Source organism: Magallana gigas, chromosome 2 (assembly GCF_963853765.1).
Source record: "Magallana gigas chromosome 2, xbMagGiga1.1, whole genome shotgun sequence".
In the NCBI taxonomy this organism is placed as follows: domain Eukaryota; kingdom Metazoa; phylum Mollusca; class Bivalvia; order Ostreida; family Ostreidae; genus Magallana; species Magallana gigas.
In genome coordinates this window covers 53,485,638-53,629,816 of record NC_088854.1, presented here as the reverse complement: position 1 = coordinate 53,629,816, position 144,179 = coordinate 53,485,638, and the positions used below count along the sequence as shown (strand labels likewise).

General features: G+C 32.9%; 7 protein-coding genes and 1 long non-coding RNA gene across 17 annotated transcripts; 3 read left to right on the top strand and 5 right to left on the bottom strand.

Moving 5' to 3' along the window:
• Window positions 1–13,110: 13,110 nt before the first annotated feature.
• LOC105320995 (caprin-2) lies at window positions 13,111–14,313 on the bottom strand. The gene is made up of 2 exons (XM_066074148.1): window positions 13,932–14,313; window positions 13,111–13,639 (listed from the first exon to the last, which is right to left on the bottom strand). The coding sequence occupies exons 1-2, from the start codon at window positions 14,296–14,298 to the stop codon at window positions 13,188–13,190; spliced, it is 819 nt and encodes a 272-aa protein (XP_065930220.1). The 5' UTR covers window positions 14,299–14,313; the 3' UTR covers window positions 13,111–13,187.
• A 2,127-nt stretch (window positions 14,314–16,440) lies between these two features.
• LOC105320998 (cardioacceleratory peptide receptor) lies at window positions 16,441–49,214 on the bottom strand. 5 transcript variants are annotated; one of them, XM_011419153.4, is made up of 11 exons: window positions 35,792–35,950; window positions 31,050–31,525; window positions 25,882–26,014; window positions 24,369–24,472; window positions 21,921–22,014; window positions 21,298–21,419; window positions 20,795–20,963; window positions 20,102–20,239; window positions 19,324–19,504; window positions 19,123–19,183; window positions 17,401–17,603 (listed from the first exon to the last, which is right to left on the bottom strand). In XM_011419153.4, the coding sequence occupies exons 2-11, from the start codon at window positions 31,179–31,181 to the stop codon at window positions 17,547–17,549; spliced, it is 1,191 nt and encodes a 396-aa protein (XP_011417455.3). In that variant the 5' UTR covers window positions 31,182–31,525; window positions 35,792–35,950; the 3' UTR covers window positions 17,401–17,546. The 5 variants fall into 5 exon arrangements, with proteins under 5 accessions (XP_011417453.3, XP_011417450.3, XP_011417451.3 ...); XM_011419151.4 differs by lacking the exons at window positions 19,123–19,183; window positions 35,792–35,950 and adding an exon at window positions 48,870–49,214 and having other exon boundaries at window positions 16,441–17,603; XM_011419148.4 differs by lacking the exon at window positions 19,123–19,183 and having other exon boundaries at window positions 16,441–17,603; window positions 35,792–35,948.
• Window positions 49,215–58,671: 9,457 nt separating this feature from the next.
• LOC105321000 (next to BRCA1 gene 1 protein) lies at window positions 58,672–71,999 on the top strand. 4 transcript variants are annotated; one of them, XM_066077242.1, is made up of 20 exons: window positions 58,673–58,909; window positions 59,733–59,795; window positions 59,918–59,959; window positions 60,092–60,321; window positions 60,534–60,594; window positions 60,691–60,834; window positions 60,996–61,188; window positions 61,298–61,370; window positions 61,472–61,744; window positions 61,906–61,986; window positions 62,213–62,354; window positions 62,603–62,717; window positions 62,884–63,041; window positions 63,189–63,525; window positions 63,682–63,840; window positions 64,142–64,333; window positions 69,266–69,472; window positions 69,803–70,073; window positions 70,415–70,541; window positions 70,748–71,999. In XM_066077242.1, exons 1-20 carry the CDS (start codon window positions 58,805–58,807, stop codon window positions 71,006–71,008), a joined length of 3,234 nt encoding a protein of 1,077 aa, XP_065933314.1. In that variant the 5' UTR covers window positions 58,673–58,804; the 3' UTR covers window positions 71,009–71,999. The 4 variants fall into 4 exon arrangements, with proteins under 4 accessions (XP_034303316.2, XP_065933314.1, XP_065933316.1 ...); XM_034447425.2 differs by lacking the exon at window positions 69,266–69,472 and having other exon boundaries at window positions 58,672–58,909; XM_066077244.1 differs by lacking the exon at window positions 61,906–61,986.
• A 1,806-nt stretch (window positions 72,000–73,805) lies between these two features.
• On the bottom strand, window positions 73,806–88,338 carry LOC105321001 (advillin). 2 transcript variants are annotated; one of them, XM_066077245.1, is made up of 25 exons: window positions 88,083–88,338; window positions 83,965–84,055; window positions 83,739–83,813; window positions 83,307–83,345; window positions 82,170–82,235; window positions 81,539–81,675; window positions 81,259–81,361; window positions 80,852–80,962; window positions 80,637–80,738; window positions 80,282–80,394; window positions 80,110–80,188; window positions 79,884–79,982; window positions 79,647–79,791; window positions 79,306–79,406; window positions 78,836–79,060; window positions 78,618–78,689; window positions 78,291–78,395; window positions 78,104–78,187; window positions 77,904–77,959; window positions 77,665–77,758; window positions 76,926–77,129; window positions 76,515–76,637; window positions 76,111–76,182; window positions 75,684–75,794; window positions 73,806–75,385 (listed from the first exon to the last, which is right to left on the bottom strand). In XM_066077245.1, the coding sequence occupies exons 2-25, from the start codon at window positions 84,031–84,033 to the stop codon at window positions 75,272–75,274; spliced, it is 2,499 nt and encodes an 832-aa protein (XP_065933317.1). In that variant the 5' UTR covers window positions 84,034–84,055; window positions 88,083–88,338; the 3' UTR covers window positions 73,806–75,271. The 2 variants fall into 2 exon arrangements, with proteins under 2 accessions (XP_065933317.1, XP_065933318.1); XM_066077246.1 differs by lacking the exon at window positions 83,307–83,345 and having other exon boundaries at window positions 88,083–88,334.
• A 119-nt stretch (window positions 88,339–88,457) lies between these two features.
• On the top strand, window positions 88,458–93,496 carry LOC105321005 (uncharacterized). The gene is made up of 8 exons (XM_011419163.4): window positions 88,458–88,614; window positions 88,745–88,894; window positions 90,528–90,620; window positions 90,744–90,806; window positions 91,912–91,956; window positions 92,150–92,235; window positions 92,416–92,491; window positions 93,402–93,496. The coding sequence occupies exons 1-8, from the start codon at window positions 88,465–88,467 to the stop codon at window positions 93,453–93,455; spliced, it is 717 nt and encodes a 238-aa protein (XP_011417465.4). The 5' UTR covers window positions 88,458–88,464; the 3' UTR covers window positions 93,456–93,496.
• A 45-nt stretch (window positions 93,497–93,541) lies between these two features.
• On the bottom strand, window positions 93,542–106,034 carry LOC105321004 (dnaJ homolog subfamily C member 7). Of its 2 annotated transcripts, none has more exons than XM_020064392.3 (13): window positions 105,941–106,034; window positions 100,381–100,481; window positions 99,364–99,488; window positions 99,080–99,193; window positions 98,797–98,871; window positions 97,205–97,323; window positions 96,679–96,835; window positions 95,736–95,900; window positions 95,420–95,511; window positions 95,227–95,300; window positions 94,962–95,108; window positions 94,718–94,873; window positions 93,542–94,484 (listed from the first exon to the last, which is right to left on the bottom strand). In XM_020064392.3, the coding sequence occupies exons 1-13, from the start codon at window positions 105,982–105,984 to the stop codon at window positions 94,381–94,383; spliced, it is 1,473 nt and encodes a 490-aa protein (XP_019919951.2). In that variant the 5' UTR covers window positions 105,985–106,034; the 3' UTR covers window positions 93,542–94,380. The 2 variants fall into 2 exon arrangements, with proteins under 2 accessions (XP_019919951.2, XP_011417463.2); XM_011419161.4 differs by lacking the exon at window positions 105,941–106,034 and adding an exon at window positions 103,006–103,159.
• LOC105321003 (uncharacterized) lies at window positions 104,352–113,070 on the top strand. The gene is made up of 5 exons (XR_010711335.1): window positions 104,352–105,090; window positions 108,901–108,961; window positions 109,950–110,023; window positions 111,910–111,959; window positions 113,020–113,070. It is a non-coding gene; the product is annotated as an uncharacterized lncRNA (long non-coding RNA).
• On the bottom strand, window positions 112,940–133,688 carry LOC105321002 (carbonic anhydrase-related protein 10). The gene is made up of 11 exons (XM_011419160.4): window positions 133,219–133,688; window positions 124,997–125,044; window positions 117,733–117,869; window positions 117,196–117,387; window positions 117,011–117,106; window positions 116,462–116,528; window positions 115,246–115,400; window positions 113,948–114,070; window positions 113,811–113,850; window positions 113,672–113,705; window positions 112,940–113,247 (listed from the first exon to the last, which is right to left on the bottom strand). The coding sequence occupies exons 1-10, from the start codon at window positions 133,268–133,270 to the stop codon at window positions 113,680–113,682; spliced, it is 936 nt and encodes a 311-aa protein (XP_011417462.2). The 5' UTR covers window positions 133,271–133,688; the 3' UTR covers window positions 112,940–113,247; window positions 113,672–113,679.
• Between the last annotated feature and the right edge of the window lie 10,491 nt (window positions 133,689–144,179).

Genomic DNA, 144,179 nt, shown 5'->3' with positions numbered 1-144,179 from the left:
CCATTTTTGCATTTTTAGCGTAAAAGAGTTTGTTTTCAAGCATTTTTTCCTTCCGAAAACATAGAGCTAATTCTTGAACAAATAAAATATTTTAATCAGAGATGTATCTTGCCAAGACTTATAAGTGACAAAAAAATGTTCCTTGTTTAAGTATGCGCTCTATATTTCCCATTCGTAAATAGATAAGAAAAATGTCAATTTTTGGCTGATTTTGATTGAATTATAGAAATGGCGTCACTTCTGACGTCATATACTGCCAGTGAGTGCAAATAAATCAAATAAATAAATGAAAAATATATTTTATATCAGCTCTTCTAAAAAATTAGTAAACATTTTATTGTACCCAAAACACTTAAAAAATGGCGAATTATGGGGGCCAAATTGAACTCTTTTCATATACAGTATGATGCAATAAGTATTCGTACAAAATGGCGCGCGGCGTGTTTACATCACGCTTCGCATCGTTACATTGCAAAGGGGATAAAATGGGTTATAATTAAAATTGGGATTTCGGTAATTATTTATAGTATTCTGTCATTGATGACGTTTTAAACGTCACATGATTTTTTTTTTCGTCTGCATTTGTAAACAAATCTCAGACATCGAAAGTAAAATGGGTCGCAGAGGAAAAGAACTAAGCAATGATGTAAAAGAAATCGCTCAGAAATTATTAGAAGCAGTGGGAGCTTAAAAAGCGTATTGAACATCGGGGCTCGATAGAAAACATCCCTCGAAGAGGAAGGACTCCCTCGGTGACAGCAAGGGACTATAGAAAGTTAGAGCGGTTAGTAAACGTTAACAGAAGAGTCAATTTACAAGACATTTCATCAAAATTCAATGAGAATAGGGGAAGACCAATATCAAAACGTACTTTGCAGTTTCATTCAATTACATAAAAATGGGTAGGCCTACAGAAGATCGGTGTCAAAGAAGAAAGTAGCTGTTAAAGATATGAATAGTCGGAAACGTTTGTCTTGGTGCCATGAAAAGCGAAAACTGACTGTAGAGAATAACTGGAAGAAAGTGATATTCTCAGACGAATCTAAGATAGTAGTGGGGCAAGATTCTCGTGTATATGTGTGGAGAAAGAGAGGCGAGGGCTGGAGACCCGATTTGGTGAGGGCGCGGAAAAACAAGCCATGTTATGAAGTGATGGTCTGGGGATGTCTCACATGCATTGAGTCGGTACTAATTCTGCAGTAGACGGTAACATTAATGCATAAAAATATCAGTAGAAACTAGACGACAATTTGTGGCCCGTTTTAGCCCGTCATTTTCCGACTGGAAACTATGTTTTCCAAGACGACAATGCCCCGGTGCAAAGTGCGCGTTCTACCCAAGATTATTTACACAGAAATGGCATAAGAACAATGAGTTGGCCGGCACATAGCCCCGACATCAACATCAATGAAAATATTTGACTTTTGGTTAAAAGAAAACTTCAGGGAAGAGTTGGGAGAATAGAAAACAAAGAGGACGTGTTTCATGAAATTCACCACATCTGGACTGAGATCACGCCTGAATATAAATATAGCTTATATCAGACAATTCCTCGGCGATTAGAAAGTGTTATTCGACAGAAAGGTCATCTTACAAAGTATGAGGTAAGTTTTAGATATCAAAAATATTTTTAAACATGAAAACTGAAGTTTGAAGAGTGACCTAATTCCGTCGCGAATGTAAACACGACGCCATTTTGTACGAATACTTATTGCATCATACTGTATAGTTCTTTAATGTCGACTAGAACTAGATACAACAGTTAGAATTACTATTTATTCCTTGTATCTCTTGGCAGGTCATCTAGCGTTAATTCAGTGAATGACTGTTTGTTTTGCACTTGAAATTGTTTGTTTTGCATCGGTGTCTTCTGATTTTGCAAGAGTTAGTTTATTTTGATTTTAGCTGGTCTGTTTTGTATTTAAGATATTTTTATGAATTAGTTGTTCGTTTTGCATTAACTTTTTATTACACTATAAGCCGCCCATACACGATCAATGTATAAAACACTAGTACACCAAGCACATGCTTCTAAATTATTCTAACTTGATATTACATAACAAAACATTTTACATTCTTTACATTAGTTAGTTTTTAGTTCTAAAATCTATTTATGAATGGAAACTGTGGCCGTTTATTTTTTTTCGAGTAGCTTAAGTAATTGGAATATAATAAAAATTCTAAAATATTACTGTAAACGTATTATATTTAGTGGTACAATATTTGTCGGAAATCATCTCTTCAGGAAGTTAGAGTGGATTTGATTTAGCCTATTTTAAATGTACCTATTCTCAGAAATACAAGTATGGCATTTGGCGATGTACTTGATTTAGTGAAAGCGGTTTCCCGCCAAAAATGTCAAAAAGAGTACACAGCCAAATGTAAAACAATTCCAATATACTTCAACCGCACAACAATACCTTAAAAATATTTTTTCAAGGAATATCACATTTCAAGGAATGTGTCTTTAGAATAGATTTCTTTCATCAATGCTGGAAAGTCTTACAGCAATATGCTTCCTTTGAAATAATATTTACAGTTGTTACACTTCGATAACAATTTGGCCTTCCTAGTAATTGCATTGACCGTCAATGTAATATTATGTATCGTATTATCTTTATGAAATTGATTCATAAAACCACAAAACAGTGTGTTGGTTGCATTGTTTTAAATAAACATTTAAAAACTTTATAGCTTTTTATTACGGAAGCGTATTAGTGCCACATATACACTTCACATTTTTTTATTTTCTACACTTTAAAGTGTAAATTTTACACTTTAATCTGTAAATTTTACACTTGAATCTGTAAAATTCACACTTTAAAATGTAAAATTTACACTTTAATCTGTAAATTTTACACTTTAATCTGTAAAATTCACACTTTAATCTGTGAAATTCACACTTTAAAGTGTAAAATTTACACTTTAATCTGTAAAATTCACACTTTAATCTGTAAAACTCACACTTACAAGTGTAAAATTTACACTTTAATCTGTAAAATTCACACTTTAATCTGTAAAATTTACACTGTAATCTGTAAAATTCACACTTTAATCTGTAAATGTTACACTTTAATCTGTAAATTTTACACTTTAAAGTGTAAAATTCACACTTTAATCTGTAAATTTTACACTTGAAAGTGTTAAATTTACACACTATCCTCTAAAATTGGCTCATATTTACACATACATTTGAGAGTATTTATCATTTTCAATGGTTTGATCGAAGCATTATGGACTGAAATATTTTCATAAGTAAATATTTCAAATTTTCTCTTAAATACAGTGACATCATTACACAGTGATATTTTAAAAAAAAACCGTGGATTTTTCAAATAGAGATAAGTGGTTTTATGCCTCGGCTTTTTTCCACACTTTTTTATGATGATTTTACAATAAAAATTAAAATATAGTGTTGAATTACTGATCATTCAAAGAATATACATTATGTATCATTCTGTCTAAACCTCGATTTAGCATAAGTACGTTCAGTACTTTGGGTTGTGTACGTACTACAAAAACTTGATTAAATAAAATTGTACTGTATACAAATGAATACAATTGATGCTTTAAACTAGTAAAAGTCTTGTATACATTTAGCAGGCTTGAAGACTGTGTATTTGCATAAAAGTGAACAAAAAGTCAAAACCCCAACACATTGTTACAGATAATTCTACATTTTATGTTGCGGCCACCATATAATTATGTGGTAGCCAGCTGGCCGTCAGATAAATTAGTGGCGATCGCTAGTTTTTAGTCCATTAAATTATCACTTTTTTCAGTTTTTGTGAAAATTTTAATCTGATTGAATGAGACATGGAAAACGGCTTGGATTATAAAAAGCCCTTAGCGTTGAACATTTGTTTGCCATGTCACACTGATTCATTTTGTCTAAGAGAATTTAATTATAACTGTTTCAGTTTTTGAAAAATTGAATACTGTTAATGAGAACTCATTTCTCGATTGCATTGTTTATTATTAAAGCAAGATCAAAGAAATGTCGGACATTTAATTAAAACAGCCATGTGGTGTTGACATAGTATTTTACAGATTAATGTGTGATTTTTACAGATATATGTGTAAAATTAAAAGATTAAAGCGTGAAAATTACAGATTAAAGTGTAAAATTTACAGATTAAAGTGTGAATTTTACACTTTAAAGTGTGAATTTTACACTTTAATGTGTGAAATTTACAGATTAAAGTGTGAATTTTACACTTTAAAGTGTGAATTTTACACTTTAAAGTGTAAAATTTACAGATTAAAGTGTAAAATTAACAGATTAAAGTGTAAAATTTACAGATTAAAGTGTAAAATTTACAGATTAAAGTGTGAATTTTACAGATTAAAGTGTAAAATTTACAGATTAAAGTTTGAATTTTACAGATTAAAGTGTGAATTTTACACTTTAAAGTGTGAATTTTACAGATTAATGTGTGAATTTTACAGATTAACGTGTAAAATTTATAGATTAAAGTGTAAAATTTACAGATTAAAGAGTGAATTTTACAGATTAAAGTGTAAAATTTACAGATAAATGTGTAAAATTTACAGATTAGAGTGTGAATTTTACACTTTAAAGTGTGAATTTTTCACTTTAAAGTGTGAATTTTACAGATTAAAGTGTAAAATTAACAGATTAAAGTGTAAAATTTACAGATTAAAGTGTAAAATTTACAGATTAAAGTGTGAATTTTACAGATTAAAGTGTAAAATTTACAGATTAAAGTTTGAATTTTACAGATTAAAGTGTGAATTTTACACTTTAAAGTGTGAATTTTACAGATTAATGTGTGAATTTTACAGATTAACGTGTAAAATTTATAGATTAAAGTGTAAAATTTACAGATTAAAGAGTGAATTTTACAGATTAAAGTGTAAAATTTACAGATTAAAGTTTAAAATTTATAGATTAAAGTGTCAATTTTACAGATTAAAGTGTGAATTTTACACTTTAAAGTGTAAATTTTACAGATTAATGAATGAATTTTACAGATTAAAGTGTAAAATTTACAGATTAAAGTGTAAAATATACAGTTTAAAGTGTGAATTTACAGATTAAAGTGTAAAATTTACAGATTAAATGTTAAAATTTACAGATTAAAGTGTGAATTTTACAGATTAAAGTGTAAAATTTATAGATTAAAGTGTAAATTTTACACTTTTAAGTGTAACTTTTACAGATTAATGTGTGAATTTTACAGATTAAAGTGTAAAATTTATAGATTAAAGTGTAAATTTTACACTTTAAAGTTTGTATTTTACAGATTAAAGTGTAAAATTTACAGATTAAAGTGTAAAATTTACAGATTAAAGTGTGAATTTTACACTTTTAAGTGTGAATTTTACATATTAAAGTGTAAAATATAGAGATTAAAGTGTAAAATTTACATATTTAAGTGTGAATTTTACACTTTAAAGTGTGAATTTTACACATTAATGTGTGAATTTTACAGAATAAAGTGTGAATTTTACACTTTAAAGTGTGAATTTTACACATTAATGTGTGAATTTTACAGATTAAAGTGTAAAATTTACAGATTAAACTGTGAATTTTACACTTTAAAGTGTGAATTTTACAGATTAAAGTGTAAAATTTACAGATTAAAATGTTAAATTTAAAGATTAAAGTGTAAAATTTACACTTTAAAGTGTAGAAAATAAAAAAATGTGAAGTGTATATGTGGCACTAATACGCTTCCGTATTTTATTCATTTCTTTATTTGTTTTTATTGCTTTATAAACGGCTTCTTATTTTGTTGTGTGTACTTTATATTGCAAATGACAGCCTCTTATATTGTTTCCTATTTATTAACATTCACAAAATACATTTTGCGAGTCGATATGCAGTTAAAGTAAGATTAAAAAAAAATAATCATTAGACCCCCCAAAAATTATTCTGGATCGTATAGTAAATATTCTGTGATATAAACTAATGTGTAGTTATTTATTGAAGACATACGGTATTCCCAAGGTTAATCAGTCTTAAAAACAAGTCCTTTTAAGGAGGTTGGCTCCTGAAATAATAGTAATGTCAATCATCCGAAAACCACCTGGATATAAGGATGAGGACATAAAATGTTCATTTATTTTTTTGTGACCCGTGTCAAATTCCATTTTTTGGAAATATAGGGCCCCAAACAGAATTTATAATTTTCCTGAAAGTTTTGCTAAAATTTGACATGGAAATTGATTATTTGAAGAAATCAAACAAATATTTATGGTTTGAATCATTATTTAGTTATGATTTTAATACAGTATGAAGTTGAACACATGTAGTGACTATGAAAGTAAAATCAAAGTCAAAGTATATAACTTCTTGCTTAACTGGTGGCTTCAGAGGTCAGTACAAAATGAACACAACAACAGATGTAACAAAATTTTGACCTAGAAAATTCATAAGATAAAATTGGAATAGTGAAACGGATAAGTAATGAACTTAGGAAAAAGTTCTTTCCGAAGATACAACTTAGTCCTAAGTATGCTTTTTGAAACGGGCCCCAGTTCTTTACTAATCATTATTTTCCACTGAAAGATGGACAGTCTGTTTTGAATTTGGTATTAATTTCCGTTCTGATTGTGACCAGAAAAATACTATTGTTTATTGTTAAATGGTTAAGAAACCCTTTACACATGAAACTCCGTATATTACTTTAAAGAAAAACAGGTGATTGAAAGTGAATATCATTTTGATAATTTTGGATAACTTGTTTAAAAAGTTAAATTTAAGTTATTAATTATACATTTGTATTTATTTATTCTATTTCTACAGATATTTAAAAAAAATCAAATATTTTGGAAAGGATTGCAAAAGATGACCGACATGAATTTTAATACAACAGTAAATGACACGATATTTCAAGGAGATATGTGGCCTTTTGTAATCTTTAATGAGAATAACAATATAACAACTGGAAGAAATGCTCTCTTTTTTTCTTCAGGACACGACAATGGCGATTGTTTTCATGTTTATTTGTTTACTGATACTATTTTTTGGCATCATCGGAAATATCGTCACCATGACTTAAATCGTGTGATTCTAATTACCATACACCGACATGTTGTTACTTTCATTTTTAAGATGCTAAATCATATAATTGTTCATCCATTCGGAGCAGATAATAATAATCAGTTTATCTTCGGTAACTCGCGAAATTAAGTCGTCGCCAATAAAAGTTGATTTTACAGTATGTATACGATATTTGCATCTATTTGATACTTAGTTCTAACACTAGCAGACTTCTCTTTTCTCTTGTTTGCATCGTGGTCCTTTGTTTCACTAATAGTGTATTCATAACAATTTGAATTATCACAATATTATTACATCTGTAGTAAACTATCTTTATTTCAGCCTTTCTGGTCAAATATTTTTATTTTTTCTCTAAAATATCGCCATACAGGCATTGTAGCTCGAAAAAGTAAACTTATCCCCTAGTTATTTAACTATAATCTCATTTGACTCTTTTTTTAAAATTAATAACGACTCCTCTATAATCGCTATGCAAATGATTGACAGTTCAGTTGTAAGAAGTTAGCTTAGATCATGATTATTTCTGGAAGTTAAAACGGAAATAGAGCGGCAAGTGCTGGATATGAAAGCTGTTGTTTTGGAGTGGAGGTTTTTTTAAGGGGGCGTTCTGTTTTGTTTTGTTTTTTTGTTTCTGTTATTGTTTTTTAGTTTGGTTTGGTTTTTTTTCTGTTTTTGCCTTTGATGTCCAAATTATTACTAGTAAAAGCCTTTACATATTTACGGTTGCGTTCAAATCAATGTTTAAACGAAATACAAAACGTATTGCAATTTCAATATTTATTGTCCGTTTATCACGTGTCAACAACTACAATTTTGAATTAGAATCTTTTGGTCACGTTCTAAAGATGATGATGTATATTTGTATAAAAATGTCTCATGTACAATACTCTAAAATTTAGGACAAAATCTTAATTTAGATACTTTTAATTATAGTTCTGTTGTAGAAACCATCTATTACGACAGTTTATCACCTAGAATGGCTGGTAATCTTGTTTACGAGAGGGTTGTTTTGTTCTGCTTTTGTTGTATTTGTTCTTGGTTATATATTGCTAAATTTTTAATGCATGGTTTCAGATTTTGTAAAGAAACTAATGCAATAGCTATTATAAGAAAGATAATTCGCCGTGATAATTACCAGGAATGTTTCCTTCTCCAGTATTAAGAGAATGGGCGCGCAAGAATACGACGTCTCCTTTCAAAACATGTGCAACAACAGTTCCTCTAACCAATCTATCGTCATTATTTTTTCGCTTGCCGGAAAGTAGTGCCAAGACTATCATTGTTGATTATGAGTTCTGTTAAATGTTCGGTTTGGTGCATTCTGATGACCCAATTAAAGACGTATATTCCTTCCCTTGGAGCAGCAAAGACACCCCTGAAACTGTTGTATCCGATTCCAACGTTTAATACATACTCCCTTGGAAATGGGAAATACAAAAAAGTAGACTTCTGTTGATTTTATCTGCAAGGTTATTGAATAATTGTAAGAAGATCAAGTTGAACGCAATTTTTTATCCTATTGAAAGCATTCGTGAAGGTTGTGCCTATTCGCCCAATTGGGTTATAATCGCCAGTAGGGAATATAAAATTGAATTGCAAAAAAAATGTTAATATTATATCAATTGTCATCAGGGGAGACATTTTCTACTTTCTATTAAGCCAGTTTACTCTCGTGATAGTCATTCTACACATTGAAGAGGGAGTTACCTCTTCTATATCTATACTACTATATTACAATAATAGACTCGAATTGTTGGTCTTTTATACCAAGGAATCGGAAGAGAACTGTCGTTTGTTTTATACATTTTAAACATCATTGGTACTTGAAGATTACCAATTCGTTTTTATTTTTCTCAATTAAGCTTCGGTAATTACATTGTAATAATCAACGAAACTTCCTTTAGAAAATCTGGAAATCATCTTGGTTTTTTGGTTTTTACAATCTTGCGCATGCGCATTACATTCACACATTCATTACAATCACGGTAGGCTTTTTAGTTTATGTTTCCACAATATCATATTTGCATGGATAAACTCAGAAACGTTATTACAAATATATGTAAATTTTCATTAAAAATTTGTCATATATTCTGTTCATCAAAGGAAATACGGTATATAACACTAACTCATGATCAGTGCATTTAATATGAAAAATCCCGAGAGTTTCGAATGTCAACATGGTGTGTAAATCATTTCTTGATTGCATTTTCTCTCCTAATGCACATTAACATTTTTGAAATTGCTTAATTTAATTTTTGAGGTTTATAAACAAAATGTTATTTGCATGTGTATTCGCCTATTTGGGGCAATTGTTAAGTCTCCTAAACAAAGCAGTGTCATCGGCTAGGAATTACCCACATGGATCAAACACTAACAAATTAATAAGATAAAATACATTTATTTATTATTTCAAGTTCTAGAATGTCAGGGTCTGGGCATAACCTATATACAATACGGATATAAATTTGAATTGCAAAATTTGTTACTTTTTAATATTTTGATTTCATATAAAGAATTTATTTAGTTTAGTCAAATATCTGCCTTCAATGTCAACCAATTTTTAAATAGTATCGTATAAAAAAATCACACATAATCCTTTGCGTAAACTTATTTCAAATGCAACAGAATTTGATTAGCGAGGTATCTATAAGCCTATAGTTAATTTGCGTAATATTGGGTTTGCAGTAAAAAGTTGTTGCATTTTATCAATTATAATGTGGATTTGTATTATGTTTTCCCAAATAAATAAACAACTCCATTTTGCACTTCAAATTATATATTAAACGGGCTTTATAATCCATTTAGGCATTTAGTTTCAAACTGTAGAATAGTTAGAGCGATCAATATATTTCCAAGCTAATGTATCATCAAGGTTTTGTTTGAATATCAGATATATATTACAATGTAGTAATTCAAGTATAATATGTCTTTAATAATTGTTTTTTTACGTAATAATTTAATTTGCTTGCCTATTCTTTCTTTATGTCCTCTATCAGAAGTCGTATGGTTAGATTCGGTAGTTGGAGCTGGCTCATTTTTAATTAAGTTTTCCAGTTTCCCACAACAATCGTCCCGATTCTTGCTGGCAGTTTCTAAGTCTTGTATACGTTTCTCTTGTCCGTGGTTTTGAATTCGAAGGTCGCCAATCAGGTCGCGTTGACTTTCAAGAACGTCCTCCATCCTCGAAACCGCATTCTTTAACGCCACCATTTCCTCCAACAAAATTGTAATCTCAACATTTCCATTATCGGCACGACACGCAACAATAGTCGAAATAAAGAAGAAAAAGCAGACTCCTGTCATTGTTAGACTGAACAAGTGCATAGTTTCTGAACAGATAAAGTAATCTCGGATCAGAGATCACGACCGAAAATAGAAATTACAGCTGGCGCGCAAGCATAAGACTATCATTAAGTTGTCCGTTATAAGATAGCCTTATAACTTACAAACTTAAACTTATAACTTAAAAAGTACTTGTAACGGTGCGTCTTTTTACCCCCAAAGAACCATGATATCCCGATGGACCCCAATCATACCCCAATGAATGCAACGTCAGTTAAAACAAATGGGTTTTTTTTACGAGGGGGGGGGGGGGTGTTGTTTGGGTTTTTTCGAAAGGGAGGGGGTGAAAGTCAGATTCGTTAATGAAATCACATTCGTCTAAATTAAGACGAAGAGAGTAAATGTTTTTATTTTTAGTCCACGTCGCGAAATATATATCAAAGAATTACAAATCTTTCACCGAATAAATTGATCATTCTTAATTCACACACACATACGCACTTTGTTTCTAAGAACGTTATGTCGCCATAGTGTTGTTGTAATATACACAATTTGAATCTTAAAAGACTTTATCAATTTTAAGATTCTTTTGTTTTCAGTTCCAGTTTAATGTTGCAAATAATAATTCTCACCAGACGGACGAAGAGAGATATCCGGCCGAGAGAAAAATTAAATATCGTATATATTGATACCTGATATATATTAGGTATTATAGTGTATCATGCGATACGATAATTTATCATATGCTGATATTGTATAATATGATATAATACCTTATTATATTATATCACTTGACTCAATATTATATTATATCATGTGATACAATGTTGTATTATAATTTAGTATAATAAAATAAACATTCTCCAAAAAACCATAGAAGATAATTTAAAGCAATATGAGCTGCAGCTCTCATGTTGAAAAATTTTATTTACGAAATGTTATTTTCTGCGAATTATTGTCATCCTGTACCATAATTGATTTGCTATAAATTTCTTAGAAGAAATTTTTTTTTTTCAAATCTTGTTTTATCATAAAAGTTTAAGTTACATGCAGACATATCATTCTTACAGGTTTTTGAACCAAAATAATTAAAATTCAAAACAATACAGCTCATATTGCTTTAAAACGAGACTGTTGATAGTCTTGTTTTATGAACTTGTTTGTCAGTAGTTTGCCTCGCCTTAGAAACTGTTCATAGAAGAGCAGGCCCTTGCGCATCGATATAACTGGGAGACAAAAGCACCATATATGCAGGTGATGAAGGTATATTGCTACATAAGTAGGGAAAGTTGAATATAGAAAAATCGAAGTCATCGCGTTTATCATAAAGCTTTGTTATTATAATATGAATGCTAATTTAAAGGTATACACGCTATACATGTAATTTGCAATTAGGGGTCTGATAACGTATCTTAAAATTCTGATTTGCACAGAGTCCATCAAATAATCAGCAAGTTCTGGCCGACCTGTGACTGTTACGGATAAGGCAAATATCTCATAAGTAAGGGAAATGATTAATAAATATTATTATAAATATTAGACAACTCTTAACCGATGTTTTAAAGATTACAAGGCCAATTTGTCCCAGAAATTAAAAAATCTTCGCAGTAAAAATAGTAGGTACTTCTGGAAAATTTTATATCAATCGGATCAAGTTAGTAAATGCTCTTTCAATATTGATGAGATATGTATTTCTTGCGTAGTATGAATGAAACTGAACGCACCGATAGTTATAATATGGAGCAACCAAGTTTTGAGTGTGAGGAAACTTGTTGTGAGTTTCTTGATAGTACTGTTACAGAGGAAGAAATCCTCTCCGCAGTTTAAAAGTTAAAAAAACAATAAATCTCCGGGTTGTGATCAAGTATTGAATGGAAAAGCTGTCGGCATGTCGATATCGTGGGTGCATTTCATTTTGAAGCGCATTTTAAAAGTACGAAAGATTTCTGCCAGATGAATTTATTCATGACACATTCATTGACAGATTACCGAAAACGGGTTTGACTGCTCATTGCTAAGCAAATAATAAAAATGTTTTCTAAATTCAATTTAAGACAACATGCAAATATTCTTTCTGGTGATGAAGTATGGATTTATTGTTTCGAACCTGTAAAAATAATTTGGAACAAAATATGGCTAACTTAACACGGTAAAAGTTCTGTAGTTGCCAAAAGAACCAAAAGCACAAAAAGGTTCGTTATTGCATATTCTTCTCATTTGATGAAATAGCCTTACAAATCTTGGTGCCGACGGACAAAATGGTTACAGGTCGGTTTTACCGAGATGTTATACTAAAAAGGCTAAAGAAATATTACACACATTTTCGCTGGTGAAGAAATTTTTGAAATCGGGGAAGATAACCTTATTGTAACACGCATCATACTCTCTAGATCTAGCCCCATGCGACATTTTTCTTTAAAAAAACAACAAATCTTTAAAAAGTTCTTATCTAGTCTTTAAATGTCATTACCAGCTTTTTGCTCAGCAATCATCCGGGTCTACCTAAATCGGCGTATCGTGACGCATTTCACAAATGGACATCAAAATTGAAAATATCTACATCAAACCGGAGGGAATACGTTGCAGGGACGTAATGTTCTCTTCATTTTTTGAGTCAAATGCTTTTGAGATTTCTTACAAAACTACTTAAAATAAATGTACGTATAGAAAAACCTTCGTAATTGTATTAGAGTGCTCGAACAGACTCGCAAAGTAATAAGGAGCAAAATTCTCCTCTTAATTAACTTGACACATTCGCTAATGAAAGCATAAAAGAGACTGTGTTTTTCTTCTATTTTTCGCTCCTGCTCTTAATCACTAAGTCTGACTTGGAATGATTTTATGATGAAAATTTTATTCACATTCAAGTGATAAACTAGTGTAGTAGCCATCCTGAGAAAGATGGCTGACCATGGACATTGCTATGAATGTTCCCGTCACCAGCATAGGAAGAATGGGTGCGTACAAATACGACATCACCTCTTGTGACATGCGCAACAACAGTTCCGCTCACAGATCCGTCGTCTCCATTCTTCGCTCGCAAAAAGGTAGCACCAAAAATATCGTCGTTGATCAATAATTCTGTTGAATGTTCGGCAGTAACCATTCTAATGACCCATGTAAAGACGTATATTCCTTCTCTTGGAGCAGTAAATACACCTGTGCTGTTGTTGTATCCAAGTCCAACATTAGTCCGTATTCTATCAAAGATAAGGGTGTGATGGGCACCGGGACTTGTTTCAACTGAGGTCATCTGAGCATAGAACGCGACAATGCCTTCATACGGTGGAACACCGATCAGTCGTTTTGAATGTAGATTTCTGCGTTCTGGATAATAAAAAAAAACAAATAACATAAACGTATATGCAAGGTATATCTCAAAACTGTTGGGATGTGAAGGTTAATTTATTATCTTACAGAAAACATTCCTATTTATAGATAGAAAGTTTAATATATTTATAACTAAATTAAAATATTAGTTATATCTGTATTATTTTTTTTTTAATTTGAACATCAGATATGTTTTATAGAATGATAATCAAAGCAAATATATTTAAACCACATGAACAACTGAAAACATGTCTATAATAAAGCAAAGATAGATAAAACAAAGGCTTGCCTATTCTTTCTTTTATTCCCGGAATGAAACTATGTCCTCCATAAGAAGTCGTATGTTTAGATTCGGTAAGTAGAGCTGGCTTATTTCTAATAAAGTTTTCCAGTTTCTCACAACACTCGTCTCGATTCTTGCTGGCAGTTTCTAAGTCTTGTATCCGTTTCTCCTGTCGCTGGTTTTGAATTCGAAGGTCGCCAATCACGTCGCGTTGACTTTTAAGAACGTCTTCCATCGTCGATACCGCCTTTCTTAACGTCGCCATTTCTTCCAACAAAAATTTTAACTGAACATTTTCAGTTTCGGCACGACAGGCAAAGATAGCCGAAATGAAGAAGAGAATACAGGATCCGTTCATTGTTTTACTGATCATGAACTAGCGCATATCTTTCTTAACAGATGATATCGTAATCTCGAATAAAAGATAACGGCCAAAAATAGAACTTATGATTGTCACGAAATAAATAATACATGACCTTTTGTATTAATATACAAAATATTTTACATTAAAAAAACAAAGAAAATAAAAATAAAATTAAAATTATTCCAAAACTTTACAAATGTCTTATTTTTGATAAAAATACTTGATGAACGTTACATACTAGTAGATTTAGAATGAGATTTTCGCGATATTCAGATGTTTAACTTTTACATAACCTTACATAGGGTACCAGGTTACCCAAAATGATACAGCTAAGCATACAATTTAGCTGTTCATTCCATTATCCTATATGGAAAGTCGATACAATTTGGTCTCCTGGCTCATTTTAAAAGAATATTCAAGAATGATTATTTAGGACTCTAGTGTAATTGGACAGTTGAATAACTTCCAGTATTTGTCTACCAGTACCAGTTCTAATTTTATAGATTAAAAAGACTTGACATAATAATGCTCCTTATCTCCCCCATGGTTTCAGCTGTATCTTAATATAAAATCTGCCTGAACACACATATCACCATTTTACAATTAGTTCAGAGTGGCATGCTTGTATAAAACTCGGAATTTAATATAATTGTAAGAGTATTATCAAGTTTCTACAGAACCATGGCTTTTATTCCCTAAAGTGTTTAGAGTCACATATTCGAGTCCTAAAAATAACTATCAATCCGAAAGAACGTTAAATGGGAATGGATTTTAGTCAAACTCTGTATTTCATTTTTCATTATTTACTATACTTTAGGAGTGCATTAATTCCAAATGATCAAATGAAATTTGAGAGTCAGTCGTAGACTTGTAAGCTAGATGCATGGCTCGCAATTCTTTTTCATGCAAACAGGGCCTGTTTTTGTTAAGATAGGTTCAATATACATGCAAAAAATCTTTTTCAAGCTAATTTGTCTATCTTTTTATTCATTTTAAGCACAAATAAACGTTCCTAAAGTTTAACACTCCGTTTTAGGTCTTTAACTAGAATTTTCACTTCAACATTCAAAATGTAAATGTAAGCTTTGTTTAGATAGCAAAGCTCTGTAAATTGATTATTATAACTGAACGAATGACACTCAAATTTTGGTTTCCCATTAAAAATCCCTTACTAAAAATTGTAATCATTAAAATCGGAATATATTTTTTGACCAAGGTCGTGGCCATGCCCCTTCAAAAAAAATCATTAACAAACTACATACGTTTCCATGGTTTTTGAATTTGGTGAATTCAGTCCGCTAAAGATACATGACAAATTGAAATATTAAAAAGTGGTATCATTTCCCTCGCATATTTATATTTTAAAAAAATGGTTTACAGTTATGTGAAAATTATATTAGTCATTCTCAAATGTGTTTCATCTAACAAGATTGTTGTCATAGATCTACATGTATATCGTCATATATTCAACAGTAACCGTCCTTTGCCTACGTACCTTGATACAGACAAACCTTCAGGAGACGATTTCGTTGCTTATAATACTATTTATTCAGGCACGCATCACCGAGGGGGGGGGGGGGGGGGGGGGAGCTGCCCTTCTTCCACCTTTTCTCGCAGCAAACATTTTTCTTAAATTTATATATTAAAAAGTCAATTGGCATGAAGCTGTCCCCCCCTTTTTTTTTTGCTTGTCAAGATTTTTTGGATGAGTCTAACCTCTCCATTTTAGGAAACGATGCTACATGCCTTTAGTTATTGTTCTTTCTACTAATATTGTCCTTCATCGAAACCATCATAACATTCAACTATGAAAAGTTTTTGCATTGTCAGAATAAATGTGTTTATTTTAGATCAGTCGATGAAAGCAAACATCACATGCATCTCTGTGTAGTGGAAGGGAAGTTGATGTACTTATTATAATATGTAAATCGCAAAACATCGAACGATGAATCACAACCCCCACCCATCCACCTATACACACATGTAAATAAATTGATTTTGTTGGTGTTTATAAATGAATATTTATTATATTGATGTAGTGTTGATAATCAAAGTTTGAATTCTACGAAACTTTATCGAGCTCGCTCCTTTGCGATTTTTCCTTCATTAAATTTAGTTCGTAACATCACTCAAGCATAAAGACAAATAAAATTCAAATACATTTTTTAATTTACAACAATTACCAACAAATTAAATTCAACAAAATATATTGATAATACATTGTATACAAAACCGTTCGTTTTATTCAACAAAAATATACGTATTTACATAAAAATCCGCAGGTTTTGTTACCAAATTACAAGTAAAATTCTCTGAATATGATAGACTATAGAATTCGAGATCAGTATGTATGAACTTTAGGCTCTTCGCGTGCAATGAATTAATAAAGTTCATGTCTGTATACTTGCACGTGTTGTGTATTTTATAACAGAGTTGTTCTTCTTATGACATAATAAACATTTGTTGAATCAAGACAACTTGTTTCAAGGTCTGCACCATTTATATTTTTTTACAGAACATTTTGTTAAACTTAACAGACATTTTCATCTTTGATATCATGAAATGGTTACATGCTAGATTTAAAACAATTTTCAATAGGGGATGGTTAATACACGAAAAATGTTTCTAACAAAATAATTTACGCACATTATGTACCTTTAAAGTGATATAAGAATAAGAAAACCATAGAAAACATTTTTAAACAATTATCTTGAGACGTCTGTGTCTACAGTATAGTCAATTTTGAAAATTCTACCATATATTCTTGAATATTACTATGAGTATTATGTACTAAAGCAGTCTGTACAAAATTCGATTGTGAAGGAAACAGAACATCTGTTGTTTAGAATAAAAGCTTAAAATTAAATATTTATGGAAAATATAGTGATAATCTTGTATCACTCAAAACAATTTACCACAGTCGTTCTTGGTATATTTTTTCACAAACAATTTTTTTAGGTATAGTGGTATTCTCTACTCTATGACTTCAACCATATTTTCGCCATATTTCTAGACAAAGGATGCTCGTTCGTAACTCTATCGTCGGTTGTCAGCGGATACATGTCTGTGTTGACAATAGATTCTGGGACGGTGCTGTACTCAGCACCAAGTCACACAAGTCTTTGCTTTCATCTACACTACTCAGCGCCGTCTCCTGGTCGCCTTCTGTTCTGTGTGTTCTGGCATGTGTTGTATACGTGCATTGGGTAAAAGTGGTGGTTGGCGGATCTGTGTAGAAGCGCCTGCGCGGATCCACTTCATCCGACAGGCAGCATCCCAATCTCGTGAGAACACACCTTATTAGTCGGAATCGCCTAAACGCAGGAAAAGTAAACCGTGAGAGTGTCAATTATAAGACTCATAAAGTCATACAAAACAGTTGAAGTAAGATTATTTAGTTAATATTCTATAGGAAAATGGCAAGATGAAAAAAATGTAATGCAAATCCTAAAGTATATTTACTTGATAACCATCTTTTAGAATTCCTACAGTATTTTCGACGATGACAAAGTCATTTTAGCACTTTATAAAGATAAAATTGTAAAAGTTGAACAGACCGCTTAATTCTTCTGGTTTTTTTTTATTTTGAGGTTTTTGTATTGCTCTTTAACGTCATCTGAAAATTTGTTGTCAAATTTAAAATTCAGCAATATTAGAAAAGTATGAAGACTTAGAATTTCAGTTATATATGTGAAATAGAAATTACAGTATCATGATTTAATTTGCAAACGTGTTTTAACAAACCATGCAAATTATTGATTAAATGCATGTATACATGCTTAGCATAAATAATTATGCATACTATTTAATCGTTTTCGAACCACCAGAACATAACATTTATTCAAAATCTAGGCATTCTCAACATGCATGTAAATATTATGTCCTATTTTTGTAGTTTCGTCAGCAAGTATTATCTAACATTAAATTAACATTTAACTCATAATTTTTGGGAAAAACATCCTTTTTCTCAAAAGCAAAGCAAAAGATTAATTATCTGCCTACGTTGGATATTAAAAATCCTGCTTGTAAAATTAAGCGATTTGGTTTCAACAAATAAGATATAATTACTTAATCGTAGATTCATGACTGCATCAGGTTTTATTTTTTATCGACTCTTTTAACTCTTCTAGGAACGGATTAATGAAAAACTTTATTACAAATTCTAATTATATTTGTAAACCAGCTCAGGGATTTCAAATAAATTCTGTGATTATAACAGAAAAGCGCTAGTCAGGAACCATTACGCTGTGATTCGCTGAGGCAGTGGCTGCTATTTTGTACGGATCCAGTTCTTCCAATGGTTAATCAGGTCCGATAGTTTGATGGATATCTCACAGAGCTACTGATCGTGAACATTGCTAATGAAAAGACGACATAAGTAGTGGGGGCTATATCTCAAATAGCTGTCTGGGCATGTTGTGAATGTTCAATAAAACGATGCCATAATTAATGGGTACATTAACCAATAAAAATATTGATGTTATACAATTATACGCGGTTGCTGTCAATTGAATTAGTTTTTGTTTTGACGATGATGATGAAATTTACGTTTAATATCTTTTCACCACCCAGAGCAGTTACTAGTCAAGTATACACAAATAAATGCTCTAAATAATAAAAGTATACATGCTTTTATGGAAGTGAACTACTGTATAATTTGATACGGTTTTTCATTTGCATCAAGATATTCCAAACCTTGGGTTAATTATCGTTAACAGACGCTTATACATGTCATGCTCTTTTACTCTCAAGATGTCTATATTAAAAAGAAACTAAAAGAAACACGTTTATAAGCTGAGAGCCAATGCAGAACTTCAAATGGCAGTTGCTTACACTTTTCCTGCAGTCTTCTCTTGTTGTTATGAGTTTGTGTATTGAATGAAGCGCATTGTTTCTTTGAATAAAATAAAACGGGAAAAACATCAAAACAAACTGCCAGTCTCTACATCAATTCCAAACAAATAAATCACACTAGAAGCGGATGTAAAAGTTACCTCAATCAAGTACTGCAGCACACAACAAAGAACTACCCACCTGAGCTGCCGACATATTCTGGTGCTGAAGACACCGTATATGATTGGGTTGGCTGCGGAGTTTAATGGAGCCAGACTTTGCACAAGTGAATGGAGGCCCATCGTAGATGAGTTGATAGGTATGAGATGATAGACGCCCATCAGATTGAATATAAAGTATGGACTCCAACACAAAATGAACACTGTTAGAAACAGAGAAAGCACGCCATGTATATCAAACCAATCTTATGATCCTTATATATGATATGTAGATTTATAATAAGTACACTGTGTCACACATATTTACCACTTAACAATTTATATTAATAATTAATTGCTTATGAAACATTATTGTTTGTGAGGGAAAGTTTAGTAGTGAATAACATACATGTAGCTTGTAGTGACTGCAACGATAACTAGTCAATAAATAATATAAAGTACATTAATTACATTACTTTAGATTAGTATGTCTTAAGATTAACGTTACATTACTTCAGTATCTCTTGAAGCTGAATATGTTATGTATAATTAACACCAGAGATAAATCATCGATATCTAAAAGCATCCAAATGTTGGCTACGCCAAAGAAGGCTATTAAACAGCAGGTGTTGTGATGCTAATCTGATATTTTGTGATGTGTTTCTGCAAAAATGTTTCCTTACTTTTTGATTAAATAAATACTTGTACCTTCTCATAATTATCAGAGACAATATATTACCATTCACCAGATTAAATTGTTTGTAGTTCTTCCTATCTCATTATTTTTATTTTTTTTTTGGGGGGGGTGTTAAAATACCCACCAAATATTATAACGAATGTCATCTTAATGGTTCGGATCTTTGCCTGTGGTATGATCCCCCGTGAACTCATATTGGTTTCTCTTCCTCTGATAAATTTACTCTCTTTGAATGGAGCTGTTTTCTTCCCAATCTGAAACCCTTCAACAGAAATCAAGAATCTTAATTACATCGACGCGCTGTCGAGATTTACTAGGATAACAGAGTTCTCTAAAATACTCGTATTCGTAGTAAATAGTTCCTCAAATTCTAGAATATATGGTCAGCAGTGTGCTTTCGCGATGTTAAGTAATAATTAATCAATAACCATAGTTGTATATATTAGCAGTATGCAATGCCATGTGATATTTAATGATTTTACGGTACAGGCTCAAGTTTGTTTTCATAGTTTAAAACCCTCACAGATGTGCGAACATCTTGTCGATAGATAATGAGACATCGCTTTCAGTAGCGGCCTTGTCATTCAGTTCGTCATAAAAGTACATTTGAAATACAGTATTATGTTGAAATAATTATCAAAATACAATGTATCCTCTTTTCTATGATCAGTATTTCTATTACCGGTATGTATGTACACGAATGACGCCGATGATATCGACATCATAGTTAGTCTTTGGACATGTTTCAATATCCCATCACATATATTAACCTTTAGACCTGTTAAGATTTTAAAAAACAAAAAGTGATAAATCTAACCTGGTTTGGCTTTTAATGGTTTTCCTGATTCGTGACCCTTCTTATCTCTTTTTGACTTTGGGCCTCCACGGCCATTTATCAGGATGATGTTGATGATAGCAGTATAGCAAATACCAATTATGATAGCAGGGATGAAGAACACAATGAAGGAGATAATGGTAAGATATATCTAAAATAAAACGATATTATAAGGCTAAATTGTGTAAGCACAGGTTTGGGTCTAGCGTATTCATTTACACATTTTCTTTTATTTACATCTTTATATTTGTGATTTGGTTGTAAATATCTTCAAAAATCTTGGCATTTTTAAAATAATGAGGTTGTTATCTGGGTTTTTTTAAATATAATTAGAATGTTTCAATGAGAAAAGCTGAGTGAATAGTTGGTATTAGATGCGACGTGGAAGACGTTTCCTGGCGTTTTAAAGTCCAAATTAAAGATCAAAATTAACTTTTGACACTTTTTTGATACAGTTGAATGGAATGATACATGGAAATGAGTACCTGCCATTGTACCGGAGTCAAATCTATAAAACAGTGGTCCGTTTTGAACAAAACGGCCGAAGGAATGGAACACAGACCCGCTAACGTCCAGCTGACAGCGATCATTAGCCGAGGCCTCCGCCCTGTAAAGATCAAACCAGTCAATTTGTACTCACTCGTGTTCCTGAGAACATGCGCATATCAACGTCAAACTCGTTACAGTGTGATGAGGAAAAAATAATTGATATACCATACAGGAATGGTATGAGGTCAAAATGTGAGTGCGAGATGTATTACTGACAAAATTGGTGATAAGTTAAAAAGTAAGTTAGTGACGATTTAGGTTAAAGAATAAGTCAGTCGCTCTAAGTTAGTGTGTACTAGTAATAAGTTACTCAGAGATCTTAAGTGGATTTTTAAGTCACTTAGCTTTAGTATAAATTGAATACTAATAAAAGAATTATATAAGACGTCACCTGTAAATGTGTGATGAGTACTAAATAAGTGCTTTTAAAGTAACTGAGATAGTATATATACGTCACCGATTTTAATTTGGTAACTTACTGAATGAGCGAGGTTAACAAAATGACAATAACGATAGAATGTTGAGGACTTTTTTCCCAAATTTCAAACTTGAAACTTACAACTGTCGCTAAATCCAAGAGGCCTGGCTATTGCATCTAGACGGTCTATACTCATTGCTACCAGAACAAAAGTCGAGCCATACGTAACAGCCGCCTAAAGAAAACCACAAATATGTGAAATTAGATTGATAATGTCTAACTTAATTAATTTGGTCAACTAACTTTAATTAATATTAATGTATTTTATCAATTTTAAATCATTGACCTTGATGTACAACTCATCAGAATAAAAAGTATATATATATATTATATATATATGTTGTGGCACAAATTAAAATTGATTTTAATTAAATACTCTATTAGGTAGAGTCTTTTAATAGCTTTCACATAACATTAAAGATAACATTAATATTACATAACAATTACAGGAAGCAAGTTATAGCTTGGTAGCTATTTCCCTGTGGTGTAGTTACGCGAGCGTAATTTTACGACAAGGTGTCGATGTATACAATGAAAAGTGATCAATTTAGTTAATGTAGTTTTGACAAAAGCATATTCTAATGCAATATGCATTAAATGTTTCAGTAATTAATTGAATATTTTACATCACGGCAATTAAATTAACTCTCACTATTCCAACCGTAGAAAAAAATCTTATCATGAATTATTAAAAGACCCCATTACAAATTGTGTAGTTGTTTGTTATTATCATCAATATAATACGCAGTAAGTTAACACCAAAGTCATCAATATCCAAATCAGAAAATCACCTTTAAGGTTGCTTCAATAAATATCTTTTTGTCATCTTATTTATTAGATAATATTCGAGAACTGTTAAAAATTATAACTTGTTCGTATCAAAATCTTACCCAAAAAAATGAAAAATTGAATTTAGGAAGCTAAACTGTAAGTAATTCTATGGAAAGCTTTATCCCCATACGTCGACAATTATTAACGTTTTTAAAGTTTCTCTTTTGAGCGTTATCGTATAATAGGCTTAGACGTGTATAAAGGATGCTGCGAAATCTAATAGCATGGGCTCTGTCTCTATCTATGACATTACTTGAGAATTCTCAGCGTAACATTTACAATAGATAGACGAAAAGGAAGAAATCTTGATCTCTTGTATATGAAAATGTTAATTTATCCTTGTGACTACAATCGTATTGAGAACTAAATTACAATTTAAATTTGACAACAATGCTTAATAGAATTTAACAATTACTTTACTATTAAGAGGCTCACGGGACACAACGCTCACCAAAAAACACATCTTCCATCAAAGCAGCCTATTAATTCTAATGAAGAACCAAAATACTAGAAAAAATTTAAATGCATACTTAGCTGCGCAAATATTGTTCTCCCTGTTTTATACCCTTTTTTGAGGGGGGGGGGGTGCAATGATTATTAAAGACTTTGATACATAACTAAAATCCACATGCTTTAAAGTCTATTATACAAAGTACTGTCATATTCAACTGCATCTGCTCATATTCTTAATCTGAAACCCTCATGATGATATTCCTCTGCTGGACGTAACGGTTGATCAGCTATTTTAATCGCTATCTAACCCCGGGTGATAAGGGTTTCAACAAACTTTTGTCTACTGTATATTAAATGACAAATTATGATTCAGATTTGACGCAACAAGTCATTTGATATTTGGTAAAACTTTAACAAAAACACCTATTTTAACTTTGTCTTATTACGCCCTTTTGAAAATTGCGGTAGCCATTAAAAGCCTTAAAGGACTGTTTACCTCATGCCTCCCTCATACTGACCCAGTTGTTACGAAGGAAGAAATGAAGTCACCTACCACTTCAACCAATACGATCAACGCTGAACAACTTTTGATCAGAGAAGCGCCTTTGACCATCGTTTCAGATGAGCCAAAAATGTTCCGTTTATCAAAACACAAATATTTAGACATGTTCTGATATTTTAAAACCCAGACTCATCATTTTCTTTGTGTGATCTTCGATATGTTTGCAACATTATTTTTTTATGAAAGCTACACTGTAAAAACGATTGATTTTTTTATGAAATTAATCATATTGATATGTGTTCTTCTTTGAAAGATGAAGTACTATCCATTATATAATGACAGCCTCACAATTTAAAAATCATTTGTTCTAGAGGCAATGATAAATTCATTTTAAATGTTACAAAAATCAGACATTAAATGTTGTAAACGACCATATGTTTTCCTGTGGTCTTTCAAAGCCTTCCTTTGAAGTTTAGGTCCATTATATGTATAAATTCCTTTATCAATTTTGGCTGGGAGACTTATGGTTTAACCGTACATTGTTAAGATTTATGATAACTAGTAATCTAGTAATCTACATGTAAGTGATTAAAAATTACCATAACTATGCAAATATGAGATTAAATTAATACCATGTATGAGAAAATAATATATATATATATATATATATATATATATATATATATATATATATATATATATATATATATATATATATATATATATTATAGTCAATAACCTACCATACCAAATCGGACAATTTTGCAAATAACTTCGCCAGCATACCAATGCAAGGTAAATCTTTGGACAAGATCCGGCAGTACGCTGAAAACTCCAACTAGCAGATCTGTAAAAAACAAATCGCAAAAGATCTAGGACACGAGTATATATCATAGGTGTTTCGTTTGAAATTGATTTTATCTAGAGTACATACCAAGTATAGAAAAGGGTTCTTTTCATATTTTTTTTTCAAAACCATAATATTGAATAATCTAATAAGTGGATGACGACATGTCCTAGATTTTGGTGTAGTGACTCTAACAAGTACATGTAGACGTTGTTCACAAGGTTTCACGATGTTGCGGTATGTTTTATAGACGTGAACTGTTGGGGGGGGGGGGGTCCTAGACTATTGTATGACACCATTCAAATACTATAGTATATGTAACATACATTCCGTTCCATCTACGGCACAAATCGTAAACCAGGCCCATTCACGGAATTTTTAGACATGCGCTATATATTGCTGAATTGTAGATGTGTTTAACACACTCTCAGGGTCACAATTCTTGGTTATGCAAATTGTTACCACACATGGAAACGGGACACAGTGATTATCTTAGATCTCCTTTATGATAAACGGCCAATTGTAATTCGTAAATCTCAAAAGTTAATAAAAGCTCCAATTAAGTACAACAATTTCTCTTTATGTAATTCAGAATTCCTAAAATGTAATTTTCTTGTTATTCTCTGAAACGGCAGAGGGCTTTTTAGCCACATTTGTTGATTCCAATTGATACATGAAAAGGAACTATTTCAAAGCGTTGTTCTTTTTGCGTGGTTAATTGTCATTGTACAATTATAGATAATCAGCACGCAATGGAAAAATATTGCCTCGATTAGAAGCCCTCTTTTGCATGTTCAGTCTACATTATTAGGTTTTTATGAAGTATGCTCCTTTTGCCTACATTGATACTGATACTTTAATCATTTGGCTTAAAAATGCATAATGTGTTTTAAGTATTGGTACCCTAATGGCCTCTAATAAAGTTTGTAATACATGTAGTACTTCTTTATTATAGGTATTTTAGTGATAATAATAAATTATACTTGCCCTCACTGTAAAATAACATAGGAAATATTGCTCTAAAAGCATTAGTTAAGGTTTTTGCTATAATCGTAAAACGTGATGAAGAATACTAGACTATTCATTATTATCTCGTATATACTAGTAACTTGAATACGTATTGAGCACAAAATTATAATGTCTGTCAGTGTTTTTAAAATATCAACATGAAATAACAAAATTTTGCATTTTGATTAATGAAAAATTAATGTAATTTTTTTTTATAATTCACGAATTCTTTCACTTTTACACCAATAAATATATTTAATCTGGACATTTAAAAAAGTGCTTTTAATATTTGTGTTTAATTGATAAATAATAAAATGAGAAATAAAATTAAAATTAACTGTATTTCACTAAACTGCGCAAAACATTGCGCAATGAAACAATGCTTCTTTCAGATTTCATACCTGCAAATGCCAGCTGTTTTATGAAGAAATTCATTCGGGATTTCCGCTTTGAGACCGCTACCGCCACAAGTACTATACTGTTCCCAACCATGATAAATAGTAACAGGAAAATAATCATTATCTGCTGCTCCGTCTAAAAATATTGAAAATAAATCAAAATTAAATGTTATAAAACCCTGTATTATATTAAACAATATGTGTAAAATGAAATGTTGACTTAGTCAGCCAAACTTTGAGTCTCAGTTGTCGAGTTATATGCGAGTCGGAGCTCACAATTTTATGTTATGTAAACAAAGCTTATGCAGGTCATGTTTTTGTTTACATTTGGATTGTTCAAAAGAAAATACCAGGTTTAGACCTCAAGTGACTGTGACAAACGATAGGAACTGTTTACATATGTTTCAAACGAATAAGCAGACAACAAAATCAGCTTGAAAAAGAACTTTTACTTGTTTATTAAACCAAATGTTTACATACCAAAGAATTGTCAGTTCTGTATCTTGCTTACTTATAACTCTTCGACACCCAAATTTTGAATTGATCATTAGAAATGCATTTCCTAATTTCTAAAACATTGTAAAAAATACAACTACAAAAAATAAAATGTGATTAATATCTTGACCACGCCCCCTTAAGTCAAGGGCTAATGTTACCTACCGGTATGCGTGAAAAATTACTTAACATTTGACGATACTTGGCTACAAATTACTAAATAACCACAAATTATACACGGCTTTTTTTAAACCTCTATGGGTCATGACTCAAAAATGTGAAATTCTACATCATATATGTATAATTATTTCATAAAATATGGACTCCATTCAAAGCTCGATAACAATTACTTCAATTCATATCAGTTGATGGACTTGAAGCCCCACTGAGATGCTGTCCGAACCCTTGGATCATAAAACTTAGGCAAGCTCGCTTTTAACCTCGGTCTCACTTTTCCATTGTATATTCCTTATGTAAAAGTGAGACTTAGACCAACAATGATATTGTATTAGTTTCATAGCCCCGGGTCCTAATTTTGGTGCGTCAAAGTTTAAATACACTAAAAACCACCATAGAAAAGGTAACCCCTTTCTACAAACTTCATCTTTAAGCATGTTTGTAAATTGGATATATTTAGCTCATAGCTCATGTTCACGATGCTGTTGAAAAGATTAAACAGAAACAGAGAGTCAAACAAACAGAGGGAACAGAAATGGACACTTTTACGGAGAGAGAAATCACAACTTATATAAAAGCGTCATTTTTGTGAAAAACAAACGCAGTATGAATTCATATTGTAAAAATGTAGTTATACCTCATAATTTTTTCCCGACGATGTGTGAGGGGGCGTCCTCTCGTGACTAAAAATGTTTTTAATGCATTAAATGAATCAAGTTTACTCTTTTGTTTCTTGTGTTTTATTGTTAACGTGTATATCAAATTTGAGTTACGTATTCTCCATTATTAAGATGTCTTAAGAGAATACTCTGTAATAAATTTGCAAATAAAAAGAATATTTACTTATTACAATGCTCAAGAAATACATCGATGCAAAAGTTAATTGGTTTTGATTCAATCTAGCCCACGTGTGTTTGTGCACTAACATGCCCACATAAACACGATTAGCAATGCTTACAACTAATCTACAAGCTTGTATGTGTATGTCAACGGCAGCATTCAAACTCCATTTCTTACAAATACTCTTTAAATAATGAATTCCTAAATGATCCAATGTAATCTGGCGATTGCACCGCAAGCTTCAATCTAAACAGCAGTTCTTTGTAACATGTAGCGTCTATTTCTAGGAATCGAGTGTTCTTTCTCAAATTGTCTTAAAAGAGTGAAAAGAGACTGAAAAGGATGATTGTGATAAAAAAGGCAACAATTTGTAAACTTCTGGAGCATATACATGTACCCATTATTCTACTCTCTGAGTATGTGTTAAGTGTTTTCTGTTATTTTTTAACTTAAAAAACAGGAGTGTTTCGCTTAATAACGTTTTCCTTATACCTTAATATTGATATATCAATCAAATGTCCAAAAAAGCTGCCGTTTGGAGTCTCGCCACCAAACAGTCGCGTTATTAGTCATTATCAGCCGATACATTTATATGTAAACATGTGCTTAAGCTCATATTGTTCTCAGTCGGTCCTTTCAGCTTGCATGGTGTGCCGTACATCAATTCAATGATTTTCGATATCGGGTGTAAACACGATGTGTTGTTGCCTGCAAGCTGATACAACGCGTATTTTGATACTAAAGTAATTTAACTTATATGCGGAAATTAATGAACTCGCTGTACATACTCATTTCCTGTGGTTGGTGTTTGTTGATTAAATGCAATGCAGTACACCATATACCTAACAATGGTCGCTGGGTTTTTTTAATTTCACTTAACATACCGACTTCATTTTGCCCATTTCTTATAGGAAACATTATTTCTTTCCGTTTTATTTTTTTATTTATTTATTTCTTCAACTTATGATTAATCAGGCTATTCGTAATTTTTTTTTTTTTTTTTGGTATAATCTTTTACTGTTTTCTTTTTACTAAAAAGATGATTTCCATTTAATCCGTTTTCGCTCATAAACTCGGCTGTATGGTGTTTAAGAAATTCTAAGTCTTTGTTATAGTAGAGTTTAATTAGAACCCTTGGACTTTAGCGTGTTAAACCATCGGGATTAGGCGACTGCACGCAGACCATCGGACTTTCGCGTGTAATACCATCGGTTTTGACCATAAAGTCCTACAAATATATTCAATCTTTACGTAATCATTCAATATTATTTCTTTGTAAGTATACATTTTGATGCAAACTCCAACTGAATTGGATCCGCCAAAGCGTGTTCACCACCTTACTCTCATCTCTGCTATTTCGGGCTAGTTTATCGAAAATGAAAGTATGTTTTAATTAATTTTACAATAATTACTTATCTTGTAAAATTAAATTATAATTTACGCATGTTGAAATAGCAAATGTGTAAGCAGTTACTCTCGTGCAGGCATTATTTTTTTTTTTAGTTTATTGGCAAAATGTCTTAATTTATAAGTAAAGATATAAGTTAATCTTATAAATTATATATATCTTTGAATTACTGGTATTTGGGTGTGTTTGAAAAGCTTTCACAGAATCGCAACAGGAAAGGGTCTGAACGCCTCAAGGCCGTTTAACATTAATAGAAATTTAAAAAATTTCAACAGAAAATTTTAGGTCAAAGAAAAATTCTCGATTAAAACCCACATGTCAATTATTTTAATTTATTAGTAATTAACTACGTATGAAAATCCGAAGAGCGTGGATATAGAGTTTTCATGTTGTATTTTATTGCTGAGTTAAAAAATATAGAATGTTCCCGGTTCTCTTTTTTCTTTGATTAAAATCTATTCTACATGCGTTTTTCATTTAATAGCATTATTTTCTTCACCTTATGTTGAAGGTTATAAATCATTTTGTTTCATCCTTGCAACACTTCACTGAGTAACAATAGAAGTTGGCGACCTAAAGACCGGAAACTACGTAATACAAATAGCAAAAATTACATAGCAGTTAATGGCGGTCGGTATCATTCATGAAGGAAAAAAAAAGTTGCAGATGACATCAGCAGACAATAAAAGCCATTCTAAGTTTATAACCAATATACCCAAGATTTTTTTCATCATTTCAAAACAATTTGTTTCCCTTTCGGGCAAATTCAAACGCTGGAAATATAGTTTATGATAAGTCAAAGATAATGATTGCCTTTTACATTGACGCGGACGGTTTGGGATTGAAACTCGTTTCATATTGAATCTGGTTGCTTCAACACCTTCTCTGTTTTATTCAAAACGACTGAATTGGGAATATCGCGAAAATTATTTCATGATTTTATTATTACCAATATCATTCAATCACTTTATTATATTGAAAATTATGTTTTGAGTTTTAATCTATAAAGTACAATTTGCCTTTGTCAGTGAACTTCTTGGTTTTGTTTTAAATCGTGATGATGACTACAACAATTATGATAACTATGTATTCAAGCCAATGCTTTTGATAACTTTAATACTTCTACTAAACCCTATTTTGTTTTCAAGCCAATGCTTTTGATAACTTTAATACTTCTACTAAACCCTATTCAGAGGTGCTTTCTTAAAATAATTGAAAAAGTTATACATATATAACTAGCGTACTATATAACTTCAATTTCACTCCTCATTTCATTATTCTCATATCATTTTTTTACTTTCTCCAAAAAAGTGGGGGGGGGGGCCAACTCCATGATAATTTCATTTTTTATATGTAAATTTTAAAAAAATTGTTGCTGCGAGAAAAAGTGGGGGGGCCAGGCCCCCCCCTGGCCCCCCCCTGATGCTACGTGCCTGCGTGTTGATATTCGATGTGTTGGGTTTTTATTGTTACTTGTACATGTATATCACCATTCCGGTACAACGCTTACGGAATATTCAATTCATCTTGGATTATCTCCGACCAAATGAAATCTCTGATTACTTGCTTGCTTGATTATTCATGAGCTGGACTCTGGTCGGTTATCATGGTTTTTTTTATCATTTCCAACGATTAGCCATAAACAGGATCACCAACTCTTAACCAAATTCCCTAAATTTAGAAGAAGGTGATTACAATTGTATGGCTGACAGTATAATCAGCTGTTTCCATTATACTAGTACGGCTTGGATTAAACGATATCAAATTAATGAATACTAATGAAAATACTAACCAGTGAATTAATAAATATTGTTATCTCTTTTCTCTCTAAACTTAATACTAATATATAGTTAGAAATTTAGCCAATTTAATTCGATTCCAACTTGGTTTTTGGCAGAGCTAATAAGTACGACATGTTTGTGTACGCCAGACAGAGCACCTCATACTCTAAAAGTTGTAAAAATTCAGAGCTTGTCCATTTATAATTAGCTTGTCATTTAGTATTCTGCAATTACTCGCCTTTTTAGCTACTTGCTCATAAATAACAAGCATTTCAAGTTTATGTATCAGCTAACACTTATCTAAAACTCGGTACATGTACAAGGCCGGTGTAAAATATTGTAGAAAACAAAAATTTAATACGCTATTCAGATGTGGCATGCAATGCTAATATTGTCTTCAGATGCATCATGCATACCAAATATTACTTTTAAGTTTAACAGTAAAAAAAAATATTTTAATTTCAACTTACATGGAACCACAGAGCAAAGTTGTTTGATACTTCACTTGTGCCATTGTTCTCTGTTGAATTGTCGTAGGAAGCCCCCGTTATATTGTCCTTCAACACACTCCCGTTCATACTTAGAAAAGTCCAGTTCTTCATTGTATTTGACTAATTTTAATTTACACCGTTCCACAATAAATATTAAAAATAACGACACACAATCTCAAAATCTGCATTGTTCATTTCTATAAACCAGATTCCTAAGAAGAGTTTTATCACAATAGGGCACATTACATGGGCTTCATCCTTTGATGGGGACGCTTGATAGGTTAGAAACGTAACGTCTTTGTAAGTTGCGATCCAATTGACACGGGTCTTTTATATGTTTTGCCGTAATTAGCAGATGGGCGCTGTGATGACGAGATCGTCCATTGATCCAGTAAACTCACAGCGGAAAACACATTGCTCTCCGTCGATATCCCTATATCATGTACCACAACTTCCTGAAAAAAAAATATTACAGCAGTTATTATGTTTATCAAATTTTATTCAGTTTTAGTATTAAACTAAAGGTTTCAAAACCTCTCAGCCTCCATTAGAGCTGGGTGATAGGAATCTAACTTCAATGGAATCGTTAGATCTTTAGAAGTAGCAATGCAAGCAGGCACTGCGCCACAGTGGTACAAAAAAACAATACCTTACAGAGAGGATCTCATCCTTAAAGATTAATTGTTACAAGTTCTTCTGTCTATCGGAATGAAGGTTGGAGAAAATAAAACGAAATTTTTTTCCTGCTAATGGGCGATTCCAGGAAATGGAAACCTATCTCTGTCCGATTAAAGATGTGTGATAAATGTATGATACCGAATGAGGGGTGTGACAAATTTAACATCATTAAGGCGGTGTGTGCCTGTAGTGTTAAAATGACGCAGCTTTCTTATCTGGTACTTACTGTATACAATAATGAGTTTCATTACACGTAATATTCAACTGTGGACTGTCTTTCCTATTACCTATTTTTAGAGGTGGGGGTTATACAGAAGCATTGATTAATCTACTGGAGAAAAAGAGCCTATTTAAAAATGCCAAACATCTATAAACTGACAAAACGTAGATAAAATTGTCAATATATGTATGAAGGAATCAGAGTCAAAAAGGTGCAGTTCTGGATGAATACGTAGCATTGACTAGCTGTTTTTAAATCATGCACTTTATGATTATGAATTTTTTCCTCCAATGAAGTGCAATATGTGCAACCGTGGGGATTGGGTGATACATTAAACATGGAGCATTCACCTCCTCAAAGCACAAACTCTTCATTGATACGCCCAGTTCTTTCAAACTGGGTTATGGTAAAGTGTAATCATTAACGCAGTGCTCCCCTCTTGTTTCCTTCTTTTTCGATAATATTATTCGCAATTTGATTTGATTATTGAATGAACACGAAATATATTGCTGTAGTAGTCGAAACGGTAAACCCTGTCTAAAAATCATTCTATGCAAAATATGCTTCTTATACTTATCAATATATTTCTAACAATGGAATGTTGCGTGTTGTACTCAATGCTTAATCCTTTTCCCCCCAAATTTGAAGATGGGGGAATAAGATGGTGCAAATGCCCATTCGGTTTATTAGTGAAATACGATTTCGAATATATTTTCCCCAATTAAATCTATTCAAATATGTTATAATACAAGTTTGCAAAATCACAATTTCTAACTATATTCAGCTTTTAATATATTTAACAAAAGATAAGAAAAAAAAAATTGTCAGAAATTTTTTGCGGTATCAAACCCATCACATAAAAATCCTAGGTATTTAAGGTTAGCTTATGTCAGGAACACTAACCACTGAGCCATTTCAGACACAACAAAGTAGGCTGTTTAAATACTATGTCTGACTTTGACCACGAATTTACGGATTTTTTTCAAAACGTTCGATTGTTGAGATACAAAATGATGTTTTTAATGTATAGTGGGTCATTTCTCCACGTTTTTGTTGATTGAAATCGGTTTGTTTTCAAATAGACCTTATTTAGACTATGAGAAAAATACGGAGCACAGACCCACTCTATAAAAGAAAATGCCTTGAAGTTCTAAAAAATGACAGTATTTGCAGGTTTTGATATGTATACGCCTGTTTGAGTCAACATATTGCAGGTATTGGAAATGTTTATAGGTTAAAAATCAATGATATGTAAAATGTATATTGTTTTAAATGATTTTTTTTTTAAAATATCAGATTTATTGATAATTCAATTTTTCAGTAGCTTGTCCGACCGTGCATGTGCATTTTACACGCCTTATCCACCCATCTTCTTTCGTAATATTCAGCTATAAATCACATTTTGTAACATCAAAATCACGTGTTCTTTACCCAATGAATGCACCATATCTAGCATGTGTTTATTCATCTAAAGCAAGATAAATATATGTTAAATGTTCTGAGTTGTGCAATGTTAATAAATCTTGCAAACCTTCCTCCTCTCGCCTAACTGTTTTATAACAAAAATTTCTTTTATAATAATTGAATATTTAAGAAATGAACTTAATTAGACAGACATGGGCTCCTGCCATTTTAATTTAATTTGCTACATCATATACTCGTGTGAAGTCGATGTAGTTCATTGCCAATTATCATTGTCATTTTATATAATACGGTTTTATTCCTGGTAAAATTTTATCATAAACAACATCGGTTCAATATCATTTATCATTGACTTATAAACACTATCATTGACTTATAAACATTATCATTGACTTATAAACATTATCATTGACTTGATCATAGTTTTATTTAAGTACAATAAATAATAAAGCCATGACCGAAACTGCCAACACGTTTTCTATTATTCTGTTCTGTCGAAATGGGAATGACTACCCAAGTTATACGAGTATAATCTGGGCTGGGGCAGTTTACGCTTTATAATCCGCGAAGCGTAAATTGCTTCAATCCAGGTTAAACAAATATAACTTCGATAGATATTGAGTTCATTCCTTATAATTTAATTTTCTGGTTTTTACTGTACAAACTGAATGCATTTTACTTTTAAAAATAATATTAATCTGTTCAAAATTCAAACGTAACGTCAAGCAGATTAGTGCGTCTTTGACGTTGGTGCATTGTGACGAATAATAAAAATACAGGAAGTGTTCAAATTTCATGTGGACAATTTTTTACTCCATTTCTGTCGGATTAAATGTAATAATTGAATAACAAAGGTAGGTAAGCGCTGTAACAAAATTAACATCATTAGGTTGTGTATGCTAATATTAATATTAAAATGACGCAGCTTTTTTAGCTGGTACCTATATGATTATGAATTTCATTACAGATAATAAATATTCTGCTGTGACATGCCTTTTATGTAGGGATGGGGTATACAGAAACTTCAATTCGTCTACTAGAAAGAAAGCCACCTTTAAAAAAAGGCCAAACATCTACACTGACAAAACACCGATAAAATTGTCAATATATTATATTCGTAGAATTTTTAAAAAAGCACACTTCTAAATGAATGCGTAGCATTGATTAGCGGGCTGTCTACCATGGCAGGGACGTAGCATCCATAGCCTCTTTTTCTCACAGCAAAGATTTTTTTTTTATATTTACATTAAAAATATTGAATTATCCCCTCATTCATCCTGAATGGTCCCCTCACTTTATTCATTTTTTTTTTTTCGGTGAGTCTGCCTACCTTTCAAAAACGATGCTACGTGCCTGCATGCACTTACGATTATGCAGTTGTTTTTTTTCTCCGCTGAAGTGCAATATGGAAGATGGGGTTATTAAAATAACACTGAACTTGTACCTCCTTAAAGTAAAGACTCTTGAGCTTCATTGATAAGCCCAGTGAGGGCTCTTTCAAAACTCACCAATGTATCAATCTTGTTTTCCTCTATTTCTCTAATATTAGTCGCAATTTGATTTTATTATTGAATGAACGAGAAATATATTGCTGTAGTAATCTATGTTTCAAGGCATAGCGGTAAACCCTGATAATTTGTCGAAAAATCTTTCTTTGTCAATCCAGTTGGATTTTGCGTGTCCTACTTATCCCCCTCCCGCTCAAGTATTCGGTTATATTCTGCGATAAAATCACGTTCGATCTGTAACACCCATGTCATGTGGTCTTTACTCGAACGAATTCACATTATCTATAGCTAGCATGTGTTTATTGATCTAATGCACGATAAACATGTGATGCCAGCTTATTAACTTTTGGAACCCTCCCGCCCCTCCTCCCACTTTTTAGAAAAGATATATCTTCTATATATAATTGAATATTAAAGGTGCAGTTACAGAAACTTGACTTAAACTAAGGCTCTCCAAAGATAATTCTAAGTTGAACGTCACCTTTAATCTTCAAAATTCGACGAGATGAGATTCGAACAAAATTTTCAAACAAGTGATTTTTCATTTATTTACAGATAGTGATAAATGAAAAATATGGTGATTATTTGTTTTCTCGGTTATGAAGACAACTCTAGTGGGTATCCCATATGGTATTTATCCAAACATGTGCTCTAAATACATGTACATATATTTTCTACTTCTACAGATTGCAGTTTAACCAAACAAGAAAAGATAATATTAGAAATTGGGATGGGTCTGGGTGTTTATTTTTAATCAAACGACAATTCCTCCTTCACGTACGCTGACTACGCTCGTGGATGACGTAAATTACAAAATGAACCAACTTTGAACAGACAAAGTTGTTTATGAAGGCTTCAAAGGATTAGTTTCGAGTTCATGGTAGTTAACATACCTCTACTTTTTCTGGGTACAAAACATCAGCTTGTGTTATTTTTTTTCAGCAGAAACGATGCACAGTAACAGTGCAGCTGTAACTCGTCTCTCCACGACTACAGGGGCGCTGTTTACTCAATTCTACTTTCTTTTTACAAAACATTTTTAAAAAGAATAAAAAGACAAGGAATTTACCCCTATCCACTGAGCTATTAAAGTAAAGAAATACAGATTCTTAAGCCTCTCATGTGGTAATAATACTATTCAAAGGATCTGGCGCAGGGATTAAAACTTATACGATTAAGCGCATATACGTTGGGTTAAGCTTTTCTTCTAGACGCTCTTGAGTTGAAATCATATACCGAGAGGTTAATCGGAAGAAAAGCAAACTCGTCTCAGATACAACGTTTAATTGTTTGGCTCTCTGATCGTTCTCATTACAACGTAGGATATGATAGCAAAATGTATAATGCAGGTAAATGAAAGGGTGTTGCTGTTTTCAAACACTCCATACATAAGTATGGTCGCGTGAGAATACTCCTTACAAAGTAGTTAGAAACGTATAGATCATAGTTTATGAATTTGAGCAAATTTTAAGTATTTACGATTTGACTTGATCTATACCTACATGTATGCTGTTAACTTGTTAATATTAACCTCAATAAAATGTAAATACCTCAAAAGCCAAAAGATATTTCTTTTTCACTATATATTTTATTGAATATCAACATCTTTCAAAGATATGTTCATTAAGTCGCATCTTAAATTGATCAAGTTTGGATAGATTTAAATACGAAAATAACCCTAAATTTCCAAAGTGATTTTAACAATCAAATGCAAGCTTTTGTTTCATTCCGCGAAAGATATCATAAAAAAAGCTCTGAAAAAGTTGATGTTTATTAATGATATCTATTTTAACCGATAGGTTGTCAAGAAATAACTATATATTTCATCAAATATGTCAAAACAAAAAATGCAGAAAATAATTTGCATTAATGAGTCTAACATTTCTTCAAAAAGGCGACCAAAAATGTGACCAGAATACCGATGAAAAAGAAGAGTTAGGAATAAAATATACTAAAGAAAAACATTACATGCTTTTATTGCTCTACGGGCGACTTTTACTTCTAGGATCCCTAAACATTTCCCTATATTGTCCAAATTACTTTGTTCTGTAATCATGTAATGCAACAAAAAAGTCAGATATCAGATCTGTTCATATTACATGACTATACGTTCTCCGACTTTTTACCCATCTGTAATGTCGTTTTACGATCTAACTAGATCAAACGACTGATGTCTTCCTGGCGGGCTTCGCTCCCAAAGGTTAAACGTTCTACGGGAAAAAAAGATAATTAGTTCTTTTCTCTACACTACTCTTCACAGAAATTGTAATGTCTCGATCTGAACAAAGCAGACGACAGGCATCCGAGATCCGATATTATAAAAACCATGATATATTATTTCATATACACCGAGGAATTGACAATTCTATGTCCGTTGGTATTAAAAGTATGGCGCTTCCATTATTTCACCTCCGAAGTGAATGCAATAATCCAGCGACAGGCAATATATATAATATATCACACACAATGTCGATTCATCGTGAGCATATATCAGGATGAAAAACGCGATAATTTATCATGTATACCTCAAGCACCTAGTATTTGGGGTATATTGTACATCAATCATGTTCGCTAAGTCGTTTGCTTACAAAGTTTTTTTTCGATGTTATTCATTAAAAAATGTGTGTCACAAGACTGCTTCTTGTATATATTAAAAAAATAACGATAACTTCTATGATAAGTAACGATAATTACAACTAGTTAATAAATTATCGTTTTAGAATCTAACGTTTATCAAATCTGGATGTGTTAATTTCTAACAAACGGTCAAAATTCAGAATGATGGCGTTTATAGCGGAACAGTTATTGTCGAAAGAATGTGGAACAATACCCTACAGCACAGAATGCATTGTATATAAAACAAAATAAAATTAACATTGCTGGTTTGGCAATATTACTCTGTAACATTCCATCATGCTATATTCTAGAGCCAGGAATTGGACGCCGTACACAAGCATCATTAGTATAGTCTTTTATCTCCACGCTTATTGGCTTCTTGCACGATCAGTTGAAAAGTAAAGAGAAACTTAAACGGGGCACAAAAACTATCACTGACATCAATATACGTTGTAGAAACACTAAAATTTGTACTTAATATCGAATCTATTATTATTGTACCGAAATAAAGATCACCTGATTATTGCTGAAAACGTGAGCATAAAATGAAATTGTATTACAAGTGCATGATACTAGTTTTATACCCAGTAACACAATTATAATTGACGTTTGTCTTTTTTTACTCGCCCCAATCGCACTACAAAGACTGCACTTAGGTAAGTCCAATTATACGGATGAAAACAAGAATAACTCTAAAATACAGTGATGTATCTCATAACTCAATTTCTAATAAAATAAGAAGCACTGATTAACTTCAGTCAAAGTTACTTTGGCAAATCGTACAATTGTCCTGATTGCAGCAGAGAGTACTCGTGAATTCTCTGTGGGTGGGAGTTACGATGGCATAGATTTCCATTGTGTTTTCAATGATTGTCTATAACGTTCATTAGTGAGTTCACGAGTGTTCAGCCAGGCATAACCGCAATGTTTAAAAATCTCATAAATACACATTAAAGCACTGCTTTTCCGAGGTCTTTTGTTCTTTAATTTATATTACATGAGGTGATTATTGGAATCTCTTTTACACAGTTTATTGTACTTCCTACTTAGTAATCCACGGAAGAAGATGGTGAGGCATCTAATGAAATATTCATTATAATTGGTACATTTATATCCTGGAGCCAGTGCAGACTTGTTTTCTTTGTATAAAATCTCTCTCTCTCTCTCTCTCTCTCTCTCTCTCTCTCTCTCTCTCTTCTCTCTCTCTCTCTCTCTCTCTCTCTCTCTCTCTCTCTCTCTCTCTCAGAGGTGGAAAAATGTCAGTGGGTAGAAAAGACGGGATGGAATGCACACAGAATAACATTTATTGCAAAGAATCTGAGTGTGTAATGAATGTACATTTTTCGTTGAAATACAAACATCAATATTCTTGACGTTTTCAGAAGAACAATTCTTGACGTAAGATGCATACGTTCAGTTATGATCTATGACTACAGAACTTCACTCAATTTACACGATTTATTTATTTATTTATAGTTGTACAGCATCATTTAAAGGTACTCCACTCATATAGGTAGTCAATGCTGCCGTTGGAGACCAAGTCAAAATTATTATGGACCTTTATCGTGCTAGCACCTACATGTATTGTGACATACGCCAGCAGAGACCTGGAAGTTAATCTTTCTGGCTGGTATGCTCACTATATTACAGCCAACAGTTGGAGGCGCAAATTTGTACATAATCATATAATAACTCTTTATTTGTGTTGAGGTAAAAAGGTATATCTAACCTGGTTAACTCATAAAAATGGGGGTTTCCAAAACTCTAGACCTACTTTCTATTTCAACAAGGAGCGCCCAGATAATAAAAAAAATCCATTACATCTAAATGATGAATAGATAGCAATTCCAAAATAACATTTGGTATCTCTATGGGAAATGGAATAGTTTTAAGAGCACGAACTCTTTAAACCTTTTTTTCCTCCGCTGTAACCTAAGTATCCCTACTACTTAACTTATAAATCCCAGTGCCCACTCATCATGTTCTTTCTTTATCATATTCAATCAAAACAATGCACTCTCGTCTACTCGGTCTTTAATCTTGTCAGATATTTCAATATTAATATTTGTTATTACAGACTCGCTAAAATGTTGAACATAATTAAAATCTTAATATAAAAAGTGGTAGTAATCACGCAAATGTTTGATATTCTTGTCATTGAATTTGCACAAAAATCAATCACATGTTGTCAGCTATCTCCCTCTTATTTTGGACAACAAATTTTATTACATATAATTTCCATTTCGTATAAATCATCTTGAAATCAACAGTATTGATGTCGCCTATGCATTTAATACTTTTGATATTGCTTTTTATTTCAATTCATTTGTTTTAGTGCTTTGCTATACAACCGACGAATTCTAATATCCATCTTGAAGCCTGATGTCCAGACGACAGTGCTTGTTCGACGGACACTTGAGTGCATGTTGTACAATTAACACAGGACCTGTCATATCAATAAAAGACCTGCATATTCCCAAAATATAAAAACAATACTTAAATGATCTCAGGCTCCATAACGAAAACATTTATCTATAGATCTTTATTTCAGAAAAACGGGCTGTGCTTTTATTTTGCTACCTTATCCGTCAGCTTCTTGCCTGACATTATCATTGCGTCAGTCAGTTATATCTAAGGTTTGAAACTTGCATTCTCTGAAACAGTGCAGGCAATGGGAGCTACCAGTTTAGTCTGGCAAGCTTTTTTGAAATCTATTACTTGTGCAAGTATTGAAATTTATTTAACATCAATCCGTAAGATTGTATTAGTGTAATTCACTTTCTCTCTGAATTGTCTTTGGGGGTGAGTTGTTGTTGTTTTTTGGTTTTTTGGGTTTTTTGGGGTTTTTTTTTTACATTTCCAGTGTAACCATCAACTTATTACTTAATTGTTATTTACTTTATCACCTTATGTTGTATTAGAAAACATTTATCTATAGATCTTTATTTCAGAAAAACGGGCTGTGCTTTTATTTTGCTACCTTATCCGTCAGCTTCTTGCCTGACATTATCATTGCGTCAGTCAGTCATATCTTGCATTCTCTGAAACAGTGCAGGCAATGGGAGCTACCAGTTTAGTCTGGCAAGCTTTTTTGAAATCTATTACTTGTGCAAGTATTGAAATTTATTTAACATCAATCCGTAAGATTGTATTAGTGTAATTCACTTTCTCTCTGAATTGTCTTTGGGGGTGAGTTGTTGTTGTTTTTTGGTTTTTTGGGTTTTTTGGGGTTTTTTTTTTACATTTCCAGTGTAACCATCAACTTATTACTTAATTGTTATTTACTTTATCACCTTATGTTGTATTATTGCAGTTGTATTAAGGTTCTTCGATCATCAGCAAAGTATTCATGTATTTATGCAATTTATGAAGTAATTGCAATTTTGGTTACGGTGAATTAACGGAATAAATAACGTATACAAGTTGCGATCAAATTAGAAAAAAGGTTGTATTGGTGCAACGGTTGCTCGAGCCCCTTTGCCTTTCGGTTGTAGGTTTCCGTGGAGCCACTAAGCCAAGCAGTTCATTGAATGACTTAGAGTGATATTAACACCTAAGACTAATCTTATGGTACGGATAAAAAAAATTCGGATAATTTAGAGTTATCGAATATTGCTGTGGATCGAAGATCGTTGACCACCGTGTTTGTCAATTTTCAGTATTGTAATTTGAATCACAACCCTATTCGTGAGATCATGTTGATACAGTTTACATATTTTAAATGTATTCTTGCATTATTACATTGCCAACTTTACGTAAACCCATGTTATTACAGTTTACCACATATTTCGTGAGAAAATGTTGCATTTTTGGAAGAAAAAGGAATCATTCTTTAAGTATTATAAGGTGATAGTTTTGGTCGGGGCGTGATCAAATCTAATAAAGCCTGAAGGGCTCATCACCTCATGATATTCAAAGAATGATTCCTTATTACTTACATTTATATAATTTTCAGCAATTGTACGATAAACATTTTAATATAAATAATTGGACTGTATAGTACAAAATCGATACGTAGTGTTATCACAGGCAAAAAATGTTGCATTATTATGATATACTCCGTACATCCACTGTACCAGTAGACAATATTACCATCGTTTGCATAAACTTTTTTTTATCGTAATTATATAGTCATATGTACATTGATTGAGACTCTCAATTTGAGAGTAAATAAAACACAACCTGGCAATTATCATTACCATAATTGTTAGCTTTATTCGTGTTTTTCATCAATGATACATTTGAGTGGATTTTTTGCATAGAGGTGCTCGCTGTGATACACAGACAATTCAACACTGCCTAAATCATGATTCGGTTTTGTCTTCAGCAGTATATGAACTTAATAGGATTTCGGAGAAATATTCAGTGGATGTAAATATTTAAGAAATAAACAACGTTATTTAGTGAACATGGCGTTATGAATAGCAATTGCTCTGTTGGCATATTCCATGATGCGCGCTAGCGCATCATAGAAAATATGCCAGCAGAGCAGTTGCTATTCATAACGCCATGTTCACTAAATAATCGTTGTTTATTACTTATATTTGCATTTTACCACTTGCAAATACCCTGTATTAGCCTAGACCTTGACATTTAGCTATTACATCAAAAGGAAACATTCAGACTGCAATGTATCTTTTTCATTCACATAGATTTGTTAACAGAATCAATGACAGTAATTCCTTTAAAATGTTATCAAATACATGTTTTAATATTACATGTAAATACGTCAATTTTAATGGAGTTGGAGAAAAACACATGATGTATCGTATAGTGGTTTAAATCTATAACGTCATGGAAAAGTATACATAACGTTACACCTTTATGACGTCATAGTATACTGACAGAGCAATTGCGATTATAGAGAAATAATTGCAGCTCCTCCGTATGGGCTTACAGTGGGAAAGAACAATGGAAATGCAAATATAAGATTATATCCAGTAGAGATCACTGGTACATAAATGTAAATAATGCAAAAGAATATGACATTGCGTAATCTTAACCTAGATGGGTTAACCTCGGTGAGGATCTGCAGCCCTTAATATCCTGCGAGTGGAGTTAGATACTCGAAAATGCGAAAACATGTCACTCACTCTCACCGGAAAAATCGTCCGCGGGTGATTCAGAAGTAGAACTAAATCTCCGTGATCATCGACCAATAGGCCAAACAATTGACTCTTAAAACCCGTGATTTGAGACGACTGAAAGCGTTGTTATGTGATTGCAATGCTCAACAAGACACTTTAATTATGCTTATTGAAAAACACCAACGATTTATGCGTTCGGTAAAATTGAAAATTCAAATTGAATTGCAAATACAGTATAGAATGGAGACAAACTTGTTGTTATGTTCTCCTGACGTTAACAGGGGTCTTCAGTTTTCCATTGTTCGGTAATTAGTACTCTTCGATTAGTAGAATGCTAATCAAATATTAAAACAATCAGGATTGAAAATGGAACTAAAATTTCAAAACAGTTGCCATTTAAACATGCTTATAACACATTATGTTGACGTCAATATTACATCTTTATAACCTTTTTAAATTGGGATTTTCAAGGAAATGATTGGCATATTCCGGTGATTCCTGTGAATGCATGTTATAAGCACAAATGAAGCTTATTTGATAGATGGCACTTTAACCACGGCGCGCTAGCGCATCATAGAAAATATGCCAGCAGAGCAGTTGCTATTCATAACGCCATGTTCACTAAATAATCGTTGTTTATTACTTATATTTGCATTTTACCACTTGCAAATACCCTGTATTAGCCTAGACCTTGACATTTAGCTATTACATCAAAAGGAAACATTCAGACTGCAATGTATCTTTTTAATTCACATAGATTTGTTAACAGAATCAATGACAGTAATTCCTTTAAAATGTTATCAAATACATGTTTTAATATTACATGTAAATACGTCAATTTTAATGGAGTTGGAGAAAAACACATGATGTATCGTATAATAATTTAATTCTGGTTGTAACGCGCTTTCTGATTGGCTAAAAAATTATTTTATATCGTATAAAGAATGTTGCCTACGTCACAGTAAGACTAACGTCAAAAACGTATCCATACGCCTGACGTTACGTTTGAATTTTGTACAATTTTACGTCATTTTAAAGGTCAAATGACTGTTTTTATCTACAATAAAGAGTAAAAATATTAAATTATAAGCAATGAATTCAATATTTATTAGTTTTATCCGATATAAAATGGTTTGAAACAGTTTACGCTTTTTTATAAACCGCTTCGCGGTTTATAAAGCGTAAACTGCCCCAAACCATTTTATATCGTATAAAACAAATAAATATTGAATTCATTCCTTAAGTGGTTTAAATCTATAACGTCATGGAAAAGTATACATAACGTTACACCTTTATGACGTCATAGTATACTGACAGAGCAATTGCGATTATAGAGAAATAATTGCAGCTCCTCCGTATGGGCTTACAGTGGGAAAGAACAATGGAAATGCAAATATAAGATTATATCCAGTAGAGATCACTGGTACATAAATGTAAATAATGCAAAAGAATATGACATTGCGTAATCTTAACCTAGATGGGTTAACCTCGGTGAGGATCTGCAGCCCTTAATATCCTGCGAGTGGAGTTAGATACTCGAAAATGCGAAAACATGTCACTCACTCTCACCGGAAAAATCGTCCGCGGGTGATTCAGAAGTAGAACTAAATCTCCGTGATCATCGACCAATAGGCCAAACAATTGACTCTTAAAACCCGTGATTTGAGACGACTGAAAGCGTTGTTATGTGATTGCAATGCTCAACAAGACACTTTAATTATGCTTATTGAAAAACACCAACGATTTATGCGTTCGGTAAAATTGAAAATTCAAATTGAATTGCAAATACAGTATAGAATGGAGACAAACTTGTTGTTATGTTCTCCTGACGTTAACAGGGGTCTTCAGTTTTCCATTGTTCGGTAATTAGTACTCTTCGATTAGTAGAATGCTAATCAAATATTAAAACAATCAGGATTGAAAATGGAACTAAAATTTCAAAACAGTTGCCATTTAAACATGCTTATAACACATTATGTTGACGTCAATATTACATCTTTATAACCTTTTTAAATTGGGATTTTCAAGGAAATGATTGGCATATTCCGGTGATTCCTGTGAATGCATGTTATAAGCACAAATGAAGCTTATTTGATAGATGGCACTTTAACCACGGCGTACACTTCATTTGAGCTATTGCATTTGTTTCTCCATGATGCTGTCTTGAATTAATTACCATAGAGCGAAGTGATGCATGGCATGGACCAAGTTAATATCAATTACTGCTTCTCCTCTTTGTACAAAAAAACCCACCAAAGTAAAATGGTTGCCTTATTTACGTGTCGAGCGACTGTTGCCGTAGATTTTAGCCTTTGGTCAAAAGCAAGTCGTTTTGAGTTTCAAACATGGAAAAACTATAAAGTAAAACGTCGCCGCTTTATTGTTATTTAGCATGCAGACATACGTCTCACTTGGTCTCTGGACAAAAGAACAGCATTCACAAGATATCCATAAGTGATTTTTTTTTCTTCAGGAAAAGATCTAAACCTTGTAAATGGCCAAGGGGTAAGTTACGCCCTCGAAACATATATATGATCCAAACAGTTATCCAGGGAAACATATATATGATCCAAACAGTTATCCAGGGAAACATATATATGATCCAAACAGTTATCCAGGGAAACATATATATGATCCAAACAGTTATCCAGGGAGAAGATTTTCAATACATCAAGTTTTTCTAACAAAAAGTAAAATGATAGGGTCAGGTAGGTTTTTTCATATTCATCAATAAACAAATAACAATCAACAAATATTTGTTGCGGATACTTTAATCACAATATTGTTTTCAATGTCTGAAGATGACTTTTTCGATCATAATTTTTTAACCTGTTCAGCAATCATTATCCTAAATTAAAATGAGTTCAGGCGGGCTAATTGATCAAAAAAACACAGTGGGCACGCAACGCTCTTTCAACGATGACACAACTTTGATACCGTATCATACGACTTCGATACAGAAAACACGCATCATGGTTTCAACGTTGATTTTACAACAATACTACAACGTTGAAACAACACTATTACTATTTTCTATCCAAAAAGAATAGATAATATAGTTACTGTTAACATAGTCGTCGTTAATATTGTGACATTAAATGTGTGCACAAAGATGGCGGAATGACAACTTTGATACCACGTTCTACACCAGACTATATAGGGGCTCATATTCTGATCTTGTGAACGAATTAAATGGTTTTCTATGCATGGAGTATTGAACGAAGTCGCATTTTCATTTGGTGAACTTGCAGATCAGCGACATCTTTTATAGTTCGGTATCAGAGTCTCTATAATATAGACCTATATACTATAGCCATGATAAGCGGTCAATTTAACAACATTGGGTGTACTAGTATGTCAATAAGATCAAGGCATAGATTGTCGTTTTGGTGCTATAGATCCATTATGAGGAGACAGTTTATTAAACTCATCTCTTTTTGAGTTAAGGGATAACGAATATACAGCGACCGTTTTCTGATCAGGACAAATTATGTGTTTGTAACATTTTTCATCATTATGAAATTGTCAGCTAAAAGCAAAATTTTTTCATCGGATTTACCTTACTTGGATTTAAAACTATGCGTCGATATATTGTTTTATTATACTTTCATGTTAAATACTGAAATCTGAATTGGTAATCCGTTCTATTACCCTCTGCGTTAGCAACACACTTGGCAACGGGTAACACAACGAATTGTTACATGCGCGTAAATTATGCGCGTACGGTTCGCCGTTGAATTCACATTATTTCTATAAAAAGCAGTAAAATTTTCTTCAAAAATAAGACATTTAGTATAATAAAATAAATAGTGTCTGTTAGGGAGGGTTGACACCCCTCGAAAACCATCGGTTGACAATGGTTTTCTCGGGGTGCCAATTTCAACAGTTACCCTCCCAAACAGGCACTATTTATATAATGTTAGATATGTGGTATGCTTGCTTATTAATATAAATGCACGACGTTACATACTTTATATTAATAATGTGGTTGGGTTTTCTCACTCTGGAGCACGAAAAAAAAATTATTTGATTTGTACATAGAACAATTTTAACAAGGCCTTGGACTTTCAGTAGGACGTAACTATCTATTTCTTGAGTCAAAACAAGTTAAAAATGACGCTGGCTTCAGGTGAAATATACACCAATTGAGTAGCCTTAGCTCAAAAGCCAGACAAATCCTGTTGATTTCAAAGAGGAATGGCTGAGTGGCCTACAATGAAATAGACAGGCCTACGTCACATCGCAGTTTGACACCAACTACCCAAAGTCCAAGCTCTTGTTAAAATGCATATGGTTCTATTTTATTGCATTATCTATTACAGTGGGATTGGGAACAAGTTATAAAAGCTTAATTCGCCCTCTTCCTGTATGTTGAAGAACAAATACAATGTAATTTCAAATACATATGATTACGCCATCAAACGGGAACATCAAAGATATCAAATTGGCTCCAATGTGTCAAAAACCAATTTGAAGATGCATGTCAATTGCATTGCCAATTGTTTAGTCTGTGGCAAATAGAAATCAACACCATTTGTCGGACTGTATGCTGAGTTTAATAGATGTAAGTGTATATTTCACTGGAGGCCAGTATCAATAGATGTAAGTGTATATTTCACTGGAGGCCAGTATCAATAGATGTAAGTGTATATTTCACTGGAGGCCAGTATCAAATTCAACTTGTTCTGTAATGATTGCTGATTAGAAAGTTAAAGTACATCATACAAACAAAAATTACATTGTTTGTTACAATATCACTTATAAAAGCTAATATGTTTTACGGTGCGACCGTTGGGGCGAGCGCAGCATGTGATCAAATAATGAATTATGATAAAAATAAAATTAGCATCGCACCGTAAATGAATTTGAATGCAAAATAAAATAAAACATACCTTTTTTTCAGTAAATTTTCGTCATTCATAAATTATAAGATTTTTTATTTATTTAGAATTTATCTCAGATACAATGTTGTTGAATTAAAAAGATTTTAAAATATTGTTCATTACAGTATATTTACATTCCAAATATTTTTTGCATGTAAAGTGTATGAAAAGCTACTGCAGTTATAAGACTGTAACATACACAGGGTACTCAAATTACTGGAGATAAAATAAAGAGTATTATTTAACCTATTTTTTATTTAATTTCTATATCAATTATGTAGTTTAAATTTCCTCTGTTCATTTATCTCTGATTAAAGCACAATATCTCGTTTATAATAGTTTTGAAATAGTTGTGTGCTTGGAAGCTTTCATCGAATTATACAAACCGGTAGGGGACGTGTATTGCTTATGCAATACTCTCAGAATGCTTGTTATACTAGCATCAGGGTTGTTATTAAATTTGTTCCCAATGCCTAAATTACATAATCTTTCTTTTCTTCTCTCTCTGTTTTATTCCGTCAATCAATTTGATTATGGAGTCTAAAATTTGAAGTTCGGAATCTTGCTATGCCACGTTTTATGCATAATGAAAAGATGATTTAATATTGACAAATTTCATTTTGTAAATGAATTATAGATAAAACTTCTTAATAACATTTTACAAATCGCAACCAAAAGTTGAAATTGGACTGCATGGTTGATAATCTTTTTCCATTATCATAATCAGCTCAGTTTTTCAATGGGATTGATTGTTCATTTTTTAAGGCTGCCTTCAATTTCCTTAGCAAGTGTAATTCTTGGTCGTTAACAAAATTTTCAGTGATATATTATTCTTTAATATCCGAGACCTTTTCCTCAAAATCACGAGATAAATCATTTCTGAGGTGGCGATATTCGTTTTCTCTGCGTAATCCATGCAATTCGTTCTGAAATTGTTTTCGTGTTTTATTAATTGTTTTCACTTTTAATGAAAACCAATAATGTTTTTTACGATATTTCTCTATAGTAAAAGAGAATATTTTCTTTTTACATCCGTTTCCAAAAATTCCCCCATGACATTCTTTAAAGTAGTTTGAATTACTCTAAAACAGCAAATTGTTCTCTCAATTTATTAATTTATTGTTCCGCATTTGACTGGATGGATCGATTATTTTCAAAATGTCGGTAAAGGTGAGGCTTGTTTTTTTTTTCAAAAGTAAGTCCCAAGAGGGGAATTCTTTCCCAGCCACTCGCAGGGAACACAATATTCCGATTATACATGAAAGACCAGTTAAACACTGAATTTAATCATGGAATGGGGCAACACTTTATAATGTGGTGTAAGTGTATATGTTCAAGTACATATCAGTATCCGCTCCAAGTAAATTTCAGTAGTTAACACTCACCGATACCGGATGTGTTTTCCTTAATCGTCATCTCGGATCTCCTACGGATTGAATAGTGATACACGCAGCGCGGATAGTTAATCAAACACTCGGCAAGCTCTGTCCATGTAGAAAAGTCGTCAAGCCAGCCTCCAGACGGCTTTTTTACCGTTCTGATAATTTCCCAAGCAATGATAGCTATTACATTAATACAGTAGACCAAATCATTATTCGTCTTTCCTTGACTTTCTACTCATTGAATTATCGAGTGTGGAATGCTCAGTTCTGAATAATTGATAAAATACAGAGTGCGAAATTAATATGAAACCAACTATTCAGCTGAGCCATTGCATTTGGCAGCAATCGGGTTCACACTTTAATAGCACAAGAAGGTGACAGTCCGAAGTTATAGTGGATACAGATCCGTTCACGCTGACAGGCGACCATACCCGGGCAGTACATGTATCTTCATACTCATCACAAATGGCTAACGCTGGAGTACGTATCAGTACAAATCTACTGGTATATGCCCCCCAGGGGAATAGCTAGTACCCACGGGGAATACTTCATTTTAAACTGAGGAATAATTCCAAGGATTTCTGTTTTATGAATCATCGTAAAGTACATGTATCTACCAAAATATTACTATCTCAAAATAAATCTCATTGTCTAAATAATTATAGAATTATTAATAATAATAGCAAAAAAAAAAATATGTGCATGTGTAAACGGTCTTTCTTACCTTCTTGACAATATTGCAGTTACTCTACGAGAGCATGCATTTTTAAAAAAAAATATGCCTTTTCACATTATATCTGATATTTAATATTTCTTTTTTTATTTTTGAAACGTTTTCTAATAATAACTTTATTTGACGATATTTGATGAACAGTATATCAAATGTCTCGTCGCAACATATTGTTAACGCGCTGCAACTGTCAAACTTAATGTCCTTTGCAAATTTATTGTACAAATTTTGAATAATATTTAATGTGATCATAAAGGACAACAAGACCCGTTTATGCTTTGTAATAAATCAACGTTGTTTGACACATGTGTTTTGTACCACCGAGAACAATATAAAATATGTCTTCCTGGTATTCTCAGAAAAAATAAAGTTTTAATTAAAACCTATACGGTACGAGTTTTCTTTGTTCTTTTTTTACTTTCAAGTTACGCTGTACAATCCTCTCGGATTCCTGGAATATTACATTCAAAGAGGCATACGATCACCTGCGTTTTCCGAGGCTCGCCTTACTTCTCTGAAATGACTTTTATCTACCTACAGGGCACAGCGTCTTTTAGAACTATTTCGTATCCAAAGCCCCGCAAGGCTTAAAAAAAAATCTTTAATAATCCATGGAATTTTTCTGAAAGATCAATATTTGACCTGAATAATCTGAGAAGTTTTATCTCTCAGACAATAGACCACGCCCTATTGAGACCTTTCAATATCTATTTCAATACACTAAATGAATAATGTATTGTTACTAATTGCCAGATATTGATGAATGTCCGTGCGGTAGTATTTCTATTGAGATACTTTACATTGCCATTGTAGACAATGTTCGATTTATAATAGCTGTACTTTTCATAATGTAACACAAAACAAAGGGTGTGGGTAAAACTGTTTATGTTGAAATGGTGAATACGTCATGTCCATTACTTCTGAACGCCAATCACAATCATCATACACAAAAAGGAATGTCCACCGCCGAATCGGTTATTCCGAATGATCGGTGTGCATTGAATGTTTTATATATGTGAGAAAACGTCTTATATATTTTATTTTCCCATGTGTCTTCTCTTATTTTTTGTAAAGAATCTTTTAAAAATGAAATAGCCACATGTTTATGTATGGGGTATACCAATGAAAACATACCAAAAGCAATATTTTTTCTCCATCATTTTTAAGCTTCCTGACGGTACTTGTATTTATGGTTTGCCGACTGTTAAGGCTACTGCTGCGTGCAAGCGTGAAATCACTTCCGTCCGCCACTACTCTGTAGAACGGAAGTAATGCCAATGTCCAATACGGATATCGGTGGCATGAGAACAAGTGATACATAGTTTCCCAATACAGAGAATTTTATTGGGCGTCGGCTTGGACAGATATCATTTACAGATACTATTTTGCGGTTTAAATTCCACAAAACCGGTTGATAGAGGCTGTACTCGAGAGAGTTCCATGCTGTTGTCTAAAATTATACTGTCAACCTAGCAGAAACTGTTATAGTATAGGCGTGGTGTTTGAACTCATAACACGTCAAAAGTTACTATTATATATCATTTTTGGACCTATAATTTGTTTGCAAAATGTGTTTTTTCGGAATATTTATTGTCAATAAGCAAGGCTTGAACATTAATTTGTCTTGATGAGTGACAATCGAAAGTCGACTGTTAACAACAACTCGGGGCATATTACAGATATATAGGGCATTTTCCATTCCGCTTTGATGCCCTTGCGTCCAAACGAGAGTCACTTAAATATGTATTTATTAGTTAGAGGGCCTACATCAGAAGGAAATATCTATAAATTTATCACGAACCGAGAGCTGGAGTGTAGGTACTATAAGTATATATATGCCTACATAACCTCGAGTGCATGGTTTCGACCTGATGAACTCGCCGATAACTGTTATACAGAGTATTTGTAGACAATGGATATAATAGGATTCAAGTACATGACTTTTATTGTATTGTAGATTTTACTATGCTCTTTAGTTTTTGATTTACTGGTTGTTTATATCCACGTAATTAAGTCCGCACAAACTCATTTATAAATGATTGATAACTTGAAAATCCAACTATACAGAAGTAATTTAATTAACTTAGTTTAACAACTGCCAAACAACGTATTTTTGATGACTATAAAAAATTCTACTAAAAGTGCATTCTATAGATATATTAAATTGGTCATTTTACTTTGCAGTCATATCTAACAAAAAAAATTCCTCTTCAATATAAGAAATTTTTATGTAAATAAAGATTATCATCTCACTGTCTTACCGTCAAAACTGGTAGATAAAACAATATTCGATTAGAAAGACGTGTATGTCCTTTATGTGCGTCAGAGATAGAAGATGAGTATCATTTTATATTGAAATGTGTTTTTTATTGTAATATAACAGAAAAATTCATAACTTTTGAAGTTTTACTATTTAAGAATCTCTGTCTTTTTAAAAATTGATTTAACTACTGTCAACACAAAATGTAAAAGACTTGTGCAGTTTAAGTAAATATATTATGAATGTCTTTTTCATAAGAAAATTTCATGTAAAATCTTGCCTTTTTCTAAGGGACTCGTTTATATGTATATTAACATGTGCATATCATATTATATACCATTTTTGAATAAGTTTTATCGTTATGTCACAAATGAAATAATTTTATTACTATGCCCTGAAAATTGCTGAATCACACCGGAAACAGTTATATTGCCCTCCCGGAAACAGTTATATTTCACAGGAAATAGTTATATTGCCCTCCCGAAACTGTAATATCACCATCGCGTGCAAGAATCCTGCATATTAATTACGTCGGGTTCGAAATTCAACAAGCCAGTTGCTAAGCAAACGTAAACAGATCCGCGAATTTTAAACATGTCAGGCCAACGTCTGCGGTTTGTTGATCTAAATTCAGATGAACTCGATAGTTTAATTGATGAAAAAAATTCGGCAAATACGACAAAAGTGATAAACTCAAGCGTTAGTGTTTTAAAAAAATTTCATCTGCCTTGTGAATTAAATAATATGTTGATAACCCGAGTTTGATTTGTTTAAAAATGTTATATAACATATATTACATGTCTTCTCGGGCGACAATACCAGAATATTTGTCCCTCGGTGACAGGAAAGCCATCGGGCGACATAACACTTCAGGGCTTTCCTGTCACCTCTGGGCAAATATTCTGGTATGTCGCCCTCGAAGCCATGTAATATATGTATAATATAAATAGTGCATGTTTTGGAGGGTAACAGTTGAAATTGACACCCCGAGAAAACCATTGTCAACCGACGCGAAGCGGAGGTTGACAATGGTTTTCGAGGGGTGTCAATTTCAACTGTTATTCTCCCAAACAGGCACTATTTATTTTGTTATACTGAATGTCTTAATTTTTAAGAAAATTTTACTGCTTTTATATAGGAATAACGTGAATTCTACAGCGAACCGTACGCGCATAATTTTTGCGCATGTAACAATTTGAAATGTTACCCGTTGCTAAGTGCGTTGCTAACGCTGAGGGTAATAGAAAAGATTATGAACTGCGTCTTAACCAATCAGATTTCAGTATTTAACATGAAAGTATAACAATATAATTTGTCTTGTTTAGTATGTATGTCTATGAGCTGTACAGCTGTTGACCAATAAACAATACAATATAATGAATATGCATTGTATATACTAGTATATAAATAGTGCCTGTTTGGGAGGGTAACAGTTGAAATTGACACTCCGAGAAAACCATTGTCAACCGACGCGAAGCGGAGGTTGACAATGGTTTTTGAAGGCTGTCAATTTCAACTGTTACCCTCCCAAACAGGCACTATTTATTTTGTTATACTGAATGTCTTAATTTTTAAGAAAATTTTACTGCTTTTATATAGGAATAACGTGAATTCTACAGCGAACCGTACGCGCATAATTTTCGCACATGTAACAATTTTTAATGTTACCCGTTGTTAAGTGCGTTGCTAACGCTGAGGGTAATAGAACGGATTATGAACTGCGTCTTAACCAATCAGATTTCAGTATTTAACATGAAAGTATAACAATATTGTATTATATTCCTTTTTGTGTATAAGACAAACAAATTTTAAAAATTGCATTTTACTTTTAAACAGAGGTAATCCGTTACTCTCCTTACGCTTGCGTTCGAGTTTTTAAAAGCTTTAGATGGATCTCGGAGTAACTACTTGGATATCCTACGTATCCATGTTTTTGGGGGGTTTTTTTGGTTTTGTTTTGTTTTGTTTTTTTGTTTTTTTGTAATATGGTGAATTATATCATGATAAGTACATTCATACATTATTTATATTTCATCGTCTACATCATCACCATCATTATCATCATCCACTGTAACTTCATAAGACTCCATAGTTTTCGTAACAGTTATATTTGCAACGAGCACGGATTTTATGAAAAAAGAATATGTATATGTAATGATATATAATGTATTTATGTTTTCTTAAGTAATTTTAAAAAAAATTTCAATGATATCCTTAAAAGCAAAAATTATATCATGATTAACAAATAAAACAATGATGCTATATACTGTACCACACATAAAAATGACGATGACATCGTTACGTAACGTCGCAAGGTGAACAACGTCATAGGCAAAACAAATCCACAAGTCCGTGCCAAATAAAGTTATTTATGAATATATTTGATCATCACGAAACTTCATAACTTTAACCTTCTAACAAATACAAATATAAATCCATAAAAATCTTGGATTGTGGAAAAAATGCCATAAGGGCCCGTTTCCTATGGGCGCAACCATATAAGACTTTGGTCACGACATCAATTTAGATTGATTAAGAAGTTCAACTTTTCCATACATTTACCTATTTCTGCTTTTTCAATAAAAACAATGAAACGCTTTTATTCATTTAGAATTTATTACTGATTAACAAATTAACGTAAAATGAATTAAATACTTATGATAGAATATAAATCAATAGGCTAGCAATGTAGATCAAAGATTTTGCCATACAGCAGTCCGTTATTACACAGTGGTAACAGAATATCCTAAATAACAACTTTGACGTGTCAATCGCGTACGCTGAGAACACATTGAAATAGATAAAATAATTTAAATGCAGGTGATTTTTTTACCCATATCTTGATATTGATTATCCCATTAAAATGTTGAAACAAGAGCCATTTTACAACGATGGTCACTATCTAATATCTTTCCAATGTAAAACTGATTACCCCGAGGGTTTCTACGACTGATTGAGGAGTCACTTATACAAATCAAATGATCGCCGGTAACTTTTTTATAAAGGATGTGGGAGGATGTTATACATTCGTCTCTGTATATTAAGCAAAAATTATGAAAAGTCAACTTTTTGTCGGATAATCTGCAATGAGTGGTCTCTTGGTCATGTAGATACGGGGTCTAAGGGGTAAAAGTCTCAGTCTAGCCACGTGTGCAGTGTAAAAAACGAATATTTCATAGCTTAAATTAGTTATGAAAAAGAAACCCAAAAACTATTTTATGTGAAAAGAGTCGTTGGTAAAGCGATGGACTTATTTAAATAAGATTGCCGTTGGCCATGTCAGTTTCCTTAATCTTGTACAGCAATGTATCAACAGACGTGCAGGCACGTACTCGTATTTAAAGAGTGCTAAATTTATATGTAAAAGACGTGCATTGTATGTTATAAGTATGGATGGAAATAATTCCTCATACATTTCCCGTTTTAATATAAAAATATGAATTAAATGATTTCTTTTTACGTTAGTCTAGTTCTGACACTAAATATTAAAAGTGGAGTACTTACCTAACCTTTTGACCTCTTCATGTTCCTAAAACCCAGTTGCTCTCAGTTTACTGTAGTATGAGCTTAGAACTTTAGACCATACACACGATGCTTATCTTTCTAGGAAAACATAACGATGAAAGATAACATTCTTTCTTCGTGACTGTACTCAAAATCTATTGAATCTATTGATTTGTTTCTTAAAAGTTTTTTGTGTCGTTAAAAGACCCCTCTATTCCCAGTAAAGCATGCTTACAAAAATTATGGATAAACAAAATTGTTTATCAATTATTTTTTTGTGTTTTTATTTGTTTTGTTTTTGTTTGGGGAAAAAATAAACAGGTTTTTATTTAAAGTTTAATATCATATGGTGTTTGGTGTAAGTTTTGTTAATTTGGATTTTGAAGAAAACCAAAAAAAAAGTGTGATAACAAGCGTAGAACAAGTTTGGCATATGATTTATTCCATTCCTTCAACAATTCTAAAAACCCCATTGAACTCATCTTTGTACCTAAATAATGATTTATTTCTTTTTTTAAATATATATGCGACTTTCGCGATGTAACGTGTACTTTTCGCGATAAAACGCAAAACTCCTCCCGAATAAGCGCAAAACTTTCACAAAAATGCGTAACGCGTAACTTTCGCGAATAAACGTTACATTTTTTAATATTACCCAAAAACTCGCAAAAAAGTAAACTCTCAAGAATTAACGCGAAACTTTCACATACAAGATTTTTTGCTATCTAGCGCTTATCTATCGCGATATATTTACATTTTCCGGTGTCTTTGCCCGTGATAACACTGCGTATCGATTTTGTACTATATAACCAATAACTTCAAATGACGCCAAATTGGGGCGCCAGCGGGATTTGCTTATTCATATTTCAATATTTAATCGAACGATGGCTTAGAATTTTATAAAAATAAGTATTAAAGAGTCATTTTTTGAATATTATGAGGTGATAATTTTGGTCGGACCTGATCAAATCTTTCATGAAGCCCTTCGGGCTTTATTGGATTTGATCACGCCCCGACCAAAATTATCACCTCATAATACTCAAAGAATGATTCCTTAGTCCTTAATAAACGCGAATATATTATATAATTATTGTTATTCCAAACAGGAATTATTGTCAACAACAATAAATGAAAACGAATTCGTTTATGTTTTTCTGTGATCAGGATTCTTTTCAATGTACATTTTGTATGATTATTATTGCCTCATTTTTTTCTAAAGAAGATAGGAAATAGTCTTTGTATTTATTTTTATTAAATGGTGACCTTTAATTTAGTACATTATTTCAATGCAAATAGTATAAGACAAATGGATGAAACGATCGAGTCCAATCGACGATAAACCATGTTCAGGGTCAACAAATTAACCGCTAAAACTAACTTAAATTTTTGGACATGATTTCTAGCTATGAGTTATCCTTTTGAAACGAAAAAAATCCTTATATTTAGGATCTGAATTTCGAATATTCTTTTTATATATTTTTACACAAATATCTTTTTTTAAAGAGATTTTGACACGGTTTTTTTAATCAAAATTTTCTTTTTCTTATTTTATGTATAAAATGGTTTTCTGGCTCATTTTGAATGATTGGCCAAAATTTGAATGTTAGAAGTCAAGTTTAAAGAGAAATACAGTGGCAAAATAGTCATTGTTATGTAAACAAAGCTCGAGTCTTATATTTGTTTACAAATAATGTAAAGTAAGGAATTACCATTTCTTTGACCAAATGACTCGTGGCAAACAAGGTAAACTGATTCAATGTGTTCATAGATAATATGATAAACAGAAAAAAGCAACATTTGATTGAGATTTATACCAATAAAACACATATGTAAACCATAACAAGGCTCGAGCATTGTTTACAAAACAAAGATTTTCAAACTCTCTGTCTTGCTTATAATAAATATCTTACTTAAATTTCAAATTTTGATATAGCATTTAAAGTACCAATATGAACCATTCTAAACATTAAAAGTTTATTGGAGTCTTAAAATGGCTACGACCATCTAACGCCCTAAAAATGTTTAGACACAACTAGTGCACGCCCCTAAACGCCCAAGTATTTCTCCGCGTTATATTGGTTATTTTGTTTGTTTGCCAATTGGGTTTTTTTTTGGGGGGTGGGGTGGGGGGAGAGGTGATAAAGGCATTATAAAATGCTTTTTAGAAGCATTTCTTATCGTGTTATTATGCCTTTCTAGAGGGCATTATAATGCCTTTATTTTATTCGCGTTATGTCGCCTTTCTGAAATAATAGTTACATTGAAATTAATGTCAAAACGGGCTTGGTCCCTGTGGTTCGAACACAAGGGTCGGCAAAGAAAAAAAAGGATAACAAAAGGAAAAACAGAAAAAACGATCTCTACCTTATTAAAGTTGAATGTTTAAAAATTACTTAATGATATTTGATGTAAAATCTAATGAAATCTTATTTATAAATAAATGAATAATTACCCCACCCCCCCCCCCTAAAAAAGAAAGAAAGAAAAGGCCCCAAGGTATTGACGGTCAATTGAGTGACTGAGCCTTACATAAAATAAAGTTCGAACAGGAAATCATCTACATATATTATCTTTTCAAAATATTCTTATTGATGTGTACAGTACAATGTGAATGTAGTATATTAGATTAATTTGGGGGGGGGGGGGGGTGCATGTAGATGCACAATGTATGTTGGGCCGTGAAATTATAATATGCTGACCCATTCTATATATATTTTTTTTTAATAAATATTGGATAATGAAAAATTTATGAACTTTCAGAATTCGCAATGTTGTAAATCGTATTGTATACGTGCAATAGTAACGCATCCGTTAATCTGCGATAGGTTGTCGTTAATCCGCGAGAGTAGCAAAAGTTATGCGTTAATAATTCGCAATTTAAAGGTTTCGCGTTAAATTGTGAAATTTTCATTAAAATATAATTTCTTTTACATATGAAAATTTTAAACCAGGAAAATAGTGTGTCTCTTATACATATCACATTTAATTCTTATACATTAATCTGATTCTTTTGATATGTCTTAATTAAATGATCCCACCCCCACCTGCGATGTGTAAAAACCCTATGACATTGATGATGAAAGTGGAACAACTCGTATTGACGTCATTCTATTTTTAGTATAAAAACAATCCGCGTTGATTTTCTTTTCAACAAAATATATGCGTTCTGCTATGATAATCCTAAGACTCGCCATATCAATCAAATTATATTTTCTTTTGTACATCTGGAATTAAGATGAAATAGCTTATTCTGATGCTTGCTATTTGGTATATAACCATGGACTATATTTTCTTGTGGAGGAGAATTTTATGTTGTTGGTAATCAGAAGGTTCATGTGTCAACAAAGTAATGGCTATTTTCAGCTGGTGGAAAATTATCACGCAATTTCGTCCATAGTCTAAGATTTCTCAGACAATATTTACAGTGTTAGTTCTAACGTGACGATGGCAGGTATAGTCGTGATAAACATAAGTCTAGAGGGGGACAACGAGGTCTCGGAAATATATAAACTACATCGCCAGACCCGATGGGTTGATTTGGAGGCTATGGTAAGGGGAAGTGAACATGAGCTTCATTTACAGTTAAATCGTTAGATTGTGTAATTCTTGCGTATCTTATCAAATGGAACTCGATTTCAGATATGTGTTTTTGAAAACTATTCAACTGTCAGAAACGGTCATGTGTGTTAAGTTGAGAAATAGGTTCGTGTTTTGAACAAAATAAAGATAAAACAAAATGGAGGCCACTGTTAACGTCAAATATCTCAAGGAAGTTTATAACAAAATTCCATCAAATAATAAAATTCAACGAATCGTGATTTGATATGATGTTAAAACTGAATTTATGACATACTATAAGAAATGCGATCACTTCAATTTGATTACGAAATATTTCTCCTTTGATATCGTTAATGCTTGATTACGTAAAATATAAAAATAGCTGAATCAGTATGGAGTTGTAACTATGACCCTGGCATATTGCCATAATATTAATAATTCCATATTTTTATGTGTAAAATATCTGTAAATTCTTCTTCTTCTGATATTAAGCTACCTGCTACTAAAATTGACAAGTTGGCAATAAGTTGGCATTATACCTTTATACAGGGAATCACAGTATGACCATTTGTGAAATGGCTAGGTTGTGTTATGTATACCCTCAGTTGATGGTTTATGTGTAAAGTTCACAGATAAGAATAATTTTCAGTTAATCAGTAATCCATGAAGTATAGCATGTATAGTCCTTGTGTTTTTGATGTGTAACTTGGTGGTTAAGTCAACTAACATTAATAAATATACAATTTATGCTGAATTACTTCCCTTTCGAATTGTTTCAAGGACAGAACTTTACCAGTCAGGTTTTTGTTTGTAGTTGAAGGCTCAGTTTGACTGTGAGAATATGGAGGTGTACTATGTGGATTCTGAGGGAGATTATGTGAGTATTTTTACTTAAATTTTCATTAAAAAATGAAATCATTTTAACCTTAACCATTGTGAGTTTGGATTAAGCAAAAAATGTTTACCCTGGTGATCATGCTTTAATTTGTGTTGTTTCAGATTTCATTGAGCAGTCAAGAAGAGTTAGTGGAGGCTTTCAAAGTAAGTCAAATTTACACGGATCATATTCCATATCAATGTCAGTTGTTCTTACGTAATGAAATCAATCATTCTCTCACATACTTTTATATACTAAATTGAAGACTTATTGGTCACTGATTGTACTTGACTCAGGTAGCAGACCAATGCCACAACACCTTATACATGCGAGTCAGAAACTTTGGATCCTCTCCACCAAAACCTGAAGAGGAGGAAGCCACTAAGACTGAGAATACAGAGCTGAAGCTGGCCACCATTATTCCAGAGACCCACAAGAAGCTGGACTGTGAAGAAGCAGAGAACCCTGTCCCTCAGGTCAATCCAGAACAGAGGGGTGCAAGTGGCCAAGAGAGAGCATATCCTAGGTACGAACCGACCATTCAGTGTGATTATCATATCTGTAAAAAGGAATACACTGCCACATGATTTAAAAGAACTAAAAAAAAATTAAATTCCATTTTTAATAATTACATAAATGGCTCATAGTAGGTTCAAGGAAATGAAGTTTTAATAAAATAAATTCTTTGACATTTTTATGTCGTATTTTGTGAGCTGTGATCTTTTTGTTTTAACGTAGACAGGAGAAGAGAGAGAAACCTGATGATTTGGACAGTCAGTCAGAAGCTCTGCCACTCTATGTAAGTCTCATATGCTATTGAGCTAAGAAATACAAACATTTTATATAATTCATATTTCCAAAACTTGTCATTTAACAACATCATTTTTGACCACAGCCTGTAAAAAAATCAAAGAAGAGGCACCTGAGGGACCTGGACAGGAAGAAGAGTGGTTATCACCGACAGAGGGAGGATCTACAGGGCGAGGTCAAGTCGGAGGAGGCCATACCCTACCCAGCCTTCATCAAGTACATGAGGGAGGTCAGTATTAAAGTGACAAGGAATTCAGCTTCCTTAACACAGGATGTTTAAATCTTTTGATTTTCCTGTATAAACCAGAGTTTAATTAACAGTAGATGCATGTAGTTACAGTAAATTTAGTTTCATTTGTTTATGTGTTCTTTTATGTTCTAATTTTACAGCTAAAGAAGGAGTTGCATTCAGAGATAGTAAAGGATGTGACCAGAAAGACGGTGAAGCATGTGTTACGAGGACTGGATGGAGCTGTACTACAGAGCTACAAGGGGGGAGAGGCAATAGATACACAGCCCAAAGGGGTCAGTGCTACCCCAGCTGAGGAGACAGAGAGGAATGCTGAGAGCAGCAGCCATCATCGTAAGTTATCAGGTGTACTCTTGTAGAGTTGTATTTTTAACTGTTGAAAAGAAATTGCCAACCTATCTCAGATTTCTGAAATTCACAATTTTATTTTAAACTGTTGTAGCGATATACTATCACTGTGGAGTTTTGTGTGATAACTGTAACAAAGTGATTGTTGGAGCCAGATACAAGTGTTGGTAAGTAATTTCTATAGAAATCCAGTCCTCAGCATATACATTTACTTTGTAATTTTTAATGAGATAGAAATTAAGTATGACGTGTGGAATTTTGGCTTCAGTAATTGTGTGGACTACGACTTGTGTGAGGAGTGCGAGAACATCAATGGAATCCACGACCACACCCACGTCTTTATCAAACTCCGCAGACCAATCAAATTCAGACAGAGGGGCCCACTAATGAAGCAGATTCTGTATAAACCTTATCGACTGCCGACTTCCCCGGAAGAAAGCACGGACAGTCAAGATAAGGAAGATGGTGAGGAGACTGCAGCTGCCGCTCCAATGGTTCTGGATGAGGGAAAGAAGGGCAAAATACTGGCCAGGATTGAGAAGTATGATAGACTGTCATAATGTAGTGATAACATTAGATTGTGAAATCATTTTGTGCCACCCTTTCTAACTACTCCCATCTCTAACCTATCTCCTATCTAATACTCTGAATCTTCTCTTGTTTTTAATTCTTTGAGATGGTGACTGTTTATTTTGTTTGTAGATTGCAAGCAAAAGCTGCCGCAAAGCAAGAAAAAATTAAACAAAAGCAAGAGAAGGCAATAGAAAAGTTGAAAATGAAATTGTAAGCATCATAGGCAATGTAGCATAAAATGAAAACAGATAGTTGAAATGATTTTATAAACAATACTTTAACAGTAATTGCAAAAGTAGTCTATTGTAGAGTTACATGTAGATGATGTGTGTAGTAAAATGTATGAGACAAAAGGGTTTCACAATCAAACAATTTTGGTCTCTTTAATACTGGTACAGTAGAATCGTTTTACAGATGTTAGATGTGACATTTTCAGGGATGTTGTGAAGGATATGAAGGCTCATTTTATGGGAGATCTGACCATTCCTGATGGAACAAAAGTACAGCCAGGGACCAAGTTTGTCAAGACCTGGAAAATCAAGAACTCTGGGAACATCTCCTGGAGAGAAAGCACCAAGGTACATGTAATGAACACCCCTCATTAATTTAAAAAAGCATTTAAGTCAAAAGTGATAACCCATTTCCTTTTTGTAGTAATTATTGATTCTGCAAGTTGTTTGATATACATATATCTAAAGCACTGACTGTTTGGATGAACTTTCGAGGATATTTAGAAGTTGACTATGAAACTTAATCAGTAACAGAAGCAAGGAGCTCAGATAATTAATGTAAACACTGATTTAAATGGTAACATGTTGAATTTCAGCTTCACAACATCTCTGGAAACCTGCCTACATCTTTCAATGATGTCGATGTCCTCCTCTTGGCCCCAGGGGAAATTGCCGACATTTCCGTCACATTTTACGCTCCTGAGAAACCAGGTATGTAGTTCAGGAGTTAACCACTGTCCAACAATACCTGTACATATATAGCCTACAAAAAGCAATTTAAAAGGATTTCGATTTTTACCAGTAATTTTTTTTTTTGAATTTTATTAGAAATGCTTTAATACAGAAGCTTTAACCCTGTGTTATGTATTGTAATCAGGAAAATATCAGAGCCACTGGAAGATGATGGATTCTGGTCATCAGTTTGGACACAGAGTCTGGTGCCTTGTCCATGTGGAACCTAAACTGGTTCTCGAACCAAGCAAGTCTGAGGATACACTCAAAATAGTGAATGAAGAATCAAAGGAAGACAAACAGGTAAAACCTAGAGACTAGGTGCATTGTGTAAAAGTTGTTCACCAATTCATTGCTTTCCTCTATACACATTTAACTTTTCTACCCATCATACATCTCTTTGTATGATTTAAAAATTAAAACTTTTATTTTAACTGCAAATTTGAACAGGAAGTAGCAACTTTGACAGATCAACTGGAGGAAGATACTGAGGAAGTAAAGGAGACAAGTGATACAGAGTTTGTGATTGAGAAAAGCCCAATTCAGTTTGAGAAAAAATCAGAGGAACCAACACCTGAGCGCATCAGCAATGAAACTGTCCAGAAACTGGAGCAAGAACTGAGCAGTGCCGCTGCTGCTATGGCCCAGTTACAGTTGGAGGGGCAGTCAAAGCCCACCGTGTCTGGAGAGACAGGCCAGGATCTCATGTCTTTTGAGATGCTGGACATGTCGCCCCGAGGATCCAACAAGATGTCCCAGACAGCCACTCCCAACAACACACCACTAGGTATATGATATAATCAGTTCAACATTTCTAAGTCATTTATGGTTACCAGTAATTGTTATACATTTCATTAATGATATTGAGTGTGTACTTTAAAAAAAATGTAAAGTATAAAATAGTAATGAAAGATTGAATTTGATGGGTTTTGTGCTTTTACAGTTGTATCTCCTCCCAAGTCTCCTCTGCCAGAAGAGGGCAGTTTGTCCCGTACCAGTAGTGTGGAACTTTTGAACCCTGAACACTACGAAGAGAAAACTGAGGTCATTGATAATGAGTTTGTGGAAAATTACTTGAGCAGTTTGCCCATCCCTCCTCCAGGTTCGAACTCAGTGTTAATAAATCTCCAGAAAGAAACGTTGAAATTTTAATTTAAATAAATCAGCATATGAAAGAGAAACTATATCTGAGCAGTACTTGTACAGTGCATACATATGTAATAGTTATCATACATTTTACTTAATTTTGGTCCAAAATTACTTGAACAGTTTATACATGTTGATAATTGATAAATTAATTCCTAATTTTCATTTGCTTGAAGAAGTGTTCTGTATACAGCCATTATTTGCTTGAAGAAGTGTTCTGTATACAGCCATTATTAGTCCAGGTTTTATTTTTACAGAGGTTCACTACTCTTCTGAGGAGTACGAGAGTCTGAGTGAAGATGATGATTTCCTGATCGTCCCAATGCCGGCCTGTTTCGACTTCAGCAAGCCCGTCATCAAACCCCAGGTGTCTGAGAGTTCTTCGGACAACGAAACAACGGACAACAATCATAACTTGCTGGATGACAACCACAACACCATTGTTACCAGTAAGTTGTCAGTCATTGTCTATCGTACACTATGTGTGTGTATCAGTATACAGATTGGGCATGGTGAAAGGCATGTGTTCAACAGTCTGACTGTTAGTCACTAATATTGATGTTCGAATACATAAACTTATTTTTGATCATTTACAAAGAGTTTAAGACAGGAAGATTTTGGTTTACCTAATATTTGGTGGCATTGGATGTTAAATATTATTTATTTCATTTACATATCTTGATGATAACATATCTGGTGATTATCTTTATTCATTTAATTAAGAACTGTCATTGCATGCAACACTTTGAAACATGTTATCACTTTGGAACACTTCAAATGTAATCCAGTTTTTAGCTCACCTGAACCGAAGGTTCAAGTGAGCTTTTCTGATCACCCGTTGTCCGTCGTCCGTCCGTCCGTCCGTCCGTCCGTCTGTCCGTCCGTCTGTAAACTTTTCACATTTTCAACTTCTTCTCAAAAACCACTGGGCCAAATTTAACCAAATTTGGTACAAAGCATCCTTATTGAAAGGGGATTATAAATTGTTAAAATAAAGGGCACAGCCCTTTTCAAAAGGGAGATACCGTAATGTCGCGTGTATAACACGCACTTTTTTCAGCCAAAATTTGATCAAAAGTGGGGGGTGCGTGTTATACATAGGACCAAAATTGTACCCCATTTTTTCAAGCCGTGCTTCTTGATACCACGGGAGTAGTGACTGCCGATATAACGTGTTATGCAAATTGAATGAGTGTATACTAAATTTACTGCATCAGAAATACCTTATTCTTAATTTTTTCCCCCATGTATTGAAATATTTATCCTCTCTTAACACTATTTCTTGCATCAAACAAGTTTAAATATCGCCAGTGTATTCGCCATTACGTAAGCAGCCACCTGTTGACTCGGCGCGTGGTCAATGTTTGTTTAACAATTTCCGGTGTCAGAAGCATGCACCTCTCTGGTGTCGGACTTCACAGGGTGTTTTCAAGTGCATGTAGATAAGCAATTATTCTGATTTTATTAAACTTAATTACTTTGTGTCTCGTTATGCAGTTAAACGTTATTGCTTTACATAGACACTGCTAAAATTACATCGATCATTTGTACGACTTGATAATGACGATATACGACATACGAACGTTTCTTCACAATGTTTACAACAATCATAGGGTTTGACTATAATTAATCAATTAAATAATTTCTGGTTTATGTCTGCAAACATTATTACTTTTAAGCACTAAGCTCGGTTGCCGTTCTTCTCTACGTATGATGATCTTCTACTTCTCCGATGTTGTAAGAAACTCTTTACGAAGTGTCAAATGATATTTGATACCGCCCATGTAAATCGTACCGTCCTTTTTAATTAAAAGTGTAAGAACTTTGACTCTAATATCGCTTAGGCCATGTTCCGATCACGAAATTACAGTAATTACGGTTGGGTTAAAAAATCATCATTAAACATCGATAGTTATTTGGGAAAATGGCGGCCGTCGATTTTCATCGTCTGTGCTATGTTCCAATCTCAAAATTAAAGAAATTGCGCATGGATTATAAAATTAACATGAAACATCGATAGTTTGGGGGAAAATGGCGGCCGTTGATTTTATAATTTTTTGGGTGCGTGTTATACATAGGACCTGCTGTTTTTTCGCCATTTTTGGGTCAACTTTGGGGGTGCGTATTATACACAAGTGCGTATTATACACGAGACATTACGGTAATTGCGAAACAGTGAGTATAGGGTGCATGTCTTTAAAAATCTTCTTCTCAAGAACCACTGCACCAGGAATGCCAATATTTACACAAAAGCTTGTATACATAGTGAAGATTCTAAATTGTAAAAATCGTGACCCTCGGACCAAAACTGGGGCCCCAGGCGGGGTTCAAAGTTTAACATAGAAATACATAGGAAAATTTTAAAAAAATCTTCTTCTCAAGAACCACTGCACCAGGAATGCCAATATTTACACAAAAGCTTGTATACAAAGTGAAGATTCTAAATTGTAAAAATCGTGACCCTCGGACCAAAACTGGGGCCCCAGGCGGGGTTCAAAGTTTAACATAGAAATACATAGGAAAATGTTTAAAAAATCTTCTTCTCAAGAACCACTGCACCAGAAATGCCAATATTTACACATAAGCTTGTATGTATAATGAAGATTCTAAATTGTAAAAATCGTGACCCTCGGACCAAAACTGGGGCCCCAGGCGGGGTTCAAAGTTTAACATAGAAATACATAGGAAAATGTTTAAAAAATCTTCTTCTCAAGAACCACTGCACCAGAAATGCCAATATTTACACATAAGCTTGTATGTATAATGAAGATTCTAAATTGTAAAAATCGTGACCCTCGGACCAAAACTGGGGCCCCAGGCGGGGTTCAAAGTTTAACATAGAAATACATAGGAAAATGTTTAAAAAATCTTCTTCTCAAGAACCACTGCACCAGAAATGCCAATATTTACACAAAAGCTTGTATACAAAGTGAAGATTCTAAATTGTAAAAATCGTGACCCTCGGACCAAAACTGGGGCCCCAGGCGGGGTTCAAAGTTTAACATAGAAATACATAGGAAAATGTTTAAAAAATCTTCTTCTCAAGAACCACTGCACCAGGAATGCCAATATTTACACAAAAGCTTGTATGTATAATGAAGATTCTAAATTGTAAAAATCGTGACCCTTGGACCAAAACTGGGGCCCCAGGCGGGGTTCAAAGTTTAACATAGAAATACATAGGAAAATGTTTAAAAAATCTTCTTCTCAAGAACCACTGCACCAGGAATGCCAATATTTACACAAAAGCTTGTATACAAAGTGAAGATTCTAAATTGTAAAAATCGTGACCCTTGGACCAAAACTGGGGCCCCAGGCGGGGTTCAAAGTTTAACATAGAAATACATAGGAAAATGTTTAAAAAATCTTCTTCTCAAGAACCACTGCACCAGAAATGCCAATATTTACACAAAAGCTTGTATGTATAATGAAGATTCTAAATTGTAAAAATCGTGACCCTCGGACCAAAACTTGGGCCCCAGGCGGGGTTCAAAGTTTAACATAGAAATACATAGGAAAATGTTTAAAAAATCTTCTTCTCAAGAACCACTGCACCAGAAATGCCAATACATACACAAAAGCATGTATATATAGTGAAGATTCTAAATTGTAAAAATCGTGACCCTCGGACCAAAACTGGGGCCCCAGGCGGGGTTCAAAGTTTAACATAGAAATACATAGTAAATTTTAAAAAATCTTCTTCTCAAGAACCACTGCACCAGAAATGCCAATATTTACACAAAAGCTTGTATGTATAATGAAGATTCTAAATTGTAAAAATCGTGACCCTTGGACCAAAACTGGGGCCCCAGGCGGGGATCAAAATTTAACATAGAACTACATATGAAAAATGTTTAAAAATTTTCTTCTCAAGAACCACTGCACCAAAAATGCCAATACATACACAAAAGGTTGTATATATAGTGAAGATTGTAAAAATCGTGACCCCCGAACAAAAGTGGGGCCCCAGGAGGGGTTTAGATTTTAACATATATAGGAAAATGTTTTAAAATCTTCTCAAGAACCATCGTGCAACTGTTTGGGATATTACTATGCATACATGTACATCCTTAAATAATGTAGATTCAAAAAATTGTAACTCCCGGACAATTGATGGGCACCAAGAGGGGTTCAAAATTTAAACATTTTAAAAAACAAAGGAAAAGTTTAAAAATTTTCTTCTCAAGAACTACAATGTTTTAGTTAGTGGAATATCTATGCATGCATCCTTCGCTTATGTAGATTCCTAATTCGTAAAATCGTGACCCCCGGACCAATAATGGGGCCCCAAGATGGGGTCAAAGTTTATTATAGAAATATAAAGGTAACAGGTTAAAAAATCTTCTTCTCGAGAACTACAATGCTTCAATTTGTGAGATTACTATCATGCATACAACCTTGGATAATGAAGGTTCGACAGTTTTAAAATAGTGACCCCTGGACTAATACTAGGGACCCAAGATGGGTTTAAAGTTAAATGTAGAAGTACCGGTATATATGGAAAATGTTTAAAAATCTTCTTTTCGAGAACTACAATGCATCAATTTGTCAGATAACTACGTAAGCACCCTCAAATAGTGTAGATTCGAAATTATAAAAGCCGTGACCTCAATCTAATACTGGGGCCCCAAGAGGTGTTCAAAGTTTAGCATAGAAATATAGAGGGAAAATGTTGAAAAATCTTTTTCTAGGGAACTATAATGCTTCAGCTTGTGAGATAATTATGCAAGCATCCTTAAATAATGTAGATTCCAAATAATTAAAACTTTAGCACTGGACTAATACTGTGGCCCCAAAAGGGGTTCAAAGTTTAACATAGAAAGATATATTGAAAATGTTTTTAAAAAGTTCTTCTCGAGAACTATAATGCTACAGTTTGTGAGATTACTATGCAAGGATCCTCAAATTGTGTAAACTCTAATGTAGTGGAACCAAGAGTTATCTTTCTTAATGTTCTGTAGAGTCTGAGAGTTATTCCTCTTGAAGTGGAACTCTTCTACGTTCAGTTTTTCATGTTGTGTACGTGCGGTCCCACCGCAGTGCTACACATTTTCATTGTTATGTTACTATTTATGTTGTTCAAGCCAACCATAAACCTCGGACCATTACTGGGTCCCCAGAAAGGGGTTCAATGTTTAAAATAGAAAAAGCATATGCTACGAAATGTAATGTTACAAGGAACTGCTGTTCAGGTGAGCGATGTGGCCCATGGGCCTCTTGTTTTTCTTTGACAATAACAAATATTGCTAATTATCTATACCCACTACACTATAACATTTGGGACCTGGATTTGATTATTCTGATTAGTATAGCTTGGTATGGATAAATAAATTGGTAACAGCATGGATTGGTTTGCAGTGATTTTGATATTTTGCATGCAGATCCTCCGCCTAGCGTGGACGACTTATTGACCACCACTAACTCCGTGTCCACACCCCCCTTGGATCCGCTCGTCTCCCCCCAGATTCCCCCTCCAGTTCCAGCTTTTTCCATGAAGTTTGAGATCCCAGTGAACTGTGGTCCTGTTACTCCTGCCCACGGAGAACTGAGAGAGGAAACAGAGACCCAAAGAGATATTGGGGCATCAGGTCTATAGACTTCTGTATTATGTTCTGTTAAAATGTGGCACATTGTTAAATACATTGGAGTGTTATAATCTTTTTTTGTTAGTAAAAATAACAAAATGTTAATAGAAGCATTGGACTTTGGTACAAGCCTAAATATTGATATCTTAATAAATACCATAGATATATTCTAAATCCAAGCCTCTGATTCCCTTGATGGCAATTTTTCAGTTCTATTAAGTTTTAGATGATATAGTTTTAAATGCATCTTTAGCTCATACATATTGAATATTACTGTGTCTGAAATTTATATGCATCACAGTATGTTATACAAAATTTGTTTGTTGTTATCAGGTAATCTTGATGTTCCTTCAACAAACACCGAAACTGGTGAAGTCAGTGCCACAAATACTACGGTGATTGAACACACCAGTGCTACTAATGCACCATCAATGGACCAGTCCATGGAAACAGGGGAAGCAACTAATACCAGGCCTAATGAGGAGGCAGAACAATTACTGGAAACAACTGAAGTTAAAGAGGCCCTCCCACAGGGAGATGTCTGCACTGGTGGGGCTCACCATGGGGAGAATGACAATGGGGATAAAGCCGCTGGATATGAAGTGTAAGCTATAAATAGAAAGTGTTATTTATAATTGTTCTTGTAGTGTGAAGGCTAAAAATGTACAAGTTCACTTATGAATAACATGCTGCAGTACTGTAGATTCCTTATTTTATAGGAATATTTAATTCCATGATTCAATGGTTTTGCATCAAATTGTGAAAATATAAAATCATGAATGCCAAATTTTTATCATAGTTTTATTTAGTTTACATCTGTCCGAAAATAAAAACAAGATTTTAATAAAATCTGCGAGATGTGCTCCTCTTGATTTTCAGCAGATTTTAATTCCTCGTGTTTAATTAGGAATCTACAATACCTAATTGTTTTATCCATGTTTATAGACCAGTGGCTGGAGAGATGGTGAACCAGATGGTGTCTACTGCGGTTAAGGCGGCTGAGCGGGCGGCTTCCAATGCCTACACAACCTGTAAAGAAGTCTTCTACACCTGGCAGGCAAGGACCTACCAGGTACATGTTTTCAGAACTTGACAAATTGTCAAATGAGCATATTGCAGTGTTAAGTTACAAACAAAAAATGTATGAATTTGTTTTATACATGCATTGATAAAGTGAAGGAGTATGATACACTTTTTAGCATTTTCACTGCAATTTCAGTCAAGGTGCCAAGGTTTAAAAGTAACATTTCTAAACTGGATTTAATATTTTTTTCGTAGAATGCTACTCCCCAGGATAAGGATGAATTCAAACCGCCGAGGTCAACCTGGAAACCTAAAGCTGACAAATGGAAACCAAAGGAGGAGAAGTGGGAGCCCAAGTCCATGGACTCTGGACCAATGAAGAAACTCATCGAGATGGGCTTCTGTAACCGCAAGAAGAACCAGGAGCTCCTCACCAAACACAACTCAGACCTGGATCGAGTTCTAGCCGAGCTTCTGAGAGAGGGGGAAAATGATTGGATGAACAACCGGCACTAAGCTGTCCCTGTTGTGTTGAATGAACAATTAAAGAAAGTTTCAGTGTCTGTAAATATAGCTTGAACAGCTGGTCTTGTTTTTTTTTCATTGTGTATATTGTTGCATTTTTGTTTCAATTGTAATATTATTATATGATAAATTGTGTTTATGAGCCTAGATTCAGAATATTTAGACTTACTTGGAATAAGTTTTTGGCATATTATTGTCATTTAAAAAAGCAGAATGTTATTTTTAAAGAGCTCATTTCCTGATATTGTTATTTTCCTTCAACTGTATGTGTATTTTCCCTCCACATTGTGAACACTCCCTGCCTCCTCAGTAATTTATCCCAATGATTGTTTACAATCATATTTGTCTCTAATTAGAGTGACAATTCTAGATGTCTACGTTTCCCCTCTCCATTTCATGTGCTAAGACTCACTCCCATCTGGTGGAAGACTTGTATCATAACATGTAAGTCAGGAGTGTGCCATTTCTGAGAGACTTTTTTTCTGTGATATGATGTAGTTTATTCACAATTAATATGCATGTTCTTTGTTATGTATTATGAATTTTCCTCTTTTTGACAAAATAGTCAATGATATTTTGTGTCTATATATGCATGTACATAAAAAGAGATGAAATTTTATGATTTTGTTTCCCTTTAAAGATTAATTTTTTATTGTAAAGAAATTTTCATAACGAGGAATGGTTTTTTCAAACAACTCTGTTTAAGATATAAATTAGTGAAGATGTTGATACTTGGGTAAGCAAACTAATAGGCAGGATTTTGATACTTTGTATAGGCAAGGGTTTGGATGTACTTTGATCAGACAGTTGTCTGATGAATGTTTGAATTGCTTCTATTATAGAAATAGAGGAGATGGGGATGTTTCAAGGGTTGTTATCGTTTAAAGTTGAATTGGCTGCCAGTGAATCAATGTTCTTATTTGAATGACTATTGTCTGTGATTGCTTTTATTCTGTGCCCAGAAATAAATAAAATCACCATTTGTTGTTGTTCGGTATTTTTTGTTGTTCACCTACATGTATTACAGATTTCAGACAGTTATAATAGCCACTTGCCTGGGCGATAAATGTACACAAAATTTTCAACTGTAATTGCAGTTGGTTGTGAATAATGTCAAGGTTCAAGTATAGGCAAGAATGTACAGAAAAGGACGGGGCGTACAAGGCGTTATATATCCCCCACTTGGAGCAATAAAAAAGAACTTGTTCAAATGTTAATAGAATATGTATTCTTGGCTTGTATACATTGTTTATACTATAAATTTCACGATGCATGTTAAGAGCGTGTTTTCATTCCACAAACACAAGAGACATAGGTTGCCAATTAAGCCAAATGACGTTTGGGGCCTAAATCTTGACCATTTACTGAGCTAAATTGCCATTTTTTTGGTGTGAATGGGTGTAGACTCCAACCTTAAAGTACTTTGATCAACGGATAAGTTTTCATTCTTTTTTATTATTGATTTATTAAAGTGTAGTCTAGACCCATTATGGGTCAAAATTCATGTTTTCACAAAAACTTCAAATTGTCAAATTATAAAAGTGATTCACTCAGATTGTTAATTAAGTGTCAACCTAGCTCAGTGCGATAGGTGGAGGATTTTAAACAATACCTCTTGGAAGGAAGGTGTTCGAATCAGTGGACTTTTCTTTTTAAATTCTGCGCCTTTGGTTCCTTTTGGGTAAAATATTGTTTTTCCAAATTTTTATGCAATAGATCAAGAACTATTTTGGAGAACATTTCAAACTCTTCAGATAAAGACAAAAATACATAGTGATCTAGCCCATTCCAAATAATGTTTAATACACAATAGCGCTGGCACACTTGGTGATTGTTTGAGATCACGTAAAGAAAATAAACAAAGAAATGAAAATAAGAAGAAAAGTATAAATGTATGTTTGTTGATGATCAGATAATGCAGTTCTATATCATGCATGTATTGATGCACAATTTCAAATATAAAATTCTTTTATATGAGATTTGAGATTGTTTAAATATCCGAGGTGCATGGGATTAGACAGGCATTGTCTTGATAATTTATATTATACATTGTACTAACTGGTGTATTATTTATCCTTGAAATAATGAACCTTTTTATATATTATTTACACGTAACAAGGTTATTCTCAAGATTGCCATTAAAATGTTGACATAACCAGTATTTAAAACAACAAAAATATCTTTACTGGTAAGCATGATCGATAGCAGAGAAATGTGACTGAAGAATTAAATCTTTGTTATAGTGATCATCTTTAAGCATCCCTTATCATTGCTTTGACCCCAGACTTAATTTACTTCAAGATTGTTGCAATTCATGATATACAACAAGCACTCAATAGGTGACATATAAGGCAGGTAATCAAAGGAAAGAGACAATGTTTGAACAAGGATTTTACAAAGATGTCCGCCATGAACTTCACTAGATATGTGTGTCAAGGTCACTGCATATACCTTTTACTGAAAGGCACTCTTGGTGAAGCATGAGCCAGATTGGGCCAACACTGATCACAATGGGGTCCCACAGATCAGGGCCTTAGTAACCTAAAAGCATGCTTCAGAAGCACTTATATCAACATTATGCATGATAAATGAAAATTTCCCCCAACTTCATATGGTGATATTTGAGTTTAATTACTGACAAGTCCTTAAAGGAGCTGACAAGGTTATGGCACTATGTATTACCGTATACAACATTGATTTTCCTTGGGAAACCAACACTGTATCAAACAGGACAAGTTGTGTGATGATTCCAGACTTTTGCAGATTAACATAAAAAACACAAAGGAGCCATAGGTAATAGACATTTATATAAGAAGTTCAACACATAATTGTCTGTAAAATGACAGAGACAAAGTGAAACTACATATACAGATCTAGTACAAAAAAAAATCTGGTTACAAAGATATTGATCAGAAATCTACCAACCCCACAATTTGATGGCTACAATCTTCATATATATTATTTGGAATGGAACCCCTAAAATAGCTTACATTGCACTCTAAAAGATCTAAGAAAATGAATTGCACAGACTACATACAGGTGTATATCAAAAGGAATGTATTGCTTTCTATGCAGCACTCATCTCCTACCAACGGGTATGGAAACAAAATATAATGGGAAGTTGTCACTTCATTCATTACAAGGAATGTAGATGGGAAAACATTTGCAGGCATTGTAATTTACATGTATAATTTGCATGTACATGTATATCGAATGCTTTATTAAACAAGATATGAATGGATTACATTTCTGGAAGACACTTGGCAGATCCATACACAAGCAACATGCTAGATTTAGACCAATGAGACAATCGCACTATTGAATATGTAGAGAGGCATTTGATGTATTGTACTCAGTAAATTTTACCCTGAACACTAACAATATTCATGTACATATAACAGTCTTTCTCAAAAGAATCCTTTTCAGGGTTTTTTCTTTAAATGTAAATCTGTAAATATTTTAATAGTTGTCTATAACAGTAACAATGCATATTTTTTTCATTATCATATCTTGTACCAATAATATAATACTCTTGATTAAAATATACAACAAATACCCCGATATTATGATTATTACTTATTATGTATTGTGAAATATGAATAAACTTTAGAAAAATGTAAACAAACAAACATGATAATGAAGAGAAAAGGCATCCAATAATGGATACAAAATATAATCAACTTTTAAAAAAGGAATATTAAAGTAAATAACATATTAAAGATATATCAAAAATAAACTAACAAGCAGATCCATATACTAACAGGAAAAAAAATAAACAAACAAGATCTTAAAGTTCTGAAGTTATTTGGTCACACAAAATATGTAAATAATTAATCACAACCCAATCCTTGATATGAAATATAAAGTGATATATACCAAAAATTTATTTTAAAATCTTAACAACTGTACGAAAAAATTGTAAATAACAGTTGGATAACCATGTTCATTGATCACTTGTTTCCATAAAACCTAAACTAGTTGGAATATGCATATGGTGGATTTAATTTAGTTTAAATTAAGAAATTGTGAATGTGGATTTAATTATAATCAAAGTGTCTTTTTTTTTTCAAGTACATGTGCATACACTTTACACATTGCAGCAACACCACAAAAGCAAACACAGAAACGGTTTTGATAATAATCTGTGTCAGATCTGTTTCATCTGAACGTTTGGTACAGTAACTGGTGCGTAATGCCAACAGACTACGTACATAATGAGCAATGGGATAAGTTGACTATAACTATAAAATTCAGCTAGAACAATCGGTGCTTCTTCTTCAACTCTTGCTGTTTCCAAGGTGCTTTGGTGATAAAATCTGAGTATTTCATCTTGAAAACCTTTTCAAAGTCTTCATTGCTTAGATGGATCTGTAAATAGACATCAAACCAATCAATAACAGTTACACATGAAGTTCAATTAAATCTTTTAGATAAATCTTTGATCAGAAAGAATTACTCTGATATAAGCAAATACATGTACAGTATACATAAATGCACACAATTGCTGAATTTTCTACACATAAGAAACCAAGATTTGATAAAGCATAACTGCCACAGTCAATACTTTCAGAAGGATTCACACTCTACCATGAACCCTTCAATTTTTACATGTTTGCATACGCAGTACACATGTACACGTTTTCCCCTGTTGTGACCCCTGACCTACCTCCCTACACGATGGATCAACCCCTGCTGGCAGTTCCTCGGCGGGAACAGTCAGTTCATCATAGCTGTACTTGGCCACATCCTGGAAATCCATGGAGCCATTCTCTGCTACCTGTAGTCAAAAATATCAATTGTTCAATGCCTGGATATAAATATTCATCCATATCATGTGCCAGTTTTTTTTATACTGACATGCTCTGTAGTATTTTTTTATCAAAGTACCCAGTACTAAGATTTGAAATAAGAATCTCTACATGTCCTTTATGTGAGAATTCCTTATACATATTACATTCACAGTTTTCAGGTAAGACCTTTAACTTTTAATAAGTGTTCCATATGTGAATGACAGATATGGTTCCTAACAATACGACTTACTTAAAATCTTAATTTCATTTGTACACCATTGGTTGCTTTTATTTATTACAGACCTTCTTGACAAGAGACATAGCCTCGTTTCCTTCTCCAAGCTCTTTCTTCAGCTCTTCAAATGACTTTCCTTTCTACAAACAGAAAAAATCAAAGTCAGAACTAGATGTGAATGACAAAAATCTTCATGTACATGTATATATACACTGACTTTTAAACCATAACATGGTTATAATACCGTATATCCAGTAATTTTCACGATGATCTAATTTTGCTTTTTTCGCGATCTCCTTAAAATTGGAAATAATTGAATACGCAGAAATTATATCCTGTATCATTCTCAATAAGAAACTTTTTAAATGGCATAAAAAGACTTAGGCAAATTAAAATTGTTACAGATTTTCCCCATTTTTGCAAATTTTGTGACACACTAAAAACCCCAGGATATACGGAATTGTGTACTCACACTCCAGAGATCTCTGTCCCACATTCCAAAGAAGCCTGTGAAGGTGGGAGGTTCGTAGCCTTGTTTGACTTTGTATACAGGGGTATCAGGGTCCCGGCCTGCAGGGTCTGTATTCACATACTCCTACAATTCATTTACAGATAAAAAATTATTGAATGCAGTTTTGCTAAAATGTCTCACTTCATTCAAATTGTAACATGTAATAAAAAATATAAACCCAGATGACATTGAGATGAGATATTTTACTTGAGGATAATTTTATCAAAATCATTCCCTGATTATATTTACAAAATGTACTTATTTGTAAATGCACTTCAACATATTGACCAATCTCTCTTTTTCTGCACACACAACCACATGGGTTGTCATGGTTACATACTATGGTGTTCAGATAAATGTACATGTACATACAATGGCCAGTCGTTCGGCCTCGTCTCTCTCCTGCTTGTTGGCACCCTCTCCAATCCAGACGTAGACAGTGTCCCAGACGTCCAGAATCATCACGTCATCACTGACCAGGTCCTGCTGGGTGAAGTCTGGGATCTCGTCCACCGTGAACCGCCCAGAGGCATTGGACATCTGGAACAGGCGGGCTGGGTGGTTCGTTTCCACTTCCTATAATAAGTCAATGAGTTACATGTATATTATAGCTAATCATAATTCTTAATGTCAGATGTATGGGAGGATTGTTTGTTTCTGTTCACTTCATAAACTAGTCAATAAGTTATATGTATATAGAACTGTTTGAGGCATCTATCCATTACTTAAAACATACTGTGGAATCATTATAATTCGTGGTGGCTCAATTTTCGTGGTTTTCGTGGGTAGAAAGAGTAAGTTTGCTTACTAAAACTGGAAACCAACAGATCCACGAAATTACATCCCCATGAATAAGCAAAAAACCAACAACCCACGAAATTGGCCCCCACGAATTTAAATGATTCCACAGTAAATGTCAAAGTAAGCCTGAGATTTTAGCATCAAGTGCCAAACTTTTTTCATGATTTTTACGGTATAAATGACCAAGTGATATCCCAATTTTCAATACTACTTGTGCAATTTTGAGAATTTTGTAGATTATGAATGAGTTTTATAGTTTAATACTCTCTGTAGGTTCAATTCTACCCATCACTAACATCCTGGCACTGACCTGTAGGCGCTTGTCATTGACATACTCTTTCTTGCCTCCAAGAACATTCCAGAAGTTTTCCTTCTCTTGACCTTCAAACACCATGACTGGTTCCCTGTGATACAAAATAGTTATTGTTAAATGGTATTGCACCACTGCACATGCAAGTACTTGATATAATAGACTACATGCAATTGAAGTCTCTACACAAGTATGTAACATTCTTATCATATGTTATCATTATCTTTTTTCTGATTTACCTTGGGGATCTGCTTGTGACCTTCTTGGCCATTTCTCTTTCATCCCCTGTGCTGCCCTACAATACAAAGGCAAGACCCATTAACCAGTGTTAAAGAACAAAACATTTTTTCATACACATGTTTATGTACATTTTACCAGTAAAATTTGCTATAAACAATCCAACCCAACAAATAGTATGATAGTTGTTATGTGCAATTACCTTTCCACACCAGATGAACACTTGAGTTTTGGTGAAAATAACAAATACATCATTAGTATTCAGAGAGGAAGCGTCCATTTCAACCTACAAAATAAAAGATTCAATGCCATCAGAGAATGCTTTCACATATACACTGTACATGACTTGTGTAGCCCTAGATTTAATTCAATTCAAGGTAGGTGCTCACCTGAACAGCCTTGGTGTTGAGTTGGTTGGTCCCTCTGACCTGCAGCATGTAGCTGTCTCCTGGTCCATCCGAGTTGTTCTGGCCTCCCCAGCCAGCATGTCCACCCTGATATAAACAAATCAGTGGTATCAAGTAGAAATGCAACACATTTTTCAACCTTTAATCAGCAAAACCTGAATATCTTATTGTATCCAATAGATATAATCATTTTTTTTGTCATCGTGACAACCATGATAAATGTACTACTGCATTAAACAATTTGTATGCCCTAGATTTTGAACAAGATAAAATTTATAATTAGAAAAAACAAGTGCATTATAAACTTACGGAGAAAATGATCATTTTTCCATCAAACATAGACATGAAGTGGGCTGGCTCTTTGCCTTGGACAACTCGAACCTGCAAATGTATGTAATATATATAAGTACCCTAAGTACCTGTATTTTTGAAATTATTTATATGTATAAGTACATGTAACTCCTTGACCAGTGTTTGAGCACAAATAACTGAAATACAATGTATCTATCTGTTCGGTAGTTATGTACCTGAACTGCAGCCCCTCCCAGCTTATCGTCCAGTTCCACGGCCTTCAGGGCGGAGGTTCCTTTCTCGTCGGTGGTGGACTTGAGGCCCTGCCAGTAGTAGATCACATGGTTGTCCTTCCCTGCCACCTTGTACGTATACTGAATGACGTAGCAGTCACCAGCAAAGAACTGGCCCATGTACTGGGAATGGATGGGCTCCAGATCAAAGTCCTTCACTCGCCAGACCTACAGGTACACAGCAAAAGCTTTCACAATGAATATCAGAGACTTACAAACTCAAAACATTAGATCTATATATAGTCCTTCACTCAAAAGATCCACATGTAATACATAGGAAAAGCAATTAACTTTCCAAGATCTAGTTTATTTATCTAACAAAAGACCAAAATATTTGTACTCACAACTTTAGATTCTGGTTTTTTCTGAAAATTAAATCCATTAAAATAATCTCCAATAAAAGTTGTACAAACCTCCACGCGACCGGATCCATCATCAAACATCTGTGTCTCGGCAGCCAGTTGTTGGTTAGAGTGAAGAGTAGAGGCATCAAACTTAGTCTGAATAGTTTTGGCTGAAAGAACACACAGTAAGCAAATGTAAAAAAAAAACACCAAAACAACACAAAAACAACGTGTATCAACATTAAAAAAGATGTCTCCAAATGTTGACAGGTGGAAAGCCAGTAAAGACAGTAATCAAAAGTAAACAAACAAATTATCAACACTGTTGTGTATCACCATTATTAAAGATGTCTCAAATTGTGGACAGATGAATAGCTGATTAGAAGACTTAGTAGACAAAAGAAGCTTACCGACTCTGTTTCTGCTGTAGACTTTGCCAGTGATGGGGGGCTGAGGCCAGTCTCTGAAGAGACATTTGAAATCTGAGGGCTCCCCTCCCTCCACCACCCGCGTCACACTGGTGCTAGTGGGCAGGTTCTTCTTCTTAATGAAGCCCTGCAGAGGAAAAAGTGGTCCAGCCAAATGAAAGATATCAGATCAGATCAAGTTTTACCGTTTTTGTCAGCTCCACCATCATTCATACTCACCAGGGCATTTCTCATTGCCTCAGATCTTTCCTTTTTGGATGATTTTTTCCCAATCCATGCCCAAATACCAGCGCTGCCATTGTCAATGATGTAAGATTCCTAAAAAAATTCCAAACATACCAGTAAATGTTTTACCTCTAGAATCAAACAAACTTTGTCACTATGTTGTATACTGGTAGGGCTTTGTGAATCTAGATCACTGGTCAGTATTTGGACTGAGACTTACTGATGAATCCAGATCAGCCTTCAACAAAGGTCCTCCCTTGACCTCTGAGACCTTCAGGGTGCCCTCATCTTCAGAACAACTGAAAGGTCAAAGATCAAAGGTTAATCAATAAAATACACAATCTAAAAAATATAACTTCAAACACCCCAAGAGAGCAACGTGACAGACTTACACGTAGAGTTTGAGCTCACTGCTGCTCCTTCTCTCAGCGACCTCATCAGCTCCACCCTCCTCTTTGGATTTAATCTGATCTTTGGAACTCAAAGGCAAGTGTTTGTCAAATTCCTGGAACAAGACAAGTATCTCACATTAAAAATATTCATGCTTACAGACTTTTATTTTGATCTCAATCATTATATCATTTAAAAGGTCTATGTATTCTATGAGACTCATTCATTGAAAAAAGGGCAAAAAAAAGAACAAGAAAAATTATGTTTACGGATTGAATATGCATGTACATGTATTAGGATTAATGTATCTTCTTATACATTTATCTTTTATAAATGTTAGATTGGCAATGATGTTACCTCAAATTCTTCTTTTGTCATTTCTTTCTCTTGTTCATCCTCTACTACAACAATATTGGCTTTTCCTCTCTCATCTCTCAACTGACGGGCATGTTCCAGCGCCTGAAAAAAGTTCAACATTATTCTACAGCTTCTTGTAAAGCTAGAATATCACAGTCTTTTTATTTCTTTTCCAAATGATATTTTTCCTGAGGAAAATGCCGACAATTTCTGACCTTGATTCTCTCCGTACGGCTAGCTTCCTTTCCGACCCACACAAACAGAACCACCCCTGTGTCCAAGATGAATGCATCGCCATGGTTCATGGAGGACCAGCCAATTTGTGTCTAAAAATTATAATCTCTATTTCAGAATTCAGTTGTTTTCACAAATTATGTCAAATAGCCAGAATTTTTAAATAAAAAAAAAAATTGCGTATTACATGGACAATACACATGTAGTTATTATGTATGTGTAATTAATAAATTGGGATCTGATTACTCTAATGTGAATAAATTGATAATAAAAAAAAAATCTACAAGTGTTGTAAAGGTAGAATGGTTATTGCTCAAATATTCCACATCAACAATACTGGATTATTATATGCATCAGTAAAGTGCTATGGTTGTGTGATTTTCTTCACCTCTGATACTCTGACATGGTGTTTTCCTTTGACATGTAAAAGCCTCTGCTTAAATGTGTGTTCCACATGGTTAAACCCGGACTTGTGACCTCCATCAGCATACCTACAAAACACCAAAAACTTATAATCACAAAATACGACTCCACCTTAAGGCTCTGCCATTTATGTCATCTATTCTACGTATGACAATTTACATATCTAATTGTTAAAATGTTTGCTTCTCACTCATATTAACTGGTTTTCAAATGAAAAAAAAAATACTCATAATTATTGTGAATACCTGACTCCTCCTTTAGACTTGAAGTAATTGAGGAAGCCTTTGGATTCATGACCTTCGACCTCTCGGTGTTGAACAGGTGCCCCTCCCAGGTAATCATCCAGTTCCACAGTCTTGTATGCTGCCACACCAGCTTCATCCTTTTACATACAAACAGCAATACATGTAAATACATCTACATTTCAAACTAAATACCCGGTAGTTTAAAGAGTTATACACATGTTATTCTTATATGTAGTAATACACTAAGTACAATTGGGGGGGGGGGGGGGTGGGGGGGGAGATAAACACAGCTTTAATCAATCTTTTTTTCAAAGATTCAGAATTTTTTTTTTTTATTCTGAAATAAATGTTCAAAAGGATTAGAAGAATTTTGCCTAGAAGTCATGCATGTTCAAGCATTTAACCTTGTGCATTGTTTATTATTCTCATCACATCCTCACTATCTGTTCCAGTAATGAACGCTATTTATACACCTGGAATAGGTCATTGTTCTATGTAATCTTGTTACACTTTTGCAGTTTTCTAGGGTTACAGAGACATGTCCAAGTTCTTAGGGAGGGTCGGATATCATTAATGAGTTAGCCTGACACAACCTCAGGTAAAACAAACTCTGATAAGATGTAAATCATACCTGTGTTGTCTCGGATCCTAGCCAGAAGTGAATGTTAGCATCTAGGCTACCCTTAATTTCCTTAATCTGAAATCAAACAAAGCTAGGCATTTCAAAAATTACAGTCACTTTTATTCCATGTACCATTTTAAGAATTTTGAGAACCAGTGCTTATAGAAGTCCAGACGATTTAAAAATAGAGAACCAATATACAAGATTACTGTATTTCACTAATGTAACTGAGGCAAAAACATTTAAGCAAAATGTAATATAAAGATTGCACAAAGAGTCTATACAAAGCACACAGTCTAAAGCATTCTCATGCAACAGGTAGAATTAAATGTGTCATTTGTTTCTCGCAATGTTTAAATATTTCCTGTGCTACAAGTCAAAACTGAAAAGTTCAAACAAGCACTTTACAATTGGACAACACCCATCCAGTCCATGGAAAGATCTCAAGCAGCAAGTCAAAGCAAGAGTGTGCTTTATTTCTACTCAACAGAAGTTGCCCTCAAGTAAATATAAATGTGTTTGTGAAACCAAGATATAAAGCATTTTGATCTTATTCAAATACAACTAATCTACCTTAAGCAAATAAAACAAAGCACTAAAAAGTCATTATTTGATATCTGAACATCAACAAAATATGAGGCGTCTCACTATTGCTGATTGCGTGTATAGTCAAAATAAAATGAAGAATGTGCTCTGATGTACAGATTTCATTTAAGAACCCAAGGAAGTCTAAAAAATAGGTACTAAACAAATTCTGTAAATGAACTCAACAGCTTGCATCAGACTGGAACATTATATTTGATTTACTTCCTGCTTGGGTATGCAGACAGATACAAGAATTCACGGTATATATCAAACAATTATTCTGCCATTGCACAACCATCAATCACAGCAAAAGATGCATGCATTTAAAAGGAATTAACATAAGCATGCAATTCACACTGCAGCAGCCAGTCACAACATCCGGTACATTCTACATATCCACTCAGAAGCATGCTCAAATCGGCGAGCCTGAATTCGCCTGAGTGACCTGAGATTCAGCCCTCATTCAGGGGTTAAGCTTTATAGTGAGGTTTGGCCCCCTGCAATAGGGGTACAAGCTTTGGCCATAGTGAGGCTACATAACACTAGGCTTGATTGATATACCTTGATGTTAACACCCTTCAGGTCTCCCTCTTCTGATAACTGGTTTGTGTAACAATGTAAATTTATTTATTGTATCTCAATGCAACAGCTAATTTACAATCTACTACTAAATACTGACATACATGTAATACAATGAAAAGTCTTGAAAATAATTGGCACATGGACAAAAGATTTTATCTCAAACCAACAAAAGTTAAAGAAAAAGAGGAGAAAACCTTGATGTAGATTTAAGATATAAATGTGCCTTTAAACAAGTTTAAGAATAGATATCAACATTAAAATAACATAATAGATATATTCTTACTGTAATTCTATATACAACAGCAATCAAAAAATTGTTGCATATTGACCATGTTTTTGCTATTACTGACCAAAATAATTAAATTTGCTCAAATACATAGAGGAAAACTAAAAACAAAATGTCCAACTTACAGAGAGGATGATGTAGGAGTCACCTTTGTAGAAACTGCCGTATTGCTCTCGTGGAACAGCCACTACTTTCATGTCCTGAAATCATAGCATAATATATGTAATTCTTAAATCATTTTACCAAAGAAATTACGGATAATAATTTTCTTACTAAATATCAGATATCAAGAATAAAGTGCTTATAAAGCATTGTACAAAATGAATACAATTATAAGCAGTGATGACATACCTCTATCCTCCATATGTAGAACCCAGACCTGCCTTTCTGGACACTTCGAAATGCTGGATCCACGTTCATTGTGTACAGGTTCCAACTTTACCTGATAAACCAATGGCAGAAAAAGGCATTAAATACCAGAAATAAGGTACTTTAGTAATCTCCAGTTTACATGAACCCTTAACCATTATGTTCATAATGTAATGCTATCTCTTATACACTGTAGCACTAAAAAGACGTTCTAATCAAGTCTCATTCTATTATATATGTCTTCAGTCTTGCAAAAAGATAATGTCAGTGAATAACATAAGCATTTCAACAAAACAATTATCATGTTACATCTTCATCCTTTTTAAATAACTTGTGTCAAGTATGAACATTTAAATACTGTAAATTCCTAATTAAACATGAGGAATTAATATCCGCGTAAAATCAGGAGAAGCCTGTCTCGCGAATTTTAAAATCTCGCTTTTAATTTTCGAACATATGTTAACTACAAGAAACTATGATAAAGTTTTGAAATTCGTGATCTTATGTTCTCGCGACTTGATGGAAAACCATTGAATCGCGGAATTAAGTACAATGTACACGCGTAAAACAAGGAATCTACAGTAGGATTTTCTTCCAGACTTTTTTAGTTTCTTTTGGTTTTTTTGTTTGTTTGTTTTGTTTTGTTTTTTTTTTTTTTGGGGGGGGGGGGGGGGGTGTAACTAAATCCAGTAGTTCATGTCCATCAATGATTTGTAAACTCCCGATATATTCTGCCATTGCTTTTCATGATCAACAACTTGAATCCCCTCCCTATGTAGAACAGAAAAGTGCTTGTTGGTTGTTTTTTTAATCCTCTCACCGGGATCTGGCCATGGTCCCCTGGTTGACAGTGTTTAAGAGCCGTTACTATAACATCATGATATGATTAACCATCAATAATAGACCTGTCACTGCCCTGACATAACTGTCCTACACTGCATTCCTCGTCATCTCATCTTGTACGAGGGTGTCAGGATTTAAAAGCTAGGGTCTGATTTTCCTGTCTATTGATACACATGAGTGATTTTGGCCTATGGGACAATTTGGGTGGGTTTGGATCATAAACAAACAGATCTATTGATCTCTTATTCATGGTTACTCATTGAACAAAGTTGTGTATATTCATCTTTATAGTTTCTTCATGTATGCACATTCTTTAAAATCAATGTTTCATTTGTAACGATTAATGTACATATTCATTATGTAAATTTATGTAGAGTAATCTGTTGTTTATAGACCATTAAATCTACCATAGTATAATGCAGTTAAAAAAAACCCTAGTACTTCTTTAGACTGCTTGCTACAATTTTTACAATTAAGGTGTATATATTACAATGAGCTACTGTAACAGAGGTATGGCTCAGGCGTAATGGGACCAGACCATTGCAGAGAATGAAATAACTGTCTCAAAAAATGACAAACACTAGCATTCAAAAGCTTATATAAACACACTAGTAACTTGTCATAACACTAAACAACTGTAAGTAGGTTGAATGTTTTTAAAGCCCAATACTTTCAGAGAAATGGGCTTACTGTATTGTACGATTTTAAGAAACCCTATCCAATCTTCCCCCAAACTGGCAGTTTTTTTAAACATTCTTTAGTTATTTTAAGCATTTGAAAAAGTAAAATATGAAAATACTTCAATATTCACACTTCTGAAAGATTTTAATCATGGATTCACAATAACATACATTAATCACTGAATTTGAGAAATTTTAGTCAACAACTATTCATGCTTTCCATTCATCGACACAGTCTAGTTCTTCACATCTTTTCTTTAAACATCTGCATTCATTGCACACAGAATTTTAATTTAACTCAATTTACAAGCAACCTGATTGATATCTGACTTCTTGTATTTCAACTGCCAGTAAATGCATTGACTTGCCTTATAAGGTGATATACAGCCATAACTTAACAAACAAGTGATATTGAGGAAAGAGAAAGTTTTTGGTTTTAGTCATCTTGTCAATCTTCTATAAATCTGGCCAACCTTCTACCCAACATAAGGAACTCCATTCATGTTCTGTCACTTCTGACAGTTTTGTGGGGGCACTTTATGGCTGATGTACAGCCAATTATTCGTTGTAGCACACTAGAAATCTCATTTAGTAAGAATACATGCCGTTTATCAAATAGCAAATCACTCCAATTCATTTAATTCCTCCTAGGGCTATGCTTTTTATCAATATGTGAAATAGGCAGATCAATCTACCATAAGTTTATAGCTGGATTACAACAAAATCTCAGGGAAAATCAACATGTACCTAAAATATTTTCCTTGTTCTATGTCAAATACTTCAATTTTGAAGTGAATCCATTATCACTATATCTATGCAACCAACATTTAAAAGTGTATATGATGGTTGACAAACTTCTCTTGAGGTTGAATATATTTAAATGTCAGCAGTTTCACACACGTCCTTGAGACTTCAAATCTATGTCAAAAGCACATCAAATAGCTACATTCAGATTTTGGCAGGGATGCTTCTACAGTGTCTTTCTTTTTTTTTCCATACAATTATTTTTCTTTTCAATCTAATCATTTTAACTCCTTCAATTCATGTACAATCATTAATTACAATGACGGCCCTACAATAGTATTTTTACTACGCATTCCTAAAACCAATCATGCATGCAGTCTGATGATTGATTCTTTACAGGTAAGTCTCCAAACTCCAAAGCCACTCCTACCCACAGAAAATACAAAACAAAATACCGGTTTACAAAGATGGACGAATTCCAATAGTGTTTACCGGTAACTCGTAATCTAATCACTCAAATGCATTTATCAGTGAGCATAATAGACTTAAGCTAGTAACATACCAGTACATGTATTTTCATAAATTCTGCTTTGACCAAATACAGTTATTCTAGTGATGAAATTGAAACAGGAAATAGGAATTTCATGATCTTTGACCATAAAGTAAAACAGAATGACATTACATTTTCATACAGAAGTGAAATGTATATATAGTTACATGTATATATCAAATACATAAGTCATTCAACACTGACCATTATTATAATTTTGTCAGTGGGCTTGAGCTGTCTACAGATTAACAGTTACAACTAACAAGGTATCGGATTGAGTCATCCTTTGTCTTGTTTTTTTCATGTCTAATAAAGCACTGGTGTATATCATGTTTCTCCAAAGACATACACAGAAAATAGATAACTTACATGTTTCACTATACCTACAATACGCCTTCACATTCTCTTTAATACAAAAAACAAAATAAACGTAGAACTTGGAAAATGACAGTAGATATCTATTGCAATTCCAGTACATTAATTAGAAGAAGGGGTACTAAAGGGATGTGCAAAAATGCACTCATCATCCTCATGGAAGAATAGTACCAAAAAAATCTATACAAGGCATATGCTTCATTTTCTATGGTTGACATTGCCTTGTTTATATTTGTACAGTATTGTTATATTAGTGAATCAATCTAAAATTTATTGATATTATTTGAAATAACAGACAATTTTATAGATATTTAACAAGAGACAACATACTTTACAAATTGTGTGTGGATGTTTTCAATCAAAAGTCCATGCAGTTTTGTAAATTTAAAATTATTACATACATTTTTTATGAAAGCATATTGCAATAAAATCACACAAAACAATGTGAGGAAATACATTATATGCTGACCAATTATCATGCAACAAATGAACATAACCTCCTCCAGAAATGGTATTTTGAAATATTCTCACAGGTATACCGGCTACTTTAAATTCAAAATACTTTTGTTACTGGGTGTGAAGAAGTGGCCAGTACAGCATGGGAAGACGAAAGAAATGTAGTTTCACTTCTTATAGACTACAATCAGTACTTTAATCAAATGTATAAAATACACGCCACTGATGCTGCAGAAAATGTATAATTGACTCTTATCATATAGAGGGCAGAATGGACACAGGCGTGACACAAGCACAGTGCATCGCTTATGTGTAAACAACGCGCAGCGGTCCTTTGATTTCCCATTTCTACAGGTCTTGTGGACAATAGTGCATGTAATATACAATAAAATCGACAGAATATATTGGAAACAGATCAATGAAATCAACAGATAAAAGAATCGTGTACTTACTTTATCCACAAACCGGTCCAGGTAGAATTAAAAATTCTAGTTATCGAACTTGTGCTACCGTAAAGGTATGTATGATAAAAATAGCCCGAGACAGTCCCGCATTGGAATATGTTAGCGCTATGTGATTGGCTGGCCATCGATTAAATGCGACAGGTGTGAAAAGCAGACGATGACTAACGTTTCCTTCAAAGTCAAGAAGAAACTATTCAAGAAACCTTTCTAAATAGGCCTCCGCTGAAAATAAACTCCATTAATTGTTTAGTTATGAACCAACTATAGTACTTCTTGAAATGTTCATTTGAGAAAGCGTTTGATAAAAATTTGACACTTTCACAAAACCGGATAAATTAAACGCTGTGTGAACGTAAAAGACGAGCATGAAATGAACTTTGAAATTCCGAACACTGTGACGTACTTTGTCTATGACGTCACAAGCTATCATAGTAGTCAAGGGAAAATTCACAACTTTCATAAGATGGATAAAGAAAACATTTCCCCAGAAGATATGGTTGTAGAGTTCTACACCCAAGTGGTAAATTATTATAAAAGTTTACATGCTTACTTAGACCTATCATTTCGTTAAGATAATATATGAACATTGAATAATGATTATTCTTGGAAACCCATTACTTTTGATGTTATTTTTTAATTTTTTTCAAAAGAATGCCTTCCAAGTTTTGGCAAAGAAAATGGATGCGTACCTATCAACCATTATTGCCATGAAGAGGGGGATGTCGGGAGTAACTAACGCCCTGTTACTGTTTTGTGGCACAGATTGGCCGGGAATGGACCATTTCAAGTCTCTTCTAAAAGTCAGGAATACTACTTCACAGAAATTTTTAATACTTTTTATTTGCAGTTTTATAATATGCATGAGCACAATATGTTTGTCCTGTTACAACACGCTTTAAAAAAATCACATAATTTGGAGAAAAAAAACTTAGTGCGTTAAATATGGAACAAAGTCAAAACTATTTGGGAAAAAAATTAAAGCGCATCGATATTTTCGATATTAACGCCGTTTGAATCTTGACAGGGTTCGGTCGAAATTCTTGAGACTTTCGAATATGATAAATAACTATTTTATGTAGCTTAGTTCAGCTCAATGTGACATTGAACAGAGATCCCATTGTATTTTTAGCCAACTTGAGAGGCAGTTTTTCGATGAAAATTTTTTTCTCATAAGCTAATGTAGTTTTACAATTTACATATAAAGAATTTACTGATATGTAGTTATTAAAATAGGCCTAAGATATCTTCTGCATCGCTTAGTCGTCAACTGCACATCAATTTTTTAGTATTTTTACTCTGTATGTTTGCATCAAATTTTCTGATCTTTCACATGGTTCAAAACATTGGGCCATATATACCAGAAACAAAAATGATTAGATTTTATGCTATGAAGATCGTGCAATTTCTGGCTTATATATCAATTAACTTCTTTATCATAAAGTTATAGATAAACATGATGAATATACTTAAATTATATATGACATACACAATATATGATATATAATTTCATATTAATGTAATGTGCATGTCCGAGTGCTAATTTTAGTTGACGAAACTTTGTAGCTGTTTATGTAATTATTACTTCTTATAATGAATGATTCATTTGGTTAGAATTTGAGAAAAGGATTTCTGCTTGAACACCTACAGTTTTGGGCATCATCTGTACTTTGGGAGAAACTTTTGTTTGGCCAGTTCTTTATTTCATATATATTTTATTTCATAAGGACTGGCGTTTACTTTATTTACAGCAAAACTATTGCCCTCTTTCGGTTCTTTTAAGTTCACTCTACAGTTTGCCAAAAGTTAATGGAAATTGCTTTGATATGTATAAGAAGATATGATATGCTATAGGGACCAAGATATTATATGTGCTAGGGACCAAATTTTTCAGGTAATCAATTTGAATAATGTATCAAAATACATTGTTTCCATGATTAAAAAAAATGTTGATGTACACTCATAGCTCACTTTATTTCTAAAGTGCGTTGATTTGGGTCGAAATTTAACGCACTTTGATTATATTTTTTTCAATTATTATAATAATAAAGCTACACAAGACTGGTGCATGTATACTCGATATATATTATTTAAAAGACAGTTTGAAAATAATGACCATGTTACTGTATAAGACTTTGTTTTTGAGAGTTTTCTTTTTTAAATAGATATTTCCAATTATAATAATTCTCATTTCCGTATAACACGTGTTTCAAAACTATTCTAATGTATGGCAAAGAGTGCAAGTCGAATCTGCTTTAATCAATATAAGATTTAAAATCTTTAAAAAAATTACATTAGAAAACATTTTTATAAAATGGGTTTGTTTCAATGAAATATATATATGAAAAAAGAAAGAATTAATTGACGTACTTTGGCACGTGACTGTACATGTTCATTGCAGCGTTATATATACGTTTATACATTTTTTACCTTCAGGATCTGGACGACTCTTGGGATTTATTGGAGAAAGATGTCAGCAGACTTGGTGATGGGTTCCAGGATTTCGCAGACAAGTTCTATGTCATCTTGGTGAGTGCCTATATGTTCTTCTAGGATACTCAGTTAAATTATGATGCTTTAATCTCTTTATAAGCTAACACAGACAGTATAATACATATTCAATCATCTGGTGTATAATTGTGTATGGTGTAGGATTTACGTGTGAAGATCGAAGAAGGAACCCAGGCATTGCGTCATTATCGGCGGGAAGCTGAGGTAAACAGATTCACTTTTCAGGCTTATAATCATTTATTTTGTCATATATAACTGTATGAACTATTCTAAACCGAAAAGGATCACTTGTATATAACAAATGAATTGGCCTATAGGGTATTGCAGATAAAACAAAAACAAGCTCTCTTACACCAAACATGCAGTGGTTAAGTGTTACACAGAGGATCATGCATTATGCAAAAAACACTCTTTGTGTTTTACAAAAAGTTTTTGGATTTCCGTTCCACTTCTAGATTTTAGGCCAGTAAACTCTTAGGTTCTAGTTCTCATAATGTAAAGTGATTGAAAAAAAAATTCACAGTTTGTCCGAGCAGTATGAGTTATGAACGCTTTTTTTACTTTATTATCTTTAAATTTTATTTCCAGTTTAATACCTTCTTTAGTATGAAACATGTACTTTACGAGTATATGCGTTTATATACAACTATGGACACATTAGCAACTATCAAAATATCGCAAGACGCGATTTTGAAGGTCGTTTTATGCTTTTTTTTATTCTACTGAAAACATTATAACACAAAACTAGTATCCTTTTAAAAATAAGGAATATATTATTTTACTTCATTCCCGTATATGATCATAATTACGATGATTATGCCGTGTTGATCACAATGATGTTAAAATCGGGTATTTATTTGCCTTATATCTCATTCAGTTTTGAACATGATAATTCAAAATTTATGAAACAGATCCATATCTGCAAGAAGAAAACATTCATTTGCTTTAATCAGAAGCAACGTTTTTACATTTTTTATGAACTTGTTTATTTAACAACGATTGACAAGCATGTTCTTATATTAATGTTTCTCGTTGGTACGGATGTTTTACGCGATGTGGTCCTTATAATGTGGGAGGATAACGCAAAATTTGCGATATTTTTTCAAAACGTGCATGATATTTTCTGTAGTATATGTAAATTTGGCAGTAAAGAACCTGCTAATCCCTTTAGTGTACATGCGTCATTTTACAACTAATTTCTTTGGAGATGATACATTTATAACTTCGGAAAAAGGCATTGGTGTAAGAAATGCTAATTTTAATAATATAGTTATTGTTTAGCTTAATCTTTTTCCATTTTTTAACATAGAAAATGAAGAAAAATAAGCAGAAATCCCAAAACGAGAGAGACGAGGTATGTATTCAAAATTCTAGTACTACATTGGACTTATCTATAGCACTTTTAATTTGATCATATTTTTCAAAACACACGAATTTGAAAAAGTGTTGTTTTTTCGCTCAATTAAAACAAAATTGGTACCCTATAATTTTTAAAAATCGTTAAAAATATTCTGTTATCTAAAATCTTCATTAAATACCGATGACAGTTTGCGAGGATGAGCACACAGAAGGAGCGAGAACTGAAAGAGATGAGGAGGAAGCTTGAGGTGGACGTCAACGAGCTGTGTAAAACGTGAGTCACCCAGCATGATGTCCTCATCGTCACTTACACATTACAACTCTATATACTTGCATAAATGTTCCTGTTTAATACCCACATCAATCGTGTAAAATATATTTTAAAATAGTTTCTTAGAGTATTTAGGCATCTAATCTACTTGACGTTTAATTTTAAAATATATTTGTATTCCAGGCAGAGAAATTTCATCATTAACCAGTTTCGAAAATTCTTTGAGGTCCACGGTACATTTTGTCGAGATTTCCAGGAGGTAAAACATAGTTTTATTTGTATAATATAGGTATAGCTAGTTCTGGACAATGCTGCAACACAAAATAATTGCAAATATATTCATAAAATAAAACAATAAATCGGCATGAATCTACTAGTAAAAATTTCCTGTGAAATGAGCAAATTTACACAGTATTTCGTTATGAACTATTATCATGTAGAGGGATTTCAGAGGAGTTGCGCTGACGAAAACAGGACGGATGACAAACTTAACGGTTCTAAAGGAGTAAAAGTCAAACAATAATTTATTTCATACAAATAATTAAAGCTACAGCTAGGGTATGGAAACCTTGTTTACTACAAAGGTTTTAAAGTTTTAGAGGAGTATGTACACTAGGTGTCACTGCAGTTATTCCATAAAAAGATTCTCGTCAAACCATGGCTGAAGGCTGAATAATTCCCAAATTCCCCTTTGAACTTGGGGTGTTTTTGCCCTGGACAGGAGCTGGTTTCTTATTAGACGAAAAACAATGTGTAAGATGTCTGACTATTCCAGTTTTGTAACAATGCGAGGTCATTTGGATTCTTGATGCGTGTTGTTTCCAGAGGACATGTGTAACTTCGACGTAAACAAAGTCTCAATGCCTTGCTGGATGCTCCCGTGTTTTTTTACTACTACTTGTAAATGAAGTATTGTTAAAAAATGTCAAAAGGATTTTCCCCTCGTGTTCGTTTTAATTTTTTATCTGTTTCTAAATTTGCGCAATTTTGGTAAGAATATACAGTATAATAAATTTAATACTGTAGTGACACCTGCATATTAGGACAGGTACATTAACTAAAAGTTCAAAGGGGGCATAACTCTCAGGAAAAAAATAAATCAAATTTTCTTACATATATGGAAAAAAAGCAATAATCAGTTATTGACACATTTTATTTCATCATTTCAGATTGAGGGAAAACTCCTGGACTCCCTGGTAAACTTTTATCCTAAGAGGAAGTGAATTATCGATAGAGATTGTCAATAAATGATTTTTGCAGCGTACATCATTCTCACTTTCTATTTATTTATTCATTCTGGAGCCAGTAAGTCAGACAAGAGATCCTTTATTTACAAGACATGTATATAAACGAATAACAGCATTCACCTAATGACCTCATGACAACAGAAATACATATACTTATATACTCTACTTTCACTTTCGTTTTCTATCATCACATAAACAAAAACAACAGATTGTAGTAACAACCATTGCATTAATCTGATCATAATAAACATGGTACATGGTAGTCGTTCACAGGTCTTGTAAGACATACCTTGTAATAGCTGCATGGCTTACAGAAAAACAAGTCTGATATGAGAATAAAAATAAAACCAAACTCATTAAAATATATATCACACAACAAACGCACGCACCTGCTGAGTGACACATCAATGCCGATTCATTGTAAACAGAATTCTTTAGATACTAAAGATATGGTATTTGTCATCTCGCGCATAATTCACTGTGCAATTTATCAGGCAAAAGGAATAAAGCATGTAACAAACGAGAACTTTTCTTACAAAGCATCACTGTCTAATCAAAAACTGATCGATAAAAATATGAGCAATGCATGTGTCCTTAATGTTAAGCATAAGACGAGTGATTTGGAGACAGCCTTTCAAAATGAGCAAAAAGAATCATGTGTGATGATTAAGTTCTCAGACATCACTTGTCTTGGTTAAATGGATCAAGGTTTCTCATATGATAAACAATTACTGATGTCCATACATTTACAATCAATCAACTCGGTTACAAGTGAAACAGATAACTTTATCACAATCTTCATTCTAGTTGTCCTAGTTCATCTGAAGCTCCGTACATGTGAATGGCTGTCCATGGGTTTTCTTTTTACATACACAAAATACCTTGCTGACTCAAAGTAAGGTCATCCAAACTGGAAGGAGAAACCACCCGGGAATCCCCCAGGGAACCCCCCACCACCGCCACCCCCAAAGAATGTCTGGAATATCACATTGGGATCTACATGATCTGTAAAACAATGAAATTAGAGTTATTTAAATGGAAACAAAAAACATTGAACATGTACATACGTGATCAAGTTATAAATTATATATTATATAACTTCCAGAAAATTGTTTCTGGTTTAAGAAGTACATGTATAACATATCAAGAGAGAATTTTTAAAAAAATATACTAAATTATTTCAAAACTGTTAGTATTGCTGGCAAAAATAATTACAATATCTCTGAATTGTATCTTACCGAATCCACCGGGTCCTTCTAAATCGTCTAAGTCAGCACCACTGTCATATCGGTCCTTTTTCCGTGTGTCTGACAGCACACCGTATGCCTCCCCCACCTCCTTAAATTTACGCTCTTCCTCCTTCTGTTTATCTGGTGTGTCGTGACTGTGTCGATCTAAAATAACCAGAGTTTGATTGTTTACTCATTGCAAATATTTTTCCGCATTTAAAGATGGAATAATTAAATATCTGATTTGTATAACCTGGATGATGAATTAATGCCCGCTTCCTGTACGCTTTCTTTATTTCTTCCATTGAGGCCGATTTGTTGACACCGAGAATTTTATAATAATCCTTTCTCTTGCTCTTTTTTAATTCCAGTTTTGCTTCTTGTAAAAGTCTTTTATGTTCTAAATAAAATAAAAATGTTAATTCATGTTAATATGTATGAAGTAATGTACTTCTACCAGTATTAGGTAATGCTGGATACAGAATTGAGCTTGAATGACAACTTTGACTGATTTTTACCTCTTGACTTGTCAGTTTTAAAGATCTTTTCATAATCTCTGACTGCCTCCTCGTATTGTTCAGTATCCATGTAACTAATGCATTAAAAATAATACGTGTTCACAAGAAAAGCTTATACATGTACATGTATCTTTAACTATATATCAATATTGTAAACTAATATGTATACACTTCCATAAAAACAAGTACTTACCATTTTGCCCTCCTTAAATATGCCTTGATATAGGTGTCGTCAAGTTCTATTGCATTCGAGCAATCACTTATGGCATCGTCCATTCGGTTTAACTGAATCATAGACAAAAACAAAAATCATGATGCATTTTGAAAACTAAGCTGCTGAATTCAAAAAATTCAAATGTGAAAAGCATTAATGTTATATACCTTACAAATATTTCTGGGCAATTTTTAACCATTATCAAACACATAATATTTAAATTTTATGTACATCAGTTTTTAGAAATGTATTTTGATTTAAATACTGGCAGGCCATAAAGGGTAAAAAAAAATACCTTTGATGATACTGTTGCTCTGTTAAAATATAACTTGGAGTTTGTGAATTTGTTGAGAGGATCTATTTCGAGTGCCTCTGTATACAGATCATGTGCTTTCTGTACATTTCCTAAGCGGAATTCTGTGTTCCCTTCTTCCTTCTTTGCTTTCAAGGCCTTTGCTTTCTACAAACAATTTGTAATTTTCTTAATTCATTTCCAACAAAAATGTGGGAGACAAAACTAAATTGAAGCAAAAATGTAGACACTTTTCCTCCTTAAGGAAACAAAGTGGATGAAATACAAATTTTTTTCAAGTAATTCTCTAGTATGAGGCTATCAAAAATCAATTCCTTGCTCCTCAGGCCCGCACGCATCTGATTTAACATTACGCATTACCCATTTTTATCATTAAATGAATAAATAAAAATTTCCATAATGCGCTTGCTTATTCTGGAAAAAAATTCTGGATTTATGACCACATTTTAGATACCCAAGTCAGTAAAACGCTTGATTTAATAAAGAACATTAATGCAAACATTGCGATGATTCAGATTTAATTATAGCTAATGGCCATGGAATCTAGTTACAAGATGCTGTGCTTATGTTAAGATCGCAACAGCAATGATTTTAGTTTTGGTATATGAAGAGGAACGTCTTTAACCTCAAATGCATATTGGAGGAGAGTTCCTACAGCTTGTACTATACTAGAAATCCCATTGTGCTTAAACACATGGTTTTCTCAAGCCTTGTTGTTGTGGTGTTTCTTGAAGAACATGATGACTTATTAATTTCATTTAGTTTGATCTAATAAATCAGATGCATTCATTTCAAGGTAACTTTTTATGGCCTTGAATAGATTTATTTTTTTTAAATCAACCAAAATCTAAATTTTTTACATAAACTTGCATAATGTAAAAATCATCATGCTTAATTGAGATCTTCAAGCTTGAGGAACATTTACCTTATATATTTCTTTGGCTTTGCCGTGGTCAGGAGCTAATCTCAATACTTGTTGAAAATGCTGGAAAGCTTTATCCACCATATCTTCATAATATAGACAGAGACCCCTTACATACAAAGCATCAGAGTTCATGGAATCCTCACGTTGTAAGATATCACTACAAAATGAACAAAAACATATACGTCTTCACTTTAACATACATGTATATTCCTCAAACACATTCAACAGAGTATAATACATGTACTGGTAATTTCTAAGGTCATAAAATGTTAAGATTCTAAAGCACCATCACATCAGCTTAAATATTGCTGAATTTATTAATTTTCTTATAATTCAAAAAGAGGAACAAATAAGTTTTTAAAGTTTGAAAATTAAACCTTCTCAAATCTTTCATCAAAAAAAGAAAACCTACTGCCTGCATCATATTTTTAAAATTTTGGCTTGAGAATCTAAATAATAATTTTCTCTTTTGCTTTATTAACTTGTTTAAGAAAATGGCACGTTCTTGACCTCAGATATATCTTACTTGGCAATTTCTTGAGCTTCCTGGTATCTGCCTAATAGTCCCAAAGCCTCTGCTTTTTTCAGTTTAAACTTAATACATGCTGGACATTTCTGCAAACACTGGTCCATGCAGAAAACAGCCTGAAATTAACATTAAAGGCTCTTTACCATTATATGAAATAATTAAATCACTCAGAAATGTGTACCTGCACTCAATAGTCAATTTACTATTTTAAGTCACAGCTTTATCACGTCTGTTCATAATAAAGTCAGACACATGTTTACAAATCATTTAAGAACCTACAGGAGCTCCGAATGATAATTGATATACTTCAGATAACACACTTTTCTATGTGTAAGTGTTAATATCTGTATTAGACTCGTCAAGATTTCACAAGAATCATTTAAAAACATTTTCAACTGTGAAAAACTGGAATGTATCTAGCGAGTGATGAGTGACAATAACAAGCTGCTGCTTTTATTTAATACAGAATCAAGAGTGAAAATAAGAGGAACATACATTTACATCTACTAATAGTGACAGAAATTTATTTTGTCAAATTCATGTACATACAGGTAAGCCTAACAATATTTTAATTTTGTTTATCTAATTCGTTCATCAAAATGTCATAGTATTTTTTACAGTTCTATCAACAGATATAAAATTTTGGGTTGAATCTCCATTCAACACCATATACTGTGGAATCATTAAAATTCGTGTGGGACAATTATAATGGATTGCTTTAATTTTACAGTTTCGTGGGGACGTAATTTCGTGTATTCTCCTGTACCTACCAAAGGAAATATGACTTAATTGCCTTAAAGGTAGCAAGGGCCAGTTTCGGATAAAGTACCCGTCAATATTTTTGTAAAATTGAGAGTTGCTGTACTTGAAGGCTTATGACTGTTGCTAAAATTAATGAAATGATTTTTAATGATTATCATTAGTTAGAGGGGTGTCTCTTGTTGAAATTGATATACAATATGTAGGCCCCATATGTTAGGTACATGAGAATCAGAAGTAAAATGCGAAACCTGCGGCTAAGACTGTTGTGTTGACATTACATAGTGAAATTGCAAGTTACAGACCGGAGGTCAAATAAAAGTAGATGGATGGGACATTGTAAACTATACACCGGTAAGTTTCTGACATGTGATAGTGCAACATGCATGCCGTACGGAAGGTCAACCCTCTGCAGGGAATTAGCTGGGGGAGGTCTAAAAAGCTGAAAAATCATGAAAAATTAGCAAAATATGAAAGGGTCAAAATCTCATAAAAACCAGTATGTAGAGAATTTTACTGGTTTTGACTAGTAATTTTCTTCAGAAATTGGTGATTGGCCTTATAAAGAGTGAATTAAAGGTATTTGTGCTGAATGGAAACCGAGGAAATTCTAGTTAAAGAGTTCCGAAGACATGCATCCTTTGGCTACAATGAATTGTATCAAAAAAACTGTCCCGTGCCACCTTAATTCATTAATTCATGGAGGATGTTAAGAGGTACCCACAAATTCCACAAAAATTGAGCTACCAGAAAATCTAATGATTCCATAGTATTTGACAATCCCTTTCAGCATGTTATGACTAAAAAAGGACCCACACAAAAAACCCTACCTTTCTATAGTCTCCCTTCTGCATGTCTTCTTCTGCCATGTCTTCAAACTTCATTACACCATTTGCAATAGCAATCTGTTGTAAAATTCATCTTTGATAAACACACAAGTATATATATAAAACCTTTATTTTATGCATTCGATTTCTCTATAAGGGATGTGTTGTGCACTTAATAAAAACATGTATATTAAAAGGATCACAGCATATGATTTTTAAAAATGTCTCTATATTCTGCCAAATTAATATTTTAATTCAGCATATGTTTAGAACAATAATTTCTTACATCTGTCTTAGCTGATGCATTATCAGGGTCCAAATCCAAGACTTTCTTGAAACTACAGGTGGCAGCTTGAGCTTCCCCTAGAGCCAGCTGGCACTTTCCTTCTCGGAGATATCCCTGAAAGATTGAGAATATTCTGTTTTTACTTCAACAAACCACCTGAACATAGCTGTCATAGATCAGATTTTTCATGAGACTAGACCTTGATGTGCTTTTTGATCAATAAATGCCTGTCAGTAGAAATTTCTCTCTAATTACAAGTAAGCTTCCCGGTAAATTGAACTGACCTTGACAAATGACTTGTCAATCTTGAGGGACTCCCTGATGTCTGACAAAGCCTCTTTGTATCGGTTCAGCATCATGTAGGCAGCAGCACGATTCCCATAATATGCCGCACATGTTGGAGATATATCTGTCAACAGAAGCCAATTTAATCCTTAATCAAATTTAATAATTCAGAAAGGACATTAATTAAATACATGTACTCTAAAAGCAGAAATATTCGTTGGGGATTTAATTTCATTACATGTATTTTCGTTGGCAGTATAAATCAACGAAATTTAATCCATGACAAATATTTAACCCAGGTAGTAATAAATACAGAGTTGATACGTGATACATCTTAAAGATTACGGTATGACGAAATTAAATGCCAAGGAAATTTTACTTGGTTTAAAAACATAATATTTTGACCCATTGAAAATATGTGCTTCTACAGTATACTTCATTGACCTTTTTACAATATAAAATGTTGCAGTCTCCATATAACTAAGCATTCACAAGGAGGTTGTTATTTTTTGGAAAAAGGAGAACTCACAAAGTGTTTTACTGTATCTTTTTTCTAATCTGTTGGCAAGGTGATAAATTTGGCAAAGCTTTATATTTTGGCATAATAAAAGCCACAAAATTAACCCCAGAATTTCAATAAGATAAAATAGGAAAGAAAAAATGGGTTGGAGGGTTTACTACGAATCTGTAAGTCATGAGTTTGAATTCCGCTGGGGCTTTTACATTTTTTACCGCTCCAAATATTCTCAAAAGCAACTTTTTGGTTAAATAATGTAAAATTTCGAAAATTCTAAACTGGTGAAAGTATTCTAATTGTAATGTACTTTAATCCACTTAATATCAACAGATGTACCTTCCACCTTAACTCCCTCTACCCCCTTTCCTCAATGTAAACATTTCCACATTTTAACAAATTGAATGTGCATTGTGCAGCCATCTTGAATTGTGCAAGCACCAACAAATCATTCATTTCATAAATAAAATAAATGTTTTGTTTTTTTTAAATTCATCCTTACCGATAGCTTCTGTGTAACATTCTATTGCCTCTTTGTATTGTTTATTTGTGTAGAATGTATTCCCTTCTGCCTTCTTTTTCTCTGCATCAATGTTAGTTTTCCTTAAAATATTCATGTTTAGATAAATAATTAATATATTCATATAATTAAACTTATTTTACCTTTTATCCAAACCTTATTATGTAAGACTTCATTCACCTAAAATTTGAAACTAAGAAGACACATGCCCTATGTCAACAACAGATTTTTCCCAATGTCATGATTAAATAAATTCCTAATCAGATTCAAAAGAAATCAAAATATCTATCTACACAATTAATTGATGATATATTAGGTATCCAGGTCCATTTACGCCCTTGATTTAACCTGGGTAAGTAATATTTATCCTAAGGAACCTTTTTTTCAAACATTAGTTTTACTTTGTTAATAAACACTCTTTTTTGCTATTTGATCTATATACCGGGGTATATCAAATTGTGACAATGATTTTCTTTGAGTGACATCTATACACATTGTGACCTCATGTTAACCCTTCAACCCCTAGTTTCAACAGAGTATACGGAGCTTTAGAATTAGCTTGTTAACCTATATGTTTCATAACCAGATTTCAAGCTGCATACAAAAAAATTTAATGCCCATTAAATGGTAAAATTTTGTCCTAAGCACAAATAGGTGCTTTTTAATAAGTTGCTTCAGCTTGCATCTTTATAACCCTTCATAATAAAAATAACTCGTATTAAATTCATTCAGCATTTACACGTAAGCATGGTTTTTAATATCAAGTTTTTAATTTGTTACATCTTCGCTAGCCAAGGGTTTTCGGTCCACTTTACTCCCCATAAACCCTTGGCGGATTTCATTCCGAAAACTCGGTGATGTGGTGGCTCTATCTAGCGAGCAACCTGAGTTGCGCCCCTTGCATATTTACATTTTAATTGAATTAAACAACAGGTTATATACACACTACGGCATTAATACAACTTGAAAACATGTTGACTACCGAATATCGGAACATAATTAACGATGCTATTAAATACGAATTAAGTTTTTACCTAGGGAAAGCATGGAATGTTTTATTCATAGTGTTTTGTAAGGACCTGTACCGGGAGTGAAAAAGTCGCCGATTTATATGAAAGCTTTCATGCCATAAAATCAGGTATCGTCGTCGTGAATATTGCGGACCAAAGAAATTAAATAAAACAGAGCTCACTGAACCTTTAAAAGCAATAACCATAAGCAGGAACGTATATACTAACGGGATAGGCAACTTCTACATTCGCCGTGTTTACTTCCCATTCTATCACGCAAGCCTTGACAAGTTTGTAGAACTATGGTCAATCCCAGTAAAATATGTAGGTTTTTAAAGCGATCTGGTTAGACCATCGTTGGGGAGGCACTGTACTCGAGAACTTGTGTCTCAACTTGTTAAAAGCACCGAATGTTTCACCAAAGATCACACATGTGATTTCTTTTAAAGTTTATATTTACAAGCACTGCGATTGGACCAGCTACTCGCAGCTGCAGCCAATCATAAAACGGAGCTTGTCACCGAGTTTTCGTAATGAAATCCGCCAAGGGTTTACGGGGAGCAAAGTGGACCGAAAACCCTTGGCTAGCGAAGATGATTTGTTAAGAATCCCATTTATTTAAAAATCATTATACAATACCACCATGTCTTATGCAAAACTGAACCCAGAATCAACTTTAGGCAAGAAAGTTCATTCCAAAATTGAAATAAAACAATGCACTCATTCATCTAGGTAGGTTTTGTAAGCATTTTACGTTCTACAATGATTAATATTATTTATTATTATAAATACTAAAATCTACAACAAAGTAAATACTCTGATAAAATTATCTTTGTTCCATTTCACCATATACAACAATAGTATATGATATAAATCTCTGCCAGAATCAGGCAGAATATTCAAGAAAGTGTAGCTAATTCACATCAAGGGCAGATAACCTTACTGTAAGTTTCTCTTTGACATTCATAATGTCAGATGATCCATACTCATTCCATTGTATAAAATTGAAGTATGTTTAAATTGATAAAAAAAAATAAGTGATGATTCTCTATAATTTTCAATTTTGATTTACTTATTCTATTTAAAAATACATTTATCTTGACTAAAATTGTGTATAAAAGGGGGGTGGCCAGTGGAAAAACCTTGTTTTCATGTCAATGAATGATACAGTACTGCTTAAAATACTGATTAAAATAAATTCTTAAGGTCACTACATATAAACAGAAAAAGTTTTGATGCTATATATTGTCAATTTCTAGGGGCATAAAAATGAATCTGTCATATTCCAGAAGTTTCCATGGAATCCATGGACATCCTGTTTTCCAAATAGAATTTTTTAATGCGTATGAATAATAATTTTCATCATCACACATAACTATCGCTAATTTTGACTATCGATCTAATCATGAAAACTCCAGTTTTCCCGAGAAATTGTGATTATGATACGCGACGATTAAAACGCATGTGAAAGGGAAATCCCAGAGTTAAATCTAGCTCAGAAAATATCATGTAACTTTAAACGCCATGCAGTCACCTTAAGTTCAATGAAAATCCACCCAAAAATTAAAGTCGGTCGCATGGTAGCCTTATTACTTACAACAATTCTGTGTGTGTATTCTCAACATGTGGACTTTCAACGTCCATAGGAGTTTCTGAAGACATTTTGACGAAACCAACATTAACAGTCTCGCGAGAATGGACTGGTTGCGAGAACTGGGGCACTAGCTTATTACTAAAACTGCGCGAAGCCGCATATTTGAAAAAGGCCGAAAAGCGGCGTGAAGGTTCGCGCTGAAGGAAAGCGATTGAGTAAGAGCCCCCAACCCATACACGCCATTTGATAAGGACGCTTGGACAAAGGCTGACAACAAATGATGTCATATATTATATATACAAGGATGAAAAGATTACCATTTTGCCAATCAGTACTTCTTTGCGAACCTGGTTTGCAAAAAATTAGAACCTAGCCTTCACTCACTGTTTTTTTCCTTCTAAATTACCGCTTCATATACATGTATTACAGGAATTGGTCGACGCACGATTTCCTTTTAAACCGATACCGCACGAAACCCATTTATTCCTATCCTATCCTATTTTTATTTTTTTTATTTTTTTTTTATTTTATTTTTTGTGAGCTGAATACGTTGTACTTTAATAAAAGTAACTATAAATCGAGATTCTTTTTTCAATTGTTCCTTTATGTATGAATTCAACAATTTTTTTGTAAGTAACACAATATATATTTTTAGATAGTCAAAGGTAGATAACCTCGTAATCATCAAAAATTACACATTACATATACTGAACATTTTTGTCAATATCATGGTTAACAATGGTTAAGTTATATCAATTTGCAATAACTGGTAATTAAAATAACAAGGACAGGTATGAATAAGTGATGCAAGGTTTGTAACTTTGTTTTTAATCAGCTACGTAATTTTTCAGTGTAATTGAAATTCGCGAAATTTCCAGAACTTTCTAGAACCGACTATTACAAATCGGATCGTAATCTTTTCAGTTTTTCTACGTTCTTTCAATCATATGCGAATTATAACGTGATGCGATAGGATATAATATTTAAGGAACAACACTATTGCCTAGATGCGTAGCAATATCACAAGTTGCTTAAAAGAGTAGAAAATAAATAAATAGATAAATAAATAAATAGATAAATAAATAAAAATAACAACAAAACAACGTATTTTATATTTAAGCAATAGTTTAAAAAATTCTACCATGGACTTCGAATTTTAGTTTCGGTATATACAGTAGAGGTGATGCAGTCGTGAAAAATCCATGTTATTCATAATGTGGATAAAATAAGTGTTATCGGAAAATAGAGTTGCATTTCAATAGGTAAGAATATATGTTATCTTAATCATTCAATAGTTAGGAATATCTATTTTGGTTTTTTTTTAATGTTCTTGCTTTGTGTAGCCCCACCCCTTTAGTATTCAGACAATCTGATTAAAATCAGATCCTTTGATCCGCTCCCGAAGATCGCTATATTAGTAATGTAGCGATCTTCGGGAGCGGATCAAAGGATCTGATTTTAATCAGATTGACAATTCAGACAATTATAATGTGACGCAAAATAAAATATTCTGTCACAAGTTCATCACTTAACATCAATCTGATATAGTGAGTTTTTGACGATGTTCGACACTTTTAAACTCAATAGTCGTAAAAAATATGTACAGTAGTAAAGAAATTTACACAATCACTATTATGCCGAGGTCGGTTATAAATAAGTGATGCGATGTTTCAATTTCACTCAGTGAAATATAAGTCAGTCAATGAACTGTCAATCACAATTTTCAGATAAAATACATTTATAGATTGAGGACCGTGATTTTTCTTAATTTTTATAGAACTTTTAACGTTTGTTCATGTACTTTCTAGCTCTTTCCATGACCACTTCTGCGAATCGAAATAAGAGTAAAGACGCAGAACAAAAAATTGATGCGATGAAAAAAATTGTTTAGGAACAATACAATTTTTCTCGATGCGTAGTAATGTCACAAGTCGTAGTACAAAATCAGTCTCATTTAATGAGAGTAGTTTATAATGTTCAAAAACGTGGAGCTGCACTAGCTGGTTCAATCGTGTAAACTATATGCTAGTTCTGATACAGACATAACTTTTTTTTCGGAAAACAGGAATATTATTTCTAGATCTATAGGTAAGATTACAGAATAAAGGTCCTTTTAAAAAGATTTTAATGAGTGTATCCTTCAGTAGTAGTTAAAAATGGGCTCATTATTTTATAAAATTAATGCTCTAAAATATTAAACAAGGGGATGTTTTTGTTTTTTGTTTTGTTTTTGTTGTTTTTTTTGGGGGGGGGGGGGTTTGGGGGGGGGGGGGGGGCTTATTTAACTTTGGGCTTTGTTTTGTTTTGTTTTTTCAAATTGATATGCATGACTGCGTTGTTTATACCGTTTAATTTACTTGACCACTAATACGGAATACACTCATTAATTTGACAATCAAGGGGAACGGAAAGCCCACCAAACAAAGCAGTAGGTTACACACAACAATAAGGATGTAAGCTAGAGATAAAAAACTATTTAAAGCATAAATTTTGTGGAAGGACAGTGCACAAACGCAGACCCCCACCCCCTCCCCGTATTGTTAAATGAATAAACATTTAGTTAGATTATAAGTATATTACTAAACACTTTCTTAGGCAAACCGTTCACTTTTTTAACATATCTTTATTATTTGAAAACTTCACTATTGGTGCAGTTTTCAAATAAATTGATCAATCTTTGCTTAGAATTTATCCAGTTTACACACCAATCCCAATATCACATATATAAGTGACTGAGTAATTTTTAACGTTGAAGTAATTCTTCATATCAAACCATTTGTGTTTGATGACATTAATATGTTGAGATGAAGAGGTGACATGGCAGTGAGTTTACCACGGTATCGATTGCGACATTGACAACATTTCTACGTCTCCATAAATGGAAAGTGCGTTGTTGTTTTATAGTTAGTGCATTAAAGTTATAAGAGTTCATACATACGCAGTTTTCTCATCTTTCGCTTCTTCTGGCTGTAGGCGTACCATTTCTACATGGAATCTTCACAGGAACCAACTGGTGCTTTTACAATATATGCAAAACACAACAGAAAGGCATTTCCCTTATCACAAAACAGTGTTCTATGTGATATTGTATTTTTTTTTAATTTATTGGGTGGTTGGATACACTTATACTGCCATATGTTATAGTATGTTTTGTATATTTACATCCACCCAGATTTAAAAAAAATAACAATATGACATAAAGTTACAAAAAGTTTATTGTTTCTGCAACTGCAGGATGTCTTCACAATTAAAGCATATTAATCTTACAAAGTGAATGAATGCTGTGCATTTTCATTTAATTATAGAGTACATGTACAAAGAGACAATTATAAAAGTTGTTTGCAAGCATCATCAATGACAACAACAAGGTCAGCATTGAAATATGTCAATAACTATATATATAAGCTAATAATACCAGATTTAACCAGAAACACCTGATATGATGACCTCTGTTTGTATTTTCTTGTCTCAGTGTGAGAAACATCAACAAAACCAGGCTGTAATCGATGCTTCTTTGCCAGCAAATATGGCGTAGCTCTCTCCTTCTGTGTGACAAGGACTTCCGGTAGAAACGAAGTAAATGCTTTCAAAAATGTTTTATTTTTCTGAACGAAATTATGTTTATTTTTCTTGAAAATAGATGATAATTTACTAAATGTCAATTGTTATTTACCAGCAAAATTAAGAGAAGTCCAGTGGAACATGTTAATTTAGTAATATGATTTGTTATGACGAAAACAAAGTCTAATATTTGAAAGGATTGTTCTTCACATTTCAATTAACCTAGCATTTACGGATAAATGTCTTGTTTTGAATTCACAATTTCTACGATATAACATTGTCATCTTGTATGCACTTATTGTAACTCAAGAAAACTGCCCAGATGCAAACAGTAATCAATTGACCATGGCGAATCAGCTGACTTTTAAAGTTAAAGAATTGCAGTGATCACTCCTCCATGGCACCCGATCCTACCTCTAATTTTAGTAGGGTCCATGTTTGCTCCACTCTTGTTTTGTATTTTTCCGTGAGAATTTTGAATCTGAACGGCTGAAAACTGTTCGTTATCACCACATTTCATTTTATATTTGGTGGACTGGAAGATATATCTAAAATGATAATAGCTAGAGTTGTTGTGTATTGTTATTGGGGTTTGATTTTGCAATCCTGTTTAAACGGGTTTTTTTTTTTAAATATGTGAACGTTTTACCCCAAAATCCTAGAATTAATTGCTTAAAAAACAACAAAGTTTGCTTAGTGTAAAGAAACATAAATGTAATTGTGTGTGAGGATTGAGAGAATTTGAAATATGGTTGAACTTGTCCATGCAAATTGAAAGTATAATTAAGTCAATATGAAATAATTGTTAGGGTATCTTTATTAAAAACGAATATTTATTTCTAGTTAACCCAAACAACCGATCATGTCATTGATATGACACTGAAAAACAATTTCAGTGCACACTAGGCATTGAACTGTTTTAAACTTTAAAAGTACGTATCTTTTTTTTCAAAGGTTTTTTTTCAGCCAATCATAAACGCTATTTTTATGCACCGTTATTGTATCATCAATAATACATATCAACAGCAAAATAAACTATAATTGCTTACCATCTTTTTTATCAGAAAAAAACCAAAATGAATGTAGAAAAAGAGTTTTTTTTAACAATAATGACATTGCATCACGATGTCTATAATCACTATGGGCACAAAGGGGATACAGCACATTGCTTAATCTATCCCTTAAAGAGGTTTCCTCCTCAGGTTTAAGGTAGCCACTTTGGGTCACCTCTAGTCTGAAAATTTTGCACCACTTATTAATTCTAGTAGTATATGTATATTTTACAATGCCAAATAAACTTTATTGAATAAAATTGTTTTTAAAAAATACATTTTTACAGAGTTTAATATGGAACTACATTTTGTGGCGGAAGGTTTTTAAAAAGAAAATGAACAGTTTTAGAGTACTGTAACTTAAGCTTCATAATGTTCATCGCAGACCAAACTTCTAGATTGTTTGTGTATAACGATATATTCATTATATTCTGAAAGACATATTTAAACAATATTTTGATATTTCTATCAATATATTTTAGCATATTTAGCTTATATTTCAGAGAAATTTAAAAAAAAACAAAACTCCAATTTTGACCTAAAATTAGCTTATTTCATGCTATATCTCAAATATTTGATATGTGACCCCTACTTTTTTTTACTTTTACATGAAACATTAAACGTATGTTTTTCTTATTTGAATAATAATTTGATTACTCTAAAATTTTGCAACAATCTTAATGTCTGTTGTTGTGTTAATTATGTACTGGCATTTTTTAGGCTTTGACTTAGATATTACTTTTAAGGTCATTACATGTGTTTTACTTCATACTGTATTAAAGTCATAATTCAGTAATACTAGTAGTTTAAACTTTAAATATTTGTTTGTTTTTTAAATAATCAATTTCCATGCCAACTTTTAGCAAAAATTTCAGGAAAATTATCATTTCTGTTTTGGACCCCATATTATTTTCCAAAACATGACATGTAATATGGTCACAAATAAAATAAATAAACATTTTGAGTCCCCATCTTTATATCCAAATGGTTTTTGGATGATTGACATTACTAGTATTTCAGGTGCAAACTTCCTTAATTTGAGACGAAAAGGGGTTATAATTTTGTAGCCTTGTACACAGTATGAAACTATGAATTATAAGGATGAGTTCACCAATATATAGGTACATTTATTTCACATATATCTAAAATGAGTTGTTAGGCTTTGAAATGTTTAATTTAGTGTGAAGGACATATTACTTTGTATATACCATACGTGCATGTTATGAGCAATATATTATCAGTACATACAAGATGAAACTCTACTTTATATAAACCTTTTTTTCAGTATATAATACCAATGTTTGCAAACAGAAACTTGGCACAAGACCTATACAGATCTAAAATATGTGAGTACTGCATGTAGACAACTAAAGTTCAAATTTTAACAGAGCTTTAAAAACACCTCAATAAGCAGTGTACACAAAAAAGGGACCATGAGGCAAATGCTGACCTTCATCCCCACTTCAACCCAACCCCCATAACTATTTGTAATAATGAGAGTTAAGTTTTGAGATCTTGTAAATAGCTAGTTTTCATCATTAAAATATTTTTTTCGTTCTGTTCCTTTTATGGACGTTTTAAACACAGTCACACTTTTCCCCCCTAATTATCTCTTCTTTGAAGAGTATGAATTTGAACCAGAAGTTATGATAACCTACATAGTATAAAACTAACAAACGGACTACGGACAGAAAGTAATCAGAGATACTCACTTGACCGTTCAACTAAGGTGAGCTGCCAAAAAAAAAATGAAATTCCTTATAACTAGAATGTTTCTTTGGATTGAATCAAAGATGATAGCCCTTATGTCTTTGGTGTTAAAATCAACTGGAGGATTGGGCAATTAAACTTGTCTCCTCAATTTGAAACCTCCGTTAAGCATCGGTAGTGAATAATGTCCTAATGTATACATTTATTTATACAAAATATCTTAGGGAGACACAAAAGACTTTTTCTACAACTGACAAAAACCAAATCCTTCTTGCACGTGTAAATTTGCAATAGCGATTTGAGACTGTGCTTTTAATAATTGTTTTTAAGATTATTGTCTTCTAATAAAATTATTTTCTTTAGCTGAATTGTTTTTTATATAAGATAAATACATAAACATAAACAAAATTTATGTTGCAACAACACTTCAGTTGCATTGCATTTAAAAACAATGATAAGGATTCTTTTTCTTCTGATGTTCTTAACATAAATGAAGATATTTTTTTCTCCAACCCCTTTAAAGTGTTTTCCCCCAAAAAATTGTTGCATAATTATTAAACCAATATCAAGGTAAAGATTCATGTTTTTTTTCCCTTAAATATGATGCTCTCCTTTCCTTTGCAGTATCTTTGATTCAGAGTGAAAAGACACACAGGACGAACCTTGTGCAAAGTAATGGTATTGCAAAATATCATGAGGTATGTCATAAAAATATTATAAATATCACATTGATTAAATAATGAATTTGTATATTTTATGTATTTCATATGTTTAATGTTAATATTGTTTTTAAAATCAGTGAAAGTTCATCTTTTATAAATCTCAACCGATCTGCATCTTAAATGTTGACAACAGAGATTTAGTTTAGGTAGCCCGAATAATCAATCATATATTTAATATACAGTAATACCTACCAGAATTAGTATTTTTAAAACTTTAAACAAATCATACCTTACTGTTTCAGCGCCATTGATAGAATTTTATTTATAAATTTGTGCAATTTATAAATTCTAATGATAATAATAATACTGTTTAATACTAATAACTACATAAATATTGCTATGATTTTTACTTTGTTTTAAACAGAAAGACCTTGAATACCGCTTCATGTTTCTCCAAAGAATTTTGTTAATTAAAAGGCATGATCACGATTTTGGTAAAAAAAATTATTTTCCCAATTTTAATGTTCACATTTCTTCAGTAAGGCATTTTTAATAGGCAATCAAGATTTGAGTGTCATTTGTTGAGTTATAAGCGAGTTACAGGGCTTACAATTCTTTGCTATGTAAACAATGATTTTTTTTTACATTTTGAATGTTCAATTCCAGTTTAACCTCAAATGAATGTTTAAACGTTAAGTACTGTTTATTTATGCTTAAAATAAGAAAACGACAAATCAGCTTGAACAAGATTTTTACTACTGGTATATTGAAACTATGTTAACAACAACAGGACACGATCCTTGTTTACATGACAAAGAATTGTGTGCCCCTGTATCTTGCTTATAACTCTGAAACTGACTCTCAAATTTCATTGATCATTAGAAATGCATTCCTAAAGCATTGTAAGTAATAAAACCAGAAAAATAGAATTTGAGCAAAATCGTGATCATGCCCCTTTAATCCAAATGAGTTATGTTATTGTATTTGGATTTTAATTACATATACAATCATGTGATGTCAATAGGTTTTGAAACTTTTTTCTATCATTGTGACATTTTAATGAAATCGTATCAATTTGCAAATATACATGTATACATTAATTAATATATGCTTGGGAACTTGTTTTTAAATTCTAAATTGAGGTTATAAAAAAAACTATTCTTTGTATTTTTGTATTCTCAACATAGATAATATATCAATAAAATACTTCGTATCTGTCAATTATTTGACAAAAACTATACAATTCCTTTGTATTAAAATGGAAAATTTATGTATGATTTGACCTGTGTTATCAACATTTCTCAGTTCATTCTTTCTTTTTTCCTTTTTATAAAAAAATTAAAATATCACTTTTTCGTCACGAAAATCAGCATTTTTTATTTCGTTGATTTAGCATTTGATTTTTTTTAAAGCAAATAACGCTTCAAGATAACGTTTGTAATTAAAATGATTATGGATAATTCACTTTCTTATGAATGCTTTGACTAAATTTTAAAAAGAAATAAGGGAGAGCATTTTTTTAAATCACATCTTTTGGGAGTCATTGGACTTGACGTTTCTTGAATTGTAACGACAAAATCTATTGACAAATTTAAAAAAAAATCACTTCTTTTGTTTGTAATACTGTTTTTCTCTGCTAAAGGGTTGAACAAGACAAGTGAAAGACTTTTTCTAGCCCAGAAATTTAGTTTCAAATGTTAAAAGTGATTAAATTTGTTTCATCGTAGATGACAAAATTAGATGAAATTTATAATCTTCCTAAGCAAATTGATAGTGTTTTATTGTGTTACATAGAAGTGTTTTTATAATGTCGATATCAAATTGTTTCGAGGTTGTAATCTTATAAGGTCTACTTTCAGGCATTGCATGAAGGGATTTTTTTTTTTTAGAAAAAACACTAATTATAATTGCATTTGTTTTAGGGAGCTTGGTGATCATTTCTTTCATAGGATTCTCATATGGATTCTTTCTGGTAACTATTTTTAAATAAACTGTCTGAAATTTATTTGTACAATGACATGATGAATAAACTACAACTTAGAAACGGTTATCTTTCTTGTTTTTACCAACAGAGTTTGGTCTGCACCCCCTACCTCCCGTAAGAGTTTGATGATCTATTTAGTTTTTTGACTAATTCAAAGATTATGAAATTATTGTTTATCTTTTTATTCTCATATCTGCTAAACAATCATGTATCTTTCATTGATGAATCTTAATTAAAGAAACGATACCAAGACTTCAGATTATTTGAAAAGGAAAGATATGTAGATACCAGTAAGTTTAATTATTAGATAAATAAATAAAATGTAATGTATATTTCCAAATATGGATTTCCAAACACGAGACGTTTTGGTGAACCCTCTCTGTTAACAGGAAGATTTTTATTATGAACAATCAATTCTAAACAGAATGGAATTCTAAACAATGTGCATGTTCCGTGCTCATTCTACGGCTTGTTACCGAGTATTGCGTCAAAATATTTTTTCTTCTTAAAAATGTTATATGTCCTTCAAAATTTATAAATGAAATGAAATAAAAAGAATTTTATTGATGGTGTCCATGCATTAAACAAATTTATTACATGTTTGTCCTGAATGAATAATGGAATAAACATACAGGCTGAGATCAAATTTTAAAAAAAATGTTTAAACAGGTGTATCGGTGCACGAACCCCTTTACCTTAAGTAGTTACAAGCTATATATTTCCGTGGTCCCACCGAGTCAAATATTTCGTTGAATAACTATTCAAGCAACTATTCAAGCTATTTCCATTAGAAGACCAAATTTATATAAATTTGTCTATATGGAACGAATAAAATAAATCCGGATAATTTAGAGTTATCAGACATTACTGAGGATCAGAGATCGTAAAACCCAGTCACTGCAAAGATCTGAACCTGATGCTCCCAATACACGATATAATAAAGAATATCATTGAATAAAAACGCCACACAAGGGATATGACTTTATTATGTCAAGATGGCACACACAAACAAAACAAATATGGCTAAAGCTTTGTTTCATCCATGCAGGAAAAATGATGGTCTGGTTCATGGAGAGTCCTTGGTTGAAGTGTACAGCCTGGCCATTACCAGGAGAAGTGACAAACCTCTCGGACTCGCATTAAAATCAATATGATTTCTCGAGCTGATGGCATAGACGACACTTTGAAGCACACTAAATACTCTGGAAGACTAGCTAATGTAATAAGAATAATACAAATATATATATGGAAGCCCGTCAATTGTAGCAGCACACCTCTGAAAACAAAAAATAAAAATATAAACTACAGACACAATTTCAGTGTTCAAACCGTTCGAAACTATGAAAGCCATTTAGCTTGAATCATTGTATCACATTAATTTGAAATTCTAATGTACATTGATCTTAATATATTTAAGCAACTATTTTTAAATGTATTAATCTCAAATCTTTTTTTATTTTTTTTCATTAAAAATATATAGATTTGGATTTAATGTATGGAAATTTAACTACTGAAATGTAAAATTTAAGATCAAAATAATATTGTAAAGAAGGCGTATTTCTTTAGTAACGGTTATTCATCCGTTTTTTGCGACTGCTTTTTACACGGCAATACAAGTTTTCTTAAACATTGATGAAAACCAAAGTATTGAAAGTAATAATTGGTTAAGAAAAAGAGCATTGACAATGATTTATACTTACATTGATTATTAACTTGGCTTTAACTTATTATTTACTGAAAGTAAAAGAACAACATTATGAATAGCACGTCAACTTGTATTATTGTGTGTTTAGTCTATCGGATATAAAATCAAGAACTTGAATATTATAGATCACCTACCAGTATAACTAGTTGTTTTCTTGATATCACAATCTGGTTCCTGAAATGAACAACGAACGAGGCATACAATAAAATGATTAATCACTTGAAATATAGTTATACGACGATCTGATTATGGAATTTTAACCATAGCCCACCTCTTTCACTGGGATGTTGGTCCTCACTAATCGCCTGTTGTCCGGTTGAACCGGCCTGAAATTGTTTTCCATCAGAGGATCTCCTATTCCATTTCCTCTAGTCAGTCCCCGAAGTTTCTCCAACTATTCATTTATAAAACAATTTCAACGTAATTAACTTCATGAAAAAAAACCCTCCAAGTTCATGTCAAAATAAAAACCACATATTTTACAATTACATAAATAAAAATCCACAATCCCTGAAAATTCTATTTATCTTTATTTTAAATGTTTTTGATATATCATTTGACGATTGATATTAAATCATGTCCTATTTGCACTTTTAGATACTAGTATACGAGATGAATGACCGCATAAAAAAACTTTTCGGGGTCAAGTATGTAAGAGTGCATGTAGGTCAATATTTGTATTCATTCATTCATACAGAAAGAAAACATTTAACGTCACATAACAATAAATAAAAATATTTAAAAGAAATGTACACATGCGGAAACATTTACAATTTTTTTAAATATACTATTAAATCTAACAGTAAAATGATAAAGCAAAGATTCGAGATGAATGACCGCATAAAAACTTTTCGGGGTCAAGTATGTAAGAGTGCATGTAGGTCAATATTTGTATTCATTCATTCATACAGAAAGAAAACATTTAACGTCACGTAACAATAAATAAAAATATTAAAAAGAAATGTACTCATGCGGAACATTTACATTATTTTTAATTATACTTTTAAATCTATCAGTATAATGATAAAGCAATTTAACATAATACATGTAGCTGTCTAATGTCTAAGTTGTTTGTAGTTAAGCAATAAAGCGCTTATTTCGGTCCTTTGTTTCAACATGTTAAGCATACCGACAAGTAATTTACTTCCGTTGTAGTTGATTTTAGAATTACTTAATATATGATGGATTATCAAAATTGAGGATATCATATTTAGAGTTTACTTAACTATTATTTAAATCAAGATTCAAAATATTTAAGCCGATGTACAGGAAAACAATATTCATTTTACGTATGGTACCATTAAAAACTGGTTCGATGCATTTCTCAATTAGAACACTGTTTATTGTTCTTTTTGAAAAAAATACAGCGATATAGTAAAACAGTTTTGTAAAAGTTCAACATTTTAAACTAGCTGTGTTTCATACCAATACAAATTATCATTCATGTTTACATAATATGTAAAACTTATAGAGCAATTTCTCGAATCCCCCCATGACATTTTGACACAAAATACAAATTGTTCAATTTAACGACTGCGCAATTATAACTGAGTCTGAACAATTGGATACCTGGTAATTTGATATATACATTGGTCTGTTCAGTATGACCCACGTGGCAGTCTCTTGGCAACCTGGCTGTGTCAGCGAACCTTCATAGGTGATGTAAGATAAGGTTGCGGGTAAAATTTCGGACAAAGAAAACTTATATAGGTCTGTAAAGAGTCCTGCAAAAAATAAACAAATTAATGGTTATTAGTGGATATATTCTTCATTCATTTGTTTTTGCATTGTTAAAATGTCGTAAAATTTGATAAAAGAAGATGGGTGGATACGGCGTGTAAAATGCCCATACACGGTCGGACAAGCTACTGAAAAATTAAGATATAGATAAATCTGATTTTTTAAAACAAAAATCATTCAAAACAATATATATTTAACATATCATTGATTTTAAACCTATAAATATGTTCAATACTTGGAATATGTTGACTCAAACAGGCGTATACGTATCAAAACCTGCAAATACTGCCATTTTTTAGAACTTAGGCATTTTCTTTTATAAAGTGGGTCTGTGCTACATATTTTTCTCATAGTCTAAATAAGGTCTATTGGAAAACAAACGGATTTCAATCAACAAAAACGTGGAGAGATGACCCACTATACATTAAAAATATATCATTTTGTATCCCAACAGTTGAACGTTTTGAAAAAATAATACAAGTCCGTAAATTCGTGGTCAAAGTCACCCATAAGGTTTAAACAGCCTAGTTGGTTGTGTCTGAAATGGCTTAGTGGTTAGGGTACCTGACATAAGCTAACCTTATGTATTTAGGGTTTTTATGTTATGGGTTCGATTCCACCAACATTTTTTTCTTATCTTTTGTTAACTATATCAAAAACTAAATATAGTTAGAAATTGTGCTTTTGCAAACTTGTATTATAATGTTTCATAAATAGATTTAATTGGGTAAAAAGAATTCAAAATTGTATTTCATTGCTAAACCGAATGGGCAATTGCGCCATCTTATTCCCCCATCTTCTTATTAATCCTCCTCATCTGATATAATGAAAAAAGAAGTCATTTTATAATTTTGAAGTTTTCATTAATTTTTAATTTGAAAATAATTTTTAAATTTGTGTATTATGATTGAATTTTTCGAATTTTTTTTTAATTATTTATCAATTTTTCAATTCAAACATTATTCATTTCAGTTTTTTTTCTGAGTATAAAAAAAGAAAAAAAATAATGCCAGTGTCCTTTAACATGGACTGAATTGTGACCTACCTTTTTCTTTTAACTTTTCTGCAGCTCTAACTAGAACACTAAAATGCTGGTTTCCTAGATCTTTAAGCTGAAACAATATAAATTAAAGTCCAAATTAGCATTTGACAGGTGAACTCAATACACTTTATAACTAGCTTACCCTTTCAAAAAGATTTATACAAAAAATATTATCAGTGATAAGAATGATCCACTAAACTTGGTTTCTAAGGTGTCGGCTTATTGAAATCTTTTTATCTATGTTTTTATCGCTTTCCTTTGTAAAACAGCAAGATATGTTATAGTTAAAAATTTTGAATGTGAAATATTGAGGGTTTATATATACCCAAAGTGATTAACAGTTCGAATAAGTGTTTAATTCAAGTGTTTAGCAATCCTTGCTTTTCTTTATATCCCAAAGCAGTTAAATTAGAAGCTATGTATAGCATTACGAGCGTTTTGGGAATTAAAATGACACTGAAAATTAAACAGGGCGCTGCCATGCAATAAAAACCTCTATCTGCGTCCACAAATTAACACAGCTTTTGAAAGAAAGTTGGATGGTATACCCACCGCCGCTAGAATGGCCACGACTGCAATCCCGTAGGGTGACTTTTTGGCATGTGTAACGTTTGCATAAAGTTCTGAATTATAGGCTAACAGCTGGATCTACAAAACACACAAACAGTTAGAAAATCAGAGAAAATATAATAATGGGCTGCTCCAAAGATGACGTCATATAAAAGATATTACCTTACCTCCGCAGGGAAAGCTTTTCCCGCGACTTTGTGCTCCGACCCTTTGTCGTTTTCTGTTCCCAGATGAAGCTTTATTTGATAAATTGTATATTTATAAGACAGGGGTCCACCGGTGATATTTATTTGAGATCCATGGGATTTATTCAATGAAATCCTTATATCATGGCCTGTGTTCATCAAGACTCCATCAATCTACATGCAAAATAACCTTATTTTGAAATAAAACAATAAGATTTAACATTTTCAATGCTAAAAACAATCAATTTTTGCCATTAAAAAAGTCATATGATTATTTGTCTTGGGTTAAATAAAACCAACATTAAATATTTGCATTTCATGCATATCATTTCCTTACTTTGAAGCTATAGCTTTTTTCTATGTGTATGTGTTATTTTTCTAATTGCATTATCAATTTAAAAAATCGTTTTGCTAAATGATTAATTAAAGGTTTTGAACTGAACTTAAAATGCAGTAATATTTCAGTACAACCCTGAGTAAAACCAAATGATTGCTAGCTCTCTATGATGGCGTATTTACCTTTTCGTTTGTAATGTTCAAGGGTTGCAGGTTCGGATCAAATATCATCCTGGCCGGGTTAATGTCTATGGGGGACTGGAATCGCCCTTTGTCGCACAGCTCCCACTCCGTGTTGTAGGACCCCCAGCGTGACGGACCTGTAATCAGAGACAGCAGAAAGAGAAACCATTACAGTGATGAAATGTCACGACAACTAACTAAACACAAATTATTGAACTTCTTTGGAATTATGGTCGGATCATTAGTGGAGACGAATTATCAAATATCCATTAACATACAGACATGTTAATTAAACAAAAACCGTTTAGAAAAGTCTTTTTAACCAACTATTTATCATAAATTTGTATAATGCGTCGACGTCGTGTGGTTTTATGAGTATTTATTTTTTGAAAATCAAAGAATAAGTTTCTTTGATAAATTGATAAAGTAAATAAACAATATCGTAAAGTTAATGAAGTAATCACATACTTACAATAAAATTATGAATTGATTAGAACACACAAAATGAAACTGACAAAGTCGTAGTTTTCAAACAAAACTAATTTTCCACTAGAATTAAACGAGGCAGTAACCATCATCCTTTATAGTTAAAAGGTACCAACATGAGTAACACAACTCTCAGTATTGAATCTTTATTAATTTCTGATTTACACGGAGAAAAATGCATGCATATCTTTCATCATCACACCATAAATAGAGTTTTTTTTCTTTTTAAAGCATTATATTTTAAAATAGTTCATGGTTTTCATCCCACGCATCATTTTGATGCATAGGATAACATGGAGAGAGAAAAGACATCACTAAAATTGATTTTGTTCTCATTTTATTCAAATCACTTTACTAATGTTGGAATAAGTTATGGTTTTTATCATTCAATTATTTTACGTGTTTGATAAAAAAAATCATCAAGATGCATTTTTCATCTAAGTTTTTTATGATATTAACAATAGAAGAGAATTGAATATTACGTGCTAATAGGAAGATTTACTCCCGTAAAATACATTGATCTATCTTGTGATGATGATGAAAATAAATTAAATGTACTTTCCAGGAATGTTTTAATAAAGTTGAAATCCATACATCAAATGAACTAAATCGTCAGAATACAGAGTACAAACGTTACAAATTACGGAGAAGCCATTATTAAAAGGAACCTGACAGTGTCGTTTTAACGATATTGACCCTCAGATTTTACACATTAATTTGTCTTTGTTTTTTGCTCAGCGTTTGTCATGGTCATTGAAAAGTAACCTATGAAAACCATAAAGGATGTGATATTCTTTACGATTTTGATCCCACTATCATATTACCCCATTGCTGCGTAATTTGTTTGAGGTGTAATCGATGGAGCACACTCGAATACTTCTAGAGTGTCGAGTTGTTATCGCTTGTTACCGACCCATCCAATAAATGAAGTTATCAAATAGGACTTGGTTTTCACAGTCCTTGTGTGAAGCTGATGATACCCAAAACAGTGTGAATTGATCTTTATTGTAGTTTAATGTGTCGGTGCAATAAAGATATTTCACAAGGAAACAAAGATATGCAATGGTTCGAGATTTGACTTCAGACTTAATACCTTTTTCCATTTATCGACCATCTCATTCCTGCTAATGGCAGATATAAAAACAATTCTAAAGTTTGTTTTACCAAGAGAATTTAATATAGAACTTACTATTTTGATAATATGTCTAAGACATTAATCACGTTCAATTTTGAATTAGATATTTCTAAATTATAACTGAATTGTTCTTTTTTAACGTTAAGATTGAAAATCAGTTCAGTCATATAAATGGTTATTGCAGAGAATATTTTACAGAATTGTATCTTTAGTAAAAGAATATTATTATGCATGTAATATTAAATAAACATGTTAACTCCCTCCTGTACAAAAGCCCAGGAAGGATAATTATGCATTTTGCGACATTCAGTTACAGTTCATTTGTAATATAAATTGAGTTTAACACTCATTCACAAACTATCAAGAAGAGAACAAGTGTTGTGAATTTCCTTATTTTATATGGAAAACTATTCATTTTTTATTATTCTAAACAAAACAAACTTCCATGTTTATCTGGTTTATTATGTTACTTAAAAGTGAAATATGAAATTGAAAAATGTATATCTTATAAAAATGCTGAAATGAAAATATTTGACAAAAGATGGAGTTTGTGGAGAAATATTTTTCAAGAGTAGACTCCAATACTTTCTTTTCTGTACGTTGTATCAACTATATTCCTCAAGCTATCTATTGTATATTCTTGTTGAGATTGTATGAGTGTGTGTATGAATGTCTATGTGAAAAATTTATAAATTGCAAATAAAAAAAAAAAAAAAGAGAACAAGTTGACGGCATAGCCTTGAGTCATACTCTATGCAATCATTATAAAAAAAGAATGATCTATTTGTATTCAAAGTTTGGCGATCGCCTCTGCTTACATAACATAATATTAGAATAAAAATGGCTAATTTCAGCTCATTTTGTCATGAAACCCGTTATAATTTTCACATTCAAACCAGCAATGAAGTCATTTAATTACAGTATCTATAACTAAACTTCCTGTGAAAAATGATCCTATCACTTCAACAAATGGTTCCAAACTACTGATAAAGTGTTCCGTGAGCAACTTGTATTAAGACGGTATCACAGTTCTTGTAATAATCACCCCATTCCCAAGTATAACGTTCAACTGAAAGGTGTAATTAGCGGGAAATTCGCTTACGATAAATGGCATCATTTATGGAATAAATTGATAGGCTTGTACGTATCAGATATAATGATTCGTATTTCATAATATTATCCGATACAGATATCAATGATATATCATAATATCACTGGAATTGATTTATCGTGCGCCAAGCGACTGTGATGAAGCGATTCCGATTATATCGATCTCAAAGACTAATAATTTGAAGAAATTTATTATTAAGATGATAAAATATATATACCAAATACACTGACTTATAAGATATTTTACAGTGTATAGCTCAATAAGGTATGGTCTGAGAAATATATATATATATATATATATATATATATATATATATATATATATATATATATATATATATATATATATATATATATATATATATATCAATTTGACATATACCTGCCCATGTTGAAGGATAAAGATATACAAATAGCACGAGGAAATTCACTATATTGGAGCTCCACCTACGCCCCGGCCGGGTCTTAAACTCACGACCTGTGGAACCTACTCCCCTAGCAGTAAGCGGCCACCGCGCTTACCACTCGGCCAGATATATACAATTATACTTATCCACCAAGATTGATGAATTCTAATGATGCAGACAAGTTAGGCAGTCTATCATTTTTTTTCTTCAAAGTTCTACCGCGCCGGTGTGAGTCCAACGCCAATGAGATATCTACATACTTACCGACTGTGTTTACCAATTTCACTTAGTTTCTAGATAACAAAGTTCTTTCAGTGGCCCTTAAGTATTTTATGCTAGTAATTTTTCCATAAAAAAGCAGTTCAACAAACCAAATCAATAAAATATAAAATGAACTACCTGCCACAAACATTTGAAGGAAAATTTCTATTTTCTAATTGAACAATCAAAGACAAGATTCAATCTTATATATTCTGTAAGCAAAGCAAAAAAAAAAGATAATAACAAAAAGATTACTCTTCCTCAGTTGAAAAACCAATTCTATTAATGAAACTATTCTGGATGACTGTAAATACGAAGTTTCATGTAGAGCAATGAATGAAATGAAACTATCCTAAAGACTTGATTCTATCAACAAACTACTCCTGTTGACAAGATCATACAGTGGTGATTGTATTGACTTTTGTGCTCTCCAATAGTCAGTCAAAACCTATCCATCAACCTCCAATAGTATCCTTTTCATTTTGCTGATCTTATTGCACACCGAAAATTCAATTATGTTGTCCCTTGGTTTTGTTCCTTATCTCATGCTGTCTGCAGACTTTGGAAATAGTTTTAACAAACTGAGAGTAGAGATTCATGAGAGAGAGAGAGAGAGAGAGAGAGAGAGAGAGAGAGAGAGAGAGAGAGAGAGAGAATGAGAATTTAAATATATATGTATTTTAAGAACATGAATAAAAAAAATACATCGTCGCAAGTGGGTTCTGTTTTAATGCAATTACATTGTATATCATGGCTCAGACTGAATCCCTTCAGATTTATGTTAAATAACCTAATTGGATTGAAAACATAAATTTACATACTGATTCACAAACTTATTATATGATCAATCTGCATTGAACTAAGACTGTATTAATTCAAATCAGTAAAAAAAATGAATGTCGGAAATCAATATATAATTTGGAAGATAAAATCGTAAAGAGTAGATTATATTATCGCCTGTTATATCTGTCAATTATATAACTCTTGAAGGATATCAGATATCGAAACATTTCTGTCAAATCGGGGATCTGACAACTGACTAATTTAGAACTGTTTGTACCGCCAACCATATTGTTTACACACGTGACAAACACGTGTACCTTTAACCACAACAAAGAACCAGCTAACCAAATGGTTAGGGAAAGACACGCGTGTTCTCTGCTCCCACGTTTATTTGATGCACTTTCAGATGCAATTGATTCCATTGATTAAATGTACGTTCATGCGATTCTACTCTCGAATAGTCGTTAATGGCTGCAATTATAATCAAATACATGTACAAAACGGAATTACACACACATATATTATGTGTAGTAAATAAGTCTAAATTTATTATTATGAATGCAAATAATAATCTATCAATTAATACAACTCAAGCAGCTAATTAAATCTGAATTTCTCCCCTTTATTCAACTTTGATCCTTTTATTCGGGCTAAACAATCAGCTGGGGTATTCTCCAACCCCATTATACTTCTGAACAGTTCTAATTAGGCATACATGTGTTATTAATCGTGACCCATGTGCGTATTCTGATGCAACAATACTGTAAAATCTAAGAGCTAGTAATTGACATTTAAAAATCTCAGCATTTTGTGCTTTCTCCGAATTATCATATACAACTTGTGATGATCTTCCTTGAAGACATTTAACAAGACTTATTTTGCTATCATCAGTCAACATAGCTCATAGCTGTCTATTTTCCGCATCAAAAGAACAACTCTATTACACGGAACCAAATCCGTTTTCCGTCTCTGTAAGCAGAATCATTGGAAGTATAAGTTTATATTGATCATTACTCGCCTCTCTACTCTCTCCTAGCAGGTCAAGGGAGACAATCTCATTACCAAAATCAATTGCTTTACCTAATTGTCTCCTAATATTACAGAGATAGCCCATCAAGGCACGCGTCTGTTAGCTTCTATCATCGCTATGATAACTATAGAAGTATCTGACGGGCCAGTGACGATTAAGTGGGTTCCTTGTGTGCAAGACCCATCCAGTATTTACGAATTGGGATTCTCCTTCGTACTGATTTTCTTCGACTTTTCGTCACCATACATTGTAATTATGTCGACAGTGCGTTTGCCCATGGGACACATACAAAGAAAAAAGAGTTAGTCAAATTAACCTTATTCTGACAGGTGCAACTACACAAGCTTAAGCAAACGTCTCCACTAGAAATAGTTCTAGGAAATCTGGTAAGATTAAGAGTCTGCTGTGCAAACATAAATATTTAACCACCGTCACCCACCATTTTGTAACAGTTTTACGGACCAATTTGAAAAGGAAATTTTTATTTCAGGATCGACTGAAAGATAAAAAAATCTGAAGACAACTTCTCTTGAGCTGATCATACATCACAAAGTTCTCTTGAAAATTGGACATTCGATAATGGAAGCAGCAATCAGGATTGTCAGGATCCAGTCCGCTTTGGATCATAGAATCTTTTCTCAGACACAGTAAATCAGGAACTCTTGGCATTCTTCATGTCCCACACGAGACCAACAGTTTCAATTTTATAGGTTCTCGACAGATATACTATAGGTACTGGATGCAAGAATTTATCTAGATATTGCAGAAAATGACAGCTTACCAAAGTTACCGATTTCGTAAAAGTTCAAGTTATTGACGTCCGAAACAGTGCCGGAGACGTGATATTTATTCTTTTTTCATCTTAATTTCACTTGTATTTGGAATTCGGAATTGCTCAAACAAGAGTTTTTAGTTTGCGTTAAAGATGTTTAACAATTTTGATTTAGCATAGCTACAAAACTTAACGTAATGATGATATGCTGTTGGAAAAAAACCCTGTTTTTTCCTGGATTTGAAATAATATAGAAATTGAAAACTTCAGCAGGAAGAATTTTTTTGTCGTAAAACAATTGCAAAGTGCTGGATGTATTACAGACCCATGGGATATCCGAACTTCGTGAACCGGGGATTCATTATAAGAAACATTGATACAGTAATGATAAAAACCGCTTACGGATATTAATGTTGCCAAATTTCTCGGTTAAAATAAAATGAACTAAGGGACCTCTCCTCAATCAAACTCACCACAATAACAAATAAATTGGACAAATAAAAATCAACTCAATTTCTCAGACAAAGAATCAAGACAGTTACGTCCATTTGTATAAAACAACAAACCCAGAAATACATCTCCACAAAAATAGTCGTATAAATAAGAAATGAAGAAATTGACATTAACGTAGAACTAACGTGTGCACCTCATATACCCTATAATCCAGTGACCTTTAAGGATAGCCGTGGTCTTCGATATTGGCCAAAATATTACAGCTTTGCAAAACTTCATTGAAGGACAGTTTCCATTCTATGAACAGTTTTACGAGTAAAATCCTTTAAACAATTCTTCAAGTCTTCATAAAAGCCACCATCATTAAAAAAAAACTTTTTGACATTTTTTACCGCTATCGAATGTATTCAACACGTAATGCAACTGCTTTAGTCTAAGTTCGTGATTCATCAAATAATCCGAAGTGATTTGCAAGTCATCGAGATAAATATTCGATGTTAAACGTTTTTTCTGCAAATTACGCAGGTGAAGGCAACGGTGAAAAAAAAGGTTTTCGAAATTCCTGACATGAACCGAATTAATTAGGAAAGTTTGTGTCCTGCGGCGAAGAAAAAGGGCCCATAAATACAGTAGTGATCCATTCTATTATCGCAGGTCAATTATCTTCAATTTTTCACCTTCAAAGGGAATACGGGAGGAGAGGGGTTATGTGATGACAGTAACAGCCGACCATCAGACGAAGCGAGGGTGTCGAAGGCACACTGTGTACACACTTGTTTAATAGAGTTCAATGGCCTTCAGCTATGGCAAAGTAAAAAAATACTCACCAGAAATACCATCATACGTCCACCATTCATCCCACATGGAAAGGATGACTGCAATGAGACAGAAAAAATGGTGATTAGAAAGAACATGATGGGTTTATTATTTCGAAAATATGAAGGGTATGTGTCGAAACAAAGGCGTCTTAATCCGATTGTAAGATACTGACAATAAATCAAATATTGTGGGTGATAAAGCTTTATGAGAGATATTGATATGACTTCTCTGGGAATTTTAAATGAGTTTTGATGGACAAAAATTTGCAACTGCAGATAAAACTGAACTACACTGTACGTTTTGTCTTTGGAATTGTTTTTCTTTACTCTGTGTCGACAAAAGAGTACTTAAAATATCTAATTTAAAGAAAAGTGTTGACGTAATGATAAAAATTCGTCGTGACACTCAAAAACATGTTCTAAAAACTACAAGTAGTTCAGAACAAGTTAAGTTTATATGGACTCTGTTGACGCCACTGTCCCCTTCACTTCAATAAGCTGAGGGTCGATGTTGTATCTCTTAGCTGTGGTCTCTTGTTTCATTAATATAATCATATTTTACTCTTCGGAATCGAGAAACGATAAAGAGAAATTAAACAGAAAGAAGAAATTCGAGCGTCGTAACATATATCAAACACGAACGTAATCGGAAAGTTGTAAAACAATTTATTACATTGTGCTGATCGCCGACATAGCTCGCCTAAATGCATTGATAATAGAAATATTTTTCATGGCTTTTATCTGGAAGTTTAACACCAGGACCTTTTGCAAAGATAGCTGAAGGTAACAACTTTCTGCACTTAACCAAATCGAAGGCTCGGTTAAGATTTCACTATTGCATCGGATTTCGTAAACTTATACATATATCAATATACTCCATGCTTAGCACAAGTTATCATGGTATAAATGTGTCATATTTCAAACTTTTTGAACATTTATGGATCTACATGTATTAAGTTCTGATTGCAGAATAAAGTATGCTTAAACAAGATAACACAGTTTGGTGTTTGGTGTTGATTAGTAGTCACAGAGAAACACAAAAAAATAGTTCTCCCGAATGATGAGTTATAAATGCCTGGGGTATAATCATATATCACAATTGAGTCTTTCAACTGATTCAACTTATGTCTTTTAAGTTCATAGAATTTGTGTTCACATTCGTGTAGCCTCACACATGATAGCTTTCATCATATATTGAATGAATACAATTCATATCTACATTTAAGATGTCACAGTGGCCAGAGTAACATTGTACACGTACAAGCAATTACACAGACCTTGGTCATCAGACCAAAATCGAATAAACTCGTTTGTTCATAATAACAGATTCTTTAACAAAAGGGATTACAAAAATCCTTTAGATTGCCTTACAAAAGGAACTATATCTTGTATTTCTTTGGCTTAATTTTAATATTGTTATATGTATAAGGTTGTACATATTTATATTGGTAATTATATATGGGATCACTTCGATATGCTTGAATTGCTAATTAACTTAGTGAATTATATCCAGCCATCACCTTTCTATTCATATAGAAAACTTTTATTCCTGTGCTTCCTATTTATATACGCATGCCTCTGTGTCTTTTATGTATCTTTTATTCATCTTGTACCATTGATATGGTTTTGAGAATAAGGAGAATTGAACTTCAATTGAGAAATTAACCCCAAAATGTAAATTTTAATTAACTGGGTCAGAATTCGTTCTCAAGAGCGGTCAACATTAATTGATAGTTTCATCCATCAATCACTAACGACGTATTAACAGCGGGTATTAAGAGCTATCACGACAGAAGAGGGAGCAGACTGCTGGCTTAAAGCTCCGCCACTTATTCTTTCCAAACATCTTTCTACACCGGATAATGTTTATGTGCAATCGACTATTCTTGCAGTTTTCGGCTAATCCAAAATGCAATGAAAACGTTCTTTGAAAGACATTAAATGTTTAATCGAACGCTGAAAGTCGTTCTTATTACGTAAATTTTCAACAAATTGAGAATCGAACGATCAAAGTAAATGCACGTTTAATTGCCCAGAAAGTAATTTTGCTTTTTGTCAATTTTCCCTTTCTCATGGATCAATAGTTTTATTTGTAGTACCAAATGAAAAGACAAAGTCCATCCATTTTTATTTTCATGTTTACTATCAATTATGTAATCCACAAGGATTATGTATATTCTTGCGCTTCGTTGTGGTTGAACAATAACATACCTCGATGAATTGACGTAAAATCGGTTTTTCACACTTTAATGTCTCATTTTGGTTAACTCAAGCAAGAAAATGAGTTTTTTCTAGACAATCGTTCGATTTGTCATGATACACGAGTAAATATGTGACGTGCACACCAAAACTACTTCATACAAAATCCATACTTTGTTACTTCTAGACTTCAATTTCTATAAGGAAACAATATCTATGTTTAATTTCAAAATGAGAATTGTCTACCGTATAGCATGTTTTATTTTTGTGTTAAGCAAAGTATAAAAAAATCTTTATTGTTGTTGAGAAAAGTTTAAAAGACAAAAGAATAAGTCTGTAAGCCATATCCTTACAAACAATGTATATATTTAACAGCCGAGCTTTGTTTTTATGCACTTTTTCGTAACAATGGGAATGAATTCATTAATGATAGCGTGATGGTGAAGAAAAGAGTCACGTGACATGTAGGCGTTTGATTACTTTAGACAGATTATGTAATTTGTAGTCCCCTCACTTGATCATTTAGAACAAAATTCAGTATTATTCAAGCTATCAAAACTCCAATATCACGTTACTGTCTTCACTATCTCCTTTTGATAACCATTCTAAGACTGTTGCTAATATTCTGGAAAACAGACAGTATCGGCGTTTAACAGTGATATTGGATTGAAAAGTGAATTGTGTTATAAGTTTATTTCATAGCTTCATGTAAGGCATGATATAAAGTGGTTGTTTAACAAATACAGTAGTTACTTCATTAATGCTGTATGGATGCTACCCACTTCTGGTTACCCTTTAGGTCTTTATTTACAAGTATTTATTACGGATTAAATCTAAATCTATTGAGAATTTAGGATGACTTTGAATGAGTAAAAATGAACTGCAAATTGGTATGCGCATTTGCAGATTTTGTATTAAAAGTTGATTGGTCAATGCGCTCAGTAATTGTACATACTCTCAAGCTACTGCATGCTACTATAAACATGTATCCCTGTTCCAAAACTAACTCTTAAACTGGTTTACATAGCGCTCCATTTTCCCTCATGTGCCTGGGACGAATCTAACATGATGGTGCGTTTTCCTTTCCTGTCATATCTCGCGATGGCGACAGAATCTGGTCAGATTGATCTTAAGAGGCAAACAAAACTGTAATTCTCCCCAAATTAAGACTTTGTCAACACTCGTGGGTACACCGGCCTATTCCAAAAATATACATTCTCAAAAGACTAATAAAGTGCAGTTTTTTATATTTTATTATGAATCTACGAAATTAAGTGTCCCAAAGTGACTAACTAATAAAAGTATCACCAAAAATTTATCCCACAAATTCCCTTGGTGAAGAATTTTAAAAATTTCCCTGTTATATTTACGACAAACTTTAAATGTACATTTCTTCATTTGAATGCCTGATTTCTTTTTCTTTTAATTTAGCAAAAAATTAGGAAATTGTATTGATTACTTTGATAATCATTAGCAGTGGAACCTTTCGAGCAATTAGGAAAAGTTACGCGACATTATTGATTTTTGCTAATTTTGTAAAACAGTTTCTCTTCAAAGACCTGCCTATTCTAATAGCTCATATACTTCACTCTAATTGCTTATCATATGATTATCGGAAACAAGTTACAAAATATTTGCCCAAAGGTTTATTAACCATAAATATCTCTGCATGCTCAACTACGTCTTTTGTTGTTATTTAATTGTTCCTTTTGTTGTTCCCCGTAATCAATATCTCTATTACAGCTAAACAGGAACCTTCTGAAGTTAACTGACCAAACTTCTTTTTCTTCTGTTCTTTACAGAAAAAAATTAAAGGATCTCTTATTTTACACCTCAGCACTCCAGTCGTTTTGAGTTAAGGGATAAGAACTGATGAGTCCCAGAGGTACATAAAAACATGTAAGAAAACTTCGAATACAGATAAAAAGTTCTTATACCTGAAAATGTACGAATGACTGCTGAAATTTTACGAACATTTACAATCTTTTAATACCATTGTACATGAAAGATAAAAATAGATGCAAACATCAAAGCTTTCTAGATGTCGATACGGTGAATCTATAGGGATTGAGAATACAGCGTGATATGTAAAGAACTGTGTATCAAACTAATTGAACATCTGTCGCCCTGACTTATATAATTCACTAACCTACAATATCAATACAACATCTTCGCTAGAAAGTCAATACCTCAACTTCCAAGTCATTAAGTAAAGACAAATTCTCAAACTGTAAAAATTTCGATGGCGCTCGACATGCGTCGTGGTCATTAATATGGCAACAGAGCAGCAGGACTGGGTTCAATTACACGGCTCCTGAAGGCAGGGGCCCCCCAGAAGTCGATACAGGCGGACCATGACCACAGGATGACAGACTCTAGCGCTGTAAACCTTTGTTTATGTGGTATTGTCGTGCAGTTTCTTGGTTTTAGTTTGAATTGGTCCCAATTAAAGGTAGCAGACCGATGCCTTGCTTTCGATAGTCTTGACTTCAAAGAATTGGTTTCTGTTTGTTAGAACAAGCCTGGTTGCAATTTGTCCTTTAATGTCAATTGGTAGCTATTCCCGTGATTAAAGTAGATGTTCTTGCTGACCACGTTAAATGCATATAACAATCGCGCGAATCATAAAAGTGCCGACATATTCGGTATTTATTTGATGAAATGCGGCATTGCATACGTCAGCGTAAATTGGAAATCTAAATCATTATTTTTTTTAAAGATACTGTCACTTTGGTACAATACATCGCAAAATATTTTATGGCGCAAGTGTGAATTGCATTTTTGATATAAGCAAAATAAAACGGTAATATACACAGCCAAGTGTTATATTAAAGAGAGCAAGACCATTAGTAGATGAAATCAAAGGCCGGAACGGCCACAAAGGCGTCGAACTGACCTTTTCTTTTATATAGAATGATATCAATAATTTGAATTTCTGTACTTATATATAGTCGTTTATCAAATAATATTAGAATAAAAAAAGGAAATAAATTACATTTTGTGCTGTTTCAAAAACAATAATCAGTATATTTCGTTATAAAATAGGTAGTGATGAGTTTATAATACAATAACTCATCATGGTTACAAAAATCGAAGAAATTTCAAAGTTAAAAAAAATTTATAATTTTCTTTCTGCTTTAAAAAGTCTTTGCACATTTCACAGGCTCATAATTTGAATACATTAACAGTGTGTCCCTAATTATAATAATAAAACATACTTTTATTTATTTCAATTCCCGTTTGAAACAAGTTTACCTATGCTATGGTTGTTTACTAACAAATCCACAACACGTGCTATCTAAAATGCTCGACCAAACCAACTGCATTATCGTGTTTATTAAATTGCAACAAAATCTCTAGATAAGTTTATCGCTTACAATTATTTTGGAGACCATGCCCGATAACAAATACATTTACATATCAAATTCTATTTCTATCGGGCACAGTCTCCAATCAAAATGTAAGCGATAAACTTAAATAATATTTTAGTGAATGTTTACCATTCGGCGCACCTCGGCCGATTCCGGTATCCTACATCAAATGATGAGGTACGAATCTGCCGAGGTGTGCCGAATGAATGTTTACATTGCACCTTATTGTATTCATCCGCCATTTCTTGATTAAGCAAATTTATACTAATGCAATGAGTTGTCAATAACCAGGGAGGCAAAGTTGTTTTTTTTTTTTACACAATTTAGTTGAATAAAAGGAATACAAATCTTGTAATACGTTTAATACTTCAAGGAACTTATTTTTTATGCGCATTAAAAAGGCGGTGCAGTGCATGAATTTTTGGACGATTGCCAATCCAGACGATCGCTAGAAGGCTGCCGAGCATTAGCTCGACGCCTTAAAAACACATTCGAATGGATATGAGTATGACGATTAGAAGTTTAAAACTATTCACGTTTGATCATACCTCGCTTCATTAATCTGGGTTTTTCGGGTTTTGTAGCCCGGCGGTGAATTTGATTTCATCGCGTTAGTAATAATTCATTGGTTTTTTTTAAACAAAATATTCCATCAATAACCCGTCTTGAGATATGACCAAAATCCCTTGTGTGAGATAAAACAGATCAATTTCAAAATAGCGTCAGGGTGATAGAAAGTAAATTAAAACGTTATCTTCTCGATAAGACGCAAGAATTACTGAATAATTGATCAGATTTTGATTTCGTGCTCATACAGTCCAAAGAAAGAGTAATAAAATTTATTCTACCCCTTGATTGGGGTTACAAAGGTTTTGGGGCATCTTTTTTAATATCACCTCGTCATGCTAAACTCTCGCAGAGTAACAGTGTATGCTCCCCGTCATCAACACTTTTGCTGACCAATCCAGTAAAAGGTCTCTTTGATGGCGCTGTCGTCTCGAGCAATGCGCCGACAGTACGGCGAATTTCCCGCGAGATTTCTTCATATCCTAATCCGTAATGGACGACCCATTATGAACAAGATCGCTACACCGGAATGAGGCTTTGGAGTACTATTTATTTAACAAATGATAATGATCAGATGTAGACTTAATTGGATGGTGTAAGTAACCGGTGTATAAATGTGGCACTAGTGACACAGAGACAAATTACAGTCATGTTAAGTAACAATATCAACATTTTAACAAAATCAAAAATCCCAACAAATCTTTTGAACTTCTTTTCTGATTAAAAATAAATATTCTTTTTTTCCCCCAAAAATCACCTTCTTTTAAATCTTCTTGACCATTTCCAACCAACGAGATTTCCAAAAATGATGCCCATCTTCAAAATGGTATTAATAAAAGGGAATGCTATCTGTTTCACGAGTTGTGTTGAGAATTTATATCTTCAATGAATGACATTTAATTTACTAGCATGTGATTTTCTCGTTTTCTTTTTATTTGGCTCGCAGAGATAATCACGGAGGAGATGCCAGAATTACCTTACAAAATATCTATCGATGCCGAAAAAAATCATTTTTAACAAAGTCTTGCTGTACGCGATATACATCAACAAGTCAATTGGGAGAATAAATTTATATTAATTGTCACAAAACGATACTAGTTTGGCATATTCTTGATTGTAATAAACCCGACTTCTTGTTTATGTGTCTCCGCTCTAGACCAGAACAGTTTCTTCTATTGAATTAGAAAATGTAGAAGGATGGTGTAACATAAGTTCATCTGAAATCAAGACGAGCGATCAATGGTAACACAATGTCCTAATTACCGTGTTATTGACCCTGTAAAACACAAACTGACGCTGATAATCAGAGGAAACTCGAGTCGCCCTGAAACAGATGGTTGTTGGCATTGGTGAGGTGGACCTATGTGAGTTATAACGGATTTTTATTAAGAATTGATCTCGAAGCACAAAATAAAAAATCTCAGACACCGACAATCTAGTACTGTGCCGACAATCAAGGCGCGGTCTAGCTATTCAATCAGTGTTTTAAAATTGGAAAAACGTTCTTGTGTGAATGCGACTGATGAAAAAGGAGACAATGACTACAAACCACAAAGTCCCGCCAACAGGAGAAGTGCATTTGTTGCAGCAGATATGCATTCAATTTCAATGAATGAAAATCTTTGTAAATTTAAAGCTCAGCAGTTTTAAGAGCATACAAACTGCTAATGTCTGGGTTTTTTCCTCTTTTAACATGGGATGAGGTTAACAAATATCACTTAAGTTAAAAGCTTTTAAGTTATAGAGCCATTGAGCCATTGTTAAGTAGAGGTGTTTTACAAGTTCTATTTTGGCGGCTCACAGTGTGAATCTAACATTTCTAAATAGATAGTTTGCCAAAGAGGTGGAAGACGAAGGTGTTTCTATTGTGTTACAACACAAATCTTTACATAGCTGCCAATACTACTTATTGAATGACGACCTATTAACAAGACATGCACTGTTATAGAGCCAACGACAACCAAAACATTGGATGGTGTATAAGGTCCATTCAATGACAAATAAAAATTGTTTGTCTTCTAAATTTTTTTTCTTTTAAAAAAGGAGTTCTTTTTTTACTTTTGTGAAACATGAAATATATAAATGTGTACATACCCGTTATATTTGGTAGGAGACAGAGTAAGGCACACACTATATGGCTATACATGGTATCGTCACAATCAGTTTATCAGAACTGTTATCCTTAAGACATTAGAGTAAATGCATTTGGAACTCTGTTCGTGCTTAAGGTGAAGTTAATCCACTTCTTGGACAGCGGTTTGACAAACGTCCCCTTTCTGTTCTCTGTTAGGAAGCTGATAATTACTGGAAGGGAATTTAGGCATTAATTTTTAAACAATGAATATATAATGAATTATTTCTGTCTTGTCCCAGGTTGATTAGTAGTTGCACGTCAAACGCATATCTTCTGTCGATAAACTTTACATTTCCAGTGAGGTTCAGATACTATTTACACCCGGTCAGTTCCGGTCACATGTGTCTGTATATTTGGTGTCGCGTGCTTTTTCGGATACTTTTACGTCAGCAGAGCTTACGGGAGAAAGATCGACTGAAGTGAAGGCTTCATCAAAGTGAGCCTTTATAGTCCTACTTTTGGGGTCGATGTTGAATAACTCAGGGGGCGGGGTTTATTTCGCCCGAGTAAAAAGTTGAAAATATGTAACATCATTTGGAAATGCTTTAAACCTGTCGTAAACATTGAAGATTACAGCTATCATTGATTCTTCTTTTTTAAAGTTTTTTTTCATCCATTTCGGAATGAAAGTTTAATGTATCAGATATTATCAATTTTATATGCTTTTTATAATTGTCACGTGCCTTGACTAAATATAGTTTTTTGCGTTAAATTATCGAAATATGGCACAAAAACCTCTGCTTTGCTGCATTCGAGTTTGATATCCTTCAGTTTTTAGTTTGTAAGTTATTGCAGTATTGTAGTTTCTAAGTGTTTTACATTATGGTGAACATCATTCGTCGTGATCAGAGATTTTTTCTATCTAAAACTAAATGGAATCTTGATTTTACAATCATGGGATAATGATAATTTTTATGACAACAATATTCATGTCTTTATGGTATGACATATATATTAAACACTGTTCCCTTATTGCCTCGTATCATTTGGATGTCTGCAACAAAAGATAATGTACTGAGAATAGACATGAATGATAGCGTTGGCCTTCGTCCACACTGTATTTGACAACTGCATGTATATAAACTTAATGCTTAAGGTTGTACACCTCCAGAAACAATCGGTCGAATTTTTTTCTAAGATAGAAAAAATCGAAAACAATTGTTAATAATTTTTATTACGTATTAAAATGTGTAATCCTACTTATACATTAGGAACTCGCACGCCAAGACCCGGGGGTTGTGTGACCTTAACATGACATTTACATTCAATAATTATAGATCAAGAACTGAATGATAATAGTTCGCCTAGGGTTTGAAGCTAATCTATTAAGTGTAAGTGACCATGGTTCATAATCTTCTTCCCAGGTAATGCTATTTCAGGAAGCGGATTCAAGTTTTACAAATGTTCCATCCACATTGTTTTAAACGATGAAGGGCATTTTTTTTTTTATAATACCGATTGTTGAAAATGACTATAAAAGTTCATGTATTATATCACGTATCATTATCAAGTAACAGTTGAGTATCTCAGTTTTTGGGAATACGGAAACCCCTTTTTAATAAAGAGTGCAATGTTTATTCGCCATAGCTATTTGTGTAAAACAACCCACCGACTGGTTTATTTACAGCGAGATAATTTTTATTTTGCGTTTAAACCATTTTCAGCCGTAGACACTCTATGGTAACAATGATTTACTCCTGTCAACGTGCTCACACCCTTCCAAATGACCTTCTTCTTGTTTTCATCTTTGGAATTGATTTTCGACTTCCTATAATTTGATAGTGGAACCTCATTGCCTATCAATCAATATTATCTTTACTTTTTTTTTTCGAAGAGTAATTTAAAGCCTATTTCAAAATCACATGTAGTGGTGAAATTAACTTCCCTCTCATTTCTCGCGTCTTTGATGATGTAAAGTCGTGATTAAAATCCATTTTTCAAACATGAAATTTAATTACAGTGTCAGATCCGCCAAACCCTGGTTTCCATCAAAACATTATTGGATTGAAATGAAGAAAAAAGTAATAGAGAGTGACTAAAAACAAACAAGTGAATTTCCTCGTCGATTCTCAATTCTATAAGGGCGTGAAGTTTTTGCAATGATATTTTCATCTGATGCAACGCCCAGATTTTTCCATTTCATATCATCCTATTTTTAAATTATTATTTCGTAATGAAACTGTTTTTATTGGTTTTTTGTTTTTATTTATAACCAGTGATTATTTTGTATGAAAATATCTGTCAGTTACTATCGAAATGCAATATCAGACAAATTAGACAATGTTTTGCTATACTCGCCACTTGCAAAATGAAAGTCCTCAAATAATGAACTCTTATTGTAAAAGTCAGCCAATTCGCGAAAGTTGTATGCATTAAAAATAAATACAACAAACAAATGCAATAACATTGTAATCAGTATTTGATATACTGAAAATTTAAATTTAAGAGTTCTGTAAACAAGGATTCATGTACAATAGTTTGAGGTGCAGACTCGGTAAAATGAGAGTCCACTGTTTATTAACATACTTCTACGATGACAAACTTCGATCACTCCAATTTACCCCGATCTGTGTCTGTTGCTGTGATTCTTGCTTCATTTGCATCCGCCGGTTCCTGCCACTAATGGTTCGGCTGGCTTCGCGGTCATGATATTCCGCTCTCACCCCTACTGTCACACCAGTATGTAGCTGGCTTCTGAGCTCGAAGGGAAATTCCATGACGGACACCAGATAAATGGAGGAAGGTATTGCAATGGACTCATACATCACTGCTGGCTAATGACACCTAATGGTTGCCGAGGTGATGACGCTAAAACGTCAGGGACACGTTGAGTGTTACCGTGAGCTAACGAGAATATAGATTTCAGACTTACAGTATAATTCAGTTCGACACTCTCTGTTTTATTAACTTCAGATTTTATAGTAAGCACAGTTATGGTTCCAGATAATTTCAAATCTACAATTTAATCAATTTTACTCCAATTTTTAACTAGTACGAGGGAAGGATTTGATCGCGTTAAACATCAGAATGACGTACTAGTACGCTGATCTCAGTATTCTTTGGTAAAATGGATATCTCAAAAATACGTGTAATTAATGAAGCCTGACCTTATCTTAATTATTGTCACTATTATCAGTTCTTTTAACTGGTACGCCTGAAGCAGGTACAGCTATAGCGTGGATAAACTGCTGCTGGATGGTCTATTCCTCTGTCTGTCAATTATTTATTGAACTTACTACATGTACATTTACAAGTACATGTATTTTTTAAAATGTGCAAATGTATCTAAATTCTTTTTCTTTTAAACCCAGCATATTGTGGAATTTAATAAAGAATGTTTTTGGTTTATGAATTTTTCACAAATTTCCATTTTTCAATTTGAATATCTGATTGTATAGTTCGAAAATATGGTTGAAATGGTGTATTATCCGTCAATCCTTAGACCAAAACAGGAAATACAACAAAACACTCGTAATCACTGCAAAACTGTTGTTCTGATGTCAATAACAGGTGTTCTGTATTATAAACTAAATAGATAGACAACTGGCCTTAAACACTTCCACGACTTGTACTTGATAACTTATTTCTACACTCAGTATGAAAGCAATGCAAGAACAAAATTGTTCAGCTAGCATACATGCCGTTCTACGCATTGGCTTTTGAAATTGAACACTATTGACTGGCTGTAAGATGACTAATGTTCCCGATCTCTGGCGACAGGGCTATTTTGTTAGCACTATTGCTTACACTTAATATAACCATTGCATTAATTGCCAAGCCTGGGCTGTAAACTATTGTTGTTCCTATGTCCTAGACCGTGCACTGCGATGACAACCCTACTGACAGGCATTGTTTCCAGACGGAATCAATGGGGAACACCGAATGCCGGCAACTGTAATCTCACTCTTGTTTAAACAACACACTTTCTAATCGTCGCCTTTATTTTAATTTAGTTATTGGCATATCGCTTCAAATTTCAACAAAAATGATATATTCTTCCCTCGAACCTGTCACGAGTGTGAAGCTTTTTCCCCTTGTTAAATATAATAGATTAAAATTAGTCGGTAATTAATTTCGAAAGGTTTGGGAGCGAACAGATGGGAACCGCTTTGGGTGAGCAGCACAAAGCAGCACAATACCTTTAATCACTCGTAATTAAATTTCACCAAAGTAAACAATATCACAGACTGAATCCTAATAAACTAGGATATTACAGGGTATTTTGCAACCGGGGGTTCTTTTTTTTCTCAAACATTAACAAATCGATTTCATTTTTTCATATCATAACATTTGAAATGAGTGCATTGATCTACTACTCAGTATCAGAGGATTCAAAGAAATGAAAATAGCACAGTAGTAGATACATGTATGTGTAGTGCTAACAAATGCAGAATTAAAGAATGTCAATTTTTGTAAAATAAATGTTAAGAACTCAAAACTGAAATGGGAGTTGACTGGAATTACGTTTCTATGACGCGTTACTTAACTAAGTATTCGCTTTACTAAACGCCTGCGCGTTCAAGGAAAATTCTAACTAAAGGTGGCAAAGTGTAAGTCTAGAAGAAACAAACTAGCATTTCTGGCATGGTGTTATCTTAATCAGCTGGGAAGTTGCTTTTCTGACATACATGTAGTGTTATTTAAATCAGTTGGGTTTCCCATTGATACAATTGCTGCGACAAAAAAATCCGAGGTCCGTTATATATTTTCAATTACAAAGCATCAAAATGGGAATCACATTCAAGAAACAAGCCAATGTAATTTGTGTTTTGTTGATATATTTTTCTACTCTATGAGTAAAAGAATGTTCTCTGAAGTAAAGGGGCATGTATGATTGATTAGAAATATTTACACACTGGCGGCCCGTCTCAATGAAATGACAGCGGATATTTTCCGAGCACATAAGACCTTATCAAGGATGTTTCCAGATTCCTTGCTTTAATTGACACTGGAGAAAGTATGGCTTCTTTTAATTATGATTTTAACGTCGCGTATAAATGCTTTTTCCTGACTCCTAAACCAGAGCCGACATTTAAGTACCGCTGTCTTCCTAGAAGACTGAGGCGCGATCGTCACCCGCTTTTTCGACTAACAATAAGGTCTTGGCTCCGGAAACCACCGAAGGGTTCTAACAGCTTCTAATTGGTTGAGAAGATCATAGGAAAAACAAAGATACATTACGAGAAGCGGAAATGAGAACGTCTTCGCGTCCGAACGAAATGGAAACCACGTCAGAAACTGACACTTGGTATTATTATCAACTTTTTATTCGTACTTCCAGAGTAAAGAATTTCAGGGGACAGATGTACTTCTTCCTTTCTCGAGTCTGATTCCGCACTTTCCTGGAATGGTCAAAGATATTACTCATGAAAGAGCACTGCACAACGAATGTAAAATTCTTTTCCAAGCGTCTAAAGTAAGACGAAATACCTTTTTAATTGAAACACGTTCCTTCAAAGAAAAATTGCTGTTTGTTATTATAGATACAAATTGAGTTTTTAACAAGTGATAACGTTTGTTTTTGGATACAGTTTTATCATAAAACATAATCCATGTAATGTGCAAACTTTATTCCATCTATCTTTTTTTTATTTTGATAACGCATATTTCACGCAATATTAAAACAAAAAACAAAATCAAACGAACACCAAAAATATCATCATTATGTATTGGTTAAAATGTGTAGAGAGACACAATTTTAAGTCAATATTTTCATCAGTTTTCATTTAATAATTTTTAACCTCCTTCATCGAAAAAAATGTTTTTTAAATTGTGTCAAATATGAATTTTCAAAATTCAAGCAGTTTAATTTATAATAAATACATGTAATAGTTATATTGTATAAAATCTCGATCTCCAATAGGATTGTTGCTCTGATTTCAGTTTACATCGTGTTCACTTCTGTACGTGGTTGAATACCAATGCTTATATGTAGTCTAATGTACAGGTTCGAGTCTAGGCCGCAACAAACTAGACCAGAGTGACCGCTGCTTTGTGTTGAGCTCAATACAATGTAGGCGTTAGCACGACATGGATTCACACATATCTATAGCTATTAACACCTTGCACACTATAAACAAAACAAACAACATAACAAAACAACAACAATAACAGTTATTTCACATTGAAGTGTTTGCAGTAAATCACATTGACAGTTTAAAAAAATTAAGAATTACACGATTTAATAACATTGATAAAAATTTTGGGGTTTTTTTTTTGGACAGGACTTCGATAATATGTTCCTGAAAATAACCTTATATAGAACTTCGATTAAAAATCAATACCATTTCTTTTTAGAAAAATTTGTTGCAGACACCCATTAAAATCACAATTGACTCTGATAAAATCACTATGCTCTAAATGATTCAAACAACGATTTGGTTCACGGGAAAGTGATGCATGGGGATTCCGTCTTATACATAAATCATTTGTTTTATTACCAAATAGTTTTAGGGACATGCATGACTTTGTCAAAATTGGGTGGAAGTGCATGTTGCAGGAGTCGTTTGTTCCTGGGGAAACCTGGGCCATCGATTTGATGGTAGAACAAGGCGGGCGATCAATCCGTTGACTAATGTTGCTTTCGGCTAATGAAATCGCGCCATGATTGATTGCAGGCTGAATCGGCATCCCAAGGTTAACTAGATAAGTCGACAATGATATCATATATTAATGTACAAGCTTTATGCATAGATAAAGAAACTAACAAATATTTCTTTTAATCAATCACATTCGGAAAACATTCTGATTGTACTCCCAAGAGCGGTTTGTCAGACATCATGAAAGAAGCGGTGAGTACATTGATGAGAGCCTCAAGATGCCACCTGATACCACAAAAAGGGGACTTCCAAATGATCTGATCTGTATAAAACAAACAGGGAAAAGTCTGTCTGAAAATTGTGTCTTGTTAAAAGAAAAATCCATGTCAAAGGAAAATTCACCAAATAATTAATCAGATCTGTTCTTTTACATTCTACTAATTCTTTGAACATTATGTTGCAAGCATGCAGAATTGAAAATATCAAAAATAGGTTTGTTAGTTTATGCAATGCAAATTTTAACACCTTTATAGCATATTTACTGCATGTAACTTTTCAGTTTTTGGGAACATGTATATTTTTCAATGAAATTATCGATGGCAAATACATGCGCTTATTGATGACATTTATAATTTTCTCGTTGAAAATCACGATGTGATTTGATATTTATCGTCATTACAATTTTACAACATAAAATATATATTTTGGAAAAATATTTCTTTTAGTTTTAAATTTTAATATCAATTAATCAGAAGCATATGAATGCGGCACCAGGGAGTAAAACCAAGTTGTATTTACAGTTCATGGCAAGCAGGTGACGACCAAGATGTGTCTGTATTCACAAATCAGGTGACCACTGAGCAAAAGACACTGTTGATTACTCAGTTTTTGTAACCAGATTAACGACAGCCAACCTTCATAACGCGGATTCTGATTCGGGATTAATTAGATTTTATTGTTTTCTTTGACGGTAATTTGAGTGTTCGCGGCATTTAGTCTGACCCAAGTGGGATTCGGTCGACAAAGACTGTTATTAATGTTACATTTGGCGATAAATTGCTACAGAATGATATCTGTGAGTAGATTTGACAGATACAAAATTAGAATTGATTTTTGAGAAACCGTCTTGGGTTATAAGATTCGAATTTCTAGCCTTTTCTTTTCTAGTATTGCTAACACACTTCTGATCCTCTTATTGCCATGGGCAAAACAATCCTCTAGTAAAAAAAAAAAGAAGATTAAACCATGCACCTTAAACTGAAAATCTAATCTAGTATTTGTGGTTTTATAGCAAAAAAAAAAAGTATTTGTACAGGCTTAGGTAATAACACAATGCAATACAATATAAATTACTTCTCAAAACATAAATCACATATGCTTAGACGCACAGATCTTTGCTATAAACAATTTAATGTTCCTCAGAAACCTCGGTCGTTCGAATATGTAAAATTTATACAACATCCTACCTAGAAACTTTTAAAAATTCTTTTTTTTTAAATTTGTTATGACTCATGGCTATCAATATGCATTAAAGATTTGTTTTGTCACGTAATAAAATTTGTAAAGCCCCAAGGATTTCTCAAAAGATTCAAACTGGCACCAAACAGTTAATATCCTTTGCATGTTTGAAATATATTCTGTACGCCTTGTTTTACATTTAGAAATAACTTTTAAGAGTTTGATAGACTATCAACGTAAATGCATGGAAATATATATATAAAATTTCTTCCGCCACATTTTGCAAGACGTTTACCATTGAATTCCTTTATCTAAAAAACCCCACATGGTGTGTTATTAAGTTAAATATCTATGGTCAAACTGTATTAGATTCATCAAAATCTTGATAATGTTCAGAATGCTTTTATTCCATATTAGAAGGTAATGTTAAAAATTTTGCAGCTTTTATACAATTTTTTTCTTATTCACCATGTTTAACCTGATCGCTGTGGATAATTTAAAACAGTATTTGGTGTACATGTAATTATTCCTCGTAGTTAAAAATGCAGGCATCAAATAGAGTCAAAATAGAATCGGCATTTTAAATACATGAAGAAGAAATAAAAATCGCCCTAAATCCGACCCTTCTCCCTCTTTTTCTTTGTATTTTAAAATTATGTTTTTTCTATAGATTTCAGTGATATATTTCTCAGTAACTTCTTGATACAACCACATTGATGAGTGGGTGAGAAACCTTAGACAAAAACATACATTGCGTTTGATTCATATTCTTGATAATTTACAACTGGAATTTCTTCAAATTCGGATACTCTTCGAAAGTTTATTAGCATGACTTTACAGTTCTGGGAACAGTAAAGCCCGCTTACCTTAGAGCAAACACTATTCTATTTTATTCACGTCGAAATCATTTGCAGTCCCCCGATCTTACAATAGTGTTATACACTGATCGAATACATCAAATTACGTTCACAAGGAAACAAAATCGTAACTAGCTCCTTGTTTCTCATCCTTCTTTTGTCAAAGCCGCACCTAGAAAACAACAGTGTCAACTACTTCGATTCCTTTTCTATTGCTCGATCATTATTTCGGATTTCTATATATTGCTGACCTCACCAACTTCATTTTATACAGCCGAGTCAATGTTCATTCCTGTTGATCTAGATACGTATATAGTACTAAACGCTCTAGCTTTTGTTGTTGTTGTTTTGTATGGTTTTCACAACTTGACAATATCATCTGAATATATCAGTTCGACTTTTTCAATTTGACAATTATGATGACAATACCATCTACATTGTATGTAATCAATGTGTCATGTTATAAAAAAAACAATTGGGTGGGTGTAGATACAAAATTTACATCATGACAAATGTCATACAATTTCTGATGTAAAGACCCACTATAATATTTTCTGTATCTTGTTGTGCTTTTCATGATCCTCTCGATCACCGGTACCAGTATGAATAAGAATCCCGACATCTAACAACCCTGTTTTACTCCAAATTTACAGTAAAACCAGTCTGATGTTTATTCTCCAATAAGATCTTAACAACGTCCATGAAGCGACAAGATGGTGGCCTCTTGACCCTCGAGAATGAACATTTTTGTTCGCCAGTAGGTTTATCTAAGAAAATATTTTAAGGTATAATGTAAATATGTGTATCAAATGGACATATACATGTATACAGTCCAACCTGTTTATGAAGGGAACCCTGTCAGAGTATCTTAATATTGCAAAATGCTTGTATACGTAAACAGACCCTTACAAGAACAAGCGCTTATTTCATATTATGAATATTATTTTAGCAGATATGATATACATGTACATGTATATACATATTAAAGTAAAATTTCACAGTTAAAAAAAAAGCATACATGAATTTGCAAGACAGTTGTTTCTGTTTTAATTAACGAATGAAGCAAATAAAAAACAAACACGAGAGTGAAATAATAATACCAAGTCAAGCTTGGCAAAACTGAGATAAGATCTTGGAAATATTTGACGGTCCCGAGTGTTGTATTATGTATTAGCTTATCACAAAATATTCCTGTGATTCGTGAAGTATGTAGAAATCAACTGGTGAAAATTCTGCCAACATTCGCTTCTTCGCCGAGATGGTACAGTCATGAACATCACTCCTTAATCTATGGTTGATCGAAAAAGAGGCACACGGCGCAATATACAATTCATAAGAAATTAAAAATTAATCAACCATTCCCATGGAAGCAGTGAATGAAAGTAAAATTGATATTTTGAAGAACCCGATTGCAGTCAGAGTAAACTGGGTTCCATCAAAATCATTCTCGTCGTAAGCAATTACTTATACATGTGCAAAACTATTTACTATATAAAAGCCCACGTGATTTGAAAATTAACTCACTCTCAAACGGTGACCGACTTAGTAAGCTTTTTTTTTTTAAAAACATGCACTGGCTTGAATCAGTCTTAAACTACAAAGTTAATTTAAGGGACATGGTCATGGTTTTTGGTCAAATTTTATATTTCTATTTTTATTGTCTAAAATGCTTTAGTAATGCATTTCTAATGATCTATCAAAATTTGAGCGCCAGTGCTACGACGCACTTTGAAATTTTTTTCCAAAGTGCGTTAATTTTGGGACCAGTTCAACTCACTTTGAAAAACAATTGTTCATGATTTGGTCTAAATATCTAATACTTTTATATACAGTAAATGATTGTCTCAACTTGTTTAGCTCAATGTGATATATTTAAAAAAGAACTCAGTGCATCCTCAGCTAACTTGATAAACAGTTTTTCGATAAGATTTTTTCTCTTTTCCCATAAGCTTACGTAGTTTGACAATTTACACATAAAAACAACTCGGGAGATTTGAATTATCCAAATATGACATAAACTGTGTCGCTTTGTAAATGCCTCTTCCTTTCTTGTGTATGCATCAAATT

What these genes read in the sequence shown, in the direction of transcription:
- LOC105320995 (XM_066074148.1), bottom strand. Translation starts at nt 14,298, where the DNA reads ATGATCAGTAAAACAATGAACGGATCCTGTATTCTCTTCTTCATTTCG. An exon ending in GGGAATAAAAGAAAGAATAG is followed by an intron (nt 13,640 to 13,931) that starts GCAAGCCTTTGT and finishes TTTATTATCCAG; the next exon opens with AACGCAGAAATCTACATTCA.
- LOC105320998 (XM_011419151.4), bottom strand. Translation starts at nt 31,181, where the DNA reads ATGAAGAACTGGACTTTTCTAAGTATGAACGGGAGTGTGTTGAAGGAC. An exon ending in AAAACAGCTGGCATTTGCAG is followed by an intron (nt 24,473 to 25,881) that starts GTATGAAATCTG and finishes TGTTTTTTACAG; the next exon opens with ATCTGCTAGTTGGAGTTTTC. An exon ending in AAATTGTCCGATTTGGTATG is followed by an intron (nt 22,015 to 24,368) that starts GTAGGTTATTGA and finishes GGTTTTCTTTAG; the next exon opens with GCGGCTGTTACGTATGGCTC.
- LOC105321000 (XM_066077242.1), top strand. Translation starts at nt 58,805, where the DNA reads ATGGCAGGTATAGTCGTGATAAACATAAGTCTAGAGGGGGACAACGAG. An exon ending in CAAGAGAGAGCATATCCTAG is followed by an intron (nt 60,322 to 60,533) that starts GTACGAACCGAC and finishes GTTTTAACGTAG; the next exon opens with ACAGGAGAAGAGAGAGAAAC. An exon ending in CAGAAGCTCTGCCACTCTAT is followed by an intron (nt 60,595 to 60,690) that starts GTAAGTCTCATA and finishes TTTTGACCACAG; the next exon opens with CCTGTAAAAAAATCAAAGAA.
- LOC105321001 (XM_066077245.1), bottom strand. Translation starts at nt 84,033, where the DNA reads ATGAACGTGGATCCAGCATTTCGAAGTGTCCAGAAAGGCAGGTCTGGG. An exon ending in TGAAGGGTGTTAACATCAAG is followed by an intron (nt 82,236 to 83,306) that starts GTATATCAATCA and finishes GTTTGATTTCAG; the next exon opens with ATTAAGGAAATTAAGGGTAG. An exon ending in CTACAGCAGAAACAGAGTCG is followed by an intron (nt 79,407 to 79,646) that starts GTAAGCTTCTTT and finishes GTGTTCTTTCAG; the next exon opens with CCAAAACTATTCAGACTAAG.
- LOC105321005 (XM_011419163.4), top strand. Translation starts at nt 88,465, where the DNA reads ATGAACTTTGAAATTCCGAACACTGTGACGTACTTTGTCTATGACGTC. An exon ending in ATTATCGGCGGGAAGCTGAG is followed by an intron (nt 90,807 to 91,911) that starts GTAAACAGATTC and finishes TTTTTAACATAG; the next exon opens with AAAATGAAGAAAAATAAGCA. An exon ending in TTTGTCGAGATTTCCAGGAG is followed by an intron (nt 92,492 to 93,401) that starts GTAAAACATAGT and finishes TCATCATTTCAG; the next exon opens with ATTGAGGGAAAACTCCTGGA.
- LOC105321004 (XM_011419161.4), bottom strand. Translation starts at nt 103,070, where the DNA reads ATGTCTTCAGAAACTCCTATGGACGTTGAAAGTCCACATGTTGAGAAT. An exon ending in GAAGCTCAAGAAATTGCCAA is followed by an intron (nt 96,836 to 97,204) that starts GTAAGATATATC and finishes TTCATTTTGTAG; the next exon opens with TGATATCTTACAACGTGAGG. An exon ending in AAGCCAAAGAAATATATAAG is followed by an intron (nt 95,901 to 96,678) that starts GTAAATGTTCCT and finishes AATTGTTTGTAG; the next exon opens with AAAGCAAAGGCCTTGAAAGC.
- LOC105321002 (XM_011419160.4), bottom strand. Translation starts at nt 133,270, where the DNA reads ATGTATAGCCATATAGTGTGTGCCTTACTCTGTCTCCTACCAAATATA. An exon ending in TGAACATTACAAACGAAAAG is followed by an intron (nt 117,388 to 117,732) that starts GTAAATACGCCA and finishes TTTTGCATGTAG; the next exon opens with ATTGATGGAGTCTTGATGAA. An exon ending in GAAAAGCTTTCCCTGCGGAG is followed by an intron (nt 117,107 to 117,195) that starts GTAAGGTAATAT and finishes TGTGTTTTGTAG; the next exon opens with ATCCAGCTGTTAGCCTATAA.